Source organism: Astatotilapia calliptera, chromosome 11 (assembly GCF_900246225.1).
Source record: "Astatotilapia calliptera chromosome 11, fAstCal1.2, whole genome shotgun sequence".
In the NCBI taxonomy this organism is placed as follows: Eukaryota; Metazoa; Chordata; class Actinopteri; order Cichliformes; family Cichlidae; genus Astatotilapia; species Astatotilapia calliptera.
This window is the reverse complement of record NC_039312.1, coordinates 35,073,404-35,213,723: the sequence shown is the minus strand read 5'-3', so window position 1 is coordinate 35,213,723 and position 140,320 is coordinate 35,073,404. Positions and strand designations below refer to the sequence as shown.

Genomic DNA, 140,320 nt, shown 5'->3' with positions numbered 1-140,320 from the left:
TTACCTGATATTTGTAACACACACAGCAGCTGAATTTATGAAACACAGGAAAGGTCAGAGCAAAAACATCTAATGAGACAAACATGTCGCTGCACGTTGTGACGCGCCATCCATCCATCCATGCATCCATCCATCCATCCATCCATTCATCCATCATCCATTCATCCATGCATCCACCTATGCATCCATCCATCCATCCATGCATCCATCATCCATTCATCCATGCATCCATCCATGCATCCATCCATCCATCCATCCATGCATCCATCATCCATTCATCCATGCATCCATCCATGCATCCATGCATCCATCATCCATTCATCCATGCATCCACCTATGCATCCATCCATGCATCCATCATCCATTCATCCATGCATCCATCCATGCATCCATCCATCCATCCATCCATCATCCATTCATCCATGCATCCATCCATGCATCCATCCATGCATCCATGCATCCATCATCCATTCATCCATGCATCCACCTATGCATCCATCCATGCATCCATCCATGCATCCATCATCCATTCATCCATGCATCCATCCATGCATCCATCCATCCATCCATCCATGCATCCATCATCCATTCATCCATGCATCCATCCATGCATCCATCCATGCATCCATGCATCCATCATCCATTCATCCATGCATCCACCTATGCATCCATCCATCCATCCATCCATGCATCCATCCATCCATCCACCCATGCATCCATCCATCCATGCATCCATCCATCCATCCGTCATCCATCCATCCATCCATCCATCCATCCATGCATCCATCCATGCATCCATCCATTTTCTTAACCTCTTATGCAATTCAGGCTTGCTTGGGGCTGGAGCCTATCCCATCTATTGTAATATTAATTGCTGGTTCTAAATTTGTCCTGTGTGTGTGTGTGTGTGTGTGTGTGTGTGTGTGTGTGTGTGTGTGTGTGTGTGTGTCATGTAATGCAAAATGAGAACACAAATGCAAACTCTGACACAGTGTATGACAAACAGAGAATTTTATTGTGGCTGATTTCAAAAGGGGACAAACATCTGAACTCGCTCACAGGGGGGTAACAGATGCTGTGCGATGCACAAAGGAGTGACGGGACTCACACACACAGTAACACGCACACACACTGAGGGCTGATTGGGGAAACAAGGCACGGGTGAAACAAAACGAAGGAAGCAAATCTAAGGACAAAGAAGAAAAGATGAAGAGAGTTAACAGTGAAACAGCTGACACGAAGACAGACACTTGACAAGAAGGTACAGGAGACACTGGACAGGTTAAACTAATAAACACCAGAACATGAATGAAAGCACAATATTAACTCTTCACATTTGCACCTCACGCACTGAACCAAACAAAGATTTCTCTCTGACCAAGAAAGAAGAAGAACTGCAGATCAACAATTAAACTTCCATCAGAAGAGCAGCAACACTGTCTCAAGGTAAAAGTCTCTAAGTGATATTTTTGTGGGGTGTATGCCCAACTGTAACATTAGTAGCATTTTGTGATGACATTAAATTAATATTGAGCAGAACTGAGTTCAGCTTTCTGGTGCAGGTGCCATGAAAGTGTTTCATGTGGACTCTCCTTCCTCTCACTGCAAACAAACAATGAAATCAAACTAAAACTCTCAGACATAACGAGAAAACTCGAAAAAGCCAACAGAACAAAACCCAGCATGACAGCGTGGTGACAAACTGCAGGCTCATCAGCCAACAGCAACCTCTCAGAGCCTAGATCGCTGTTAAACACCTTCCCAGGAAGGTGTAGTAAAAAGTCATCATGATGGGTGTGCTGACTCCAAAGGAGTTGAGTTTCCTAAGGAGGTGTAGCCGTTGGTGGCACCTCCTGAGATTCTCCTCTGTGTTGGCAGAGAATTTCAGGAGGTTGTCAAAGATGGTTCCCAGGTATTTGTACTCCTCAGCTACCTCCACTGGCTTCCCGTGGATGGTGGTGGTGACTGAAGCAGCCAGATCCCTCTGCCTACTGGAGAAGGTCACCACCATCTCTTTGGTTTTGCTCACGTTCAGTTCAAGTTTGGATCTGTCACACCACTCTACAAACTCCTGCAGAGTGGGCCCGTGGTGCTGTGAGGGCCTGACAGCAGTGACAGGAGAACTGAGTCGTCAGCATATTTCACCAGGTGACAGCTGGGCTGTGTGGATCTGCAGTCATCAGTGTAGAGGATGAAGAGCAGGGGGGAGAGCACACAGCCCTGGGGGGAGCCAGTGGAGGTGGAACAGAGACCGGAGAGAGTTGTTGACCCGAACTTTCTGAGTCCTGTTGGTCCAATATCCACAGGATCAGCTGATCATCCAGGTGAAATCGGGAGGAAAGTTTAGTGGCCAGGATGTGAGGCTGCAGAGTGATGAACGCTGATGAGAAATCAGCAAACAGAAGTCTGGTGGAGGAGTCAGGGAGCTCCAGATGTTTGTGGATGGAGTCCAAGATGAAGATTTTTGCATCATCAACACCTCTGCGTGCACGGTAAGCAAACTGGAGTGGGTCCATCAGGGGGTCAGTTGCTCTTACGATGTGCTGTTTTATGATCTTCTCCATGGCTTTCATCACCAGGGAGGTGATGGAGGAGACTTTGGGTTGTTTCTTTTGGAGATGAGGATGACTGTGGAGTGTTTCCACAGCTGGGGGACGGTGTGACTGTTAACTGAGGGTTGAAATAGACTCCGAACACACTTCCTAGTTGCCCTGCACAGTGCCTCACAACTCGACTGCTGATGTTGTCAGGGCCGGGTGAGCTCCTCTCCCTGGTCCTCCTGAGGGCTCTCACCACGTCCTCCGTCCTGGAGGTGAGTGCAGAGCTGCCAGGTTTGAGTGGATCTGGACTCCTCAAGCTGGGTGATGTTGTCCGTCACAAAGCTGGTGTAGAAAGCGTTGAGGTCGTCAGGGAGGGAGGAGGGGTTGCTGCCCTCCACCTGGGTGGTTGGGTGTTGGGTGGTGACCGCAGTATTCACAGAGGCCATGGTTTTGAGGCCCTGCCAGGCTGAGTGGAGGTCCCCTGTGGTGAATTTTATTTCAACTGTGTTTTTATACTCCAGTTTAGCCGTTTTTATGGCCTCTTGACCTCTTGATGTGGCACTCGAGTCTTTTAAGTGATGTATGTGTAACACTAATTTTGCTAAGAGCTATTCAAATAAACTTTATTATTATTACCATTAATATGATGCTAAAGAGGACCTTTGGAGTATCTTGAGCTACCTGAGAACTTTATGTAGCTGTGAGCTTCATTTATGGAACTTTAAAGGACGTAAAAAAAAGTTTTAAAAAAGTAGAAGACAACAAACACAGCCTGCTGCCTGATGAACCTGCTGCAGCTGCTGCATCAGAACACCAACACTAAAGTTCGCCTTGCATGTGATGCAGAGATACTGGAAGCATGACAGCAGATGAGTGAGGCTGCAGACGCTGCAGAGGATGATTCAAACACAGGCTGTAGGTGTGGATGTCCTCATTCGCTGAGGGTCATGATGAAGTGATGCACTAATGAAGTGAGGGTGTGACGGGCGTAGGTATGTGACTGAACATGGAAGCTAATCAGTTAAGCGTTAGCGTGTTTGTAGGGGAGGAACGCATCTCTGTTCTTGCTTCGTGTCTCTGACCTGCAGACACTCCTCTGTAAGTGTCACAGCGAGGTGTGCAGGTGGATGCAGCTTCAGCTGCTCAGTCAAGCGGCGGATGAATCCTCCCACCTGCTGAGGCTCGCAGCGCGATGACATCCAACAACAGATTAAAGAGACGCTCATGAAAATCACATCACACAGATCCCTGTGCAGCTGCAACACTACAGTTATTAATTCATGTCATTCAGAGGCTCCGCTCGCTGATGCCGGCGGGTTCTGGGTAACGTAGCGGGTTTCAGCTCGGCGATGAGCAAACAAAGTGTTTGTGCAGAAGAATAAAAAGTGCGAGCGCTTCAAGCAGAGCACAGAGAGAACACGACAGCCAAGCACGTTTCTGCAGCAATAACCTCTAACAGGCTCATCATTCATTATGTTTCAAAGATCAAGAAACTTACACTTTTCTCCTGATTCAAATGCTATCAACTCGTTATCAGCTGGTCCTATCAGCTGGTCCTATCAGCTGGTCCAGTCCTGCTCTGAAAGCTCAGGTCCTCCACTCGTACAGTGAAACTTTAAAAAGTGATGAAAAAGCCGTGCTGATGTTCATGGATGCATTTTTCATCACATCTTCGAAACTAAAATATTTCAACAGAAAGACTTTTTTTGTCTGTAGAACACTTATCTGGGCCCGCGTTACCATGGTAACCAAGGAAACAGCTGTTCAAGGTAGCAGCTATGAACCCAAACTGATGTGTTTCTAGACTTCACTGAGTTTAATGCCAGATTTCACAAACACACACACTGACATCAGGTGTGATTCAACCACAAAGCCTTACAACCTCCAAATGGTGATTTTTAACCCTTTAAAAGTGGAAATATTAACTTCATGTATATGGACATATATGAGTACAGATGAGACCAGAAAGACGAGAAACTGGGGGAGTCCAAATTCATGGGCTGCATCCTCCTGAGGACGCATTTGTAGAGCGATTACGTCACAGCGACGTGACGAAGGCTGTCCAAATTCGTAGACTCCTCCGAATGCAGCCGACAAATGCGTCCTCCTTTTCCCCGAATTTGAAGGATGGGTCGGGTGTGTCCTTCGTGGCCTACCATATCCCAGAATTCATAGCGCGGCCCAGCCAAACTCCAGTTTCCAACAATGGCGGCTGCTACTAAGTTTTAAAATTACTCTTATTAATCTTTCTGGGACACAAGATAAACTTTTAACATATTTTCAGGTGAGAAAGTAGCTGTGTAAACATCAAATATCTGCTCGGTTTATCAAGATATCGCATATTTGCAAAAGTGCTTCGACGTTTTCAGAGACGTCTTCTACCCACCAGCTCGACAGCTAGCCGGGAGCTCGAGGGTCACTGGAGCCGCAGAGAACGGCACAACTCCCGGCACATCATGTTCAGATCACCGCGGACTTTCGCTTCTCAGGTTAAACGTGATATATGAGTCACTTAGACAACCTAAAAATGTTATTGTTGGGCTTTTCTCAGTGTTTTATTTGTTCGTGAGTAAATCAGTTTGGCTGAGATTAAAGTTATTAGATTAGATTAAACGTTATTAATCCATCGGGTGATTTTCACACAGCTGAATAAACGTCAAACAGAAAGCTGATTAAACAGAAGTGTGAGACGGTCGAGAGTTTACCCCAGTGTCCTGTTATATTTTAGATATCGAGGAGCAGACGGCCGAGTTTATTAAACTCCACAGAGACAGCGGTGACGCAGATCAGAAGGCGAGACCGTCCCATTTCACAACCGTTTACTTCCAGCCTACCCGACCTTCTGAGGACCCGGCCACGTAGACTGCGAAGGCCGGGTCCTCAGGAGGATGCAGCCCATGAATTTGGACACGACTACTCTGCTCAGTTCAGAAAATCAGTGATGGAGGTGATGGGGATAAATAATCCATGAAGACGGCGATTTTAAACGCCAGGGAAGAGAAGAATCCCTGTGCTTTTATTTTGAAAGTCCTGTTAACCTGTTAACCACCAGTGGAGAAAAATACTTATAAGGCGGCTCATGACTTTTGCACAGTACAGTACTTTTTTCCCCTTTATTTTGTCAATAAGCAAACAAACATGTTAACCTGAAGCTGAATGGCTGAGAGCAGCCGGAGCTCAGGGATGAGCGAGTGAACTCTGGGTTAGCGACTTTAATTGGACTGAATTGGAATGAATGGGCCACTTCGTGCTGTTCAATATTCAGTTGTTGTGATTCATGACTGCGGCGCATTAAGCCGCATTCGGGGCAGGATGGAAAAACAGGACAGCTGCTCAGAGTTCATGCATTTTTCACTGTTAGCTCTGTGTTCACACTGGTTAAACAGGCCCGATCAGCTCCATTCAGCGTGTTCCTGAGTTGTAGCAGTTTGTCTCCACCAGCAGCACAAAGCAAACAAACTGATGGCTGCTTACACGTCGACCGGATCAGTATTAATGTGTTTCCTGAGAGTTGTGCAGCTTCACCGGCTCTGAATCGAAATGTTCTCGTGTTGAAGTTTAACACAAAGTGTCGATATCCATCCATCCATCCATTCGCTTCCGCTTATCCTTTTTTCAGGGTCGCGGGGGGCGCTGGAGCCTATCCCAGCTGTCATAGGGCGAGAGGCGGGGTACACCCTGGACAGGTCGCCAGTCTGTCGCAGGGCCAACACACAGGGACAGACAACCATTCGCACTCACATTCTCTCCCGCATTCACACCTAGTGGCAATTTGGATTTTCCAATTGACCTACTGTATCCCCACAGCTGTGATTTTTATTTTGATCCTCGAGTACAGGTGAAAATGACCCAGAAATGACCAGCATGTGAGGCTCTGTGATTGGCTGATTGCTAGTGAAATGCATTATTTTTTAATAGACACAAAAGGCTGCAGTTCCTCTGACGTCCAGCAGAGGCAGCAGTGAGTCAGTCCACCAGACTCCAATGTTAAAACTTTACAGCAGAAATAATCATGTTTCCAGCCTGAAACACAAACTGTTTGCTCTCTATATATCATTTCTCCCTCCATAACACCTGTACGGGGTAAGAAGGGTTTTAGAACTCACCTGTTTAAATCTCAAAAAGTCTTAAACTTTGACTGTCAGCTGGATGGCGACCAGAGATGGGCTGTAACGCGTTACAGTAACGCGTTACTTGTAACGCGTTACTTGTAACGCGTTACTGTAACGCGTTACTGCAATCTGATTACTTTTTTCAAGTAACGAGTAAAGTAAGGGATTACTATTGCAAAAACGGTAATTAGATTACCGTTACTTTCCCGTAGGAACGCTGCGTTACTGTGTTACTAAAACCGTGATTTTCCTGCGAGTGTCTCATGACAGTGACGTAAGCAAGTGCGACGTTAGTGACAACAGCTGTGTGCAGATCAACAATGGATCACATATCCAGTGCAGAGAGAGTATGAGCGTGCAGCGTTTAAAGCGTGGAAGTACTGACCTTACTTTGAGTTTGATTCCATAAAAAGTGACAAAAACATTAGTGTCCGCTGTGCGTGGGAAGAAAACTTCTTTTTACAGCGAAAAAAACCCCTAAACTTCCAACAAGCACCGAGTAGCTACGACGTAATGGGAAACTCACAGAGAAACTCGCGGATTCTTCCACTGACTGCTGCGGCTCACCTGCACCAGGGTAAACCTCCGCCTGCCCCACTCCTGCTTTACAGGTGAAAATAGAGCAACAGGACCACTGAGTCTTTGACTTTATTTATTTTCTGCTGTGTTTTACTTGCATCTATTTGAAAGACTGAGTGTAAACACAAAAAATATTTTATTTTATGTGCTGGAATGTGCAGAAAATAGGTTTAAATGTTAAACTAATTTCTTCCAGCCAGAAAATGTTGCATATAATTTAATTTTTGCTTGATGCATAAAGTTAAAAGGTTAAAACTAATAAAACAAGTTTTAAAAAGAGACTTTTCCATTTGATTACATTTTGTATGATGGATTATGCAGAAAAAGTAGAATTGGGCTGAAAGATCTATCGCTTTATTACCTATTCAGGGTGTAAATCGTGTTTTTAAAAAGTAACTAAGTAACTAAGTAATTAATTACTTTTGAAAATAAGTAATCAGTAAAGTAACAGGATTACTTTTTTGGGGAAGTAATCAGTAATTAGTTACTGATTACTTTTTTCAAGTAACTTGACCAACACTGATGGCGACACAGGAGGATGTAGCTGCTCGCTGTCTGCTCAGCTTCACCTCAGCTAATCAGAATCCCTGAACTGGACCTTTGACCGTGTTTAGCTGTTGGAGCCGTTGGAAACATTTTTAATGACATTATCTCACCAGTAACAGGTAATATTGATTGTGTTAACGGACAGTCCAAGAAGTCTGAGCTCCGAGAGTGAAACTAATGATGTTACTGAGCAGTAAAGGCCAAAAGGCTAAAACTGAGAAGTCAAATCATTTGTCCGTCTTTCATCTATAGTCTTTGTTCTGTGCTGAAGGGGGGGGGGGGGGGGGGGGGGGGGGAAGGTACTGTAGTACAGAAGTACTACAGAGTACTTTACTACAGTACCTATGTGCCTCAGGGGGCGTTGCCATGGAGATGGCTCCATCCAGAGCAAATCTGAGTCTCTGTTGTTCTGTGACTGAAACACACAGCATCCTGTGATCAGCTGATTGTCAGCATAGTGACGGAGAGGAAGAGTGACTCACCGTGATCATCACCTGCTGTATAAATAGCACAGTGCTGCGTGAAGCTGTGAAAAACTGCCTAAACGTGCTGCCACTGCAGAAGGACAAATGAAGGGGGCGGGGTTTCTCGGGGGGAGTGGCCCGCGACTCCTGTCCCACTGACACAAATACTCCCTGAGAACGTGGATTCATCTGCAAACAGCAGCTGCTTCACACAAACACTTTCTTCTTGCAGTTAAAAAGTGACGATGCTGTTCGTTATCAGCGTCGCAGTGCTGATGCTGTGGTTCACCTCAGGTCACTGCTGTCCAACATGGACTAAAGGATCAAGTCCAGCGCTCTACATAGTTCCACGTGTGTGAAAATATCTTCCAATAAAACACCCAGCTGTTCCTGCTCTCAGCACCACTGCAGACATGAGAATATGTGCAAAGTTTAACGTTTCTATCTCAAAAAAACTGCTGTAATCATAAGAAAATAAGACTTTTTATTGAAATTACACTAATGTAGCGATTCATCGTGTGTTCTGTCAATGGAAGCTTATTGAACTTGGATTTCTTTACATTAAAATGAACAATACACACTTTGCTCTATTTTTTTGCCCTAAAAACATAAAACACAAAGCCTGTAAAAAAAAAAAGAAGAAGTTACATTTAGGGTAAAATTCAATTTTCTGTAAGCTCCACCCCCAAATTCCAAATCGACCCAGAAAGCAGATTTTTACTTATTGAGTAACATATGTGTGAAGATAACGGAGTAGAGATGAAACCTGATGAAATATTAATCATGGCACTAATATCAGATGAGCCCTAAAACGTCTTCTTCTTCTAAATACTCATTCTTTTATTTTGAAAGAGCACGGTGCTTCCTGCTGTTAGACTCTGCTGTCTGTGTGGATAAAAACTTTGCCGATAGTTTGAAAAGCTCCGGATCGCTTTAACCGCCCTGTCCTGTAACCTGTTTCAGATGTTTGCGGATGAGCTGACGGGGGAGAGGTGGCGTCTTTACGAAAACCAGAGTAGCTCACAGGTAGTTCCACATTTGCTCACGCTGCCCCCTGGTGACAGCATACAGCTACAACATGGAGACAGCGATGTGCACCTGCAGACTGCCAACACACAACCCTGGCCTTTAAAGTGTTTTTTATATCAATTCTGTTCATTTTATGTGGCATTGTTTGTATTTTTAATTTGTCACAGATTCTGTTGATAACATGGAGTTTCTGGCCGCAGGGCGGCGTGCGTGCACGACGACTGTCTCAGGGTCGCCTCTCTCCAACCTCCAGCTGACACTGGGCTGGTTTGAGGTCATGCTGTGAGGTGGGAGAGCGCGGAGTCCGGGCAGAGAAGGAGTTACTGGGCCGAGTGGAGGAGTTTAGTATGTTGAGCAGAGCGAGAGGATTTCTGCAGTGGTGAGGACGCTGTGCCGGTCTGTGTGGTGACGAGAGAGCTGAGCGTGAAAGTGAAGCTGAATGAAACGTGGTCCAAAACTCTTTCAACAAGATTAGGAAAAAGAACGTTTGTAACTTTGAACTTTTCTAATCCTGTAAAAATAATCAAGTAATCTTGAGGATGTGAGCAGAGCGGGCTCGGCGGCCTGAGGCCCTGCGAGGCGTTCAAAGACATGGCACCAGGTATTTTTAGCTGAATTTAATGTCCGATTATGCAGCTGCGGCACAGGTTTATCTGCTCGTGTTTCACGGGTTTTTATCAAAGCTGCACCTTTTACATCTCCTCCCTGAGCGTTATCGCTCTTCTTCATCTCATCACCCCACACGTCTGCAAATCAGCCCAACTTCAAAGCAAATATTACAAATGTTTCCCAACCTCTGGCTCATGTGCTGCACAGAGGTCTCTGAATGCAAAACAGGTCCTCACCGTCCACTAACAGGCAGCAACCAGGACCAGGGAGTCACATGACCCCTGTGACTTTAAACTGATTGGCTACACGGAAAAGAAAAAGATGCTGGGATTTATGAGTATCTGATTTTGCAAACCTAAACTAAGCATCTATAAGAAAACAAGAATAGATTTTTAAAAAATGTTCTCAAATAGAAAGAAAGAACACGTGAGACACAGTGGCCACAACAAAGATTACACAGGGGTTAGAAAAAGATGCAAAAGGGCCCAAAACATTAAGCAACATGGACACAGAGGGGATGCCCAAACGGAGACACCAAACTAACAGATGCACAAAAGCTAACTAATAAACCGAGAAGACATGCAAAACGATCACAAAAGAGTCAAATAGTGATCTCAGAGAGACGTGAAGGGGGGGGAGTGGTCACGTGTGCAAAATTGGATGTAAAATGAATGAAAACTGAAAAAAAGTTGTAAAATGTTGAGACCGGAAGTTATTAAAAACATGTAAAATGATCACAAAAACAAACAAACAGGTGAAAAGAAAACACAAAGGTGCATAAAGGGCCTAAAAAATGATGATTAAAAAACTAACAGACAGAAACTAAACAGGTTAAAAGTAGAAAAAAGAAAAATATTGTAAAAAGAAGCAAAATGACAAAAAAAAACAAAGAAAGAAAGAAACAAAAACTGTTTTTTTTTAAACGACTCTGGAAATAAACAACAAACTATCACAAAGATTCATAAACGAAGCACAAATTCAAAAAACTGACAGGAAGGTGCTGCTGAGGTCACTGTGACGTCACCACAGGTGGAGACGGACTCACAAAGCATCGATGCTCTGATCAATAAACACCGAGAACCATACATGATACCAAAGTACGAATATCCTTCATTCTCGGAGAATAGATCATAACCGATGCTTTATCGATCAGTTCGAGCTGAGAAGTTTTTCATCTGCAGGGATAATAATGAATAACTCGTCTCTCTGTGCGTGGTTCACATTTATGAATAATAATGATCCATCATATTGATTAATGAGCCAAACACACAAAGCGATTAAGGACAAACATCCGTCTCCAGTCAGAGCTTCACTGGCTGCGAGAAAACGTCAGCGCTACCGAAGCTTCTCCTGCTTTTCAAAGTACCCGTGAAAAATCCACAGACAGTCACGGAGCTCACTGTGGGGTCATAAATCAACACCTGTGCTGTTTCTCACAAAGAAACACTAACACTCAATCTCATTTCAAAATAAAGGCCCAGTCCTTTCATGTCCACAGGACTCAGTAAATTACGTGGGCTCATTTCCACATATCTGAAACACACTCAGCCAATAGGAGCACTCCAACATTTACATTTACCCCATAATTAATACAACTGAAGAACAAAGCAAAAGAAAACAAGACTGCATCCCTCACCCATCCACCCCTCACCTATGCATCCCTCACCCATCCACCCCTCACCTATGCATCCCTCACCCATCCACCCCTCACCTATGCATCCCTCACCCATCCACCCCTCACCCATCCATCCTCCGTGAGACTAAAGACATGAAGAGGAGAAGAGGAGAGTGCTTTGACCCTGAGATGCTCAGAGTGCTGGAGTGAATCCAGCTTTAATCACCTCTCTGTCATCATAAAGGTTAAAGAATCAGGCAGGAAGTCAGAGTGGAGACATAAACAATAAAGGAATGATGAGTAAAGGCTGTGAAAGACGAAGCTCTCTGAGTTTTTACCTGCTCAGATGTTCATGAAGAAGAAGAAGAAGAAGAAGAAGAAGAAGCTCCAGAGCGAGAAAAGCATCCAAAGTTTCCGCTCAGCTCAGACGGACTGAACTGAGATCAGCTGCGAGCGTACGGACACACAGCTTCATCTTCATCCTCCTCCTCTTCCACCTCCTCCTGCTCCTGTGGCTGCTGGAGAGCCTTTCCAGCTTCCAGTCACCTCGCGCAGCTTTATAGCGGGGAAAGCCTCACACACGCCGGCGGAGAGGGAGCGGAGGACGTGGGAGAGGAGCGCGGGCTGCAGCGACCCCTGCAGGCCGCACACCGGCGGCACAGGCGGGGCAGCAGAGCCGGAGGAGCGCCGCTGACTCACTTGTAATAAAGCAGTACGGTTCACATTATGATCAGAGACACGGGCAGTAAAAAAATACTAATTTATATTTTTATATCTGACTATAGATTTACGAGCTTCTTTTTCGATTCAGGTCATTTTTTTCTTCCCATATTTTTAAATTATGAATATTTTTGGTTTATTTATTGATTTATTTTATTTTTGAATTTGCCTTTTCCTTCACAGATTTTTGTTTATTTGTTTGTTTTTGTTAAATTTGGTTCTTTCTCTTTGTTGTTTTTTGTAAATGAAATTGTTTTTTCTCTACTCCGTTTCTATTTATCTGCAAACTTATGATTCTTCATTTTTTTGTTTTTTATGAATTAATTTTTTTTTCTCTTCAATTTTCGACTTTCCACTTTTTATTTTTATTGTTGATGATGTGTTTATCCTAAACGTGTGCTCTAGTAGGGTTGTATATTTTTACTCCATTATATTGTGGTTGAAAAAAATCATTTTGTACATTTTTGTATTTGAACCCTTTGGTTGTTTCTTATTCTGCAGCTAAAGTTATAATTCCCACAGGTTGCTTTAGTTATAGGTAAAGCTGTCACACACACACAACCCCCCCCCCCCCCCAAAAAAAAACCAACCTTAATATGGGTGTATATATATATATATATATATATATATATATTATATATATATATTTAGAGATGGACCGATCCGATATTACGTATCGGTATCGGTCTGATACTGACCTAAATTACTGGATCGGATATCGGAGAAAAATAAAAAATTTAATCCATATCACGAAAGCACCTCACAAAACTTGCAACACGCCGTAACTCACCTCAGCACGTTAGCACTCGGAGCAGTATGCATCACGTGATAGAGCGGCTGTGGCATGCGGGACCTGTCGGTGGTCTGGATAGCATGTGGAGCTTCGCTAGCAACCTGGCATTTCATCTCCGACAAAGTTATCCCCGAGAGAAGTAAAGCAAGTGTGTAAGTCCATCTCTGAATGTTTGTAAAGCATTCCTGCGTTAAGCTTAACAAGCGACTGCCTCTCCTGCTGCTACTTCAATCATGAAACTGCTTAACGATCAGCTGATCGGCTTTTCTGTCGCGAGTCCGTCTCTGTTGTTTGTTTTTGGCCCACTTTGCACCAGAAAGAGGAAACCAGCGGCTGAACAAGAGCAGCACGTTTTAGCTTGATAAGCTGTTGTTAGAATGTATTTAATATTACTTTCTACTCCAGGATCTTTTTCTACGTAGCTGACGCTGGTAACTGTGCAGGGGCGGATCTAGCAAAGTTTAGCCAGGGGGGCCGATAGGGCATTAACAGGGAAAAGGGGGCACAAAGACATACTTTTCTTTCTTATTCTCATTTAAAATGTCTAGCTTTTAATAAATAATTATCTGACACCCAAAGTTTTAATTTGATGTAAAATGAATAGAAGTCAATTACTGTATATAGTAACTATTAAGTCTAATATATATACCCTAGTAAGCTATAGTACTTTTTCCTTTGGGAAGGTACCATCTGTGCAGTCTGCAATTTTGTTGAAGAAAGATGTTGAATCTATTTAATATTTCTTGAAAAATAATTGATTTCTGTGCATTTTTTTTCGCACTGCATCAAATTAAGGTTGATTACGTCGATTAAGCATCATGAGGTGGAGCGTAGAGCTGGGCGATAGAACGATAACGATATGTATCGCGATATAACTTTTACTCGATAGAGAAATTAAGCTATCGCGATAGACCTCGCCGCTCTTGTCCTCTTAAAATAAAATAAAAAATAAAAAAAATAAAAGTTTAGCCAATCCAAACTAAGTAGCGCAGCGCCGAACCAATCACAGCCGCAGCGTCACGTCGCGTGACTTGTTACGTACAGCACAAGTGCCAAGCCGCACGTGTGTTTGTTTGGGAAGCAGCCAGCGGGTAATGGAGCCAGCGCGTAATGGAGGAAATGAGTGTGCCGACTAGAAAAATCAACCGAGCGTGACCGAAGAGAAAACAGATGATGGTTCCAACGCCGGAGAGATTGTCGAACGGAAGAGCCATAGGAGTTCCGTTGTGTGAAGGTATTTCGGCTATTTCAAGTCTGACAAAAAACAGAGTAGCGTGCACTGTAAATTGTGCCGAAAACAAGTCTGGAAATACAATAAACTGGTGCATGCGTCACACTGTGCGCCACGTTATTGTTTCGGTGAAATGAATTTCTACAATACTGTTAATTCTACTCTCTGCAGTGTTTAAATGCTTACATATACACACAGTTACTGTCCCTCCACACATACGACTCGGTTCTGCTTCTATGCCCCAGCTTTGTTTACTTTTTCCCACCGAGGCTTCTAGACTTCTGATTGGCCAACATTTCTGCACGGTTAGGAATCTAGCGCCACCTGCTGCTTTGGCATGTTCATAGCAGCGTTTTCCTTCATTTCTGCCTTTATGTGTGGACGGGATTATTTTTTAAAACGAAAACGGAAAATCTCCGTTTTCAAAAATACCCGTGTACGTGTGGACGTAGCCTCAGTCTCTGACTGGAAGCGCTGATTCGTCATTTGGCTTTTGTCAGACTAAAGTAAGTGTTACAACTGTTTGAAAAGCTCAGCTATACAACAAGGAGAGATTGAGAATTTCCTTTTAGTTCTCAGTTTATTTGATATTGACAAAAGTTAGTCAGTTTTGTCTGTTCTTCTGTAAAACAAACTAAGATTTATTTTTACAATTAATATTTTGTTTCTAAGTGGAATTGACAATTTAGTCTGTTTCGTTTGTTCTATTTTGAAACTTAAACGCTTTAGCGGCTGCCTTTTGTGTAGTTTGCAATATTTGCCTTTATTTATCTGAAAAAGTCTCATGTTCCTTAAGTACATCTACCCTGTTGAACTTATTATGGGAAATAAATATTTAAATAAAAACAAGCTGCTGATTATTTCACATTTTACTTGTGAGCAACGGCACATTTAAATCTTACAAATATAGTTATTTGGCTTATATCGTGATAGATATCGTTATCGCCTGAAATGAAAAAAACATATCGTGATATGAAAAAATCTCATATCGCCCAGCTCTAGTGGAGCGTGAGGGGTGGTTCCCTATTTTTTATTTATTTATTTTTGTTGTTGCTGGGAGTTGGAACCCTATTAGTTAGGTTGCTTAATATTTATGCTAAGTACTCTTTAAAATACCAGAATAGGGAGGATGGTGTAGGTTTAAGTTTATTAGATTGATCAGTATTGCTGAACTATGAAATAATTTTTTTGTATACAGGTATAACAGAATAGCTTTAGTGTAGTTGTTGTTTTAAACTTGAGTATGAACTTGCAGACTTGCAAAATGCAGCAAGATATTTAAAAAACAGTTTTGTTGGTTAAAAACACTATATCGGATTCATATCGGTATCGGCAGATATCCAAATTTATGATATCGGTATCGGTATCGGACATAAAAAAGTGGTATCGTGCCATCTCTAATATATATATATATATATATATATATATATATATATATATATATATATATATATATATATACCAAGGGCTCAGAGAAGAACCAAGGGCTCAGAGAAGAGCTCGAGAGGATGTGGAGGGTGAAGGTAACGGTGGTCCCCGTGGTAATCGGAGCACTAGGTGCGGTGACTCCCAAGATAGGCGAGTGGCTCCAGCAGATCCCGGGAACAACATCGGAGATCTCTGTCCAGAAGAGCGCAGTCCTGGGAACAGCTAAGATACTGCGCAGGACCCTCAAGCTCCCAGGCCTCTGGTAGAGGACCCGAGCTTGAAGGATAAACCGCCCGCAGGGGCGTGCGGGGTGTTTTTTATATATATATATATATCTGTGAGCGCTAAAATGACTCTGTTACTATGTTACTGTAGAGCCATCCAGTCGTTCTCTAAAATTGAACATTAACTTTCTTCAAAGTGATTTAAAAGTCCAAACACCCACAGCTACAAACATCTGGCTGGCACTACCCTCTTCTAGGTTTCCTGCAAAGGATTCTCATCGCATCATTATATGCAACATGCAGCTTCTGCGTGCTACAGTGTTTGTAGGATGACCACAAGGGGGCAGTATTTACGCTTTAAACAAAGCCACTTTAACTGGAAGTGAACAAAAGCTGAATTTGCGTGCAATAGCATTTGCCTGCACATAGAGCTTACACCGCTGTCTGTATCTGTCATCATCATCATTCATTTGCTCAGTAATAAAGTGACCGAGGTATTTCACCTTTTTATGAACTTAAAGAGTTTTTGGGGCCAGTTTAAACAAAGCGAAATTTAGCTGTTTATCCTGCTTGGTTCTACATATCAAAACAGCACTTTTAGCATGTCATATTGCACACCATATTCAGTACAGACATTGAGAAGCTCCTGTAACCCAGCACTGCTTGGACTAAAAACAATCAGGTCATCGGCATACATGAGATGATTTATCAATGTTTTACTGTATGGACAGATCATCAACATATAAATTAAATAAAATTGGAGACAAAATCCCACCCTGTCTAACACCATTGCTGACACCAAAGGGGGCAGAAATACTGCTTCCTCATTTAACCTGCATGTTCTGATGAGCGTACCAGTAAGAGAGAATCCTCATGATGTATTGAGGAACTCCCCGTCTCTTCATCTTATCAAAAAGTGTTCTGTGGTTCACTCGATCAGAAGCCTGAGAGGCATCAATGAAACACATGAGGACAGATGAATTTTTAGCCCTATACAAACTGACTATTTCCTTGAGTCACATGTCAGTGTCACAGTGGCACATGTCAGTGCCGTGCTTTGGTTTGAAGCCAAACTGATTATCCAGAGAAGAGATGAACACTAACTCTGTCAAACAAGCTTCTTTCTAACACCTTAGATAAAATACTGGCTAGTGCAATCGGCCTGTAATTTTCCAAACATCTCACTATTGCAGCTTTGTCCTTCATAACTGGTACCTTTAAAATACACAGCACTGAGTCTGGTAATATGGCATGAATCATAAACCCAGTGAAGCAGAGCGCTAGAAGAGGAGCTAGCCTTAAACTAGCATGTTTTAAATGTTCTGCAGTGATGTGATCCAAACCAGAGGATTTATTATCAGATAACCTATGAATGGCTTCATATACTTCATGTGTCCTTACACTTATTGTGTCATTGCTCATGTCAGAATTGTCCTCATATGGTTCACTTTTTATACAGTTAAACGACGCGCTGTAATGCTGTCTCCATAACGCTGCAATGTTATCTGCCCCAGAAACACCTTCAACAGTTGATGGCAGAGATGGTTTACAGTTATTAAAAGCAAGTTTATTGAACCTATTAGTATTATTATTATTATTATTGTGCTGAATGCTGTTTTGGTCACTTTGTGTTTTGGTAACATGTTTCTTGTTCGAGTCCATTGTTTTTCTTCCTTGTCGCAGACACTGTCTTAGTCTTTTTTTCTTATTTTTGCCTCTTCATGTCTTAATATTGTCTTGTTATCACCTTATTTATTTATACTTGACATCTTATTTTGTTTCAATTTTTCCTCTTTTTTAACTTTATTTCCTTTTTCTGAATTTTTGTCACTCTCTGGTTTTGTTCACTTTGTGTTTCATTTTGTTACTTTTCTCTGATTTTACTTTATTTCCTTTTATTGTCACCTTTTTTAAAGATTCATTTCAGTTTTGTTTCTTTTCACGTATTGTGTCACCTTTTCACGCCTTTCTGTCTTATTTTGGTTGTTTGAAACTCTTTCCTTGTTACTAGTGTTGAGCACCTTTATTTTGAAAATCTTCCCGGTGTGTTAGGCACGGCAGGGCAGAATGCGGAAGTCTGAGTAATATTAGAGAGGAAGACGGCTTCGAGTTGAGTCTGAACTTTACAGCTGGAAACTTTATCTTCGTCCTCAGCGGCAGAAAACTGAACGGTGAGTTTCTGAACATTCGCGTTTTTATCCACTTCAAACTTTATCCTCACTTCCTGTTTTAGTGGTTACGTTACGCAGATTTCAGGCCACCATCAAAAGTCAATACGAAGCCCACTGCGCGTCCGTTTCACTGGAAGTGCGACGTACGCCAGACTTCTTTCAGAATTAGGTCAATTTTATTTTCCAGGGTCGTTTCTGGAGAAAAGCGCTGAATTAAAATCATCGCAGAATCTTCAGATATTTAGTGACCGAGCCGCTCTTCATTTCGGCAGCAGCCTCTTCGTCTTTATCGTGTATTTGATCGCGGGCCGTGTAGGCTTAAAAAGTTGGTTTATCACCGAATAATCTGCAGAGTAGGGGCGTGCCGTGTGTTCCGTTTGTCGGGACACTCTGACTGGACCTGTAGCTGTCTGTAATCACAAACTCGCTCATTATCAGCATTTCTCATTGCAGTTCAGTGTTGTGGTTCAAACATGGCCGACTAATGGCTTCATAAACTGCTCTTATCACACCTGAGCTGTGCTCACCTGCCCCGATCACTTTCGCTTTCACTACTGTGAAAATGAGAAATTGATCTGAAATGTCCTCGCAGCTCCACGGAGAAGCTCCACGGAGAAGCTCCACGGAGGCTGAAGTGCAGACGGACGCGTGCAGAAATACATTCAGCGACCTTTCAGCGCTTTTCACTTCATTTGTACTGCGTGACGTCATGTCGACCTTGTTGCTGTTTATGAAGACAAACGAGCCTGACGCCATATTTAGATCTGAGCTTTTTTCTTTCACTGTTTGTTTTTAAGGTGGACTTCGTGTTCCGGCTGCTCTGAAACAGGGATTTCCCATCGTTGGACATGAATACATCACATCTGTCCTTAAATCCAAATCACTGCTTTAGTTTTCTGCTCAGCAGCTTTAACTTCACGTTCATTCAGCGTTTTAAAAGCCTGTAATCCCACCTGCTGTGTAGGTGCAGCTGGGTATTATTATCACTATTATTTGTTGTTGGTGGGATTTTAAAGGTGGTCACGTGGTTCCTGTGGAAGTGGGCAAGCATTTGAGATATTATAAAATGACTTCGTCTCCCGTTGAATGTGACGTAAACCAGGATTCAGTGACGTGAGCTTTGACCCCTGACCCCCTGGGACTGTGTGTTGATGTGGTTTCCGGTTCTCCTCCTTTGTGAACTTTGAGGCTGCTGCAGAGATGAAGTCTGATGGTGGGAGGAGCTTTAATAACGCTGCTGTCCTGAGAGCTGGCAGATCCGAGGCCTGCAAATCCGAAGCGAGGTTAACGGGTTAGCGAGCTTAAAGCCACGGTTTTCAGTCCTCTTTTCACCATCACCATGGTAACTGATGCTGAGCAGGCCTGACTTGAAGTGTGTTTAAAAGTGCCACGTCTGGATTCTTTAGCAGTTTTTGTGCTGAAGGAATTTCTCTATGAAACCTGCTGAGCTGGAACTTACCGACTCCGCTGAATGAAGCAGGTTGGGGCAGCAGCATATGTTGCCATGGTGATGTATCTTTGCGGTTATCCTTTCAGGTTTACCTGACGGTCCAGGTAAGCCTGAAGTTTCCTCTAAGCCGCAGGTCCCGCCTCGTGCTGCCGGCCTCTGGTGTGAGATTCGAGTGACATTTATGGCTCTGAAATATTAGCACTGCAGCTTTTTGTCCCTTTTAGAGCAGAAACCATGAGTGTGTGGTGTTCGTGATCTGACGCGTCTCTGTTCTCTCTCTCAGCTCCATCATGGCTGAACCAGTTTATACTCCCACCACGACCCCAAACCCCGGAAACAGCTTCTGCCTGATCCCTTCGGCCCACCTGGACAGAAACCGCTTTATCCTAAAAGTCGTTGAAGTGGTGAGTTCAAAGATGCTCAGACTCATGTGACTCTTCATTAGCCAATGAGATGCTTTCGTTTAGCATTCATTCACACCTGCAAACACACAAACTGTGTGAAACCTTCAGGGTTTCCTCATCGTCTCAGCTCATTGGCTGAAACTTAAACGTGTGTTTGCAGGTGTGTCGTAAAAGTCTGAGTCTGCTGAAACTAAGCTTCATTTCTTTCACTCCTTGTTTGAATTACACTGAGCTGCTCTGTGAGCTGACACTGCCATCATCAGTGTCCTCTGTGTGCTGCACGTCTGCAGACCTTCAATTAAAACTGTTCAAGTAAAATATTCAGTTAAAAAAAAAAATCACGACCTTCCTCAGATTTAAAGTTAAATAATTAAAAGTTGTTTTTATTTGAAATCAATGATATTTAGTTGGAATAAGAATTATCGAGATTGGGATTATTTAAACATTAATGTTGGTAAATGATTAAATCGTCCTTCAGAGTAAGTTTCAGATATTTGTATCGCTCTCAGGCTCTGGCCCGACCTGCACGCGCTCTTTAAACTTCCTTTAACAGCGAGGATCGCGCCCCTGCAGGAAGACGCCGGGCCCTTCCTGTGCAGAGGTGCTCAGTTTCCTGTCCGGTGTGGCAAACAGTAGCTCAGTCTGAAAGCTGTGACAGAAGAGCAGGTTTCTGATGCTTCAGAGAGGAAAGATTCATTATTTAGGTGCTGAAACTGTGTTTGACATGTTGCTGAAACTTTGCCTCAGATGTCTTAAAAGACTCTTTGTCTCTGCTCCCTCACCTCTGACTCTCTGCTGTGGGTCTGATGTTTCTGTAACCGTCCACTGTGCAGGAAAACAATGCAGCGGCTGCTGCGCTGTGACTTCCATGAATTATGCACATGTGCAGTGATCCTCAGTCAGAGTCAAACACTCAGGTTCTCCTGCAGCTCAGTGTTGGTGAAACAGAGTTCAGCTCTTTACATGTCAGAGCTACAGAAGGAGTAGCAGTGAAGAAACGCACATGCAAACACACGGGGCCCGAGGCGTGCCTGAGGCGTGCCCGCGGGGCCTCGGCTCTGCAGATCATAACAGTACAGCTCAGAGAAAAGTGACCACTGACCATCTGCAGGCTGGACCGTATAAAACAACCTGAAGCGACGAGTGATGTCTTGGTGGCCAAGCCCAGCTGTGTAGCTGACAGGATCTGTTCTAGTTTCAGCTCATTTCAGGGTCGTTACTGTGGAAACCCCCCAAAAACCGAAAGCAACCGGCTGCAGAGTCGATCCTCTGCGAGTCTCTGCAGGCTTACGACCATCAGCTGACTGACAGGAAACACTGAGTGTGAGAAATGGTGACAGGAATCCAGAACAGTCTGCACTCATCATCGGTCTGTAACGATGATGATGATGATGACTTGTTTGCTGCTTTTAAAAAAGACTTGTAACTCTGAGCATTTGTACAGCTGAGCTGGATCCATGCAGGTGAGGTGATGCTGTAATGTCCTGGCAGGCAAACATGCTAAAATAGGCGAGGAGTGATGAAGGTAACCAACAATAATATCATCGCTGTGGACAAATCCTCCTGGACCGAGACCAAAACAACTCTGCGCACCTTTCAGGATTAAACCAGGTGCACTTGTGCTTTCACCTCAGTTTGTTTAGGATGTGCAGCACGCTCCTCACACGGCCTCCCTTCAGGCTGCTCAGCACAGGAAATGCCTCCGCAGTTTGTGGCGCGTTGACAGTCCACTGCCAGTAATCAGACAGGAAGCTGCTCCACTCTCCTGCAGATCTGTTTAAAACGGGGTTTGCAGCTGGAACCAGATGTTTAACGGAGGCCTGAACAGAGCTGATGTGTCTTAGTTTGACCTCACGAAGCGCTGACCTGCTCGTGTTTAATAACTCCAAAGGAAGGATCTGTCATCAGCGTAGTCTTGTTTCACGAGGGATCCCCTCGCTCTTATTGTGAAAGTTCAGTTGCTGCTAACTAACTCGCCCAAGCACATCCTGTCCCGTGTTTCCCCCTCTGATCCAGTTCATGTTGTGGTGGTTTTTGACATCTCTTCAGTCACACGTATTCCAGCAGCCGGAGGTGGACGGCAGCACCCCCACCGTCCTGGGAGACGAGCGGACTAACAGACAACAACAAGAGTTGCTGATTATTTGCTCGTCTATTTGGTACGAAGTACTTCAGAAACCAAACATTTGCAGAGCAGAGTTACGCGTGCGCCTGTGTACATGTATGAAATTATGTACACAGCGGTGATATTACCACAACAACACTGTGGGACATGAAGCTGGATCTGCAAACCCCGGTGGTGCCGCCTCTTTAACAGTTGGGCTGTGCGCTTTTTACAGACGAAGAGTCGTCTGAGCTAGAGCAGGGCGATGCGACCGAAATATTTATCACGATGTACATTTGGAAATTTGCAATAACGATATAACTGACGATATAATTGATGCGAGACAAAATACTTTACAACTCCACAACTTTATTAGTGCAAAAAACATCAATGTATTTCCACTGAAACAAGCAGCTGTTTTTTATCTGCATTAAAGTTATATAAACATGTAACAGTGCAAATGCAAACTCCTCGCTGACAGTTTAACCAAAAGGCATTTCCAGTGGAAACTGGCCGACACATCCTCAGTGTAACCATGTATAATATCCACAAACCTTAAAAAGAGGTTATACACACGCAATACGGTAACATTATGTCGAAGCACAGTACGTATCACTCCGCGAGGCTCCGCCTACGACAGCCGTAATGCTCCGACAATCCATCGAGCGGTGCGGCTTCGTAGCTCAGCAAAGTCGTACTGAAACATCTGACAGATTTTCGAGCGCCGTGCACATAAAATCGTTTTGAGGTCAGTAAACACAACCAGAGTTCATACATAAGGCGCACGGGATTATAAGGGGCTCTGTCGACTTTCAGACAAATCAAAGGATGGATTTTAAGTGCGCCGTATTTTCCAAACAACGCGGTAATAACGACGGCCCGCTAGCATGCTCTACCAAAAATAGTGCTTTGTTGTGTATCTGACGGACGAAAGCTAAACCAGTTCCACACCAGTGAAGCTGCAGCGTTTTACAAACCAGTTCAGGTTCATGGTTTCATTCAACGATCCGCTTTCGCTCTTCTGGTTCTGCGTCGCCGCCATGTGCTCATGTAAACAAAGGCACTGCACATGCGCATTTTACCCATATTCTATCGCCATGTTTCATTTTCTTATCGTTGCCCAACATTACACCGGTGTTATCGTGAACGGTATGATATGGCCCAGCACTAGTCTCAGCCGACAGCAACACAAAACCTGCTGCTGAAGTCAGGCGCTCTTAGATAAACCGTGTTACCGCCACGCACCGAACGACTGCGCGGAAACACTCCCGGCGTGAAACGTGCTGACATCTGTGAGTGTCACACCACGGTTCCAAAAACAAGAAGCGAAATCTGCGTCAGCTGCTTTTAAGCTGACTTTTTAAAAGTGTCGCTGCGTCAGTGAATCAAGCAGATATTCAAACACAGCAAAACAAATGCACACTCATGTTTCTGTCCATTTTCTCCCATCAGCAGGGGGCGGAGACTATTCCATCTGGCGTCGTACTCACACAGGTGGTAAACACATTCATGTGTATGTCTTGACCTGTGTGCACCGGAGTGAGGACGCTTTTATTGCTCTCAGAGCTGCATGGCAACCACTGGTTGCTAGGGAGAAATGTATATCTGTTGCTTTTGTGCAGCGATATGGCAAAAGTTACCGACAGTTTCACTGAGAGCAGTTAGCGAATGTTTGGAGACACGTCTGCGATCTGTTCAGGACCACTCACTCTGGTGCAGCGCTCTCTCTGCATCTGACCTCTGACCTCCAGCAGCCAGTCGAGGAACATGCCGTGGTGTCTGCAGGCCGCTGCATGTACCACACGTGTGCAGGTGCAATGATGACCAAACCAGTCTGTGACTTCCTGGTTACAGGAGACGGGGATGAGGTCGCTTTGGTGCTTTTAATGTGGAGGTTCTGTCTTAGCTGAAGTGTGACTCCACACTCACATCCAGTCTGTGGCTCCGGGCTCGGCGGCTTCTACATCACAAACTTTAGACACAGAATTTAACAGCAAAACAGGAAGTGGAGGTTCGTTTGTTGGGGACTGTTTTCAGGACAGATGAATGCGCATTAGCAGCCGGACGATGAGGAGCGGGATGGATTGGTTAGCCGTGCTCCGTGGTGCGAGGGAACCAGTCGCTGTGTTTGTGTGTGACCTCTCTGTGACTGGATCTTCCTCATCCAGCAGCTCTTCAGGAAGCTGCAGAACGGGAAGTGAAAGTATTGCGGAGCGGTCAGTTTGGCTGTCGTTAGCAGATCTCAGAGCTGCTGTTGCAACAGCTCAGTGAGGTGTTCGGTGGGAGGACGACGCCTGCATCCGGCCCCGGGAGTCTGGAGGGAGCTGGCGCGGGTGGGTGCTGGGCAGAAAGAGGATGTGCGGTCAGATCTTTGTGAAACCTTCCTGCAAAATAAACTGAAAGCCACAGACTGAAGGAGGCCCAGGTTAATGTTTTTCCACGTGGGCTCCACCAGAGCAGCTTTGCATGAGTCACAGCTCAAAATAATCCATGTTTATGTCCATACTCAGCCTCTGTCCATCTAAACTTCTGATTGGCTGCCCCTCATAACTGCAGGTTTGAAAACCAGTATGTAGCATTGCGTTACACTTAACCCCAGTCACCACATGCATGTGCCGTCTGCCTCCAGCCTGTTCATCCACAGAGGTGTAGTTACAACAGCTGAGTGTTTGGGTGGATGTAGACCACTGCAGGCGGAGGACTGCAGTGGCGGAGGACTGTGGACTCAGCTGTGAGAGATTGGAACAGTCTCTGACATTAATCCGTTTTGGGCATAAATCCTATAAGTCGTTTAGATCCTCGTCATGTTGCTGCTTATTGTCTTTGTTTTAATCATGTTAGAAAAATATAAAAATCTCTGAAAGTTGAGAATCGCTAACAAACGCACACATGCACCTCCTGGTCGTCTGAAGGTTAAAGCAGCGCGTTTGCTGTTGTCCAGCTCCAATCCCTGCCTCTCCAGGTGCTTTCACAATAAAAGCTGTCCACTGTCTCAGTGCTAAATAAGTTTATTGTGAAGCAGACAGGAAGTCCCGGTGAGTTTTTAACAGCAGCTTCACTGTAGACTCGTGCGGGATTCCCACTGTGACTTCCTGTGGTGAGTTTAACCCCAGTCAGCTGATTCGCGCCGGGTCACGTCTCACCTGTCCGTGCTGAACAGGAAGTCTCTCGGGGTGATCTCAGGGTGTGCACGCTGGCCTGTGTAGGTTTCTAAAACCCAGCGTTTCATGAGTGACGCATTTGTAACGTTCAGTGTTTTCATTACTGCAACGCCATCAGACGTCTGCTTTTACAGCAAGATGAAAGGACAAGAAGAGCTGCTGTTTTTCACACGAGCGACCGCAGAGGCGCAGCCGGGTGTCGATGCAGTTACTGCAGCTGTTTAAAGCGTTGATGAAAGAGGAGCATAAAGAACAAAACACGTCTGAGACACTGAGAGGAGCTGGGCTCTTTGTAGTGAAGCTTAGTGGAGCGTAAAGCTCTGATTGAAACGAGCAAAGACACTGAACGCTGCTTCACCTTTGAACCCGTTAAAGCGTAACAGGAGGGACCATCAAGGTGACCTGAGCAGTTTGTCATATTTCAGGATCTTTGTGGGACAAAAGGACTCTGTGTGCATCACATTCAGTGATGCACACAGGCCTCGAATCAGAGCAAACTTCGACTTTCTGTTCCAGGTGACCTCAATTTCATGCGAGTTTCCAACCCTAAGACCTCAGATTTGTTTTTGAGCTTGTACATCGACGGTGAGACGAAGCTGTCAGCGTGGAGTTCCACATTACCGCCCCAGGGCGAGAGCGTTTTCGCCCGCCCTGTTCTGCAGAGTCGCCTCTTTGTGTTCCCTAAAGTAAACCAGCTTGGACACGTGGAGGAGATCCAGCGCCGGTGACGGACACACGGTCTTCTACAGACATAAACACAGCAGAGGTGCACGAGAAGGTTTTTGATTTCCACGCTGCTCCCACTCGCTGCCTTTCTGATTTGACTTGGAGATTAATGTTAACAGCACGGTGGCGGCAGCCTGACTGATGACAGCGATGCTGGAATTCAATCTTTGCATATTTATGTTCGTATAGTTCCACGTAGTGAGGGAAGTGAGAGCAGATCACTCAGCACGTGCAGGATGTTGGTGACGGGCACAAACACAGTGGCAGTATTTACAGAAACACTCAAAAGTCACTCAGATTCTCTCACGTTTCACGTTTTCTGCTCCTAGAACCAAGAAATATGCGTCCCTAAAAGTGTTCTGGTGGTACAGAACATGTAATCAGATTACTGAAGGAGAATGAGTCATGTCTGTGTTGCTGACTGAAGGATAAAAGTATCGGCGCCGCTCTCGCTGACGTCAGGCGGTCTGCTGCTAGCTCTGTGGTTCTGGGTTCGTCTGTCTGAAGAAAAGCACAAAGCCTTTTTATAAGCTGAGGCTCACTTTAACATGGAATATTCCTCCAGTTAAACTCGCCGCTGTAACGGAGACAGAGGCTGGCGTTCGGTTTAACCACGAGGACAAACACGCGACAGCGAGAGGAAAGTATCCCTGCACACGTGCACAGACGCTGGTTTGTTCCTCCTGGTTCCTGATGATCCCGACTCTGGATCCTGGTGCTTATCTGTCGGCGTGACGATCTCCTGGGTCTGGACGAGCGTCGACTCTACTCTCAGCTCTGTCTTTATGCTCATTTTGCAGCTTTACTCGTGATTTTATTCTTTTACGAACTACCTCATGACCACGGGTGAGCGTTGGAACGTAGACGTGCTCTCAGTCATCTCATGTCCCACCTTCCAACCACCGTGAGCTCAGAGGGAGGGCTCTGCAGAGAGCCGCGGCCTTAGGCCTGAAGCTGCCGTCTCGTCCCAGCTGCTCCGCACTCGCCTACGAACCCGGAGGTCGTGGTGTGAAGAAGCCGACGGGACGGCGTCACCTGCAGAAAGGAGGTGTGCAGCTCTGACACGCCCCTCGAACGTTTCAGACGGAGGAAATCTGGCAGGCTTGGACTTTCTCGAGAGTGCATTCGACACATCGTGTACTTACATCTGGACCAATCAGAGCACACTAGTGTCATTTCTTAAGGTTTCTGTCCTGATAAGTGGTCAGAGAGTTGGTGTGGTCCTGACTTGCTCCTTCAGCGGTTACAGGAAGCTCCTCCTGCACTGCGCTGCTCTCTGAGTCATTTAAAGGTCTGTTTACATTCACAACACGAGTATTTCTTTATAAAAACAAAGTCGAGTGTTTGGAGCCTGGAAGAGCTCAACCACAAACTCCTCCATGTTTGTAGTCCAAACATCACCCCCTCCCCAGGCTCGTACTGCCTGCTCTTTCAGGTCCCCAAACTCAGGGGGTCTGAGGGGTGAAGCGCTCCTATCGACTCCTGCTGGGTGACGGTCTCGTGGTCTCGCCGCTGTGGTGGTTCAGATGTGCTCAGGGCGTCCCTGCGATGGCTGCTGGTGTGGAGCAATCGCTGTTGTTGCCGCCCACACAGAGCTGAGCGGTCGGAGCGGTTCGACCACAACTTCTAATGAAATGCAGCAGAGCCGGCGCCTTTGTGTTGTCACGCCGGCCTGAAACTGCCAGCAGCCGCTCAGACTGGAAAGAGACGTCACATTTCAACAAATAAGCTGCCGTCGTCTCAGACAAGAGGACGAATACACGGGGCAGCAGCTGACAGAGGCTGGAGGTCTGTTTCATACAGGAGGAGGAAGTGGTGACTATCAGGTCAGTTTCTCCCCGTGTGTCGTAGTTGCAGCGTTCGATGCCGGGAGCAGACGTGCAGAATAAAACAAATCAAACACGCGGAGCGTTTTTGGCGCCTGGTGAATAAGTGAGCTGCTGAAGAAGCTTTCAGCGGGAAAAGTGAAACAAAATAACATTTTATGCAATTATTTCTTCATAATCATCGAAATGTCTGACAAAATATGAGAATAATCATTATTGTTATCATGTCAAACTGCAGCCCACTGTGGTCCTGAGTGGGCCGGTCCACTGAAACTGCACGTTTTATTGTAAGACTCAGGTTTAACTTGGTGAACCTGCAGGTCCATCTCTGCATAGCGCCGTCCTGAGTAAGTGGGCGGCCGTGGTTTCACAGGCCGTGACAGATTCACAGTAGTGTTCACAGGTCGGGCTCTGCTTTAGGAGAACATGTCGCTCTAACACGCCGACCGTTTGATGTATGAAGCCAACAGGAGTGGTCCCAGGAGCCACCCTGACTTGTGTTTCTATTCTGTGCTCACCTGTGCTGACTTCCTGTTTCTCCCTCAGGTGCTGTCCTTCATTGCCTTCATCCTGGAGGAGACGGTGGACAGCTGCTTCACCTGCTCTCCTCTCTACTTCTTTGAGTTCGTCAGCTGCACGGCCTTCCTCTTCACCCTGCTGCTGCTCGTCCTCCTTTCTACTAAGCTGCATGAAAAAATTCACATCGGGGCCTGGCCCACTGTGGTAAGAACCTGGAGATCGTGTTTCAGTCGCTCTTCTCCGCTCGCGTGAGAAAGATTCAGAAGCTCAGTGACCTGAACAGAGTTCATGTCTGGCTTTATTTAGAGTCACTTCCTCTTTCAGAGCACAGTCTTTGTTCAAGCTCACTCCAAACTACAATAACGACCCGACCGGCAGTCGTTAGAGGAGCAGGTCGCTACATACATGTTCAAAGTAACCCGAGTCGGCCCAGCACTCGTTCATGAGCTGTCCAGAGAGTGCTGAGCTGGCATTAACCCGGCAACACATGATGCTCGTGGTCCGTGTTATTCATAATCCAGTCCTTTGACTTCAGTTTACACATTTAATTTTGCATCGTTTTGAATTTCTGGACAGATGAGGAACTTTTTACTATTTTAACCTTGACTATAAAAACTGTCTTTGCATTGGTTCGCTGAGCTGCAGCATCAGAGCACGGACAGCGCAGCGTGCTTTCGGTCTGCGATGTCAGAGTAACTCTGAGGGAGTCGGGTACTCGTGTGAGTACTCGAGTAAAATCAGTCTGAGGAGGATGCGTGGCGGTGGCGTTTGTCCCGGCTCTCCTCCTGCGAGCTTCGCTGTCGTCTCGCACCAGAATGAAAACAGACGGTTTATTTTAGTCTCTCCCTGATGACACTTCCAGCTCGCAGTCTTTCATCTTACAGCGTGGGTGCAGTGAAACTCGAAAACGAGAAGCGGACTGTTTTCTTTTTGCAAATTCAGACTCAGCAGGGTGGAAATGTTTGCATGTGGAGCTGCGAGTTCGACAGCTGTTCTCAAAGCTAATGAGGGTTCCAGCTTCAATCGAGCCCTCGCCCTCTGCCTCTCTGATTGGCTGAGCACAAACCAGGCCGCCCCCACCTTATTTGTTTTTCATAGAGATGAGATTTAAAGTTGGCCAGTCAAACGAAACCTCCCTGTTAAATCATTCACGTGGAAATGAGCCACCTAAATAAAGATGCTCATAAATAACTTCAGATTAAAGTAATTAAAGCGTTCCTTCATTTTCACGTCCGCATGGAAAAAAACCTGCTCTGAACTTTGAACCAGGAAAGCGTGGGATTGGATGCGAAGAGGGGGAGGGGTCAGAGCATCAAGAGTTTGATCCAGTAAAGTTGGCGTGAGTTCACGGCTGGTATCTGCAGCTGTTTAAAGGCCGACCTTTGAGAAATGGCGGCGCAGCTTCATTGTTTTGGTGTCAGCCTTAACTCTGCCAGAGACGCTGCTTCCTCTGCTTTTCAGAGGAAACGTGAGCGTGGACAGGAAGCCGGAAGCTGAAGGCCGAACCTTTCCGCTGCACTGATTTTCAGCGGCGCTGTCTTTCCACCGGAGGCCTCAGCTCCACCGTGGTGTGTGGAAACAGGAAGAGGACACCGACCGCAGCGCGGTGCTCACTAACACCAGTGTCTGCTCAGACGGCTGACGAGCCACAGAGTTCTTCCTCATCGTAGCCATTAAAGAGAAACCTCAACATGACGAGTCTGCCCGCAAAGAAACACCAGACAGGAACAGCAGCAGCTGAACTTTCACAATAAGAGCACGCTGTCACAGGGAAGCGTGGTGAGAGGCATTTGAAGCCCACGCTTCCACAGTCAGGTTTCAGAGGTGACCCGTTCCCATCTGTTTTATTCCTGCTGCTTAGGAGGGGCAGCCAATCAGGAAGAACTGTAATGGCGGTCCGAGTGTGTCTGTTTGCTCTGTGTGGTCTTTGTAGTTTAAATGAAGCTGAACAAAAGAACAGAGGAGCTGAAAAAACCGTCGATATGAGAGAAGCGCAGAGGCTGAAGGAAGCCGCCACCGCCTCGCCATCAGCGGCGGCTTCCTGTTTAGCACTCGGGCCTAAAGGCTGATGGCGTCGCCCTGCTGTCAGGCAGCGTGGACGCCAACGACTGTGACAACGTGAGAACGAGGTAATGTAAGATTGTCACGGTCGCTCCACAGACGCATCTACTGTGTGTTTGACGAGTTTGGATCTCAGTGATCGGGAACGTTTGTGAACATCACCTTTCACTTCGGTGCCACAGCGAGTGCCCGCCAGCTGTGGTGCGTTTAAATACGAGTACGAGCGGTCGAGCCTCGTTAGCCTCAGAATGATGGACTTATTCGTTCCCGCTAAACGATGAATTAAAACGAGATACGGCCCCAAACTCAAAGCGTGCACCGCACCGTGTCTGCAGACACGCCTCACACCCGCAACAAGTCACACAAAGTCTGAAGTCAGAACTTGGTTTTATCGCAGCTACGACTTTAAAGACGTCCCAGAGTGTGTGTACACACACACACACACACACACACACACACACACACACACACACACACACACACACACACACACACACACACTGTGGCTGAAAACCAGTAAAAGCAGCTGTCATATAACTGTGTGATGCTGCCACCTACAGTCTGTAGACTGAACTGCACTTGTAGCCTCCAGTCAGATTCCGGAGTGTTAGAACTTATCTTTGTGCCACTACTCTGAGCGCACGTAAACAGAGTTTTCAGGTGCAAGTGTTGTATTTTGAGGAGAAATTTATTTTGAGTGAACAAACTTCATTGCTGCGTGCAAAAAATGTATTTCAGTGTTTGCTATTATCTCCACACACACAACAGCAGCTCCTCTCGCTCAGTTTTTGCACTTATGCAAATATGTGACGTCTTGATGAATCGAGCAGATATTTGAAGTTTACACAGAAACATTCTCGCATGAAAATATCTTAAAAGTTTATTTTGTGACCCAGAAAGAGTAATATTTCAAACTCTGCCACTCTGTGTTCCTCCGCCACTGCCTCCTTTGAGTTTTGGATGAAATGCATTCTGGGATATTGCATTTTGTCATTTCGAGCTGATTGGAGACCAGAACAGCCAATCAGATATTTTTGCATCCAAGTCTGTGATTGGCTGGTTTTGTGGCACAAATATAACGGTGTAGAGAAAGAGTTGAGCGCGCACGGGCATAAACGTTGAGAGCGCGAGCAAGTGCAAAAACTGAGCGAGAGGGTGTGTGTGTGTGTGTGTGTGTGTGGGTGTGTGTGTGGGTGGGTGGGTGGGTGGGTGTGGATAACAGCAAACACTGAAATACATTTTTTGCACGCAGCAATGAAGTTTGTTCACTCAAATTCAGCTTTTCGTCACTCAAAATAAATTTCTCTTCAAAATGCAACACTTGCACCTGCAAACTTTGTTTCATGCGCTCAGAATAGTGACACAAAGATAACATCATAGAACTGATGGATCAAAGCAGCAAAACATTTTAACACACCGAGACTTGTTGGATTGTAGCTCTGAATATGAACTTGGACTTAAACCAACGTGTGGATGTTCAGCAGGATTGTCTCCATGAAAATCTGTCACATGTGAAGTATTACAAACAGAGCTTTATTATTAAGTACAGTGAGGCCGTGAACGGTGAGTCGAGGGTTCAGCATGCTGAAAAAAATCCAGACTCAAGGCTCAAAATGAAGCGTGTGGCTGTTTTACGTCACGCTGCAGCGCCTCCAGTTTGAGAAAAGTCCACTTTTATTGTTTTGTTGATCCGGTCAGATTGAGGGCGGCAACTCGGAGACTGTCGGAGGCGCTCGTCTCACCTTCTTCTTCTTCTCTTTTACAGGACATGATTTACACCGGGGTCATCGCTGTGCTGCTCTTCATCTCCTCCTGCATCTTCGCCGCAGACCGCGGCTCTTTGGTTCAGGCAACCGTTGCTGTGGTGAGAAAACGTCCTCGGACTCGCACTACCCTCCTTTCCTACCTCCTGAATCTTCCTTTTCCTTTTCTTCTATATCTCCTCCTTTCCTTTCCTTCCTGGCTGACAGTGTGTGTTATAGGGCTGCCACAAAGGATTATTTTGATAGTCGACTAGTCACCGATTATTTTTGCGATTAGTCGACTAATCAGATCATCATCCACTGGACGTAAAACTACAGCTTATTGCACCAGTAGCATCTGCTCTTATATAACTATCATTAGCTTACAGCTTTAAGTGTTTAAGGTCTGTGCTAACTAAAAATAAAGACAAGATGATCGTTTATTAAATTTAAATGAAATTTGCAGATTGTTTCGGTGAAGTTTAATAAACTGCTTGCTATCTAAAATATAACAGGACACCGGAGTAAATTCTGGAGCATCTCACACTTCTGATAATCAGCTGTCTGCTTGACGTTTATTCAGCTGTGTAAAAACTATAACTTTAATCTCAGCCAAACCGATTTACTCAGGAACAAATAAAATACTAAAAAAAGCCAAACGATAACATTTTAAGTTATCTAAGTGACTCATATATCATGTTTAACCTGAGTAGTGAAAGATGGCGGTGGGTTTGAAAACGATCTGCCGGGAGTCCGGTGCTCTCATGGCCCCCGGCTCGCTATCGAGCTAGTGGGTAACAGACGTCTCAGAAAACGTCGGAGCGCTTTTGAAAATATGTGGTGTCTTGATAAACTGAGCAGATATTTGAGGTTTACACAGCTACATTCTCCATGAAAATATGTTAAACGTTTATTTTGTGACCCAGAAAGAATAATAAGTAACATTAAAACTAACTAGCTGCCGCCATTGTTGGAAACTAAGCTGGGCCGCGCTATGAATTCTGGGACACAGCTACTTCTTCTTCGGGGTTTAACGGCAGCCGGCATCCTTGTACATGCAGTGCTGCCATCTTCTGTTTCAGTCCATTATTACACTCTTAAATCCTGCTACTTATTCCTGCGTCTTTTGTGATCTTACAAAGCTTCAAACGACGCGTCGACTATTAAATCAGTCATCGACGATTTTGATAGTCGACTAATCGTGGCAGCCCTAGTGTGTTATCAGGTCACCTACAGCAGCGCTCTTCTTCTTCTCTGTCGTCCAGGTCTTTGGGTTCTTGGCGACTGTGGCGTTTTCCATCGACTTCGGCCTGATGGTGAAGAGCAAGGGGCTTCCCTTCCTAAACAAAGACAAGAAGCAGGAGCACACTAACGGCATCCAGACGCCGGCAGAGGAGGAAAGACTCAAAGCCAACGAGACAGTTTAAGCGTCTTTCTGCTCATACGCGTGAGGTCGCTCATTACTTTTCCCAATATTCCTCTAACATGATAGTGAAGGGGTGGAGCTTCCAATGCTGACCTCACGTCCATGTTTTTTTTCTTTTTAAATCCAGTTTGTAGTTCTTTTCCCAGCGCTGAGGGCGCTCTGTTCAGAAATCATCACCCTGTCGCTGTGCAGAGCGCCGAAAACGAGAGACACTAAAACCATCAAACCACTAAATCTTCTGCTGTAGTTTAGATTGTAGGATTTATTTTTACGCAGTTTGTGATAAACGCTTTGCTTTATCGTCCTGTTGTCATAGAAATAATCAGATGGACGAGAAGGAAAATCACAGAAGTGTTTTCGAAGGCGTCGGCACCTCCGATTGGTCCGAGTCTCTCCAGCAGAATCCTGATATTAAAATATATTCTCCTTACTTTTAATTTGAATGAAATGTTGCACACTTTTACCTCCTCAGACCAAGGAAAATATTCCTGATTGTTGAAGTACCGTCTGTGTCCCTGAACGCCTCACGATGCTCAGGTCGAGACTGAGAGCGTGCTAAAGTTGATTATTCATCAGCCTTACTTGTGTTGAAATGACTCGGAGTGTCCAGCAGGGGGAGACGTCTGCTCGTCAACCATCCAGGGGCTGTTTCATAAACACTCGTTTAGTTGATGCAGACAAGTTAAAGTTCATTTCATGTTTTTTATCCGGACACTGTGGAAATGCGGTCCTTTGCCAAACGTGCCTTAGTCCTCCTTAAATTCTCATAGCCTGTATCTAAAAGATGGACCTAGCTGCTGTGACATCACCTGTTGGTTGGTGATGCACGCTTTTTTTTTTTTTTTTTTTTGAACGCTTTCACATGAAACGAGCGACAGACTTTGTTTTCCTACCAGAGTGGTCGCCCCCTGCTGGACATTACAGAGCATTAGCTTTCAGGTCTTTTAATGTTTTGTGTCACTCTTGACATTTTAAAAGTGAAATTGTGCCTTTTTTTTAAAACATACTTTTTTACTTCCTGTCTGTGTTTGATATCTTTGATGCCGTGTGGACAAATATGAATATCGGGGGTAATTTAGCAAAATCAGCTCAGAGCTTTTAATGATCTCTTTTAATGCTTTTATTAACTGTTATCACTAATTATGGCCTTGATGTTGGGCTCAAGCTCATCAGCTGAAATCATAGTGACTCTTGGTGATTCTAATCGCTGACGTGTGAATGTGTTAAAATGTAACAATGAAAGGGTGAATATCAAAGTGTTTGTTTGAGGTTTTCTTCCGTCTTTGCTCTCTGCTGTTGGCGGCTGAAGCTGACGTAGCTGCAGGTGTGTGAGGGCGCCGTGGAGGGGAAGCCTCCGCAGCATCGTTAAAAAGAGTAACATTAGAGAACTTGAAAAGGATACTGCGTGCCTACAAATGATTTAAAATTGAAATGTAAGAGGAATGGAGCTCTTTGAGTGAGCAGGGATTCTCCTTTTCTTCCTGTTCCTGCAAGTTTTTCCTCCCGTCTGTCACTCGCTGATGGGTTTTCTCTCCAGTACTGTCGGGCACCTCTGTCGTTGTAAATGTGTCCGTGGTTCAGTAATCCGTCCCCCCACACACACCCACACACACACACACTCACACTCAAACTTCACTAAAGTCACATCAAACTCTAAATTTTATGCCCAGAAAATGAAGCGGACTGCAGTTTAAAGGCAAACGCCATCTGTTTTTGTTTTTGTTTTTTTTACTACAAATGTAATATTTTTAAATGTTTAATTATAAAAAGTGTTTTTCTTTATTTCTGAGGTCTCATATTTTTTTCTTTTTTTGTTTTGTTTTTTAAATTGTGTCCATTTCTCCAAAGTCTCAGGAAATAAAAAGTCACATTAACCATGAAAATGAAATCAGTGAGAAGTTTGAAATTCAGAAACATTTGAGAGCACATGAAGCAGCAGACTAATAAAGGACGGGTTTTTATACAAACTTTTCTACGTTTGTAAAAATGAAAAACACTCTGTGATGACGAGGACATTTGTTAGTAATCACAGTACACTGGACACTTCCGTGTGTGTCGAACAATCCAGAAATCTGAAATCATTTCTATTTGGGACCAAGTAAAGTTGATCTTCGAGACAGAGCCCGTTTGTTTTGTATATAAGTTTCTCTGATGTTTGTCAGCCTGTGTGTGAACGTACGGTTAGGATTTCACTGTCTGTAATAAATTGCTGCAGTTTCTTTCTGTCAGGTGATAAAGAGATTTTCAATAAATACACGTGTTCGGTTTCTGTTTTCACCCACAAACATGAAAAACTTTGGACTGAAGAGGAGTTCTAGAAAAATCTGACCTCATGTTGAAACAGAAATGGTGTCAAAGCACCCACAGCTTCAGCAGCGTCTCTGAGGAACTCTTCATTAAAATTACATCAAACTTATGTCCTAATAAATATATTCCTCGCAATGAGGGAGGAGCTTCAGAGAGGGCGTGGCCATCTGTGAGCCTGTGACTTCAGTTGGTGGAAGACTGAAGCACAGAGCAGTGTGACGGTTTTTATCACCACTGGAGCGGATTATTCTCAGTCTTCATTAGTTTTACTGAACGCTTGCTAATATTAACGATTTGTGTCAGAATCAGGAGACTTTGTTTCCATTATACATCAAAGTGCAACATGCATAGTAAAACTACATTAATGAAAGAAAAAAGTACTGTGGCTGTGTGATCATAGTGTATATGCAGATGACAATGAAATCAATAAAGGCTGACATCAGTAAGTAGAGAAATTTACATTACACATGCTTCCCTTAGGCAGTATCGTTAGAAGACATAACATCTTGATGCATCTCAATCATCCAGGTAAGTAAATCTCCAGAAGTTGATTCTGTTCATCTGGACGTAGCGTTTTGTGGGAGAAACGTTTCGTCATCATCAGGTGACGTCTTCAGTCTCAGCTGACTGCAGGTCTCAATCTTATAAACAGTTCATTTGCATAATGACTGAAACCAGCCCACTGAAGGAACAATGGGCTGGGAGGTCAGGTCCTTAATCATAATTATGCAAATTCTCATGACCATTGATCAACAACCACTGACCAAAACCCACTGATCAAAGACCATTAACCAACGGCCATGAGTACCATTCGCAGAGGCTGGAAGATCAAGGTGCACCCGGTGGAGGTGGGGTGCAGGGGCTTTGTTGCCAGTACAACAGCAAAGCTGCTTAGAGACTGGGATCAGAGGACAGGCGCAACGGCAGGCTATAAGAGAGCTAGCTAACACTGCTGAGAGGACCAGTCACTGGCTATGGTTAAAAAGGGCTGACATCACTCGGTCAGCTAACCACGAGAGAAAAGAAATTCTCCGCTCTTCTTCCCTTATCTGGGAGGCAGTGGGGAGGAAGAGCGTACAGCCGGATCCGGCGGGGAGGTGTGGGAAGCCAGATCGGGCGCCCCCCTTCCAGCTCTCCTCTCTGCTCTCTCCTATCTTGTCCCTTTTGTCTTACTTCTCTCGATCACCTTTTCTATCCCTTTGAAGAAGTGAGGCTCCATAAATGCTAAACAGGTGAGTATTATTTCTAACTTGCAGTGAATAGATAGAAAATAAACTGTAGGAAACTAAACAGAAGAAAGAAGGAGAGAAATAATAAGTTAACATAAACCACTGACACTCCAGGGCCTGACCAACCCTGGCAGGGCCTCCTTGGATGAGGGTGTCTAGTGATAATGGCCGAAACACCCGATGAATCCAAGGTCCACTGCTGATGATGTGTCCCAAATTTAAAATGATAATCTAGATCAGATCTCTAATCCCTAAACCTAACCAAGGAAGGAAAATGGCAGATTAGCCTGGGTAAAAGACCGGCAGTTGAGGCACACAACGATGCGTGCTGCTGGCAAAGTTTCTGGGCTTTCCTCCTCATAACAGCCGTCCCTCAAGAGTCTCTCCATCTAAACAAGCATTATCAGGGACTGTAACACCTAGTCCTCACTGAATCTCTGTCTCTCTTCCACAGCATGTCTTTAGCCTGTCTTCCTTCTCTCACCCCAACCAATCACAGCAGATGGCCCCGCCCCTCCCTGACCATGGTTCTGCCGGAGGTTTCTTCCTGTTAAAAGGGAGTTTTTCCTTCCCACTGTTGCCAAAGCAGTGGGGATCGTATGCAATGTTGCCTGTAATTTTTCATGTGTCTGCGCAAACACACAAACACCCTGAGCGGTGCCTTGGACCACTGTGAGTAACATCAGACGTGTGCAGTTTAATTCTTCTGTTAAAGTATTTCTGTTAGAATACACTGGAACTTACGAATACCCCGTTTCATGAAAAATTCAAGTTATGAAGGCGCTGAACGGCGATATTTCTGCCCGTGTTACGGCAAAATGCCCGCGTAACGAAATCCGCTGGCTCTGATTGGCTGAGCCTCCAATGCCCACAATGTCTTCTGAATCACGTGACAACCCCTTGGCTTCCGTACTTGCGTTTCGCTGTTCCACTTGAACGATTTATTGTTGTTCTAGTTAGCAATTAGCCTACAGCCTATCGTTCAGCATCGCCTCACTCAGAACGCGCGATGGGTGCTTCGACCCTCGGGAACAAATCGGGGTTCCGCTGTAGCTCTAATTAAGTGCATTAGCCCACTTACAGTGAAAAGTGCAAACATCTTGTCCATGACCTGTGCAGTATATTAACACCAAATTGGAAGTGAAAATTACTTAAACCCCAATTTTGAAAACAATATTTTTTCATGCTCTGACTTGTATAACGAGTCTGTGTGAAGCTCCTGCTGTGGTCTGGGAGACAGTCCTGGAACTCTTTGTCTGCAAAATACACTATTTAATTACCAATGTTGGGCAAGTTATTTTGAAAAAGTAATTAATTATAGTTACTAGTTAATTCTTCAAAAAAGAGTTTTGCAAACAACAAAGTTGCAGCTGTTTACCTAAAAATGCAGCCGAGGCAGTTTTTATAACCATTTCAAACTATTTACAGAACAATCAGGTGTTCTGCATCAAATATGAGTCACGCAAATTATTTGTGTCCACTACAAAGGAGAAAATCACAGCCTGATCCCTGCAGGCCTGACAGCAGCAGGTGTAGCACTGCTCCTGCTTCCACCTGCGTTTACACTTTAATCTGTCTTTGGTGGCTTTTTGGCAGAACTGCGACATTCAGCAGCCGCCTCATTGTTCTGACACACAAACTAAAACTATCCACAAAACAACACATTAACTACACACTCCAAACACGCTAAACGTCACAAATCTCTCACATCTAAAAACTCGCTCTCACCACCGTCACTCCTCAAATGAATTGTTACGTATTGATTTCAATTTGAATGAAGGTTGGATTGTTTGTGCGCGGAGACTGCATCAGCAGGTTTTGCATGCGCGCAGCTCAGAGGAAACATTTGTGTTTTCTCTGTTGTCTTTGTTAATGCAGGGTCTTCACCTTACAATATGAGCGCCTCGAGGCAACATTTGTTGTGATTTTGCGCTATGTAAATAAAGCTGAATTGAATCGCGTGACGTTGACGTAGAAAAGAAAGAAATATGTGCAACAAAAAAAACCTGTTGCATAAATCAAACATAGCAAAAGCCGGAGTGACGAAATTAGAAGAACGATTGCAGCCTGTTGGCAACAAACTGACAGCAATCACATCCTGACTCCCACATGTCACAACCCGGTGTTTCAGCTAACAGGGCGAGCTGAGGATCCAGCAGACATTCCCAGGAAAGCATCATCAGCGTTCACAGTCTGATGATGGAAAGAGTCGAGGATGGTCCACGTATCACATGTAGGTTAAAAATAAGAGCACATCACACATGATAACAAACATGCACTTTTCAAGCTTTGTCCAATGAAAGATCAGAAAGCAGGTCAAACATCCAGGGTACCACAGATCCTTTCACAGACTGTTATACTGTGATGCTGATGTTCAGCGTGGTTTCTCACCAGAGCTCAACAGAAGCATTAAATCTGATGTTTACAGTGAAAAACAGCAGATTGGAGAGGGGGAGGTGAGAGGCACATCAGCAGCATTTTTCCATTGTTTGGTCATTTTGATGAAATGTTGCGACAAATAGGAAATTTCAATGTTTTCTATTAAGAGGTAAAAAAAAAAAAGAGGTTCAGAGCTGATCGCAAAGAAATCAAACCCAGTGTGTCAGTCAGTGTCTTCATCAGCACTGCTGACCACACGTTTAAAGAAGTCGTCATTCAGTCGGCTCATTAAAACGTAAGGATGGCAGTTTGGGACAAAAACAGTCTGTGGGCTCCTGTTCCTGCTGGCAGGTAAGACGTGTTTAACATTTTTATGTGTCTTATTGTAGCTGCTTGTGTTTTCACGTCAAACCTTTCTTCCTGGCAGCCCGACTTCTTTACGTTTCGGAAACTTTGTTTTAGAGCTTCACACACAGCAGTCTGTATTTTCTGTCTGTGAACTGAGTCACTGTGTTCGGATCTCAGCTCTGTGTTTGCTCTTCTTTAGGTGCTGTGGGTCAAACTGTGATCTATCCTCTCAGGTCTACCTGTGATGTCAGAGGATCCACTGCCACCCTCCGCTGCACCTTCACACCTCTGAAGTCTTTCAAAGTGAATCAAACAGAAGTTCCACCAAAGATCGTCAGAGTCCTCTGGTGTCAGAACCACCGGTACTGCTACACTAACACTCCGTCTGTGTGTGACAGTGACTCAGCAAACATCGATCCTCGTTATCAATATCTGGGAGACAAGAAGACAAACTTTACAGATCAGAGATGTTCAGCAGGGAGACAACGCAAGCTTTCGCTTCAGGATGGAAGCTGATCATCGTGAAGGACGTTTTACTAACCAGACAGGAGTGACTGTCAGAGTTGATGGTGAGAGAAAAATGTCCTGGTTCTGACACAAATATTAATCTTTAATATTAACGACTGTTTATTAAAACTAATGAACACTTTGATTTTAGATTCGTCTAAAATGAGAATAATCAAAAAGTTGAGCAGAGGTGAAACCGTCACACTGCTCTGCACTTTCCACCAACTGGAGGTCACGTGGTTCAAAGATGGCCACGCCCTCTCAGACACTGGCCCCTCCCTCCTTCTCATCCTGACTGCAGAGGACTCTGGGAGCTACACCTGTGCTCTGAAGACCAACATGGAGACTGTCTCTGAGCCGCACAGCCTGCAGGTGGAGGCAGAGGCAGGTTGGTGTGATCAGTTTCTCTCAGATTTTCTTCTCCGTCAAACAGCTGCATGATGTTAAAAGTTTAGGTGGTTAAAATTGAGTCTAACACAAGTGCAGCCTGTTCATGATCCGTCTGCAATCAGGGAGTCTTAAATCAAGCCCACAAAGGTCTGTCAGTGTGTTTGGAGGCACCGTTTCAGCTTCCTTTTGCTTCTTGCTTTAGTTTCAGCTGTGAGAAAACACCCAGTCTATTTTTATTCAAACACATGGATATATTCTTATTTCTGTGACAGCTTTGATGTTGGTTAAAATGATTCAGTGTTTCTTTGCATTGCTGCGACTCATTAACAGTGTTGGGACTAACGCGTTATTAAGTAACGTTACAGTAACTACGTTATTATTGTGGTAACGAGCACGGTAACTAGTTATGCCAAAACCAGGAACGCGTTACTCGTTACTGGGATTTAGATAGGCTCGTTACTCGTTACTTCGTGTGGTGGCTATCGCGGAGCTTCCACAGATTCAGTAACATTAGCAAGTGGTGGAGGCCAGCAGGTGGAGGAGGGAAAGGGGTGTCCTTCATGGTCCACCATATCCCAGAATTCATAGCACGGCCCAGCCAAATTTCAGTTTCCAACAATAGCGGCTGCTGCTAAGTTTTAAAATTACTCTTATTAATCTTTCTGGGTCACAAAATAAACTTTTAGCATATTTCCAGGCGAGAAAGTAGCTGTGTAAACTTCAAATATCTGCTCGGTTTATCAAGACATCGCATATTTGCAAAAGTGCGCCGACGTTTTCGGAGACGTCTGGTACCCACCAGCTCGATAGCAAGCCGGGGGGTTCAATGATCACTCCAGCCGGCGAGAGCAGCGGACTCCCGGCTTCATCGTTTTCAGACCCCCGCTCTGTCACTACTCAGGTTAAACATGATATTGAAGTCACTCGGAGAACTTTCCTTTTTTCTGTGTTTTATTTGTTCCGGAGTAAATCGTTTGGCTGAGATCAAAGTTATTAGATTATTTGATTAAATAAAACTTTATTAATTTAAATTCCTCCGGGATTTTCACACAGCTGAATAAACGTCAAACAGAAAACTGATTAAACAGAAGTGTGAGACAGTCGAGAGTTTACTCCAGTGTCCTGTTATATTTTAGACAGCAAGGAGCAGACGGCCGAGTTTATTAAACTCCACCGAGACAGCGCTGACGCTAATCTGAAGGCTAGACCGTCCCATTTCACGGCCTCGCACTTCCGGCCTTCTCGGTCTTCGAAGGACCCGGCCCACGTAGACCGCGAAGGCCGGGTCCTCCGAAGGATGCGGCCGACGTTTTGGGACACAGCTTCTGTGTCTGAGCACATGTGACGGTGCAGAGCCGGGGAAGGCGGGGCTTGTTCCTTCCTAACCAGTAGGGGTGTTAAATAAACTCTTTGGGGTTTTATTTCATATTTATATTATTTATCTGTTATTATTGATTTACTTTAGCTCAACTCAGTGATTAACAGAATAATGAGGAATCACAATTAACAATAACAATGTTGTATTGCAGAGAGGCGTGGGTAACCCGTTGAACCCCACTCGTGATAGGAGTTCTTCTTTTATTGCTTTGCATGTTCTCATCTTGCATTCTACCCTGTATCAGATCAATGATTGACAGATCCCGAGAAGCTCAGAGCTCTCAGAACCTGGCCATGACCCCAGACACTCAGTGAGCTCAAGTCTTTTCTAGGCTTTGTAGGGTACTATCGACAGTTTGTGAAGGACTGACCAAAACCTGTCAAACCCCTGAATGATTTCACCAAAGGCTAACCACCACAGAGGAAGGGCAGAAAGGTAACACCTGGCCCTAGTGGGTATTGAACCCTAAAGTGCTGCTTTCCAACTGTTTTTGAAGTAATCATAGATTTAATTGGAAAGTAAATCTTAAATGAAATTAAATCTCTGCTCCAGTACAGCTGGATTTCATTTCATTGATTTGCACATCATTGCTGATCATGTGGTTTACATTTTCACAATAACTGCTGAATCCAACTGTTACATTTGCAGTTTTAACAAACAGTGAGGAACTATTACTAAATATATGTGTTGGATATGTTTAAAATGACATTTTGAATGAAAGATATCTGCTGGTGTGTGAGCAGTTGAGCTTTTCCGCCCTTTCCAGAATTATAATGGTTACAGCTTCACTCAGATATCACTGAGGCGGTGACGCAGCCATGCAAACACAGTGATCGCATGCAAAACTCTGCTTCACATTCAAATGAAGACACAAACCTGAGACCTGATGCAGCAGACAGGGTAAAGGTTTGATGCTGTGAGAAAAGCTTTATTACACTTACAGACTAAAACTGCAGAAGAAAGTCAGAGAGGATGAATACATGAGCAATGTTTACTGTTTATGACCTCAGTCTGGCTTCATGGTTTCACAGCTCACTCACCATGTGGTGGTTGATGGAGGTCAGTTTGAGTTTGCTTCTCAGATGAATTTGAATAAGGCCGATTTTTGCATTAAGAAAATACTCCTGATATCTTTAAACAAATAAACCTGAATGAACACTTTCAGCCTACGTCTGGCTTTACATGATGTACGAAGCTTTTCTGAGAGAGGATTTAGGAGCAGATGTTTATTATGTGGATGATTTTAACTGTTTCCAGTTCAGCAGACTGGATGCTTCTCTTCCAAATAAAGATGATCATATTTCAGTCCTCACTGTGTTTTTGTTTATGCAAGAAAATGACCAGAGTGAGAGCAAACGAGGCTCCATTTAAACATGTAACTCAGTTACATGTGGAGATGTTAAAAAAACAATAATAAATTGGTTTAAATACATTTTATAATATTTATTATGAAGAGAGAGCTGAGTGTAAAAGCAGATGATGTCACTTCCTGGTGTGCAGACTAAACCGACCCACAGTCTTCCTTCTCACTGTAAGCGGCTGTCTCCTCCTCTCTGTGGAAAACCTTCCCATCAGGCTGCGTCCTCCACCTCAGCTTCACCTCCTCAGTGACTCCTTGCTCCACCAGCTTCTCCGTCACCTGAAACACAGTTTTCGCACATTAACAGAAGCTCCTCATTAATCAGTCACTGAGACTGATTATTGACAGTGTAGAGAGAAAGCGTTATAACCTGATAAAGACACAGTGACTGATTTCTAACCAGCACAGGATGATTGAATTTCATTCTTCCCCAGTGATGTATCTCATCAGCAAAGACACACAACTGTCAAACTTGTCTCCACTGATCTCAGTGACATGTTTAACAGTTGTGTATTTGGACATTTTCTTCCCGCTTGTTTGAAATACGACATGTTATCAAAGTCAGAAAGGTCGAGATCCTAAAAAGCCTGTGCCCCAGTTTGGCTGGAAAAGCCACGATGATGATGATTGGTCCACCATCACACAGTCCCCATCTCCTGATTGCAAAGTCAGAGGCAGGAGCTGGACGTCGCTGCCATCGGACCACTCCCAGCTGTTGCTCAAACCAATCCAGGCATATGACAAAGAGGGAATCAGCCATCTATTTCCATTCACTGAATAACTATGGAATGGTTAAAAAGCTATGTAGGGAATAGGCAACAATATGTACAAATAAATGAATATAAATCTAATTTGATGGATATAGCTTGTGGAGTACCTCAAGGTTCAGTACTGGGTCCAAAAATGTTTATTATGTACTTAAATGATATCTGCAGAGTATCGGAGATTTTAAAGTTTGTAATATTTGCAGATGACACAAATATACTGTGTGCAGGTGGGGAATTGCCACAGGTTTTGGAAATGATCACACAGGAATTAACGATATTAAAGAAGTGGTTTGATATAAATAAATTATCATTGAATCTCGATAAAACCAAATTTATGTTGTTTGGAAACCAAAAGAAAAACATCGAAGTAGAAATATGTGTTGACAATGTATATTTAGAAAGAGTAAATGAAATAAAATTTCTTGGGGTGATCATTGACCACAAGCTCTGTTGGAAGCCACACATTACTTATGTTCGGGGGAAATTGGCACGGGGCATTGCCGTCCTGGGGAAAGCAAAGCATATGTTGGATCAGAAAGCACTGCACATTTTATACTGTGCTTTACTACTGCCATATATGAGCTACTGTGTAGAGGTCTGGGGAAACACATACAAAAGTAACACACAAACAATAACTATAACACAGAAAAGGGCCATTAGATTAATAAATAATGTAGGGTACAGGGACCATACAAATGCACTCTTTGTCAAAATGCAAGCTATTAAATTCCAAGACTTGGTGAAGCTTAAAACAGCGCAAATAATGTATAAAGTCAGAAATAAATTGCTTCCCAAAGAAATCTGTAAATTGTTCATAGAAAGAGAAGGTGGGTATAACTTAAGAGGGAAGTGGAATTTAAAAATACAAAGTGCTAGAACAACTTTAAGAACTATGTCTATCTCAATTGCAGGAGTTAAATTATGGAACAGTCTAACAGAAGAAATAAAAGACAGTCAAAACATAAAACAGTTTAAAGTAAAATATAAAAACCTAATTTTAAATAAGTATAAGAATGAAGAAAACGGGGTTAACCCAGGACGGTAATGTTGCTGGTAATGGTGTTGCGGTTCTTTTTTGGTTGTTTTTTTGTTTTTTTGTTTTGTTTTGGTTTGTTGTTTTTCCATAACTTGTGTATCTGCAAATATACACATTCTGTATTTTTCATATGAAAGAAACTATACTGTGGTGGGGCTTGCTAATTTCTTGTTTTTGATTTATGTATGTTATGTTTTGTTTTACTTCATATGTTTATATGTTTCATATGTAAAATGGTAAATGGCCTGTATTTATATAGCGCTTTACTAGTCCCTAAGGACCCCAAAGCGCTTTACATATCCAGTCATCCACCCATTCACACACTGGTGATGGCAAGCTACATTGTAGCCACAGCCATATGTTGTTTGTTTAATTTAAGACAAAAAAAAATTTAATGAATGAGAGGTAAAACTTGAGGGGGTAGGGACAAATAAGTAAATACTTCAGCCTACTCCTTTTCAAACAAATAATGGAATGATATTTTGTAATGATTGTGAAGGCACATGTTTGAAATGTTTGAAATAAAAATGAACTGAACTGAACTGAACTGAACTATCATATATGTGTGACGCCAGCAGAGTCACGATCTCCGTGTTGTTCACCACACTGTTGATGGTGCTCAGGTCTGTGTACCTCTCCCTGCAGTAGGACCGAGCGCCATGAAAGCTCCTCGAGTCCTGCACCAGGATGTAACGGCCAGCATCACCTGGAAGAGAAACGAGCAGACAGAGTCAGAGCACAGGCTGGAAATGTTCACCAACAACATTCGCCTTTTTTAAACTACAAACTGATATTTTTAAGAAATGCTGATCATGATATCTTTTCTTCGACTAAATGTGTTTTAGTTGTACATAATAATATAAATATATAAATATATCTATCTATCTGAGAGACTATTGTTCCTTCGTCGTGGTGCTTTTAGGTGCCGATGCCACTCACCGCTGTAACAGATGAAGTGCTTCTCTTCTGAACAGTCTCTGGTCGACCAGAATCCCAATGCAGATACCGTCACACACTTCCCCACACCAGGCTCGCCTGTGCCCCAGTTTGTGAAGGTTGATTTACCTGTTCCAGTATAAGACCACTTCCAGGGTAACATTATACCACGGAGTCAGGTACTTCTGATTTGAGACCTTAGTTTTCACAGGCGCTACAGTATCCAGAGTCGTACGTAGTGAGGAGGTAAAATTATTAACAAGATGATCGACCTCTGTTGGGGTAGTGTCCAGATAGCTGCTCTGCTCTATGTTGGTACAGGGCATTGGAGATGATAACAGTGGGTGGATTATATTCTTAAACTTAGTTACAGCGCTTTCAGAAAGACATCTACTGTGATAAAGTCTACTCTCCACTGCTGTGTAATCAATTATTGTAAAAGTAAATGTTATCAGGAAATGATCAGACAGCAGAGGGTTTTCAGGAAACACTGTTAAATGTTCAGGTTCGATGCCATATGTTAAAACAAGATCTAGAGTGTGATTAAAGTGGTGGGTGGGTTCTTTTAGAGTTTGAGAGAAACCAATTGAGTCTAATAACAGATTAAATGCCATGTTGAGGCTGTCATTTTTAGCATCTACATGGATGTTAAAATCACCCACAATAATTATTTTATCTGAGCTCAGAACTAAATTAGATATAAAGTCTGAGAAATCAGACAGAAACTCTGTGTAAGGCCCAGGTGGACGATAGATGATAACAAGTAAGACTGGTTTCTGAGTTTCACAGCTGGGGTGGACGAGGCGAAGCATCAGGCTTTCAAATGAATTAAAAGTCTGTCTGGGTCTTTGGTTGATTAATAGGCTGGTGTGAAAAATTGCTGCCACACCGATTGTGGGCATATAAATAATGTTTTATTGAACAACTGTGTTGAAAATGTGTTTTGTGAGGCTCAACCGGCTCCTTCATAGAAACTGCCCGGAGCCTAACCAGAGGCTGAGCTGGAGGCCTCAGCTAACTCTGAACCAGTGGGAGTTTTTAAGTCGGACCTGCCACGTCAGCTGGAAAATTGAGGTTTCTCAGTCATCCAGGTCATTGTATTCTAAGAAGTGGGCTTTAAGGTGTCTGGGAAGGGATCTCAAAAATCCTCAGAACTCTATATTGGAGACACCAAAAAGCCATTTCATAAAGGCATGGCACAACATAGAGGAGCCACCTTGGCGGGACAGGACTTGGCTCTCCATCTGCATCTAAAGGACAAAGGTCACTCTTTCAAGGACACTAATGTTCAAAATTTGGACTGAGAAGACAGATGGTTTGAAAGACAAGTGAAGAAGCCATCTATGTCCACAATGAACAACCCTCTTTGAACAGAGGCTTTCGACACCAACTGTCTGCCATCAATAAGCCAGTTTGGTGATCCTTCCTAGACACCTTAATGCCCGCTCACATCATGAACCATTTCAACTCAGGAAATCACATGATAGGGTGGGGCTAAGTTTCACAGTGAGCTCACCCGAAATCTTGGCTGATTGTGACCCACACCCGTTTTCACACCTTGGCCCGTGTGATTAGGTAGAGGATCAATAGCAGATCCATGACCTCCTTGGGGGACACTCCCATAGAGCTTGGAAATCTGGCACTCACCACCAATCGACCTTAAAACTGAAGAAGCTTCTCGCATGAAACATCTTCAAGAAAATTAAAGAAGATCAGATGCTTTTCTTTCCAAGTTCTTTAGATTATTCAAGGAACATTGAAGTGGTCGGGCAGACGTCAGTCTGTTTGCATCTGTAATAACTTTGAATAAGTCATCTTCAGTTAAACGACTCTGAGCATCTTTAAACAAATGCACTTTAATGAACACTGGGCTGCTTTCTAAAACCACTTTTACAAAGTCTCTGATGGACGTGGGAGGAGGAGCGAGGATGACATTTATATCAGATGAAGAGTTCTGACTGTGTCACAGCTGCACAGACGTCTCATCGTGTCGGGTATGTTCTGCATATGTTTGGTTTATTTGATAATCTCACACATTCATTGTCTGGTATTCTAATAAACAAAATGATGATAATTGAAGGAAGACAACATTTTTAAAGTTGAACGTTTCAAATGTTGAATATGTTTGATAGTTTTGTTTGAATGATTAGATTAGATAGAAATGGAGTGAATGACAGAGACAGCTGCCTCTTTGTTGATGCTGCTTTAAGTGTTATGATTAATAATGAACGAGCAGCTGCAGATGAGATTCATGAGGACGTCTTCACAGTTTTTCAGCTCTCAGTCATGAAGAGGTGTGGACTGATCCTGCTGCTGCTCTCAGGTCTGTGAACTCATCTCAGTCGCCTCATTTACAGTTTGAATAAAACTTTTGATGTCAGAAAATCAAAGAAAGCACAAAGTGAACTGCTCCATAGGGATTATTTTAAAGGTGTCTGTAAACGAGCTTCAAGCAGTCACAGGAACACTCGTACAATCTCCAAAGACCTTTGTCATGTCAACTAAACTTCTAAAGGTTTCTTTGGGTCCAGTTAGAAGTTTGATTGACAGTTTAATGGTCGGTAGTTTGTAACAGTTTGTATAAAGTGAAGTAAAAGAGTAAAGAAAGAAAGGAGGGAAGAGTCAGTGCATGAACGTGGCTGTTTGTGTGCACTGCTGAGAAAAACACGTCTTGATTTTATTTTCTGTGTAGAAATCTGACTGAAAGCCTGAAACGCTGCAAACCCGTCAGCTCGCTGAAAAAGATCCTGACTGCTTTTACCACGTCCGTGTGCACGTTAGAGCAGGGCGATATGACCAAAAATATTTATCACGATATTTCATTTTCTTATTGTTGCCTAACATTGTACCGGTATTACCGTGAACGCTATAATATGGCCCAGCCCTAGTGCACGTGTTGTTCAGCTTTGAGCCTCGACCACTAACACGTCGTTTTCCTTCATTGTGCACACTGAAGAGGAAAAATCGTCCAAATACATGTGCAATAAGGCCAGAGTGAAAAACAAACTTAGCACTGTTAAAGCAGCTTTTTAAGCTGATGTGAGAGTTTCGCCCTGGAGCAGGAAACCAGTGTGTAGGTGTCCACAGGCACCGTAAAACAGCTTTTAACCAGTACACGAGTTACACATCCTTTGAAGGACACATATATTAACATATATTCACGTCTTTAAAGATGTCAACAAAAAGTTTGCGTTGTGGTAGCATGTAAAGAATTTATTCTCCTGATGACTAAAATAGTCGAGCTGAGGTGAGTCTGTGACCACGCTGACTGACTCGTGTCCTCTCAGGTTACGTGATGGTCTGCCATCTTCAGTCTGATCAGTTAGTCAGACAGCTCCACCTGGTTGACCTGCAGAAGTCCTGGAACGATGCTCAGCAATACTGCAGAGATGAGTACATTGACCTCGCCATCGTTAACAGCTCAGCTCTCATCCAGGAAGCCCAGAAAAGGGCGGGGAGCACCGAGGCGTGGATTGGACTCTCCAAGAGCGGCTGGAAATGGTCTCAAACTGGTCCAGTTCAGTCATCCTGGTTTAACATGTGGTCACCGGGACAGCCAGGGACCAATGAGTGTGTTACAATATCTAGATCTGGATCATGGTCCACAAGACGGTGCTCAGCTACTTATTACTTTGTCTGCTATGACGGTGAGTGTTTCAGACTTTGGTACCAGGGTTTGACAAACTGAACATTTTAGCTGCAGGTTTGAATCCGTCTGATCTTTTGTTTCAGCTGCGACTAACAAACACATCCTGGTGAAGAACCCAATGACCTGGTCTGATGCTCAGTCTTACTGCAGACATAGGTACACAGACCTGAGCACCATCACCAACACGCAGGACAACAGCCAGGTCGCTTCTATGTTGCCATCTTATTATCTTTATGCCTGGATTGGACTGTACAGAAAATACTGGACGTGGTCAAACTCGAGCACAGCCTCCAACCTGCCGTGGGGGCCCGGGCAGCCTGATGACAGCGTAAACTGTGCCACAATAGTCGGATCAACAGGCTCCTTCAACAGTCATAACTGTAGTGACCAACGCCCCTTCCTCTGCTCCAGAGGTGAGTCTGTCCTCTGTGTTTCTGCACCAGGTCCTGGTCCTCCCTGGGGCTCATCGGGCTTTTCTTTCTCTGCAGATGTCAAACCTTCAGCCTCGAGATCAGTGAAGGTTCAGCTGAGGGCGGGATCTGCAGACCTGAACGACCCCACAGTGCAAGAATCCATCCTGCAGCAGGTCAGAGGTCACACGGGCCCCGATACAAGGAACAGACCGCTATAACTACTGTGAAATGATAGAGAGCAGTGAGTCTGTGCAGGTTCAGGGACACGTGACAGCACACAGCTGCAGAGATACGGGGCTCGTTTAATGCAATCCCATCCATTTGTATTATTTAACCTTTTTAACTGGTAACTTGAAGAAGTCACTTAATTTCAGATTACTGTGAGGAGACGACGTGAACCAATGACAGGCAATGAGGCCTAATTCCAGACTTCAGTTTCATCCCCAGCCAGTTCATTTAGTTCATTTCCCCCAGAAACAGCACCAACAACGTTTTCTGCTCACTACAGAAACAACGGCTGATTAATGAGGAGCTTCTGTTAATGTGTGAAAACTGTGTTTCAGGTGAGGGAGAAGCTGGTGGAGCAAGGAGTCACTGAGGAGGTGAAGCTGAGGTGGAGGACACAGCCTGATGGGAAGGTTTTCCACAGAGAGGAGGAGACAGCCGCTTACAGTGAGAAGGAAGACTGTGGCGGTTTAGTCTGAACGTTATTGGCTGATGTTCCTCAGATGATCTGCTGTGTAATTCAACTTATTTCCATCTCTGTACTCTGACTGCTGGACTGTAACAGCGTAGCTTTGCATGACTGACAGTTGGAAATCATCCTTCTTTATCCTAAGCTCAGATCAGAGTGTCTGATGAGCTGTTTTATGCCTCTTTGTCTCTTCTGATTGGTGAAGCTAAAGTTTGCAGGTGAGCGGGTGGGCGGACCTTCTGTGTCTCAGATATAAATGTTCATGATATCCTGTCTCTACATATGAAAGTTCAAGAGGAGAAAAAGGTGAAACTGAGTGTTCAGAGCAGCCTGATGTCTGAGCTTTTTGACTTCATACTTTATAGTTCAAATGAGCACCCAGCAATATAACAGTAGATATGCCGTATATGTCAGTGAATCGGGCATTTATGCTCTCTATTATCATATTAAATATACATTTTTCTGTCTCAGAAATGTCTCTGCTGCTGTTTGATTCTGTAAACTACAGTCATGGCTCTGCATCCATCTTCATTGTAAACTCTATTCAATAAAGTCTATTGATATTTTATTGTCCTGTCAGAACTTTCAGTTGCTTCATTTTTATGCTCTTATTTTGAATTTGATGCAGTAACACACATCATAAAGGCTGAGACAACATGAAGTTTAATGCTAAACAATAAGAGTCTCACATACAGTGAAGCTGATTGGCGGGACAGCAGTCACATGACTGGCTATGAAATCCCAGACAGACAATCCAACAGTTTGTGAAACATCTGAATGTAAAATGCTGAAAACTTCTGCTGCTCATCTGTTCACAGAAAAATCTGTGAAAGCGACGAGACAGCTGTGTGACGGTGATTTTCAAAATAAATTCAGATCAAATATTTTCTGTTTTAAAACACAAAGTGTTTCACAGTCTGATAAAACTCCACATTAAGACCAGAGTACCTGTCCACACAGCGGTGCATTCACTGCTGCACACACACACACACACACACATGCGCGCACACGCACGCACACACACACACACACACACACACACACATGCGCGCACACGCACACGCGCACACACACACACACGCACACACACACACACACACACACATGCGCGCGCACGCACACGCACACACACACACACACACACACACACACACACGCACACACACACACACACACACACTAGAGGAACAAAAGCCAAAAACAACAGGAAACAGATTAAAGCTCATCTATAAAATGAGTTTCCAGCAGTCGCTGCCCTGACATGGACATGGCTGATGTGTTTACAGATGCATGTCTTTATTTTTCCTTTTCATGATGATCATGTGTTTTGAATAATTGTATTGTTTGTTATTTTCTCTTTTACCGTGGGAGGGGCTTTCGTGAGAATGAGATAAAGTAAATGATGGGCTGAGGAAAGCTGTTCCAAAGTTGGGAGCTGTGACTCTGGGTCGGTTTAGTCTGCCCACCAGGAAGTGACTGATCAGCTGATTTTTAATGGCTGATGTTCACAGGTTGATTTGACTCTTTTTTATCTTTAGAAAAATGCTCGTTTTGTTGGACAATAACATTTTTGTTATTCAGAGATGCTAACAGTAGAAAAGGTCTGAGTGGTAATGATCGAGTTTTCCTTCAGGACTTCATCGTTCTTCCTGAAAATGTGTGACTGACCATTTAAAAGTCCAGCCCTTCACCGCCACAGTAACACTCTAAGGAGTTTAAGACCATGGCGCCATCTGCTGGCCAAACCTTCACATTGCACCACGAGAATAGAATAGAATTCAACTTTATTGTCATTGCACACGTCACAAGTACAAGGCAATGAAACGCAGTTTGCATCCATCCAGAAAGTGCTTTAGCCACAATATAGATGTATTACAGAAATGGGTCTGTTACAATGTGCATGGTATGAAGGTATGTCATGAATAAGCTCTAAGTATGTGCAGGCTGTAGTGAGTATACAGGCTATGAACAGGATATCAATATGAACTATGCAAGTTATAAACAGCTGGTTATAACTTGCATGTGGTTTATAGAAGATGGTTGATCTTCTATAAACCGTTTATAGAATTATAATTATTGTATTGTACAGTATGATTGTCTACACGGCGTTTACAGTAGCGCAGTTTAGATCAGTGAGATATGTGGCTAATTTCTACAGAGGCTGTATAAAGTGCTAGTGGTTGTGTGTGTGTGTGTGTATGTTCAGTCCATGAGTTGATGTGGGTCATGGACATTAGCTTGGAAACGATGTTTGATGATCTCCACATTTTCTTTAACTTTAAACTTCCTCAAAGACAATCTGACCTCAGTCCAGAATAATCCACTTACTTCTCTTTTTGTATTGCCGTGTGTGTGTTAACACTCTTCCTGTCTTGTTATTTTAGAGCTTCTTTCTTATTGGAAACTCCCTGCGTCTACACAAGTTTGACCATCTCATGTCAAACATGAACACTTTTACACTTTATTGAATGTAACAACAACCAAACTGCAGTCTGAAACCATCTTTGTAATAATAAAGAAGCCTCTCATGTCTGTCCTGTGTTTCCTGACCCCGATGCAGAAGTCTGCCTGATCCCAAACCAGAAAAACTATTTCTCCTGCTTTAACAGGCGAATTAAAGAGAAAAGATGACTGAACACGAGCCGAGACTCAGAACGTGTCAACCAGCTTTTATGTGTTTTTACTCAGAGGGTCCAAACTGCTTCAGCTCAGTCCAGAGATCCTCTGAAAACCCACTTCATGCGATTGTCCAGCCTCCTTCACCCAGTTCATGTGAGCTGCTTGTGCATGGTGGGTGTAGCTGAAGCAGACGAGCACTTAAAGGGTCTGCTGTCGGCTCCACCTGTATTTTTGCATTCTCAGTCAGTTTAACCTGAGCTCAAATCTGCATCAGCGTTTGGTCCAAAGTAGAAGCTGAATGCAACACTGCCTCCCAGAGGCCAAATGCACCAACTACAGCTTCATTCAGGCGGATTTACAGCTTGTAATGGATTTCCTTCCATCCATTTTATTTTGCAGGAACTGCTGTATACTGTGTGCAGAAAAACAGTAGACATAAAACTAACTGTACAAATGATATCAGCTTGAAAACGAATAACGCCAACGCAGTGTGGGAAAGCCCCACTCTTAGGGCATACTTCCACACACTGTCTCAATACTTTTAAATCACTACTCAAAACCCATCTGTTTAGAATTGCATACACCTGATCTGTCTTAGGCCGTTTTTACCTGCTCAGTTTTTATATTTACTTTTATGACTGTTTATGTCTAAATTTTATCTACCATGTTTGCTATATATACATTTTTCTTATGTTTTTCATGGTATTGTTTACGTGTTACTGTGAGGTGACCTTGAGGGTCTGAAAGGCGCCTATAAATAAAAAGTATTATTATTATTATTATTATTATCATTATTATTATTATTATTATTATTATCATTATTATTATTATTATTATTATCAATACAAATCAGACAAAAACAGATGCAGCAGGATCACAAACAGACACATGTTGGCTACATGTTGATGCTAAATGACTAAAATCACACGTGCAACACTTTCTACATATTTGACAACAGAAGAAGAACACAAACAAAGTTGGAATGTATTTTTAATTATTTTAAATTTTTATTTTATGCCAAATTAGATATTTTGCATAATCAAGCACCAAATCACAAAGTCTCCTCCCTGTTTGTACTGTAAGGTCAAAACCCTACAGTACTACAGAGAACCCCAACAATCAAACGATCCCCCTCTGAGCAAGCACGAGGCGACTGTGGGGAAGAAAAACTCCCTTTTAACAGGAAGAAACTTCCAACGGAACCGGGCTCAGAAGGGACGGCCATCCGCTGCGACCGGTTGGGGGGGATGGAAATCAAAAAGGAGACGAGATGGCGTGAACTACAGTTGTTAGAATTTGGATTTGGTGCTAAAATTCTGCTTCAAGATGTTAAAAGAAGCAGGGCGGCGGGGAAAAGCCAGGATGGTCATTTCAATCATCTCTGGCTTTAGTGAACCACCTGAAGGGTTTTCGCAGAGTTTTTCCCAACGCTGAAAAAAACCTGGAAATTTTGGACTTTTTGGGAGGACCGGGGATGACTCCGAGGCGCATTTTTAGATGCTTTGTCAGAACCTCATCAAAAGACGCATCCTTTGCCATCGCAGCCTTTAACACAGTGTCTGGGGAGCCAAACTCCTTGATGAGGCATTTGGTCATTTTCTTGATGAACTTTTTCTTGTCCTTCATCAGACTTGTGACGGACTCTGTGCTGCTGAGTTCAGGCTGCATCAGATCTCTCAGACGCTTGAGGATCGCGTCAGGTTCTTTTGTAGTACATGCTGCACTGGCAAAAAAGTGCTGAGTTTCAGGTTTGGATTTTCTGATGACTCTCATCATGAGGAGAACGGCGAGGTCACTGGAAATTTTCTCAGCATCAGAAGATGACGCTGATACAGACCTCATCTCTGACATGTCAGAGGAATCCTTGGGTGAGCCTGAAACACTGGCAGAGCGTTTTTGTGGGGAAATGCTCCCAGACTTTGGTGTCTGATCAGTCACCTGATCAGGTGTCTGATACCTGAGCAAAAGTCAAAAGTGGCCTTGCTCTACAAGCCTTCAGTACATAAAACAATATAATAGGAAAATAAGGATACTAAGGATATTGATTTCATGACACCATCTGTCCTTATGGACTAACGTCTCTGAGGAACGTTTCCAGCATCTTACTGAATCTCAGGACTAAGAGAGCTCTGAATGCAAAAAGGGTCCAAGCCAATACTAGCAGGGCATCGCTAATCAAGGGTCCAGTCAATATATCTGCTCTGTGACAGCAGGTAATAAAGTAATGGAGCAATATTCAGCCTGCAGCTTCCTGTGGTTAGCTGTTTACTGACAAATATGGGTCACCAACAGGAAGCGTCAGCCACACGTAGGTTATAACCTTCTCTCTGAGTGGGCACTTTGCATGTGACGACAGCTGAAACAGTACACAGTGCAGACTTAATCACAACACTGCGACTCAACCACTTTGTTATGGAATCTGATTTAGAGCAGAGATTAGAAGCAGGAAATGCCTGCTGAGGTCGGTGTAAACCAGTGGAGGCAGGTTTACACCGACATTAACAGGTGTTAAGTGTTAAAGTTGACTTTAACATGAGTGCAGAGAGAAAATGTGATGTTCCAGCACTCCTTAGAAAGAGAGCGTGTGTGATTCAGTGAGTGATGGTGTTGAACGGGACTCTCAGTTACAGGTCAGTGGTTGATTTTGTCATCATACCATCAGATCTGCAGTTTCTTGGACACACGGGTGAAGAGAGAGAAGCTCAGCTGATCAGCACTTGGTGGTGACTTGAATCAGGTGCTTGGTACCCGACAGACCTGGCGTTTCTAAACATATATGTCCCGGGAGGGTCTTGCAGAGGCCTCTTCCACATGGTGGAAGCATGAGCTGCAGCCTCAACATGGACCAGTGTGGCCCAGGCAGCGGCTGAGAGGAAAATTCAGTAGGAGTTTGGACAGGACATGAAGCAAGACTTTTAGCTGGCCCTGAAATGATTCTAGCAAACTGTAACTTGATTTGAGAGGAGGTAGTGGCCACTCCCACTGCCACGCCTTCCACAGAGAACATCGAATCGAATCCGGGGAAGAGGAGAAGGACTCACCCATCACTGCAGGTGAGGTCATTGTAGTAGTTGTGACAGTGACGGAGCAAATCTCCACGGGGTGAGATGAAATGAGCTGTGGTTGGAGCGTCGCTGGTCTTTGTCTTAGAGACAGGAGGAGCTCTGTCATTTGTCTCTATCACTGGCATCCTGGTCGCTTAACTGACGTCTTCTAGGGATGTCCTACAGGGAGGAGGCTCCAGGGCAGAGCCAGGACACGCTGGAGAGATCTGGCTCTTTGCTTGGCTGATCACCCTGCTCTCCCTGCTGCTTAGACTGCAGATGGATGGAAAATTTCACTTCTTCATGCGAGTTGGAATATGGCCAGATTTCCTAACGCTTTGCAGCAGGAGCAAAGTCAACTTTTAGTGTTAAAAAGCTACAGTTGGGATTTACTAAAGAGGCACAGTGAGAGTTTTGAATCAGAAAGGAGCAGACAGGGCTCATTTTCACCGGACTTACTGAGGAGTTACAGAACACACAAGGTTGTGGGGAGAACCTTTAAATTAAGTTTTATTATTTTGATGGTGGCAGGAGTGTTCATTTATTTTGAAAGAACAAGGAGAACAGAGCAAATGTGAAGAAAAACAGTTTGTGATGATTACGATAAAAAGAGACAGCAGCAGGTATATTACAGGTGATAGTGGCGTTGGCCTCATTCTTCTTCGTTGGTCCTCAGTGACGTCTGGAGGCTGCAACAGAAGAAGAAGACAGCAGCAGACAGGTCGGTGCTGATAAACAGGCTCAAACTCCAAATCATGACAAGTGATGCAAACAGAGAAAACTTTGTGATGATTCAGATAAAAAGAGACTCGGTGTTCAGAGGAAGCATGACGGTCTGACAGAGAAAGCCATCTGTGACCGTTGCTGAGGCTTTTTCTCATCCTCAGCACCAACAGTGTTTGTGTAATTACTCTCACTGCCAGAAGGGGGAGACACAGCTCCAGCCTGCAGGGAGAAACACTGCAGCTCTGGATTTCCAACAAAGGAGTTTATAAATCAGAGTTTTAGTTAAATAAGTTAGCAAACAAATGTAAAAGAAGAAGCACTGCACTGAGTGTTTTATACCTGCGCAATACTGTGACTCACCTGAGCTGCCAGACATCTTCAGCTCTCTGCTGCTGACCTGCTAACAAGATTTCCTGAGCAGAAACAAGAAGAACAGTTTAATTTTCAATAAAAAATATTGTTGAAATGTTTGAAAGTATATTTTACAAGTGTGTTCGGCCATGATTTATCAGTGAAAAGTCCATTTTATTTTCCACTTTATTTTTATAGCATCAGATCACAGCAACAGTCAGCTCAAGACACTTTGAGGGTTAAAACTCTACAACATTAGGAAGTAGGAATGGGTGCAAGAGAACAACGAAGGAAGTAATAACTGAAGTTTGTTCTGAAAGATTGACCTGAGAGGGAGAGTCAAAACAAACACTGAGCGGTTCTTGTAGAGAACCACTTCTACTGTTCCTTAGATTTGTTAGTCTGCTTGTCCATCTATCACCGGTTAACAGTACGTTTAGTCACTGTGCTATCCTAGCCTGGAGGGTTGCGATCTCAGGGATAATAGTAGATCAGCATGGGGTTTTGAGGTTCGTTTTATTTATTTATTTTTCCCCCTTTTTTTTCCCTCTCCCCCTCTTTCTTTTGGGGGGGGGGGGGGGGGGGGGGGGGGTCCAGAGGTTGGGACATATTTTTTCTGCACCTGCATTTTGGTACCTGAATGGCAAGCTCGCAAAGTCATCTGCTCTTCGTTTTATAAGCTGGAATGTTAAAGGTATAAATAATCCGGTTAAACGCACAAGGGCTTTTACTCATTTAAAATCATTGAGATCCGATGTTGTATATCTGCAGGAAACACACCTCCGATCAAGTGAACAAATTCAACGAATTAAACTGTTTCTCTGCTTGTCTGCATTGCCACAAATTGTTCTATTTGGTGATGTATCATAGAACTGTACTATATAGTGTATGTACGTTTCTGTGTTTGCTAGTAACTACCATCAACCTAAGGTCTCAGCTAATTTATCTTTGCAGAGATGTTCATTTGATTGTAACAGCAGTAGGAAAGAGCAGTAACAAGAGTAGGACAGCTAAGCTAATTATGGCTAAACATTTGGAATTTAATGAAAGCAAAAATTGACCTTGCAAAGATGGATAGGTTTATTTAGAAAGTCAGCTATTTACATTTAGTGTTCGTCCCAAGTAGGAGATTTTGAATTGAGTCTAAATTGACCGCAAATTTACTTAACTTGTTAAAATCAACCAGGCTGTTACTGAAGCAGTCGAGGAATTACCTTTGAGGTCTCAGTCATAGGTAGTAATGCAAAATCTAACATTACACTAACCTTATATTTTTGTAAAAGGCAAAATGGACTTTTTTCCAGGGTGGGGGAGTGTTTCATGTCTGTAAGTTAAAATTGTTATTTTTGTTGTTTCCTGATTTCTAAGAATTGGGAGAACAATTACATGCTAACAAAATGATGCATTTTGGTTGCCCATGTTTGGTGTTGCTTTGGGCTTAGGGTGATCACTGACGATGACTTACACCTAAAAGAGCTCAAAATCAGAAAACGTTGCTCTAAAACATGTTGACATGGTAAATGAAAATGAACAATAATCAAAATTGATCATGCAAACTGAAAGACTACTTACTATGTTTCTCTTGTTACTTCATTAGCCTCAGTGTTCTCAGATCATTCTTTACATAAAAGCACCCAGTTGTCTTGCAAAGAATGTGTAGGATTAGTGCAATCACACACATTCGAAGATACTGGTAGTTATTGTTTCAAATGCCTATTTCATGACAACCAGGCTAAATTCATCTAAGGGAGTATGAAAGAGATTATCTGGATGCTGAAATGATTGTTAAAATACATTAGGCCAATAATAGTAGACCTGTGCTACATTTGTCCAGCTAGGCAACACATATTTCTGCATAAGAGATACATGAGACACCCTTTAAATAAGCAAATTTCATGTTTAAAACATGGAAATGCAGCCAAAATGGACCATACAATGGCCTCAGTGAACACATCAGCACATAAGTAGAGATGAGGAAACTCAATCACATTAGACATTAATATGACTATGAGTAAATTATATATATTATATATTCTGTTACATGGTTTAAAGAATACAATGTGATAATCACACATGAGAACGCTGTTTCCAGTTATACAAATTTATTTTATTTCACTATTAAAGAAACCAATTATGTGAATAAAAGCTCACCACAAGAACATCTCCCAACCCAGTCTTACAAAGTTGCAGTTACAATAAAAAACTGTTGGTGAGCTAAAAAACAATCCTGGTGCTGATGCTTGTCACTGAACGTTTTGGACAGAGCTCTTGATTGAAATGCCTACCGTTGTGTGTAGGCATTTCGGTCCAGATGTTATGGAGTTCAGTTCAGCTAAGATGTATTTCTAAAGCACCGGATCGCAAAAATAGCCGCTTCTCGGCTGTTTATATTGTAAGGTAAAGACCATACAATATAAGAGAGAAAACCCCCCAACAATCAGATGATCCCCTGTGAGCAAACCCTTGATGACAGTGTCTGTGAAGGTTATCAGTCATCAAGGCCATAGTAGTCTAAGGAGCTTGGAAAGAAAAGCGCCTGGACTTCTTTAAGTTAAAGAAGTCCAGGCGCTTTTCTCCAAGCTCCTTAGACTTGGTGACGGTGGGAAAGAAAAACTCCCTTTTAACAGGAAGAAACTTTCGGCAGAACCAGGCTCAGTGAGGGGCGGCCATCTGCCTCGACCGGTTGGGGGGGGGGGCACAGCTGTTATAACCCCTGACGCAGCATAGCTTCTAATTCTGAAAGATACGTAGATACCTTAAACCTGCACTCTATGCAGGACACCAAGCGATGACACGACTTGCAGTACTATAGGAGTCTATGCAGAAACAGTTTTCTCTCTTGAATCTCTGTAATTTTTTTGCTACTGAGTGTCTGGGTGCAGTCACTCATTTTGGGCCAATTAAATCAAATGAACTTCCATTGTCTAAGTTATAGCCCTATTGAACCTGCGTTAACCAGCTTTAATAGGGAGGGCCAAAGTCGTAGTTGTGCTAAATTTCCTCGAATTCTCCTCGGAGATTTTCGAGTAGCTTCCTTTGTTCTTGAAAGTTCTTTTCCATTTGTCTCATCGCTTCCCGTCCATTCCACATCTTTTTGGTAAGGTCACTAACCGTATTTTCTAAGGCCTTATTTTGTTGTTTGAGTATGTCAACTTGGACATCGTAGTTGTTTATCAGATTGTTATGTTCTTCCTGTGAATCATACAGATTTTTCTTGACCTCTTCAAGCTCTCTTTTCATTTCCTCAAATTCATGGCACAACAACTCCTTTTCTCTGTTGGTCACGTTAACATCATGTTGGGAGTCTTTCTCAGTGGCTTTGGAGATCCGTGATTCTCCTTTCGCACCCTCATCGTGTGGTTTCAGTTCTTTTTGAGAATCACCACTCCTTTTGGAAAGCTCCTGGAGGTCCTGTTCAAGAAGTTCGTTATGCCGCCTCAATATGTCAATTTCATGTGCAAAGCATTGGAGTTCCAGGGTCTGTCTGAGCTGTTCACTGTCCGTTGTTTTGTTTTCCTCATTCATGATCCTTTTTCTTTCTTCCCTCTCTTGTAACTCTTTAAAGGCTGTGTTTGCCTGATGGAGCTCAGTTTTAACAGCCTGTATTTCCTGTTGCATGTCATCTTTTTCCTTTTCAAAGTCCCTTTTCAGCTCACACATGCGTTTTATCATCACATCATTTTCCTCTCTTAAAGACTGGTTGTCCTTTTCCATGCCTTTCACTTTTATAACATAGCCTGCCTTTTTGCTTTGCAGCTCTCTGATTTCATCCTGCATTTCCTGCATCACCTCTTTGTGTTGCTGAATTTCTTTGCTATTGGAGCTCTGTGAATCCTGTAGAACTGTATTCAAATATTCCAGCTCTTGAATTCTGATGTGAATTGTTTCATTCTCTAGTTGCAGGTCTCTTTTCCTCTTGTTTTTAGAGAACCCACTTCGTTTGAAGAGAACTTCAATGTTTTTTTGGAGAATCTTGTTCTCATTTATGAGCTCTCTTTTTTGCTCCTTAAGGTCGGCGTTCTCGACTTTAAGGTCACGTATGGTAGAGTTTTGTTGTTTGAGAGTTTTATTCTCATTTTTCAGCTCTTTGATTTGCTGTTTAAGTTTTTCGTTCTCGGCTCTCATGTTGCATGCAACAGGATTTGACAGACTCATATTTCAAATTGAAGTTGATGCTAAATCTCTGTACCAACTAAAAGATTTTTTAAAAATACCGTCAACTGTGTCAGAAACGCAAGTTTCCAGTAGTTTCCTGCCTAGTGAATTCTTCCACTCTCTTTGAAAGACTGCCAAGAGTGAGAACCTCTCCCCTATTTATAGGTTTTCGTGTGCTGATGTCATAAAGAAGACCAGAGATCAAAGGGATTCTGGTGAAACGTCACTGTGTCTCGTCTGGGCAGTTCTGAATTGAATAATAACAAAATGACGGGGGGCGTGTCTGGTAGCCATGTGAAGACGTGTTGTACAGGGCTCCTCAATGCAGGGCCGGCCCGTGGCATAGGCCGTATAGGCAAATGCTAAGGGCGCCGTCCATCAGGGGGCGCCACGCCAGTGCCATAAATGTTGAAAAAAAAAAAGTTGGTACTATTATTTCTAAATACAAAAAATAATCCCACGTTAATTAAAATGCAAAGTAAAGCTTAGTTAATAGAAACATTATTTGTTACAACATTACGCCCCCCCTCCCCGTACAATGCGCCCCCTCCCTTCCCGTATCATGGTTCCTTTTGGACACAAGATGTCAAAACGGCCAAAACTGTCAGGTGGCCAGGGAAGAAAAAAGAGAGAAGAAGAGGAGGAGAAACGAGAAAAAGACAGAGGTAGGTAACGTTAGCCTACATGAAATTATTTGAATGTGATAGTAACCTAAATTTTTAGCATTAAGCTAATGTTACATGATTCGCTAATTGCTAATCAATAAATAGCTAGTTAACTGTTTTAACGTCAGTTAATATTGTGGAGGGGGCTAAATTGTTATGGAAAATAATAATGTAACGTTAGGTAATTACAGTACTCCCACCTTTCCCACCATTCCTCATTTGTATTCATCTTTTAAGCAGGTGTTTTTTGTTTACATTGTTATTGCCTTCTGGTTAGCTAACGTTTACCCTGCAGGTAATAGTCACTTTTCCACCCCTGTATATATTATAGTTGTAAGCCTAGTTGTTAAAGCGCACATCATTAATGTTAATTAAGCAATATCACATGAGAGGGAATGCTGTTTTTTAATATGAGCACTGCTGTGATTCGGTCAAAGATAATCATAACATAACATTCTCATATGATATTATACTGTTACTTTGCATTCTGCTATTCAGCATTTCACTGTAATGATGACAATAAATTGAATCTAATCTAATTTGCATAAGAGTTAACATCATACATATATCTCTTTGGTTTTTCATTTATATTATATCATTTCATTTTATTCCTGGAATCATATGTTTTTATTATTAGACTTTAATACTCAGTGGTGTCACATACTCCTCTCTTCAGATGCACTGTTGAAGTTTCTAAATCCCACCCCTGGGCCATCTACCACATCTACCGCTGCTGCCTCCACTTCAGCAGCACAACCCACCAGTGATGCAGCATCAGCAGCACCAGCAGCACAACCCAGCCATGATGCAGCAGCATCAAGCGGTCTTCCTGCTGCACCAATAGACCCTGCTGACTGGCCTTCTGCTTTAACTGAAAAGGTACGAACAGAGTTAGTTCACAGAGGTCCATTTGTAATTGATAGTGACTTCACATTCCCGAAACAGAAAGACGGGCGAAGGTGTCGGCATGATTATTTTAACAGACTCTTAATCAATGGGGAAAAGGTGAGAAGAACCTGGCTTATGTATTCGAAAAAAGAGGATAGCTTGCACTGCTTCTGCTGCAAAATGTTTTCCAAGAGAGATTACAAACTGAGTAGGGAAGGTCTGAAGGACTGGAAAAATGCAAGCCACTTGCTCAAGGTCCATGAGGATAGCCAGGAGCATAATGCTCACATGGCAACATGGAAGGACTTGGAGGTCCGTTTTGCGAAAGGACTCACAATAGATAAACAAGAGATGGCACTTGCTGAGGCTGAGAGAAAAAGGTGGCGTGAAGTTCTACATCGTTTGGTGGCAATAATTCAGTCCTTAGCTGAAAGAAACATGGCTTTCAGGGGGTCCACAGACACATTAAATAAACCAGACAATGGCAATTTTCTGAAAGAAGTGGAGCTTATGGCCAAATTTGATCCAGTGATGAAGCAGCATGTCAGTAGAGTAGAAAGTGGAGCTGGCAGTCACATACGTTATCTGGGAAAAACAATCCAAAATGAACTGATTGACACCATCAGTTCAAGAATAATAAAATGCATTGTGGAAGATATCAAAGTATTTCTCCATCATTTTAGATTGCACACCTGATCTGAGTCATAAGGAACAGCTCTCTGTCATTGTTGCAGAGGAATCAACTCTCATCCTAAAACGGATAGAGGAGCTTAACATTCCTTTTGAAGACTGCAGAGGACAGTCCTATGACAATGGGGCCAACATGAAGGGAAAAAATAAAGGTGTTCAGGCAAGGTTGCTTCAGCTAAACTCAAGAGCTTTTTTGGTCCCATGTGGTGCCCACACTTTAAATCTGGTAGTAGCTGATGCTGCAAAAAGCTCACCAGATGCCCTTGGCTACTTTGGGCATTTAGCAAAATTATGTTGTGTGTTGTTTTTTGAATCACTGTCGTACCCAAATGGTTTGGTGAGCTGACAGAGTTGATACCACCGGCTCTGATACCAGCGGACTCTGATGGCCTCTCGTGAAACTTCACTCTCATTGAAAGTCAGTGTGAAGGTGCAGGGGAGCGTGGCAGTGGATCCTCTGACAGCACAAGTAGACCAGAGAGGATAGATCACAGTTTGACCCACAGCACCTAAAGACGAGCAAACAGCGATTAGAACGCAGTGACTCAGTTTAGTGATGGACGGTAAAGGGACTGACTCTTCTATAGCGCTTTATACAACATGCCACATTCACCCATTCACACAAACACTGCTTTCTATGCTTGTCAGTGCTTTCATACACCGATGGCTGCATCAGAGGCAACTTAGGGTTAGTATCTTGCCGAAGGATATTTGCCATGCAGACTGGGGCAGCCAGGGATCGTCAGTAAATACAGACTGCGGTGTGAAGCACTAAAACAAAGTTTCAGTTCAAACAACAAGATCTTTGAAAAGTTCTGACTTTTTGATGCAGAATGCAAAGGTAATGTCATCAGATCAACATCAGACACAACCATTCAAACTTCTTTACTGTTCAGATTTTCTTGAGAGAGAATTTTTGATCCATCTGAAACATTCAAGAGATTAAAAAACTCATTTAACTCAATCAAATCTGTTCATTAATAACAGTTTGATGGGAAAACAGAAGCTTTTTGGCCAAAATTATTCCAAACCAAAGTTTGAGAAGCAAATCAAATGATCATCATCATCACAGTCAGTCTTACCTGCCAGCAGGAACAGGAGCCCTCACAGACTGTTTTTGTCCCAAACTGCCATCCTTACGTTTTAATGAGCCGACTGAATGACTTCTTTAAACGTGTGGTCAGCAGTGCTGATGAAGACACTGGCTGACACACTGAGGTGGTGGGTTTAATGTCTCTGTGGTCAGTGTTTCACTTCCTTTGATTTTTCAATAAGTTCATTGTAACTGAAACATGTCGTGCAGCCTGGGTGAGGAGGAACTCACAGGTTTGAGTTTCACTGTTAGCTCCTCTGAAATGCACCACAGAGACGTCGTGTTGACGCAGAGACGACCAAATCCAAAAACATAAGGAGAGAAAAAATGATGTGCTGAAACATCGATTTACTGGAGTTAAAACTTTTAACTGTCCTGTTTTTGTTGTTTCTAAATAATAATTTAACTAAATAATTTCTGCTTGTTTTAGTGTTGATAAGTCTCGTGCTTCTTACTCAGGGTTACCGTCATTCTCGCTCTCAGGCTGACCAAGAACCTCCATCTGAATAAGGGGAAGCTTCATCAGTGTATCTCATCAAAGAAAAGCCTTTCAGGTGATGTCAAAGAAACAACAAACACAATAAACCTCAAAAAATGTGGTTCTCATGTTTGCTGTGTTCAGACCTGTCTGTAAGGCGAATGAAGACACTCGACAATGAACGTAACCTGATTCTGATTTGATTAAATGTTAAGAGCATGAAGTTCATAATATTCTGTCCTTAAACTCACAATAATACAAAGAAATTTAAATGTTATTAAAAATATTTTATGAAACAGCCAAGAAATGTAGAAAAAACGACTGAAATCAAACAGTACAGCATATGTGTAATGTGTGTGAGGCCAGACTCCATGTTTTTCTAGCTGTACGGTTTCATCAGACACAATGTTAGAAATCTCAAACTGAAGTAAAAAAGTCACGTGTCAAAAAGAGAAGCAGTGAGCTCGACCATACCAGCTGCAGACACACAGAAAGCTCTGATGATTAACAGCACGCGTTTCATCATGAACCTTTGAGTGCATGATGTTGGACTCAGCTGAAGGCTTCTTGATGATATTCTGTATAAAAGGCTCTGGGATTTTATGTCTATGTTCTGCAATATTGTGTGGGGTGGAGTCGTAGGAAATGACGTAGGCAGAAGTTGGGGGTATCGCGATGCTACTCGAGAAGGGGAGATTTTTTCAGTGTTAGTTCTGTTACCTCGTAAGCTGTGTTCCTGGTTGCCATCCTTCACGTGATGCTCCGAGTGTTAAGTTCATGACTGGAAACTGCTGGCAACACTGAGCATCTAGGTGGCAATAAAACAGCTGGCGGTGACAATCCAGCAAAGTGGAAGCCTGTTGTCCTCCTTCCTGTATCCTGACCGATACACCATCTTGTTAGCTGCTGAACCTAAAAGAACTAGCCCTCACCACAAGTACTCCTCAACATTGGTCCTTCGAGCCGGAGAGCAGCTATCAAAATGGAGCCAGATGGAGCGACATGTCCTGATGCAAGGCCTAAACGCCATACACGTCGACCAAGCCGGTTTGAGGACTTTGATGTTAACTATACAGGCCACCTCTTTAGGGAAATGCTGCAGTGGGATACCCCACAGCCTCACACAAGAAGCGACAGAGTTCAGCCTCAGTATAGTCATACGCCACCCCTCTACAGCGACAGGGATGGGGCCTATTACAATACACCCCCTCCACTGGGAAGAAGTGAACAAGATGTGGACCTTAATAGGAGCCTCTCACCTGAATTTGCAACTTCTAATTTGCTAGGGTCTTCAATACACACATTTCATACAGAATTCAGAGCCTTGCAGGCCGAAAGAGAACAGCTACTCCAATCACAGCAAGTTTTACAGGAGGGCCTCAGAGAACTGAAGGAAGAAAAGAGTGACCTCAGAGAGCTGATTGAAGTGGCTCACCTGCTGAGGAAGGATATGGCTCAGCTGACTGCCTCACAGCATAGCACCAATCATCCCCCCAAGCGCGGTTCAGGAGAGGTATACACCACCCCTGAGACAATGCCACAGGAGGAGGATGAGGAGGTGTGGCCTGACCCACCGCCATGGCCTGAACCGATGGAAGAGTTGCACACGGGATTCTCCCAAATGAAGGTTGACGAACAATACTCCGATGATGGTGTACAGTACCACCCTCTACCCCGCACACCATATTTCGCTGGTGAGCCTTCGCTGCCTAGTCATCGCTGCACCCTATATCAGGACCCTGTGGTTAAGGATGGAAACACGTTTCATGCCCCTCCACAACACTCTGTGCCACCCCCCTGCTGGGCACCAAGTAAGACAGGTTTGCTCCCAACCAAGCCTGTTCCAGCCAGTTCCCCCTCTCTTGTCACTGGAGTAACCAGTGGGCACGGCAGCAACCCATCTGCTCCTCTTTCGGCTGAGCTAGTGTACAGGGGGCCCAAACCAACCATTCCAAGGTTCATTCATTCTGATCCCTCTGAGTTTGCTAGGCTCCGCATGGCTTTAGAGAACCTACTCCCTCCTAATGCTACGGAGCTCTTCAAGTATCAGATACTTGTGGACCACCTCAAACTAGATGAAGCTCGACTTATTGCCGATGCTTACCTGAACTCACCCAAGCCTTATACTGACACCATGGCAGCCCTCCACGACAAATTTGGACAACCTCATCAGCTCGCCTTGAGAAAGATAGCAAGTGTCCTGGATGGTCCTGAAATAAGGCGAGGTGACACAGTAGCCTTCCAAAGGTTCTCCCTTCAGGTGCAGTCACTAGTTGGGCTGTTACAAACATTAGGACTGGAAGGAGAAGCGGAGTTGAACTGTGGGTCCCACGTTGCCCGACTAATAAGTAAGCTTCCTGCCGAACAGAGAGCTGATTTTCGTCGACACCAGTTTAAACAGCCCGGGAGCACCTACACTCTGTACGACCTATCTGCATGGCTTCGTCAGGAGTCCTGGTGTCAAGGATTTGACGGCCAAGCAGGTGTAAGAAGCAGTAGAGAAAGGACCAGTGTAAAGGCTGAGGCCCGTCCAGGCCGACAAACCGTGACAGTCCTACATAACCTAAAGGGGCCATCAGAACACACTTTTTCACCAGTGAAGGAGAGTCGAGCTAGAGGGAAGGTTAAGAACAAAGCCTACTGTGCCTACTGTGAGAGCACAGAACACTATTTCAGCCAATGTGATGATGTAGCCAAGCTCTCCAAAGAGGAAATAAAGGACTGGATACAGGTCAACAAACGATGCTGGCGCTGTGCCCGAACTCATTTAGCTGCTCAGTGCACACTAAAGAAACCCTGCAGCCGCTGCCAGGGTAAACATCTGCTGGCTCTTCACGAGGTAAATGCCAGGACAGAAGGAAACAACGCTGGCATGGCTGCAAAGGAGGAAAGCTGCCTAACCAGTTCGGCTTCGGGCTCACTCTACCTTGATCGCCATGGGGCTGGCAATCGTGTCATGCTGAAGATTGTACCTGTGCTTTTGAGCCATGGAGAGCGGACTCTAGACACCTATGCTATACTTGATGATGGTTCAGAGAGGACCATGCTGCTCCCTGCTGCTGCAAAGACTCTTGGTCTGGCAGGCACCCCAGAGGACCTGCCATTACGAACCGTCCGCCAAGATATTCAGATGCTTCATGGACATACCGTATCCTTCAGCGTCTCTGCTGCTACCAACCCTGGATCCTACTACAAGATTGATGGAGCGTTTACAGCTGATCATCTCAACTTAGCTCACCATACTTATCCTATCGACCAGCTGAGAAGGAAGTACAAATACCTGCATGGGATCCCGGTCCCTGCCCTGAAGGAAGCCAAGCCTCTGCTTCTCATTGGTTCAGACCAGCCACACCTGATCACCCCCATAGAACCAGTCCGCCTCGGCCCTGGAGGCCCAGCAGCAGTCCACACCCGGCTTGGCTGGACCCTTCAAGGGCCAAGTCTTTTCATGGGGCGGCAGACCCAGCCTGTCCTATCCCTGTATACATCCGCCCAATCAGACGAGTTGCTCAAACATGTGGAGCGGCTCTGGCAGGTGGACGTGGTGCCTTACCGATCCGAGAAAGAGGTCACTCGGTCGAAACAGGATCAGCAGGCTGTGGCCCTGCTCGAGGCAAGAACAACTCGCAGGATGGTCGATGGAGTCTTCAGGTATGCTACACCTCTACTCCGTCACCCACAGATGCCGCCACTGAATGCACCAAAGGAATCAGTCATGCCCATGCTTCGAAGCACAGAAAGGCGCCTGTTAAAGGATCCCAGTCGGGCTGATGCCTACAGGGCAGAAATGCAGAAGCTGATCCAATCAGGAGCCGTGAAGGAAGTTACGCATGAGACTTCGCCCAAGGAGAACTGGTACATACCGCATCATCTTGTCAGTCATAACGGGAAGAATCGCCTGGTGTTTAACTGTTCCCATAAATACCTTGGACAGTCCCTGAACCAGTTCCTGTTGCCTGGCCCTACTCTTGGAGCTTCCCTGCTGGGGGTGCTGGTCAGGTTTCGTGAACACCCCATAGCTGTGAGTGGAGACATCAAGGGGATGTTCCATCAGGTACTGCTCCTCCCTGAAGACCGGCCCCTGTTGAAGTTCCTTTGGCGGGACTTAAAGGTGGATGAACCCCCTAAAATCTTCGAGTGGCAGGTCCTGCCATTTGGGACAACTTCAAGCCCCTGCTGCGCCACCTTCGCCCTGCAGCATCACGTGATGGAGCACACACAGCCTGACGACAGCCTGAGATTCTCCATCGAGAGGTGTTTCTACGTAGACAACTGCCTACAGAGTGTTGGCTCACCGGAAGAAGCGAGAGATCTGGTGGATCGGCTAAGAGAGTTGCTGAAATCAGCTGGCTTCGAGCTACGTCAGTGGGCTTGTAATGATCCAAGTGTCCTGAGCCATTTGCCTCCAGAAGCTAGATCACAGAGTCTGGATCTGTGGCTAGCCGAGGACAAATCCAACCCGCTAGAGACCACGCTCGGGCTCAGCTGGGACTGGAATACCGACTCCTTGGGTTATAAGCACAGGCCCGTGTCCTATGAGGTGCCAACCCTCAGAAACATCTATAGAGTCCTAGCCTCACAGTACGACCCTTTGGGCTATCTGTTACCCTTCACCACTCGGGCCAAGCTCCTTCTCAGGCAGTTATGGGATAAGAAGCATGGTTGGGACGACTCGAATCTTCCCTCCACCCTCCTGCAAGCTTGGTCTGACTGGGAGGTGGAGCTTCAGTTTTTACCTCACCTTACCTTCCCACGCGCCTATGTTCCTGCCAGTGCTAACTTAAAGGGGGCCATTCGTGAGGTGCACATTTTTGGGGATGCTTCTGAGAAAGCTTATGGAGCGGTGTCCTATATGAGGACTGTAGAACAGGATGGGCAAGTTCACCTCACCTTCATCCTAGCTCGCTCCCGGGTAGCCCCCAAACGAGCTCTCTCTATTCCCCGCCTCGAGCTCTGCGGAGCTTTGCTGGCAGCGCAGCTGGCCAGTACCCTGAATAAGGAACTCACCTCAGCGATTGAAAGAACAGTCCTGTGGTCTGATTCGACCACTGTTCTTAGCTGGTTGAGCTCACAGTCCTGCCGCTACAAGGTTTTTGTAGGAGCCAGGGTAGCTGAGATACAGGAGTTGACGGAACACTGTACCTGGCGCTACATAGACTCAGAGAGTAACCCAGCGGATGACCTGACGAGAGGGAAGGCTCTGGCCGAGCTCAAAGTGCCTAATCGGTGGTCGAATGGACCCCCCTTTCTGCTCAACAGTCCTGACACATGGCCAGAGAATCCGAGCTCCGAGCCCAGTAATGACGAACTTGAGCTCCGGAAAACAGTCTTCTGTGGAACCTCTATCACCTCCACACCTACCTGTCAGGATGGAATGGCGTGCAAGACTTGGCAGGAGCTCTTGGATGTTACTGTTAAAGAGCTTTGTGGTCAGGCACTCTTGACTGCGCCATCCAGTGCCGAGGACTATCAGAATGCTGAACAGGCCATCCTCCGGCAGGCTCAACAAGAGTCATTTCCCGAGGAGTGCAGATTGCTTTCAGAAAGAAAACCTGTCTCATCCAGAAGCCGCTTGCTTACCCTGGCACCTGAACTGGATACCTCAGCCGGCCTCATCAGAGTAGGGGGTCGGTTGCGACGCCTAGAAGGTCTGGACGGACCTATATTGCATCCGATTGTCTTGGATCCTTCACACCCTTTCACACGCCTGCTCATCCAGAAATATGATGTTGATCTGCATCATCCAGGCCCCGAACGGGTCTTCGTGGAGCTGCGGAGGTCTTACTGGATACTGCGTGGAAGAGAGGCAATTCGCAAGCATCAGCGAACCTGTCCTGAGTGTCAGCGTTGGAGGGCACAACCCTCTGTTCCCAAGATGGCTGACCTTCCAGCTGCTCGGCTTAGACTGTACAAACCAGCCTTTTACTCAACCGGTGTTGACTGTTTCGGGCCTATGTTTGTGAAGGTAGGAAGACGTCATGAGAAACGCTGGGGAATCATTTTCAAGTGTATGACGACGAGGGCGGTACATCTTGATCTCCTAAGTAGCTTAGACGCGGATGCGTTCCTCATGGCCCTGAGGCGATTCATAGCCAGAAGAGGGACACCGGCAGAGTTATGGTCTGACTGTGGGACCAATTTCAAAGGGGGAGAACGAGAACTCAGAGAAGCCTTTGCCAACATGTCAGAGACATTGCAAGGGAGGCTCGCCCGTCAGAAGATCAGATTCCAGTTCAACCCCCCGGCAGCCCCACATTTCGGAGGTGTATGGGAGAGGGAAATCCGTTCAGTGAAGACAGCTCTGCGCACCTGTGTGGGTTCCCAACCTCTTCACGAGGAGGTACTCCGTACAGTTCTGCTTGAGGTTGAATTGATCCTTAACGCAAAGCCCTTAGGCTACGTTTCCACCGACGTAGCCGATGTGGACCCTGTGACACCCAATAGTCTCCTCATGGGGCGGCCTGATGGATCACTACCCCAGGTGGTCTACTCTGAGACAGAGAACCTCAGTCGGCGACGTTGGAGGCACTCACAGATTCTTGCTGATCAGTTCTGGGCAAGATTCATCAGGGAATACTTGCCTGGCTTACAGGCAAGGCAGAAGTGGCAGTCAACTCCTCCTGAACTTCTGGAAAAGGCAGTTATTATGGTTGTAGATCCACAGCTGCCTCGAGCCTTGTGGCCAATAGGCCATGTGATTAAGGTTCATCGTAGTGATGATGGACTTGTCCGATCTGCTGATGTGAACGTTAATGGACGTGTTTACACCAGACCAGTTGCTCGGTTGGTAGTTTTACCTGCCGTGCCATCGGAAGACAGCGATACTAAGCAGAATAGCAAGTCGCCTCCCTCAACTGATTAGGGAGCCTTTTTTCGGGGAGCAAATGTGTAACCACATTTGGGGGCGGCTGTATAAAAGGCTCTGGGATTTTATGTCTATGTTCTGCAATATTGTGTGGGGTGGAGTCGTAGGAAATGACGTAGGCAGAAGTTGGGGGTATCGCGATGCTACTCGAGAAGGGGAGATTTTTTCAGTGTTAGTTCTGTTACCTCGTAAGCTGTGTTCCTGGTTGCCATCCTTCACGTGATGCTCCGAGTGTTAAGTTCATGACTGGAAACTGCTGGCAACACTGAGCATCTAGGTGGCAATAAAACAGCTGGCGGTGACAATCCAGCAAAGTGGAAGCCTGTTGTCCTCCTTCCTGTATCCTGACCGATACACCATCTTGTTAGCTGCTGAACCTAAAAGAACTAGCCCTCACCACAAGTACTCCTCAACATATTCTGATTATGAACAGGTTGCACTGCTTTTTGAATTTATTTTAAAGCAGTGAGCAGATCACAGTCTGTCTGTGGAGCCTCGCAGTGATAGAGTGCTTTAACTGTTGCTGGTTCGCAGCTCCTCAGTGAAGTCTTCTTTTTTTTTGTAAAAAGATAACAATGTTAGCCTTTTCTGCAGCTATGGGGCATATATGGTATCACTCTTGGCTGGAAGCTTAATCAATGGAAAAAACACAAACTTTGTCCTAAACCTCTCATGTTTAACTGTTTTCCACTTTTTCTTTGGTCATTTTAGCCTTTTTGTCCAGGGTGAAGGGAGTATCTGCCATCAAACAAGAAGACAGCTGCATGTAGCTATGATGATGTTTGCTAGTTCACCTTACATGCATTAATGTAATAACGTGGTTAGCCTACTCAACGTAAATTACACACGAACAACATTAAGCTACTCACGCAGAGAAGAACGGCTGCTGCTGCATCATCATCCTCATCATTTCTGCTACACTGGCAGGGCTAGGGGCCAGGACTCTCCTCTTCGGGTTTTTGGGGGATGTTGCTAACTCCGGGTCAGATAACAGGCACCACACCCGCAGTAGATGTGCTCGGTGTGAGGTCTCGCAGCAAGCTATCAAATACGGCGCATTTCTCGGCTTTTTAAAAAAACGCTATGCGTCGCCAGGTGTTTCATCAGATTCTTGGTGTTACCTCCTTTGACAGTATCACAGTATCAGCTTAAAGCACTTGTTGCTGCTGAGTTTACATCTTTTGCTGTGAAGTACAGCCAGACTTTTGACCGCTTCGCCTTGGACATTTTTAATCTGTAGCTCTGCTCTAAAAGAACGTACGTACCTGGACCTGCCTACTATCCTCAGAAACGTAAAATGATTGGCTAGAAGTGTATCACAGCTCAGGAAAAAAAAGCACCAAAATGTGCGCTGCTTTTCGGTCTGGTTATGATACCGCTACCCATCTCTAGTCATGTTCCTGAAATTCAGATAAATGATCTCCAAATACTTGACACTTGCCCATTTTTGCTCATCCTCACAGACACAAAGCTCCATACTTGACTCATTTTTGGTCACTGAAACTGAAAATGATGTTTTAAATTTTTGCTTCATTCAAACCTGAAACGATTCAAACACATTTTCACTCCTGAATTTTAGGCCAAAAAAGCGTTTTTGCTCATTTTTAGATGTCAAATTAAAAATCTTATGGTATTATTGACCTTTTGATCTTTTGGTAGGAACCACGATGAAAGAGATGGATAAAGGTTTTCATTATGTATTTCAAGTTTTCTTCTAACACCCGCGAGTCACTTCCTGTATCTGTACTGTGAGATCTGTTTGACCAACGCTCGGGGCCACACACGCTCACTGTTCTCAGTAACCCCACACACACAGGCACACACACACACGCACGCACACGCACACACGCACACGCACACACACACGCACACACATGCACACACACACGCACACACACACACGCACACACATGCACACATGCACCGATGTCTCTTCTGCAGATTTGAAATATGACTTTGAGCCAAACTCTTTATTTTTTGTTTAAAATTCAAAGATCATACCTGCAGATCTGCACGAGGTGAAGCAGTTAGACCAAAGTGAACCAAAGAAAAGTGAAAACGTTTTCACAGACAGACACGTCTCTGTGTTTTTGTTAGTTTCATGAGTTGACTGGATTATTTTTACTCAAACTGTGGTGATGGACAGACTGGCACACTTTAATGCGTTTGTAGTCAAAAGAGCCGCGCAGTGAGGGACGAGCAGCAGACAAACATGGCTGTGTGCATGAGAGACACTCACACATGATGCTGTTGCTTTTTTATTGGAAACATTTATCTGCTTTTGATGATCAGAAGCTTCTGCTTGAAATGAACCTGCAGCATCTGCAGCACACTCTGATGCAGGGAGAGTGTGGGCTCGGTGTCTTTGCCAACAAACTCCCACTTCCTCCTTAAATAAGAAACACTGGGTAAGCCAGAATAGTGTTTTTCATGATGGCTTGTCTTTCCTACTAAAATTAGCTCAGTGGTGTGATTTCCTGTGTCAAACTGCTCCGTTATTCGACACACAGACAGTGTAAATGTGGACAGAGCTCGTAGAGCCTCGTGCAGCAGCAGCAACTTGAAGTTTCCTGTGGGACTTTATCGGTCTCTCACATCACTGTGGAGAGTTTTGACCCACTCTTCTTTACAGCGTTGCTTCAGCTCACTGAGGTTTGCAGGATTATTCATGCACAGCTCTGTGAAGGTCCCACCACAGCATCCCACACTGTGACTGCACCACTGCAGCAGCTCCATTCTTTCCTTTTCCAGCCGTTCTGCTGCAGATCTGCTGCTGTGCTCGGGTCATCGTTCTGCTGGTGACCCAGTTGAGTCCACGCTTCAGCAGACAGACGTCCTCACGCGGTCACCGTGCTGTGGTTGGTGTGAGGTGTTTGTGCTGCTATGATGTTTGGTTGTATCTCCACTCTGGTCTCGTTTGTTCCAGAAGTCTTTGTTCAGGTGCAACTTTGCAAACTTAATCCATGCTGCCATGTGCTTTTTAGAGAGAAGAGGGTTTTTTGCAGCCCTTCCAAACAAACCACACTTGTTCTGAGGCAGACACAGTTTGTTTTAGTTTCAACAGCGAGCATGAAACTGATGAGTCACTCAGAGAGTTATTAAATAGCTCCTGAGTATTTCCAGTTTTTAATCCACGATCAGCTTCACTCTCATAAACCACAAGAGAGACAAAAGTGCAGTAAACGCACATACAAAGATTTGTATTATTATTAACTAGAACCCGGTGCGGCTGTTAGAGGTGCTGGGCTGACTCTGTCCTGACTCCTGAGACAGACAGCAGAGAGGACAGCTGTCCTCCCTCTGCTGTCTGTCTCAATAAAAGCTGAAAGTGTTTTGTGCGTTGCTGGTGCTGTGTTTGTGTCCAGCGTCAGTGTTTGTCTGCGTTTTATTGAATTCTGTGATATAATTTATACAGATAACTTTAACAAAAGTGGAGACGGGTTTTTGGTGTTGGCTGTTCACAAACTGAATCAAAAACCATCACAATGAGGGCGGAGCCACCAGTTGTAGAGCTCCTCTCATCCAATCAGAAGGCTTCACGGCTCGCCGCTCGCCTCCTGACTTGGAGTCGAGCACTCCTGGTTCCACGCCGATGGATGAAGAAGTGTTTTTCAGCAGGGCCTCCTCACGGTGACTCAGCAGCTGTGCAGCTTTATAAGGAGGCAGCGAACCTCAGTCTGTCACCACGCAGACGATGGCCCGGCTGCTCCGCATTGCCTGCATCCTGGTCTGCTGCCCCGCGCTGCTGCAGGGCAAAGCTTCAGGTAAGCACACCTGAACTTGTCAGTGGTGAGTCTGCCGCTGTGCTCAGATTTCATTAGAGTTTTGTTTAAGGTGCACTAATGGTGCTATTTTTTTATACCTGCATTAGTTTCCTGCTCACAGCTCTGCTTTGGTTCCTACTGAAGATCATTGTTGTATTCAGTTTGGACAGAATGACATTTTAAAGTTAAAACTGAGGGAGGTGAAACTGAGATTAGATTTTAAGGACAGACGGGCACAGCTGAACTGTCCAAAAGGACGTATTCTACCAAAAATCAGATCCACCTTTTAATCAGACTGTGGATCCAGCAGTCTCACCTGCTGCAGGTGCTCGTTTATCAACGTTTAAATCAGTGTTTATGGCTGTTACAGAACACAAGGTTTAGTGTTACTGACAGTGAACAGCAGAGAGCCGGTTGTTAGCGAGATGTGGACGACTGCAGTAACTCTCTGCTTCTGGCTTTCAGCACAGCTCCTTCCTTCTGTTAACCTCTATCAGAACCAGGCTGTGGCAGATTTTCACCTCAAATTATTTTTCAGGTGAACTGTAATCAAAGTTCAGGCAAATCCACTTAAAGCCTTCTTCTGTGTTTTTAGCATTTTCCCTGTTTTGCACGTCGTCCCCGTCACGGTTGGACAGACGGCGCTGCTGAAGGCGCTCCTCTGTCCTTCCTGTTGCTGTTTATTGATGACGATGTTTCCTGTCGTTGTTCAGAGTACCAGCTGGAGTCAGAGACACTGAGCCGATGTGAGCTGCTGAGAGGCGTCGCTGTTGCCAAAGAGCGAGATGAGATCCCTCACTGCACTGAGGACGGCAGCTTCAGGTGCTGGATTTGGTTTTTTTATAATCGTGATGAAGAAATATCAGCAGCACCTCTGAGCCACAATATGAACGCTCATAATATTTAAAAAGTTCAACTTATGAAGCACGAACAGCCTCAAACGTTTTATTTTTACCAGCCAGATTAACAGTTTCTGTGTGTGCGTGTGTGCGTGTGTGTGTCTGTGTGTGTGTCTGTGTGTGTGTGTGTGTCTGTGTGTGTGTGTGTGCGTGTCTGTGTGTGTGTCTGTGTCTGTGTCTGTGTGTGTGTGTCTGTGTGTCTGTGTGTGCGTGTGTGTGTGTCTGTGTGTCTGTGTGTGCGTGTCTGTGTGTCTGTGTGTGCGTGTCTGTGTGTCTGTGTGTGCGTGTGTGTGTGTGTCTGTGTGTGTGTGTGTGTGTGTGTGTGTGTGTGCGTGTGTGTGTGTCTGTGCGTGTGTGTCTGTGTGTCTGTGTGTGCGTGTGTGTGTGTGTGTGTGTGTCTGTGTGTGTCTGTGTGTGTGTGTGTGTGTGTGTGTGTGTGTGTGTGTGTGTGTCTGTGCGTGTGTGTGTGTGTGTGTCTGTGTGTGTGTGTGTGTGTGTGTGTGTGTGCGTGTGCGTGCGTGTGCGTGTGTGTGTGTGTGTGTGTGTGTGTCTGTGTGTGTGTGTGTGTGTGTCTGTGTGTCTGTGTGTGTCTGTGTGTGTGTCTGTGTGTGTCTGTGTGCGTGTGTGTCTGTGTGCGTGTGTGTGTGTGTGTGCGTGTCTGTGTGTGTCTGTGTGTGTGTGTCTGTGTGTGTCTGTGTGTGTGTGTGTGTGTCTGTGTGTGTGTCTGTGTGTGTGTGTGTGTGTGTGTGTGTGTGTGTGTGTGTGTGTGTGTGTGTGTAGACCTGTGCAGTGCAGTGGGCGGGGTCAGGAGTGTTGGTGTGTCGACACTGAAGGTCAGGAGGTCACTGGGACTCGAACCAGCGGCTCAGCTCCTCATTGTGAGAAACACTCAAAACACACACGTCTGACATCACAGATCACATGATGCAGGAAGTCTGGAAATCAGCTGTGAACCTTCTTCTCTGCTCTTAACATCACGTTTAATTCTCGTGCTGGAGATGTATGATGGTAATAATTATAATTGTGTGGAAAATAAATGAACATATAACAGCACAGACAGGCCCAAATAAGCTATAAAGTAGGAAAGTATAGAAATAATAATAAAACAAATTACGTCATACTTTTGAAAATTGCTCATTCATATAAAAATAAACATAAGTAGCTTAAACATTACTGTAATCTTTCTTAACGTGTTTTTTCTTGCATATTTCAATATTTACCTTCAGGAAAATGAAGCTCTGAGAATCTTTTATTTATAATCATTAAAGGATTAAAGGACATTTAGATTTTATATACACAAATTTACAATCCTAAACACATTTTTCTTAATAATATCCTGCTTTCTTCTCCTTTTTTTTCTTTTTTAATAATAATACATTTTATTTGTGCCTTTCAGAACACTCAACAACACAGCAGAATAATAAAAGCAACATAAGAGCAAGCGGTATGCGACATAAAACAAATTTAAAATAGCAGAGTTTATGTAGGATGAGCTATTTTGCTATTATCGCAGTTAAAATTGACACTTTATAAAAATTTCAATCTATATAAATAAAAACAGAAGATGAAGAATAAGAAATTCACGGATCTCCATTCAGAGAAGCAGTCAGTGGAACAAAAGAGCATACAAGACACCAAGAACAAGAAGTTAGGAGGAGGAACAGTAACGCGAGTCTGTGTGCGCAGGCCCGTCTCCCTGCCAGCTGCAGGCCGTCCTGCGGTGTTCGCCTTCAGGCCTCTTTGAGCCAGTTCAGTGTGACTCCAGCAGGGGGCAGTGCTGGTGTGTGGATCAGGACGGCATGGAGCTCTACGGGACCAGACAAGACGGGAGGCCCCGCCGCTGTAAGTTTTCCAGAGTGGGTGTGAAATCGGCTGCTTAGCGCTGCAGCTCTGAGTGTTCGGGTGTTGCTGGAGCTCTGTGGGCTGTTTTCTCTCTTCACTGGAAGCTGGAATGAAGTTTAAAGCACGTGGTGCATGTGGCTAATCTTTGTTTATCTGAACACCAAGTTTTTAACTTACCAGCTTATACAAACCTGTTACTCTGTCTCCTCCTCCCGCCTCCTGCTCTGATTTCTGTTAAACTGCGTTTGCTGGATTGTCTGAGATCATCAGACTCATCGACCTGCTGACCTCTGACCTTCAGGTCCCGGCGGCTGTGAAGTGAGGTCCAGGCGGCTCCTTCACAGCTCCTCCAGGTCGTCTTCTCCTCCTCAGTGTGCTGAAGATGGCAGCTTCCTCCCGGTCCAGTGTCAATTCATCAACACCACAGACAGAACAGAGCTGGACCTGCTGCACGCCTTCAACAGGTAACGTACCTGCCTGCACACCTGCCCGCACACCTGCCTGCACCTTCACACAAATGCGATGATGCCTGGAAGCATTTTAAGTCTGGCTCTGTAAACAGTGATGAGCCGACTGGTCACATGATCTGTGACCTCACTCATCCTCCTGATGAGTTTATGGTCTCAGTCGCTGTTTTAGTTCTTATTGAATAAAACTTGATGAGATTTTGGAAATGATGCTTCCATCAGAGCCAGAAAGGACCAGGAGGCGGGCGCTGGGTGAGGGCGGAGCTTGTGCGCCTGTGCAGTTGTCTTGGCTTCTTTCCACATTTGATCAGTTTCATGTTTTTGTCATCTCTGTAAATATGAAACATAAATATGTAAAGATGATTATTATGTAAATATTATAGGTACAGTAACAATGAGCGTCCTGTTGCTGCGGCTTTGAAGACGTGACACTAGTTCAAAATTAACGTTGAAGGTTGGCGTTTAAACTGAAAGCAGCAGCTGCTGACGTCATCATGCTTTTGGACTGGATCTCCTGCGACCTGCAGGCGGAGCTTTAGCTGGTCCTGCAGCTGCTTTTGTTTATTTCATTAAACTTTAAGTGATCTTGTGAGCTGAACTCCTGTTAGCAACATTAATCCTTTTGAAAGAATGTTTCCTGCTGTGGTTAAAGGATCAGTGATGGTTTTATTGAAGTCGTGTCCTCATGTCTACACCAACAGTGTGAGACAAGTCAGACAGTAGAGAGCAGAAAACCCTTGAATCCATGTCTGAGGTCATATAGTGCATATAAAAGATCATAACGGGACAGTGAGGGAAACAAAGCCAAACATGAAAACATGGGAAAGCAGAGTGACGGGTGGTGCAGAAAACTGGTGGTGAAAAGAACAACTGGTGGAATTAAAGCCCCCTGTGCAGCAAAACAAAGATTTCAAAATAAAACAGGAAGTGGTGCTGTGAGTGTGTTTGTTGTTTCAGGTTTCCAGAAGCCTTTGAGACGTTCAGCAGCTTCAGGAAGTTTTTCCCGCTGGTTTCCTCCTACTGCTTCTGCTCAGACAGCCGAGGCCGAGAGCTGGAGAACACAGGTACACACTCAAACTAACAAAATGTATTTATTCATCAAGAAAATCTTCATCAGACAGAATCATCAGGTCCGTAAGGATGATGATGATAACAGCGGTGACTGTGATGAAGGTGTGCTCTTTCTGCCCAGGTGTGGAGCTCCTCCTGTCTGAGGTGTACGACTCGGCGTTCTCTGGTCTTCGCTCCGGTCACTCCTTCTCTCAAACCAACATCTACCGAGTCCTGCAGAGGAGGATGCTGGGAGTCCGCCTCGCCCTCACCGGACACTTCAGATGTAAAATTATTTAGAAAAACGTCTCCTGCTGGTTCAATCTTTTCAAACTGAGTTATGGCTGCTGTACGGTGGAGACCCTGGTCAAAGCTGGTTGGGTTAGCTGGATTGGTTTGGACTGTGATTTAGTTTAAAGTAGTTTTATTGTAGGTTAACTGTGACGTGTCCAACTGTGTAAGTCAGGCGAGTGTTTCATGTTGTTGTGGAGGTCAGGCCATTGTTGCACCTGGACAAACACCTTGCTGCGATATCAGAGCTTTCCTCCTCCACTGGCAGTGTTGGAGGTAGAATGGAACGGCTTCATGGAAAGTTTGCTGTTCGTGCATCATCTCGTTTTAAAAAGTGTAGAAGGAGGTGACGGCTGGATCAGATAACACTGGTCTAAACACGTATGTGACCTCCACCCATCCTGCTCTCTGTCTCAGGCCCATCTCCCTGTGAGGAGGAGCGGCGAGCAGCGATGGAGGCGAACAGCGTATTCATCCCATCCTGTGAGAGCGGAGGAGCCTTCGCCTCCAAACAGTGCCAGCAGGGGGGGCAGTGCTGGTGCGTTGACCCTGCGGGGAGAGAGCTTCCTGGGACTCGGCAGCACGGAGACTCCCTGACCTGCAGTGAGTGTTTGAGCTCTGTGTCCAAATTTTTCTTACACTTCTTCTCATTTGTCTCAGTTTCTGCATCTGTCTTCAGAGCTCCTGATGCCTTATCTCGTTTATCTTTTCTCCTCCTCCAGGTTCAGGTCCGGCCGACTGCCGCTCTCAGCGCCGTCTGGCTCTGTCCCGTCTCTTCTCTGGTCCCGTTGAGCCTCCTTTTCAGGCCTCCTCTGGTAGCCCTCCAGCCTCCTGTCTCTCCCTCCTCCAGCCTCTCAGGGACCTCCTCCCAGTGGACTCTGACCCCACCTCTTTTCTGTCTCAGCTGGTCAAAGTCCTGCATGGCCTGTTCCCCTCTGTGGGCGGGGCTCTGCAGGCTCTGACTCGCTCCTCCCCCCGGCGCTTCCAGGAGAATCTGTTCGGAGGGAAGTTCCTGAAAAACGCAGCAGCTTTCAACTTCAGTGGGGCGGTGGGATCTCGGGGAGCTCTCAGTCTGGACCCGCCATCCTCTCAGAGCCTCGCTGTCCGCCTGCAGAGGAACCAGGACCTGGTCCAATCTGTCAGCAGAGCCCTGGAGGACCCCGCCTTCCTCTCCACCCTCCAGCAGACGCTGACGGGTCTCAGCAGCTCTCAGTCTGCCTCCGTGGAACAGGTGACGTTTTTACGCTGCCGTGCATTTGTGACACACACCTGAACATCCTGCCTGGTTCTGCTTTTAAAGAGCAGCTGGAACAACATCAGCGTCTAACCTGCCGATCCAGTTCATCCCATCATCTTCTGTTGACTCGTGCGCATCTAGTTTCTCTCCATCATCACTTAAAAATGTTGATATTTTCCAGGTCCTCACTCCTCTGCTGCGCTCCTGCTCCACGGATGATGACGATGACCTGGCGGCCATCTTTGTTCCCAGCTGCACACAGAGCGGTGCTTTCCAGGAGGTCCAGTGTCAGGGTGCAGAGTGTTGGTGTGTTGACCCTCAGGGGCGGGAGGTGAAGGGGTCTCGGACCGTCACTCGACGACCTCGCTGTCCGTCCCCCTGTGAGAGAGCGCGGGCGGCGGCCCTCGAGGTGAGATCGAACATGGCGGCCAGTGCTGAAATCCACATCCCAGCGTGCTCGCGGGATGGAGACTTCCTGCCGCTGCAGTGCGTCGGCTCACGGTGTTTCTGCGTGGACACTGAGGGGAAGACAATGACTGTCGGGCCAGCAGGGGGCGCTGTTACCTGTAAGACTCAGAAATATTTCAGCTCAGAGATATTTGTATTTTTTATGTTGGAATAAAAAAACAGGAATAAAAATAAATCTTTTTAAAGTGCAAGAAGAAGCGTAAAAGCAGCAGGCGATCATTAAACACTCGCTCATCATCAGATTGAATTCTGAGCAGCTGCTGTGCGGCACGGACGCTGTAACCACGGACTCGCTTTTTCCTCCAGCAGTGCTTCAAGAGTTTTACCTTGAAAAAACTCAGATTGCAGCAGTTCTAAACTATAAGTAGTTCTTCTGTAAAGATCCGGTTTTGTCTTGTTTTGGGTTTTTTGTATTTTATACTTTGTGTTCACAAAGTTACAGGATGCTCTGTTGTTTCGTTTCAGGTCCAGAGAGAAAAGCAGAGACGCTTCGATCCTCTGCAGGTCAGATCGAACCTGACGCCTGAGTCCAATCAGACCCAAAGTTCAGCCTCAATTTTGGGACATTAAACATAAACTGTTTCATTCATTTATGTGACAAATTGTTTTTGTGCTTAATGAACTTTGTCTTTCACGTGAATTTTCTTTCTTTCTTTCTTGGATTGTTTAAATTTCCTGACTCACAGTCAGGCGGTTACAGTTATTTTAACTCGGCGCTTCATCTCTCTCGCTGTCGTCTGACTGAACGACATGTCTGTCGATACGTTTGTTGCAAATCAGGCAAAAAGAAAAAAGAATGTTTTAAAAAATAAATACAAAACAGTGAAAAAATACAGAAATACAAACATATTTATAAACGATAAATGTTCTATAAATGAAAACAAAGATAAATAAAAGTAAATGTCAACTTATGTCGCACTAAGGTGATAAAAAGTCATTTTTAGGTCATGTGACATACATTTATTTGATGAGTTATGATTTTGGCAGTTTTTGTCCTCCACCGTCTGGACGAGTCTGTTGTCGTCTCTGCAGGTCGGTGCTCGCAGGCGTCGGCCGAGGTCGAGACCTTCAGACAAGAAGTGAAGAGCATCGTCTCGCTCTCTAACTCCTCCCACATCCCTCTGGGATATGGATTCCTACTGGCCGAAGGTCTGCGTCTGACCCGTGAGGAACTCCAGATCAGCCAATCAGAGGAGGAGCTGCAAGTTTCTGAGACGCTACTGAGGCGCCCCAGAGCTGCTCTGCGATTGGCTGCTTTCTCCAGTGAGTCACAGACTTTCAAAAGGATTTAAATCAATATATAAAAATACTTTTATTGTGGAATAAAAATGTAGTTACGGTCGTGCTTCCTGTAGTCCCAGGAACTGTTCTCAAGGCACTAAAACAACAAAACAAAAGAAAAATTCTAACTGGACCTGAACCTTGTGCAGGTTTTTAACCCTGGAGCCGACCCCATTGGTTCTCCAGGGTTAAACGAGAGTCACACAAGTCAAAGGAGCTTGCAAAGAAAAGCGTCTGGACTTCTTTAAGTTGCTTGAAGACGTTTCACCTCTCATCCGAGAAGCTTCTTCAGTTCTAAGGTCAAATGGTGGAGAGTCCCAGATTTAAACCTAGTGGGAGTTTCCCCCCACAGAGGGACAAAAGGACCCCTGATGATCCTCTAGTCGCCTGAGCCAAGGTGTGTAACTGGGTGTGGGTCCCAATCAGCCAGAGTTTCGGGTCACACCGAGAGTCACACAAGCACAATTTTAAAAAAGGCCTCAAAGGATCCAGATGAACAAAATGACAAAGAGCTGAAAGACAGAGAAAACGTTCCTCGAGCACATTTTCCTTAATTATCTGAATAAACAAAGAGGCGTGTCCCACCTTCGTGTCGTCGCACTGACGCTGGTCTTCTTCCTGCTCAGCTGTTCAGATGCTGCTGCCTCGTCAGCGCCGCTCGTACCAGCCGTTTACTCCTCAGTGTGACGCCGACGGACGCTGGCTGCTCACGCAGTGTTACCACAGCACAGGTCTGTCTCTCTGACACACACACACACACACACACACACACACTTTTTTACAGAATAAATGTGTTTTTCAGGTCAGTGTTGGTGTGTCGATGAAGACGGACAGTACATCTCTGATTCTCTGACCAGCCGCTCGCTCAGCCTGCCCAAATGTAAGACAGACACACACACACACACACACACACACACACACACACACACACACACACACACACACACACACACACACACACACACACAAAGTTCACTTATCCACCTCAGTCTTTGTTGCAATCATAACCTTTGTGTGTTTGTTTCCCTGCAGGTTTGACTCGCTGTCAGAGAGCAAAGGCTCGCTCCCTGCTCTCCGGTTGGATGAAAGGCTCTGACATCACCACTTCCTCACCTTACCACCCAACCTGTGAGCAGGTATTAGCCCACAAACATGCATACACCCTTTTCCCAGCAAGCTGACAGGGATTAAACTTTGTCACATCTGTCTCAGCAACTGTGAGATTCTGATGAGAACAACAGAGCTGCTGCAGGTGGGGCGTAAAGACCAGTGAAACCACTGAAACCACTGAATATGACTTTTGTAGAGAAACAAACCAAGAAAAATACTTTCTGGTTGGATTCCAGCCGGAGACTCAAATCCTCGTTGGGGTGTTGTCAGGAAGGGCGTCCGGTGAAAACAAAATCAAAGATGTGGAGCTGACATGTGTGGCAGGAGAGCAGCTGAAAGTAGCTTTCAGTGTTTTCCAACCTTCAGCTGCTCAAACTGCCTTTACTTAGATAAAGTTGGATTTCATCTGAGGGCTCTTACTCTTATCTGAAAACACATTTTTATTTACTGGCTTTTAATACAGCATGAGAGTTATTTGTTAATTCATATTTGGTGTTATTTTATTAGGTATGTTGTATTCTTGTGCAGCACTTTGGTCAACGTTCCTGTTGTGATTAAATGTGCTATATAAATAAATAAGCTCTAACTGTAACCATCTAAACTCTGTGTGTGTGTGTGTGTGTGTGTGTGTGTGTGTGTGTGTGTGTGTGTGTGTGCATGTTTGTTTCAGGACGGTCGTTTCTCGGTGCTGCAGACAGGGGGCGCTGCAGGCTGGTGTGTGAACCCTCTGACTGGAGGGACGATACAAACGGCAACACCAAACGCAACAGGACAGCTGACATGTACACACACACACACACACACACACACACTCCTCTTAGTGATGCATTCACTGTCTTGTTTAACGCTGCAAACTGTGTGGTGCGTTCAGGTCCCAGCTGGTGTCAGCTACAAGGACTCCAGTGTCGCCCTGATGGCTCCTTCGCTCCTCTTCAGTGTGATGTCACTTCCTGCTGGTGTGTCTCCGAGAATGGACAAGAAGTGGGCGGGACGAGAACATCTCGACAGACAGGCCGCACGCCATCATGTGACCGTAAGAACTAGCTAAGCTCTGTGGCGGGATGGTGCATTTCCTTCCTGTGTCAGTTTGTGTTGATGAACCTCACTCGCAGCTCATCAGCGCCCTCTGGGTGAATTGTTACTATCACAGTAACCGTAGGATCAACAAGAAGTGGCTTGGCTCTGATGGTATATGCCTTCTCCAGGTCCTCTGTGCCCCGCCCCCATCATTACCCATGGTGCGCTGGTGTGCCGCCCACCAGCTGATGGACGCCAGAGCTGTGACCTTGCTTGTTACCATGGCTACCAGAACTCACTTGCTATCAGCAGTTTCCTGTGTGAGACTGCGAGTCGGAGATGGGATGGAGACCAGAAGCCGCTGAGCGGAGCCTGTCAAAGTGAGACGCCTGACCTCTGACCCCCTTGAAGGGCTACACTGCTTTTAAGCAAACCCGTTTTCTATTTTGCTCTTTTTAAAATCAACCTTTATTCTGTTGTTCAGTCTCTCGGCCTCCGCAGTCCGTGTCCTCCACGCAGCTCTGGGTGTTGCCCTCGGCCTGCTCTCAGATCAGCCGGTTACAGTCTCTGCTGTTCAACACAATGACCAGCAGGGGGCTCTGTTCTGCACAGGTGACCTTACCTGCACCATGCCTTCTTTTCCTAATACTGACTGTTTACAGTCTGTATATTCATTTTCTCTAGTGTTGGTGATGCAGGTGTGTGTGTGTGTGTGTGTAGCTTCCCTCATCAGGCCGCGCTGTGTCGCTATGTGACGACTCCTCGGTGACTCTGCAGTGTGACGGTGACGACTCGCTGAGGTTGATGGTGAGATGGAGCGCTGCTCTCTATGACCTCCCGACCTCTGACCTCCCAGACCTCCATGACGTTGGTGAGCAGACCATAGACTGTATACAAAAGATGGCCATAACCACTGTGACCCATTTGTTTTTGGACTTTCACATGATTTCACTGTTTTTTTTAGCGCAGAGGTCAAACTCATATTCTTTTCAACCCTGACGTTTACATTTAATAGCCAATCAGGAGACAGTTGGGAGGAGCTTAAACAGCTCATTTCAAATCGAGGACGATGCAAAGCTGCTCTAGTTGAGCCCAAGAATAAAAGCATGTAAATAAGACGGAGACATCCACTGGAAACTTTTTAGCTCATCGAGTATTTAAATTTCAATTCAACGACCTGTTGACCTGTTACGACCTTTGATGGCATCACAGGGTCTAAAGTTTAGCACAATGAGTGAAATCGTTTAAATGGCTACAAATTTGGTTTTATTCTAGAAAACTTTTTTCTCATAAAATTACATTTTGAGTTTATTTTTATTATTGCAGGTGTCTTCCTGAATGAATCCAGACTTCTGGAGGGACTTCAGGGAATTCTGCGCTCCGTGTTGTCATCAGAGCCCAAACTGGTTTCTGTGACTACACCGAGCTTCGGCTGTTCCCGTGGTTACCATCTGGACAGCGACAGCGAGGGCTGTGGTGAGTCTTTGTTCAGCTCAGACATCCAGACTCTGGACCGCAGAGTGTTTCAGAGTGTGGGATCTCCTTCACTCAAACTTTGGTGCCCATAGTTTGAGCCACGTTTGATCCTTGTGGCTTATATCAGAATAAAATCAGGTGTGTCTTCACCTGGAGCTCGGTAAGAGGTGTGCCCCCCCCCCCCCCGTCTCTGCAGTCGTCTGTTTGTCCCGTAACTCAGTCTAGTTTCTCTGTTTCCAGTCGTTTGTCCTGCTGGCAGTTTCTCCCAGGAGGGGGTGTGTCATCTGTGTCTTCAGGGGACCTATCAGGACGAAGAGGGGCGGGACTTCTGCAACAGGTGTCCCACAGGGTCGTCACCTGCTGGAGCATCATCTGTCAAGGAATGTGAGTGTTTTTAAACCAGGATTCATTTATTACGTGACTGAAACCAAACCGGGAGATTTCGTGTTTTAGGCGAAAGTTTAAACTACATCATGAAGCCACTTCCTGTTAATGTGTTTATTATATTCATGTTTCATTCTATCTTCCTCAGATGGCTCGAAATATTTCTGTCATTTTATTCTAAAAGTATTGAAAACTGCATGTTTTACAAACTCGTTAAAGATCTCTTAAGTCTGACCATCAAACCTTAATAGAGAGACGCGTGAGTGTCGAACACTTTGTGTTTGTGTATGCGTGCATCAGGTGTGACCGAGTGCCAGAGGCGGGGCCTGCGGTGTTCGCAGCGAGGTGACTTCCTGCCAGCGCAGCCGGATGTCCTCGCGGGCAGGTGGAGGTGCTTCAACAGCGAGGGGGTGGAGCTCGAGTGGAGCAGCAGTGACAAGGTTCTGACTGATGACGAGTGCTCAGGTGAAGATGTAGCAGCCAATCAGAGAGCAGCTGTTCACAAGTTTGTTTTTGAGCGTTCTCTTTAGTGTGTGTGTGTGTGTGTGTGTGTGTGTGTGTGTGTGTGTGTGTGTGTGTGTGTTGCGTGTTGCAGTCCTCAGCAGGTTTCAAGCTGTTCCCACATCAGACCTGATTGTTGGAGCTGCAGATGCTGAAGTGCTGCAGACGATGACCTCTGACCTCCCTGCCTGTGTCCGGGGTAATGCACGTGTCTCTTATTTTCCTGCTCTGGATCCAGCCTCAGCGATCTGACCTGTAACTCTGGAGGATTTTTGGTTTGTGGTGTAAAAACTCATCAACACTGCTGCTGTTTCTCTCACAGCGTGTGCAGCACAGCCTTCCTGCCACCATGTGGCGCTGTTCAACAGCCAGACTCAGTGTGAACTGTACAGCACACACAGCCTGAACACACACTGCAACACCTCCCAGCAGGTACACACCTACACACACCTGCACACACACATAAACACACATCCTTAGAAATAACAGATTTACATAAATAAACACAAATTTTTTTTAGGCCAGAGGTTTTCTGGGTAATGCTCAGGCTGAGCTGTTTGATTCGCTAAGCTGCTATCTGAGAGTGAGGGGCGGAGCTTCAGATCTGCTGGTCATCAGGAAGAAAGGTACTGCTATCATCAGAGCCATGTGAGGTGTGCTGCAGCTGTGTGTACCTGTGTGCTCAGTCTGGTGTGTGTGCTTCAGGTGCAGAGTTTTCCTCGCAGCAGCAGCACAGTTTTGTGAGGATGAGGATGATGAAGGCGGTCTCAGGTGTGTTCAGGACTCAGGTGTTCTCCTCCAGGCGGACCTCTCTTTCCGACGCTCATCGTTTCTGTCAGGACGGCTGCAGCCGCGACACCTGCTGCGACGGATTCATCCTCAACCAGAACAGCCTGGAGGGAGGTATGTTACCATGGAGACCATGGAGATACGGACAGGTGATAGCTGATGAATGAGAGCGCCTCGTGTCGTCTTCTCTCTGTCAGGGTCCCTACTCTGTGGCTGGTTGAGAGCTCCATCAGTGCTGACGTGCGGGGACCGGGACTGGGATGTGATTGGTCAGGGAGCGGCCAAACGCACTTGCGGGGCGGGGCTTACCTACAATGAGCAGCAGCGCAGCTTCGTGTTTGACTTTGGAGGACAGGAGTTCACCATCAGTAAGAAAAATCAAGTCACGGCTAAAATCCGTCACTCATAAAACAGGTAACCACGCGACTAAAGCACTTCCTGTTTCCTCCTTCCAGCTGATTCTGCTCTGCCAGCTGACAGCAAGAACAGGAAGGACTATCAGGCCTCCATCATCAGCTTCCAAGCCATCTACCTGAACACTGGTACCTGTTAGAGGACATATTTTAGCACTTCATGACAAATGCATACAGAGACCTATGATCAGCTGTCTCTCCAGCTCTGCTGTCGGGTGTCTGATAGAGAGGCGGTCCTCATTCTGTGAGCTGGGTGAACCACAGGCCACAGCAGATCTCCAGAGCAGGACTGGCTATAAACCAGCTGCAGGATGAGCTCCTCTCTGAGGAAGCAGAGCTGCTGTGGGAGAAACTGGCTACAATTACACCAGAATAATTATTTACACCTGCAAGAAAAAAAGACCAGACTGGCAGTACTGAACGAGTTGAGCAAAGTTTGACTTACGTGGCTGTTTGGTTTCACTTAACGCGCCTTATAATCCTTTGACGTCGACACTGTTGTGTTTGTCGTCTTCTGCTAGCAAAGATTTATGTAAATTTGACAAGCTGGGTGGATTCTGTACTGTACAGGAGACACGGCATGAGACTGATTGACAATGGTCTACAGCCAATCAGGACGCAAAACACAATGTGCTGTGAAAAAAAAAAAAAAACGTGCAAAATTGCACCAAAAAAAATCTGTGAAACAGTGAAGCTGTGAAAAGTGCCCACTATGTATATACATATGTATATACTGAAACAGCAGTGATGGCTGAATAAACTTAAACAAGCTCAAGAGCGCCCCCTATGGAACAGGTAGACCAGATATTAGAAATGATTATCAGTTCTCAGATCAAAAAGGACCACCACAAGGAGCTATCCAGTAATGAAACCATGAGACAGGAAGGGACAACTAAAGTTTCAAAATAAAACTGAGGCGACTGTCACTTACTGTTATTCTCTCAGAAAGACTCAAAAATGTGCTAAAATAATTTGTTTAAGTCACTCGCTGACGACACTGTTTGTCTCAGTTCTGCTTGTTTGTTGTTGTGATGCAGCTTCGGCCGACGGCGGTTCTGGTTCTTCTTCGTGTGCTGCAGCTGAGCTCAGCCCTCCTCTGGACGGTTTGTACAAACAGAGCAAAAGTCTGAAGTTTCTGTTGGATGGTTGGCGACGTGTCACCGATGCTTTTATGGGCTCTGTTTGTGTTTGCAGCTTCAGTTCAGCTGAAGTTTGCGTCTCTGTCTGAGGACGACGTTCTCGTGGATCCTCAGAGGAAGCTCCCCGCTCTCTCCTTCTGGCTCAACAAGAACAACTACAACTCCCAGCAGGCACAGCTCTGGTGTCTCACGCGTATGTGAAACTGTCTTCTCGTCCTGAATACAAAAATGGAGATTCTGGTTTTCTGGGTTCTGCTTGTTGTAAAAGTCCAATTGACCAATAATGTAGCAGCTTCAGTTCTCTGCATGTGGAGGTCATTAGCCATGCTGTTTATACGCTGGAACCCCTGAAAAATGCTCGGACGGGTTAGTGCCTGTGTCGGGACAGCTGCCTCAGTCTTTCAGGTCACGCTGGCATCACGTCGGCGGTTTCCTCCATCAGTCCTGAGACGCTGTGTGGTTTCAGGTTGTGACGAGGAGCCGCAGTGCTCGGTTGCTGACCTCAGAGATGCGGACTCGGCAGGTTTCTTCAGCTGCTCGTTGTATCCGGACAGCAGAGTTTGTGGAGCTTACGATAAACCTCTGAGACGACCCTGCAGCCCCCTGCTGGACAGAGCGCCCAACAACACCTACAGCAAGAAGGGTAAAGAGGGGAGCTCAGAGAGTCACTGTCATGACTTCATAGCTGCTCCTGCTGTTTTTAAACACCGTGTGTGTGTGTGTGTGTGTGTGTGTGTGTGTGTGTGTGTGTGTGTGTGTGCATTTAGTCGCTCTGTCTGGACCAGTGAAGAGCTTCTATGAGAGGGTTTCCTTCAAGAAGATGGTTTCTTACTCTGTACGCAGCCGAGTCAGCCTGGGAGAAAACACACCGCTGTCTGAGGGGTAACCCACACACACACACACACACACACAACAAAATGTGTTTGGTCTCGTGTTGAAAGGTTTCAGAAAATACTTTAAATAGTAAAACCTCAGTGTGTTGGATCTGCTGCAGGTTCATGGAGTGCGAGCGCCGTTGCGACGAGGATCCCTGCTGCCGTGGCGTCGGCTTTGTCGGTGACACCAAATCCAGAGGTATCCATAAAGCTGTATGAGCATTGTTTTTTAATCTTCATGCTTTATAACGGTAACTCTTCTGGTTGCAACATGACTTTGTAGAAGTCTTACAGCTTAAGCCGTCTGTGACCTCAGTAAACTGAATATAACACGATGAGCATCCAGTAAATTATTCACCTCAGTGGAGTCAGACCAGTCAGACCCACTCTGTGCACAACGTCGGCAAAGAGCAGGCAAAATGAGGGACATCAACGCTGGTGTGTGTGTGTGTGTGTGTGTGTGTGTGTGTGTGTGTGTGTGTGTGTGTGTGTGTGTGTGTGTGTGTGTGTGTGTGTGCAGGAGGCTCTGATGTGGTGTGTTTAGCTCTGATTAGTCTCGGGGTTCAGACCTGCAGCGAAGACGACGTGACGACCTGGAGGACTCAGGACTGCAGACCATCAGCAGTGAAGACCACACCGGACCCCTTTGGCTGGTACCAGAAACCCGGTACTGAAAACACACACACACACGCACACACACACACACACACACACACACACACACACACACACACACACACACACACACACTTTAAGGCAGCAGGCCTTCAGTTTATCTGAACATGAGGCTGAAGGAGGCGAAGCTCTGTGTGAATAAAGGCTGTGTTCTGCTTTGCAGTGAATCAGTGGAGTCCGTCTCCTGCTCTCTGTCCTCCGTTCAGCCTGCCACCGACCAAAACCAACAGTAAGACTCCACCCACATGCAGATACTCGCAGTAATACTGTCAAAAGTACTTAAAGTACTGCCATTACTTCTTTTATCGCTCACCCCTGAGTATTTTTCACAGTTTCGCTGGACGACTGGAGTCTCCTCGCCGACTCTTCAGTCCTCGTCGACCCGTCTCTCTCTACCTATGATGTCATCCACGTGAGCCGTGATGTCGCCGATGACAGAGATATGACCAGGGACTGGTGTCTCCATGGTAACCATATGTGGGGGTTTTTAACTACTCTTTGGTGTACCTCACTGTCAGATCCTGACTCTGCTCTGCTTCCCATCAGCCTGCCAGGAGGCGGAGTCTTGTGCAGCTGTGTCACTCAGTGAGGTGGAGTCCGCCACGCGCTGCGTTCTGTACCCTGACACAATAGTCTGTGGCCTAAGCTCCGCCCCTGAATCCCCCGCCTCGTCTTCCTGTCGACTGGTCGTGAGAGAGCCCGCCCCCCAGGTGTACCTGAGACGCGGTGTTTTCTCAGAGCTGTCACAGACGTCCGTTTCTATCCCGGGCCAGGGGGTGCTGCAAGGCGTCGCCGTGGAAACAGCACTGGCATCAGACAGGAGGACAGTCGTTCAGTTCCTCGGAGTCCCGTACGCTCGTCCTCCAATAGGATCGCTCCGCTTTGAAGCAGCTCAGCCGGCTGAGTGGATGGGAACCTGGGACGCCACCAAACCACGGTAACTACCCGTGTGACCACAAACGCCTGTCCTACAGCACGTGGTCACCCAAGGCACCCACAACCAGGATATAGTGAAAAACAGCGGCCTCACCTGTACAGGAAGTGGCATTGTCCATCGGCAGATTCCAGATATGAATTAACCCGATCAATGATCATCTTTATCTCTTCACCCGTCAGCCCCAGCTGCATCCAGCCTGGTGACGTAGCCTCTGCAGCCTCCAGTGAGGACTGTCTCTACCTCAACATCTTCACTCCTGCTGACCTGGTGAAAACTCAGCGCACTCGTTATTTCATTTATTCATGTTTAATTTTCTTTGATCACATTTTTTCTGTTGTTTGCTGTTAAACCAGAGGGGGCGTGTTCCAGTCCTGGTTTTCTTCTTCAACCCTTCAGCCAATGAGAACCCAGGACTGTTGGATGGCTCCATCCTCGCTGCTATGGGTAATATCGTCGTGGTAACAGCGAGTTACCGGACGGCGGCGCTGGGATTCCTGAGCACAGGTGACTTAAAAACAAAGAAAGAGAGAAAAACGTACACGCTAAATGACTCACCTGGCCTCCTGTCCACCCCTTTCTCCAGGTGAGTCTGGTCTCCATGGTAACTACGGCCTCTCGGACCAGGAGGCAGCGCTGCGCTGGGTCAAAGACCACATCTGGCTGATGGGCGGAGACAACAGCAGAGTGACGGTGGGGGCGGAGCGTGGTGGTGCTGACATCACCAGCCTTCACCTCCTGTCTTCGTCTCGTCCTCTGTTCCAGAGGATGATGCTGATGGTGAGACCTCGAGTCGTCCTTCCTTCCTCCAGACAGCAGGCGGAGACTAACAGTTGTTTTATCAGCAGTGGAGCAGATGCTCTGAAGAGGAACGATGACCACGAGCCAACCTCAAAGTTCTTCATCGCTTTTTTTCTCCTCCTGCAGGGCGGGTCAGCGTTTTCTCCATCACTGGTTCAGACTCCGTCCACCTCCAGACGTCAGGCCCTCGATCTGGCCAAGGAGCTCGGCTGTGTGACCTCTGACCTCGCGGCCTGCCTCAGAGCGTCATCTGTCCACACGCTCAACGCCGCTCAGACAAAGGTAGACGTCCCGGACAGTTTGCGCTGGTGCAAGTCCTCGTGTCACGTGTCTCACCTGCGCTGTGTTCGCCCCGCAGCTGTTGGCGGTCAGCGGGCCGTTTCAGTCCTGGTCTCCGGTCCGTCAGTCCGTCTCTCGGTCGTCCTTCCACAGAGTGGACCTGCTGCTGGGAACATCAGAGCACGATGGTCTGATCAGCCGTGCTCGCAAGATAAAGGTCAGAGGTCACGCTTAAACTACCTGTAAATCTACTCAAGAGGTTCAGTTTAAGAAAGTAACGGCGGCATAATTTTCATCAGGACTTTGAGTCTCTGCAGGGCAGAGCTGACAGCAAGACGGCATTTTACGAGGCTCTGAGCCGCTCGCTGGGCGGAGCCACGGGAAATGAGCTGCTGAAGGAGGCGGCGGCGTGGTTCTACTCGCTGGATCACAGTCCCTCAGCTGCTGGATACAACCTGTTCTCCAGAGCGCTCAACAACGCCACCAGGTCAGAACCGACACGCACACACGCACGCACGCACGCACACTGTTGTCGTGTTTCTGGTGAACGCTTTCATGTGTTTGCTTTGCAGAGACCTGTTCATCATCTGTCCCACGCTCCAGATGGCGAGGCACTGGGCGGAGAACAGAGCTAGCGTCTTCCTGTACCACCAACCGGCCTCCAGCGCTCACGACAGGTGCGCAGTGTCTACCTCAACGCTAAACATCAATGTTCATCCGTCGCCTCTAACACAGAACATACTTGAAAGGAGGGCGGAGTTGTACAGATAAACCCTCGATGTCACTTCCTGGACCATCCGTTCCTCACAGCAGACCTCACCCAGCGTTATGATGGTGACCTACACTGTGTCTGCATCAGAGGGGCTGTTGGGTGTAAAAGGCTCTCCTGTGTGTGTCTGCAGGGCCGACGTGTACCTTCCTCTGGATGTTCAGCTCGCCTTCGGGACACCTCATCATCCAATGAGCTCTCAGCGCTTCGCCTCCTCTGATCGGCGCCTCTCTCTTGCCATGATGACCTACGTCTCCAGCTTCATACGGAGCGGGTGAGGCTAACGCTCGAACCTCCGAGTCCTGCGTCTGGAGCCGATTTATTCATTTTTTTTTTTGCTCTCAGGAACCCAAACCCATCCCGATCGTGGGCGGAGTCAGTTCTGCCCCGCTGGCAGCCAGTGCTGTCCTCAGAGGCTCCGCCCACCTACCTGGAGCTAAGCACTAACCTCCATCATCAGCGGGGTTTGAGTCAGAGCTCCTGCTCCTTCTGGACCCAACTGGCACCCAAACTGACGAGTCTGACAGGTGACAGAGATTTCTACTGGTTTCTACTGGTTTCACCTGTGCCCTCAGTTTGCTCCTCTGCTGTCTCACCTGAGGTCCTTTCGCCTCGTTCAGCGCTCTGTTCGATTCAAATCTTCCTGTTTCCTGTTAAATCTACTTTTCTTCACCTTTACAGAGTTTATCGGATTATCATTGTAAACTTTGACTCACAGCTCAGAGCAGTGACGCAGCAGAGAGTAAGGGAAACCATCTTTCTGACTTTTCTTTTTCCTTTGGTTTCCAGGTGCATCGGGGGCGGAGCCTGTTCAGCCTGCACTGACCGCTGAACTGCCAGTGGCTGCTCCATCCAGCCAATCCCAGACTGAGAAAGATGCCTACAGCTAAACTAATGACATCATCACCCGCTTAGGGGACTTCACGCAGTTTCATCTCCCATAATTCACTTTGATTCAGATGGTTGCTGTTGATCAGTTTTGCTCATAATCATTAATAAAAAGCATCTCAAACTCTCAGCTGTGCTTCTCGTTTGATCAGGGTTCAGTGTTGAGTTGAGTTCAGTCATCCAGCTTTGTTCAGTGTGAGGTTTGTTAACTCAGGCTTTCTGCCTCCGGTAAAAAGGGGCTTGCATGGCTAAAGTAGCATGAAAGTCCAATCATGTGTCAGACATCTGTGGAACGGGTGCCAGAGATTAATGCAGAAAAACCCATAAATAAGTCATTTATCCCCTGCAGATATTAGCATATGTTTATGTTCTAGCATATTTGAGCACATCATAACTCATTCGTCTGCTTCGCTGCGCACCCCTGTGAGGCCAATGACTTCCTGTGTAAGACGAGTGTGTGCTGTGTTTACCTGTGGATAATCAGCCAATCACAGTCAGCTGCTCTGCGGCTCCACCCTGTTCACCTCACCTGAATCAGGCAGCAACATGAGACATGGACACTTAGTGCAGCTTTGTTTCAAAGAACAAAGATTTTGTGACTGCGTCACAATTTTCAGGCAGTATGTCAAAAAGGGAACGACCTGCATTCTTTCTCACAGCCAGCAGGGGGCGACTCCTCTGGTTGTTTAAAGATGTTTGATTGTGAATCTGTGAAAACGACTGCATTTCTCACCAACCTTTGACCTCAGTTGACGCTTTGCTGCTGTCTTTACGCCCTCGGTGTTACTAAAACTGCATGAATGTTATTTTGCACCTCGTTGTCTCGTTTGGAGTGAAGCTGCGCGCGTGATGATGCATGTAGACATGTTAAGACTTCACTGTGGGGTTTCACAAATTAAATCCTGACTTGACGGTGGCCACAGCCATCTTTAATATACAGTCTACAGTTAAATCAGCTTTCAGTTTGTACTGATTTAGTTTAATACTGTAATACTAGTTACAGTATTAAACTAGTAGTTACAGATACAGAAGCAAGTCTAAAGAGGAACACGGGCGCACTGCACCACATTTACCTCAAAGCTTTAGTAACTTTATTTTTCATGAGACTTATTGGTTATACTAACTAAATGACACTAATATTTAAAAAATCTAAAAATAAAAAGCTTGTTTTTTCTTTGTAGGCAGGGAAAATATTCCTGGGGGAATGAAACGGTAAGCATCTGACCCGGCGCTGTTAGCCGCAGGTCTGCAACCAAACAACTGCACATGATTTTCTTGAGTGTTTCTTACAGATTTTTACTCCCTGAAACCAGAAAAATATTTTTAAAATCCTCGTCAGGATTTCTCGCAGGTTTCTAGTTTAATTAAGCGTACAGTTTCCCTTTTTAAACTGAAATCTGTGTTCAGAAACAAAGATTTTTTTCATTGCTGTTGTGCTTTATTAAATGGAAACTCTTCACGTTTGCAGAAAACCCTGTACGTGATGGAGGGACATGGAGATTCTTTGGATTCGGCGCCCTAAAAAACACCAAATTTACCAAAAAGATCCCACGCAGCTGCAAAATGTTGTTGCAGAGCTGTGACACCATCATGTCTGCTTTCTGCAGCATTAAACATTTCATCCAAGCACGGCACAGACCTCAGCTCTCACACACACACACACTTCATCGATGGACTCACAGCTAGCTGAAGCATTAATGTCCACTCGTTTTTCTTACGGTGGAAAAATGGAAACACGTTTGAATGTCAACATTTCTTCTGAGTTATTGTTCGAAGCACTGAAATGTTGTCTTCCACCTTAAGCTTGAAAAGTGAAGTGAAATTGCTCCTTGACTAAAAAAAACAAACACGTCCTCATAAATGTACCAGTTTTGTGTGATGCATCAATCGCAGCTACACACAAAACAGCAACAATGTTCCAACGTTTGTTAACTTCAGTGAAACTGGAAAATGTCCTTTATTGAACAGTTTGTGATGTATAAATGCAAACAGACGACTCGGCTGCTCTTCGTCCAGCTAACCTCCCGTCTGTGAGGGGAACACCCCGCTCAGTGCGGCCACGCATGCCCGAAGCATCGACTCAGCCAGCCGGTGAAACCTGGCAACCTTCAGTCTGTGTCGAGCGACAGTTTCTCCTAAACCGACTGTTTTAATCAGAAGGTAAAAATTCATAGAAATAAACAAAGATGAGTTGAAAGATAAACAGAAGCGTTTTTCCACATGCTTTGACACATATCTGAAAAACTGTGGCACAAACACACTTCTGTACAATCTACACTTAACGGGCTGCTGACGCTGGTGAGTGTGCGATTATTTCCATATTGATCTACGACGTTATGGATCCATCCCTAAAGCTGCAGCGCTCCGTGTCGGCACACTCGGATCAGAGATTCCTCGTTGGGTTTGTTTTTATCTCTCGGGTTTAAACAGCTGCACAAACAGGCAAATAAGAATGAAACAGGAAACTGAGCTGCGACCACAGAGTGGAGCTCTGCTGTTGCTGAAACCCAAAGGCATGTTGGGAGGCGGAGGAACGCAGCCCCTCCCCCCTCTCTCTCCCCCACCTGTGTGCAGGTGAGGCGGGTGTATAAAGGAGTCTTTCTCTGGATGGAAACAGACTCCGGCGGCCGCTCACACTGAGATCTTTGTCACAAACTTTCGGATTTCCTGCAGAAAGATGGAGAAACTGCTCGCGCTCTGCTTGGCTCTCAGCCTCACCGCCTCAGGTTGGAAAACTACACCTAAACTACACCTTTTTAGATCTTCTGTTTTACTCTTTTCTGTTCCGTCTCAGACTCGAAACAAAATAGAAATCGAGCATCAGAGGAACACAAACATGTTAAACAATGGAAACTAAAGCTGTCAAAGATATAAAAGAGAAAGAATAGTCCTTTAGTTTAGCGACGGTCTGCAGCTGAGCTCACTCGGTCTGATTGTTTCCATCATTTATTAACCTGCTGATTGATAAACTGTCCAGAAATAGTTACATTCAGATTTCTAAGGTTTTCTTTTGTGTGTGAGTCTCAGCCTCGAACCCTGAGATTCGCCTTGCTCATGTTTCAGTGCAGCACAGAGCGCCTTTCTATGGTCTGTTGTCTTCATCATTTACTTCATCGTTAGTATTTTAACCTCAAAAATCAGCAAACCTCAGCATGTGAGAGATGCATCAGATATTTTGGGAGGCTTCACGTGTGGTGGTGAAGCCTCGTCAGGAGGAAAGATGCTACAGACTCGATCTCTGTTTTATTTGGTGTTTAACAGCTGTTAGTGTGAAAGAAGTGATCTGACGGAAGCAACACAGGATGTTATTTTGCAACAGTCGGTGAGACAGATATTTTTCGCTTTACCTTGTGGGAAGATCTATCTAAAACTTCTAAAGTTCATCATCCTCCATGATCACGTTTTCCCTATAATTGCAGCATGATTTCATGTTGTTTTATTCATTAAAACTAGTGATTGTTTACTGAGCTCACAGGTGAGGTGAGCAGAGTGAAATGAAGGCAGTGGAGTAGCATACACGGCACTTTGCAGCCTCATTAAACTCCCACATCGATACCTTTGATTCCTGCCTCGGTCACAGTCATCATAAGATTGACTGAGTTTATTTAAAACTGTTCTTGTTCCATTAGTGGCCTCTGGAACAGACTCAACCAACACAACAACAACCCTCAGCACCTCTTCTAACAACGCACCAACATCTGCTGGACTCAACACCACCAGTCCATCTGTTCCCAGCGCCACCAACACCACCAGTCCATCTGTTCCCAGCGCCACCAACACCACCAGTACATCTGTTCCCAGTGCCACCAACACCACCGCAGTGACGACGAACCCGACAACCGCCTCTCTGAATGTCACGACCCCGCACAACAGCTCTTCAGCAAACAACACAACCTCTACAACCGCTTCGCCCGGTAACGGCACCAACACCAATTCCTCCGCGACATCCCCCCCTTCCACAGAGAGCAACGGAACGGCCACAAACCAGTCGACCACAACTCCGAGCACGTCCACGAGTACGACCCAGAGCACAGCGGCGTCTGCGGCCGGCAGCAGTGCGGGGGTTCCTGGGTGGGGCATAGCTCTGCTGGTCCTGGCGGCTGTGGTTCTGCTGCTGCTGCTCCTGCTGCTGATCGGACTGGTGAGTGCACACATTTCACCTTCACTCCAGGAAGTCAAATCACATCTTTATAGACACCCCACAATCCATCTCAGCAAATATGGAGACCAACACACTGCCTCTGGTCCGCGGTGCGTTCAGGGACTGCGCCACATTCGGTAACCGCTGCGTTGCCACTGCTAGGGTTTCAAATAGCAGCATTTTATCAAAGCTGCATCTCACAGACACACCCGAAGAATCCTCCGCATCATGTTTCTGGCCTCATTAGGTCAGGGCATCATCACAATTTGAATTCAGTCAATTCAGTCGTTCAACATTTATTTTCGTAAACTACGAATCAAGTGTTTCCTTTACAGAGGTGCACTTTGGTCCTGCAATCCCAAACACAACACAAACCCAAAAGGTTGACTCTGTTCACCTGGACGTTTTCAGTGGGAGAAACCTTTCGTCACTCATCCAGGCGACTCCTTCCCCAATATTATAAACTGTACATTTGCACAATGACTGAAACTGGCAGCCCTGCATGAACAATGTGCTGGGAGGTCAGTTCCTTGATCATTAATATGAAAATCCTCATGACCATTGATCAGTGGTCATGAGAACCACAGAGTTGGGGAATGGCGGCAATCACAACCCAACTTTTCACAAAGGGTACCCACGGTCACAACACTGCTGCCTCACAGTGGCTGCTCTAAGACGTCGGCCTGTACAAACTTTAAGTATTGTTGAAATAATATTTTTTACACTCTAACAGGAACCGATCAGCAGTAAAGTTTGCATCTCGTCTTTTCAGACAGAATCTGGACGTTTCGTGTATCCATGACACCCGACTTATTATTTCCATTTGATCTACTGCCACTGTCACATTTACCATCATAAATGCCATTATAGTTCATTGTTAGGTGGTTGCCGGGCAACATGCCAGCATTAAAATGTCATATATCATAACATTAAAGTTAAATTAGACGTTAATGTTACGAAATTCAAATAAAATGTTTCTCTAATGTTTTCTATCTGAAGAATTGCTAAATAAATGTAATGTTATCCTGTTGGTCGGTGGTTGCTGGGCAACATGGTGACATTGTTGTAATTAGAGCACAAATTGAACAATCTGTGCAGTGTATCAGATCCTCGGGCCCGAGACCAAACCAGTTATTACCTTACATGCTTCTAGCAGGTCTTTGGACTTCTCCGCTTTCTTTCCGTCTAGTTTTAAATATCCTCTTTGTCTTCAGAGTTACTGCAGTCAGCTCAGGGTTGCCTTTTTTTAACCACTAAGAAATCAACACAAATTTGCTGAGCTTTCATCCCAGTAATCAAAGCGTGTCTGAAAGGTGCGGGTGACATCTGCAGCCTGCTGCGGTCTCAGCACATTCTTCCTCCAGAGTAACGTGCTCGTTATTTGAGTCCTGCATGTTCTTCAGGACTTGCTGCTTAATTCAATCATTGCTCACCCTGTAGATTTTTATCAGCACCAACTTTACATTTTAGCTTTACATCCTGATTGTTTTGCTGACTGAGAAATCTGAGGCAGCAGAAAAAAGAAAGAAAAGAAAAAAAGGCAAATGCCCCCGAGGTTTGAGCGATTATAAGAAACACCACACTTCTGACTCATGGACGAGGACTACAGGACTTTTATTCTTCGCTGCCAGAGCAATGATCAGCAGTGAAACGCGACACCGGCATTTAGCGTTTGCCCCGGAGCTGGACCAAAGTCAGAGCGTTTTCCATTAGGGGATAAAATACTGACTCAGAGTTCACTGAATTCACACAAATCTGAGACTGAAACAGCCACTCCCCATAGTAGCAGCAGAAATGCTTCTTTATTACTGAGGAAAACTTCAGATTCTGTGCATTTATGTGGCAACAACAATAACAAACACTGATCGGAGCACATGATTGGCACGAGCGCCCTCAGCAGACAGTCTAAGTTTCTGTCTGATGGCCATGTATATTTGCACGCAGCAAACATATGTCGTGTTTAATAAGCTTCCTCCTTTCATCATCACTGTGGATTTTAAACATTCAGACTGAGTCAGGCTAATTGTTTTGTCTCTCCAGCTGGTGTGGTGCTGCTGCTACAGGGGGCGCTCCCAAGGCTTCAGTCCCTACGACCACCTGAACAGCAGAGACGACATCCCTCTCTACACCACTCACGGGCGCTTTGAAGCCACCAATGGGAGACAATACGTAAGTCCAAACGTACAAATATTTGAAGGGTTCACGTAAAATTAATCATGTGCTCACAAAGAGGGCCACAGTAACCTCTCGGAAGTCCTCAGAGGCCACCCGCCTGTTCGCCCCTGATGCTCGTGAGGACATGTCACACTGTGTCCTCACTTTGGATATTTGTCACTGGTTTTTCGTAGGCCAGCTCAGAAGTTAGCATCATCCTGGATCCCTGAGCAAAGACCCGACAGGCTCATGCAGAAAATAATCTGTGTACAAGTTCCTCCACGTTCAGTGACATTAAACACATGAATGAACACATTTCATCACCATACATCAACATCTGTCATCATGTTACGTAAGGCCCAAAATGGCCTCCATACGAGGAAGTAGTAGCTCTAACATTGACCAGTAAGGAACCACCACACGCACACTGCAATGGGGTACACAAGATTTATTTTTTCTTTCTCCTGGTCAAACTACTGGCTGAAGACACAACTCTGGCCAGGAATCCAAGGCCCAAAGCCACCGCGGTCAGGGTTCTTTCAGGGATCGTTTCCATTAAAATGTGCAAACTTCATCCTGGAATCTTCGAGGCTTCCCTGCTGCACCAGTGTCCTACTAAAAGACAACAACAACCCCCACTTCCTGTTTCCTCTCCCCTTCATAGAGAAGGGCTCCAGTCCTCCCCAATCAGCTGCTCCCTGTACTCAACTCCAAACAGCTGGCAGCTGGACTAGAGTAGAGTCTGCACTCCCACGTGGGTGTGGCCCACACCTCACACCAAACACAAAGAAACGCCAAAGCATGCAATTAATACAAAAAAAGTCTAAAGTAATGCCAACCCAAAAGCTTAGTGGGGATTCTCACCATGCTGTACTCCGTAACAATCACACCTCAGGGACACGTCACATGTTCCAACTTTGGGTCCCGGTATCTAAAGGTCTCTAACCTGTTAACTACAGACCTTATTTAGCACACAATGACCTGAGACAGCGGACACACATGTGACATCATCGATCGGCCCGTCCATCAGAGAGAGAAGGTGGAGTTATCGGCTCGTGCTACGCAGGCTATGTTAACCTGTAAACGTCTTCTCGAGCTGCTGGACAGATGTTAGGTTTAGGATATTAGCGATAGAGACATTTTTATGGAAGCCCGTTTCCGCCACTAAAAAAAAGGATCCATAACTCAAAATTTCGAGTTACTTTCTCGAAATTTCGACATATTAACTCAAAATTTTGAGAAAAGCAACTCGAAATTTCGAGTTAGCGCTGCCAATCAGTAATCTACGTGAATGACGTCATTTCCTTGTTACCCGGAAGCTGAAGCCCTCAGCTACAAATGCTACAGCTAAGCTACCGGTAATACATCCAGTCGTGAATGCACAGATTGCTGAGTGTTTTCAGCCTGGCTTCAAATGATGAAATCCCCGTGTTATTAGCTGAATCACACGGTGTTACTATCAGCAAACGTACTCGCCAAAGCGCCAATTTGTTGGGATCCGTTTTTGAGTGCGCGCTCCTCTGCGCCATATGCTTCCGGGTAACAAGAAAGCGACCTCATTCACGTATATTTTTGATTGGCAGAGCTAACTCGAAATTTTGAGTTATATTTCTCGAAATGTCGAGTTATGGATACTAGCTTTTTTGTTTTTATTTAGTGGCGGAAACGGGCTTCCATACATTTTGTATCACGCACTAAACAGACTGACTCACTGCTGGCACCTCTAGTGGACGTTAGAGAAACTGCAGATTGTGGACTGGGATAGTCACAGTCAACTGAAGTTTAAACTGGAAATGTAAAAAATCCAGGTCGAACCTTCCCATAATTTAATAAAGTGACTATGACTGAAAGGAGTTGGACAAACAAGGGCTGAGTGAATATTGGTTTTAGTAAATATTTTAAAAACCCAGCCACTAAAATACTTTAGCTTTTGTTATCAGCGCTGGGTAAAGTGACGCCTTTTCATACGTCTGTAAATCATTCCTGCCAGTCACAGTTTACATTCTCCACCTTTTCCCCCTTTATGACCCCGATGACGGTGCAGGATTTATGACACTTATTGTCACTTTCCAAAATCAATAACTAAGATAATATTCACTGCTTCCGCCCACAGTTGTTGTGTTATTGGTGAATAAGTGAGGAACGAGTGCTGCTTAAATAATCTCGATGCTCATCCCGTCGTTCGTCTTTTCCAGGAGCAGACCGAGCGGCCGAGCTAGACGCCCACTCATCGAGGATCAGACCAACGCAACACGTTTACTTTGTATCTCTCAGTCTTTTTTACAAACATCTGTCATAATTACTGTTTTAATGTCATGAACATTAATTTATTCTCTGAACAAAAACTGTTGTTGTTGCTTTGCTGTTTTTTTTAAAGGTCTCAACAAAAAGCAGAAAATACAATTTTATTTAAAGGGAAACAAAACAGAAAAATCAGAAACGCAGTTGCACTGATCGGTGGATTTAGGCGCATTTATATTTTACTTTTGTTATCATATTTTTATTATGTTGTCACAATTATAACACAAATTTTACATGTATCTGATTTCCATTCCTTCCAGTCTGTCACATTTTGCAATCTTTAGAAAAATCTTCCATATTTACGTTCCTATTTGACCAGTATTACTTTGGCTTTGTTTCCTCTTACAAATCAAAATCATTTCACATTAGTTTTAATTCCTAAGTTGATGTTGTGACTATCGTTAGGCTAGATTACCTTTTATTTCTCTTCTTATTCTTTATCTTTTGTCATTTTTTGCGACAGGATGTACCCTCACTTGCCATTGCATTAGGTACACCAGTTAGGCTCATCCAAATATCTAATCAGCCAATCACATGGCTCCAACTCAGTGCGTTCACACATCTGGACATGCTCAAGCCAGGCTGAAGTGATTTAAGTGACTTTGGTCTGAGCATTTCAGAAAAAGGAGATGTGCTGGGATGTTGCCACACCACCATCTCCAAGTTCACAGAGAACGGTCCAAAAGCGAGAAAACAGCAGTGAGCAGCTGGGAGACACCGCCAGAGGTCCATGAGAATGGACACCTCTCAGCTGATAAAAGCAACAGTCTCTCCAGCGTCCACACGTCGAAGCTCGAAGCAGATGGGCTTCAGCAGCCCACACCGGGGGCCCCTTCTGTCAGCTAAGAACAGGAAACAGAAGCTACAGCTCACAAACACTCACCAAAAACAAAAACACTGATCTACCGAGTCCGTAGGATCAGAACTGGGTGTAAACAGCATGAACGCATGGATCCGCCCTGCCGTATTAACGGTTCACGCTGCCGGTGGTGTGATGGACTGGGGCCCCTTGGTACCGACCGAGCATCGTTTCAACTCCATGCCGACCCGAGTCTTGTCACTGACCGTGTCCAAACCTTTATGACCACATTCACCATCTTCTGATTGGCTGCTCGTGTCACACAGCTCAGATCGTCTCAAACTGGTTTCTTGAACATGACGATGAATTCACGGTGCCCAGATGACGTCCACAGTCACAGATCTCAGTCCCACTGAGCGCCTTTGAGATGTGGAGGAAGCTGTACGATGATGTCACATCGACATGGACCAAAATCTGGTTTCCAGGAACGTTTCCAGGTGTACCTAATGAAGTGGCTGCTGAGGTGCAGTTCCAGTGCATAAATACACTTTAAACATTTCATACATGTATTTTCCCTCCTTACTGTTGGAGAATTAATGTCTCACCTACTCAGCAGCCATTTAATTATATAATTATTGATATAAAAAGCTACAGAATACAAAACGTGGTTTTCTATACAAACACACTGTTGTGCCTGTAATTATATATGCTCCATGTTTTCACTGTTTCTATAGCTGCCAGTGACACTGACAGTTCACATGATATGAAGCTGTTTCCACTTGTGTCCCATGGTACTCTTCTTTTTACACCTAAATCAATTCTTCGTGTTATTTTTAAGACTATTGAGGGTTTTTGAAAAATGTTCGTGCTTCTTTTTCCCACTGTTTTTCTTTCTTGGTAATAACTTTGCTATTATTTGTACTTTTATTGCGTGTGTTGGTTTGGCAGCGGCTCCAATGTCCCACTTTTTTTGTTTGTTATGTTTGCAGCAGGACAATCGTGGCCTGAAAGCAAATCCTCATTGTTGCAGGTTTGATTCATCTTTTCAAACCAAAGTCTAAGTTTATTCTTTCCAACAAAGCAGCTCGGTCACAAAGACAGAAAGAGAATGCGGGCGTGGAGCGGGCGGAGCTGCGGAGGAATGTATGAACTTGGGAGCGTTTAGCAGGAGTGATAAAGCCGATATCAACATAAAGAGGCTGGGATGGGCTCTGAACTGAGTCAGCATCACAGCAACCGTTACCAGCAAAGAGAAACACGCTCACTCGTTTTAGGTTTCCATTTCTCTGGGCTTTTTTAAAATCTTTTATATTTTATCTGAATAAACAAATCTGCAAAAGTTTATTGTATCGTTGTTTGTCATCATGTGTATTTATCTTGTTACAAATTTGTCTTTGTTTAACTTTAACGCATCGTTTCCACAGCATCAATATCTTATATTCATCTAAATGTAGAAGGTACCACGTTACAGATGAAGCCTTCAGTTCAATTCAATTTTATGTACACAGCGCCAAATCACAACAACTGTCGCCTCAAGGAGCTTTATATTGTAAGGTAGATCCTACAATAATACATACAGAGAAAAACCCAACAATTATATGATCCCCTATGAGCAGCACTTTGGCGACAGTGGGAAGGAAAAACTCTCTTTTAACAGGAAGAAACCTCCGGCAGAACCAGGCTCAGGGAGGGGCGGGGCCATCTGCTGTGATTGGTTGGGGTGAGAGAAGGAAGACAGGATAAAGACATGCTGTGGAAGAGAGACAGAGGTTAATAACAGATATGATTCAGTGCAGAGAGGTCTGTGAACACATAGTGAGTGAAGAAGAAACACCCAGTGCATCATGGGAATCCCCGGCAGCCTACATCTATTGCAGCATAACTAAGGGAGGATTCAGGGTCACCTGGTCCAGCCCTAACTATATGCTTTAGCAAAAAGGAAAGTTTGAAGCCTAATCTTGAAAGTAGAGATAGTGTCTGTCTCCTGAATCCAAACTGGAAGCTGGTTCCACAGAAGAGGGGCCTGAAAACTGAAGGCTCTGCCTCCCATTCTACTTTTAAATACTAACATATTTCTGACATATGTAAGTGCCATAAACATCAGCCATCAATAAAAAATATAAAACAGCATTTGAACAAACAGTCCTGCCAATGGCAGAATTGGTTCTCTGACAGCAGCACAACTTTTATTTCAGAGCTGTTTTTAAACCGAGACGATGCTGAGAGACGACCTCAGCTGACGTTGGTCAGGGTGGAAATGTTTGCTGGGTGGGTCGTTCGGGCAAATCTGGACTCTAAATCCAAATCCAGCTTTAACATCTCATAACAGGAAACATGTCAGGCCCTCTGTAATCAGTGCTATAAACGCCCTTAGATATAACACATGTGTAATGCGCTTGAGGGCTCGGGTTTCATGATGACTGACAGGCTGATAGGTATTCATCTGCCTGACTCACCTGAGCGAATGCTTTGAAAGGAAGCTCGTATGACCGCGACAGGGCTCGGCCGTTCTGTTGACTTTTACTTTTTATTCACCTCAGGAACACAACAGCCCGAGCTCGGACAGCTCAGGAGTGTCTGCCTTTCCACAAACCTCCCTATGGATGCTGACGTCAGGGCAGGAACTTTGTTACACAATCGAATTATTTTCTCTTTTCAAAAAGTCACATTCAGTTTATTGAGCAGCCAAAAGTCGCCCTTTACCTTTCAAGTACCAAACTATGAACGAGTGTGTAGGACAAATCCTTTTCATCTAAATGTTAAAAACAGCTAGCTATAAATAAAGCTATTAGTGTTCCTTATTATAAGAAATAACACAAAAGATTTCGGTGGACGAGAAGATGTAGTGATGTTGGGTTAATGTGGAGTAATCATATACAGATATCTACAGTGGTGTGATTTTAAAAATCCATCATCTTTGTGTTTCTGCAGATTTTTAGGAGCTTTTATGTGCCACGCATGTAGGAGGGAGCATGAACACACATACAGCCACATATGATTGTTCTCATCAGCATTTCCTGTTTTATTTTTCTTCTTTATCACTTCAATGATTTCCGATTCTGCAGTGATGCACCTGAACGCCTCGCACTGTTGAACTTGATGCTCTCTGGCGTATGGAACAATGATGCTTTATTCAAAATGGAAAACAATAAAAAACTATGAATCGAAATGATTTCGGTGGATTTAAGTGCTAAAAATAACTTCTTGTAAAATACAAAATATTCTGCCAGGAACATCCTGTCGTGTTGTCCTGTCACCTGACCGCCAGAATCAGCTGACGTTTTTTCTACAGTAACTTTAGTATATTTACTGAAGCCATGAAAAATGTCACCTTCACACTTTGAACAGTTTCACAGTGACGGCTCATCCAGGTCTAGACTGGTTCAGCTTCTGACTTATAACCAAACTTTCTTATGGTGTGTTCAGTGCTGCTCAGAAATCAGTTCATCCTCAGACAAACTCTTATTGAACACGTGACCATCAATGTTGCTGTTGCACAGCTGTGAGCTTTGTTAAAAGAGGAAAATCGAGGGATTTATGACCAGGAGCCATCAAATATGACACAACTTGATTAAGCAGCCACCGAGGCCACACGATGTCTCCTCAAAGTTTACCCAAGTTTGATTGATTTTACATGGAATGAACCTGGAACACTTCGGGTTTATTCCTCCTATGAAGCTGGGCTTTGTAACAGTTTTTCAGACTTCCCTGTTGGATTCAAGGTCATTATTTAAGCAGACTAATGAGATTCGACACATGCTGAGCGACGCTGTGTGCGGTCTTACTCTCTCCGGCCTCCTCTCGGCTCTGCTTCTGTGTCTGATCAGAATTGAACTTTCTCCATGACTTTCCACACCCACCATCCCTGCTGTTCTCCTGTGGGACAGGAGCTGGGAGTATCACAGGTTGCCATTTGTTTGAGATCGTGCTGTCATGCCATTGTCTCCATTACAACACCACACAGAGGCCGGTGGTTGCTCTTATTACTGCATGAATAAGCGATGCACCTGTACCGCGCACTGGGACACTTTAAGGAAAAGATATAAACATAAGTTGGTCTGTAGCCCGGCTTGAAATCACACGTGGGTGTCCCCAAATCTGGCTCAGGCGCAGCTCTTTCTTGGCAGCAGTGTGAAATTTTACTCTGGAGCTTTTTTAAAAACAAAATGTAGGTCAGGACTATTGAATCCCAGTGAGACCGGTCCAGGTTAGACAGGGCTGCGGAGTCACAGAGTCATGTGTGACAGCGGCGTCTCCTGCAAAACATATGAAAGTAGTGAAACACAGAGTGGGAGGGTGGTGCACCTCAGGCACTGTGGATGGAAAGGCTCCACCCTGGGAGGGAAGTGATAACACTTCTGATCCAAACTGATGTCATTCCTGGTTTCGTTGGTTAAAGGTGTGGCCAACCACCGCAACCACAGCTGGTTATCTGAAACTGAGCCAGGTCACAAACATCGTGCTTAGTACACCTGTACAGCGCCGCGTGTTCACAGCGCACACAGGAAGTCACTTATTCTCAAGATTCATAAAAGCATTTTAAAGCAGCTTTACTTGATTCTCACCTCTTTACTTAACGTCTTGGGCTCTACTAGAATAAATATGCAAGATTCAGTTTAAAAAAAAAAATTATCATCCAACAGCAGGACTTGAGTTGATCTCAGTTCACCTTCCATGTGAACTTGAGGTCTCCTTATAAACCAACTTCCTTCTGATTGGCAGCCTCTCACAAACAGAAGGTTTGGAGAGCAGGTGGGGCTTCTTTTTGAAACAGGAAGTCAGCTCTTGTCACTGTCTTGATCGAGTTCACCTGGGCCTCATTCTCTCTGCAGTCTCTTTAGTCTGTTGTACTCCCTCAGTCTTATTCGGGTTCCTCCTTCATATTGTCTACCTGCTTGTTTTGCTTTGAAGCTGATGGAAACAACAGAAAGCCAAACAGAGAGGCTGTCAGGTTTCCATCCTGTGCGACAGGAAGAAGATATGATTCATGAAAAAGAGCTGAAACTCTGCACGTCTGCCTTAGAAACAGAAATTAACTGCAGAAGATGGTTGGAGGGACGCAGTTTTAACTCTTCGATTTCCCCCAAACTTTACTGATATAGTCACAAATTAAAATAGTATATAAATGTAAATCGTTCAGTTAAAACGTCTACGTTCAATCTGACTGGAAATATAGAATTTTACGTGTCAATAATTTCAGATCAGATATTCTCCGACTCTGTTCTTTGCTTAGTTGTCACAACACTGGTTTCCATGCGTTGGCTCCTGTTTTATCCTTGAATGAGGTCAGCGTGGTTCAACAAAGACAAAACACTGGTCTGCAACTGCTCAGGCACGAGGACTGACAGTGAGTGAAAGAGCAGAGAGGCCGGCTCTGAAAAGCTAAATATTAAAACAAGAAATAAATATAACCAGAAGAGTTCAGGACAGAATATTTATTGCAGTGTCAAAAAACAAACTAAGCAAACATCCAGTTTTTACGTTTCCACAGTCCACGAGCTTCCTCTGCCCGTGATGAGGTATGCTGTGCAGTGCAAACTTCTATTTAAATAATAAAAATCGAATTTATGTGAAAAGGAAACAGATTTTCATTTGAATGACATGATCGTTCCAGATAATAAGTCCAGGACGTCGTACTCCGAAACAGGATTTTGGAAAACTCGTCTTCTCGGACGTCTCTGAGGAGACGCCACAACCAAAAATACGGGTTTATTATATCATTTCTACAGAAATGTGACGCTGCGAACACGAGCACCTTCAGAGTGACACCTGATAAAAGTTTGTACATTAATATGTTTTACTGTTTTTTCATGAGACTGAAAGATGAGCTGATTAAACAGCTGTGTGACCCCCTCCTCTCCTGTGTTAAACAGCCACCTGTGCACTGGCCTGCACCGCCCCCTGCTGGCCTGAAGTAAAACACACATGACTTGCAGTGTTTCAGTGAAGAACAGCAGTGGGATCCACAGCGGCACCATTTTTCTCGTCCCTGTGCGTCCTTCTTGATGTCTGCAGGGTGGGCTTTTACAGGGGGTCGGGGTCACAGGTCAGGGACATCGAGGCTCCTCAGCCACAGCTCCAGGGCGAACTTGGTCCCGGTGCTGACCCGCTCCACGTCGGGACCGCTGGCTGGAGCGCGACTGGTGAAGACCGCCAGAGGCATCGAAGACTCGGTCAGAGCTCCGTCTGCAGAGACCTGCGACACGCTGGAGACACAGAAGGGCTCAGAGAAGAAGCACATGCCCGTGCCGTGACACATCCAGCTCGCAGTTTGTGCTGCATTGATGTCAGTGTCTGCAGGTTTTGTGAGGGCAGCATGCGTTTTTTGTCTCTGAGCTGTCAGGCCAGGACGCCACACAAAGCCTCACATACATAACAGGCAAGAACACAATTTACAGGATGCACAGCATCCTCTCTGTTCCTGTAGAAAACAACTACAAAACAAGCTGTGCTTCATAACACAAGCAGCTGAGCTCTAATGGACTCACAAGCACATCTCAGGTATTGACATCAGCACAAACTCTGTGAGCTGGAAGCTTCGTGGCGTCCAGCTCTGCATCTAAACCCGTGATACCTGATGCTGCTCGGCAGGTCGTCCAGCTGAACGCTGGCGTCGTCTCCGTCCACAGCAGACACGATGGCTCTGACCAGCCGGCTGTCCGCCCACAGACACGCGCTGACCTCAGCAGGCGAAGGCCTGAGAGAGGGCTGCGGGTGCAGACAACGAGAGGAATCACACAAGAGGCCAGCTCACTTTAAAATAACAGCAGAGGGGATCATTCACAACGAGACAAATGTTAGAGACAAAGGGGCAACCTCACAAAAACATTAAAGTAACAGCCGAGTTGTGCCTGCTGGGTCCATTTTATCATCATCCAACATCACGTAGACAAAAGATCATGTCAAATCATTCATTAGGTGCCAAAATGATCCAAAATCACATCCACCATGAAAGGGGAGGCAGCCCGAGCCCCCGTAGCTGTTACCTGTAACTGCAGGTGAGTGAGAGACGAGTGCAGCAGCATGTAGACGACTACGTGGTGTCTCTGAGGAAGTCCTCTGGACAGCATGGGAGGAAACACCGACTGACGGTCAGACAGAACACACAGAGGGCTGTGACATATATAACCTCACAGCGTACGATGTAAATAAGAGCAGCAGGCAGTGACTAAAAGACAGTCGGGTCACCGTCTCACCTCCCACAGGCCCAGCACTGTTGGAGACACCTGCTCCGGCTCCAGTTTGAGTCCAGTTTCCTCGTGCAGCTCTCTCAGACCTGCACCCAGCAGCTTCACACGTTACAGGAATAAAGTTCACACAGTTACTTTGTGTTAACCTCGTTTGCCTTGTTGTAGAAGTCGTCACACTGACTAAACGACACGTAAAATGATGCTGGGAAGCAAAGGAAACATGTACCGTCTCATCTAGCTCCACGTGACCTCCTAAATATCAACACAATACACGAAGAGCGTTACAAAACAAGAAAACCCGTAACAACGAGTGTGTGTGTGTGTGTGTGTGTGTGTGTGTGTGTGTGTGTGTGTGTGTGTGTGTGTGTGTGTTTAATAATGTGTGCAAACACAGATCTGTGTGCTGAACCTGGAGGAACCCAGACGTTGGGAAATATGCGAAGCTCCTTTGCCCGCCGTGTCAGCAACACTCTCTGATTGGCTGTCTGCAGGAGGATAGCCACACCCACATCCACTCCACGCTGTTGGATGTCCAATGGGATTGCAGCTGCGTCCGTGGCTGACAGGTGTTTGATGGGACAGAAAGCAGGCCTCTGAGAGAGAAACAGCAGGAAACCCTGAGCTGTTGTTGTGAAACTTGCCGTATGAATACAACTGAATTAAATTGAACTGAGTGCGGATGCAGAGGAGCGAATGCTCAGCGTGTCTGACCTTCAGCGGGACCCCTCGCCCTCTGTCTCCTTTGTAAAGAATGAACTGATTTTTCTCCAGCGTGCAGCTCACCTCCACCTCATCCTCGCCACTGTCAGTGAAGTGACCCGTTACACTCTGACACACATCAAGAAGAAGAAAGATGAGAACAGCGCCCCCTCTGTTGCTCTAAAGATGGTGTGAGACGACATCTGCACCAACCTGAACAAACTGAGCTCGCCGTGGAGCCGCTCGCTCTTTGCACACACACACCAGGATCCTCCTCACTTTATCCATGGCGACCCCTCGACCCCGACCACGTCCGTCTGCGGGAGCTGAACACGTGACCACAACACGCCTTGAAAGGACAGTCCACTCCCTTTTAATCAGTGTTGGGCAAGTTACTTTGAAAAAGTAATTAATTATAGTTACTAGTTACTTCTTCAAAAAAGTAACTGAGTTAGTAACTGAGTTAATTAGTTACTTGAAAAGTAACTATTGCGTTCCTCCACATTTCACCTTTAAAAGCTGTTTCCTTTGCCTTGTTTGGTCTCATCAGCACAGCCTCACGTGTCTGAATCTACAGGCATGTTTTCATTTTGACAAACTGTAACACAACTGATCTCAAATCAGACAAAAAACATAAAACCCGAGTAGAAAAAGTGATATTTTTACTGTAACAACCACAAACATGTTTAATGAATCATATTTCATAACTTCAAATGCAAACATAAACTGACAGTTTTAAAATTATATGCACACGTTTTGCAAACATCACAGCCTGATGCCTGCAGGTCTGACAGCAGCAGGTGTGTCACTCCTGTTTCTACCTGGAGACAGCAGCCGCCTCATTGTTCTGACACACAACACAGAACTATCCACAACACTAACTACACAAGACAACACGTCACTCCTAAAACTTCCCCTCTTTGCTCGTGATCACCGTCCGCGGGAGCGCAGCTGCCTAAAGCTGCAGCGTCCAGATTACTTACAGCTACTTCCTGCAGCTGTAAACTGAACACAGCTTCAACCGTCTGTTGGTTGAAAAATAGTCACGGACCGCGTTTTCTTGTTAGTAACTGTAACGGCATTGTAACGATAGGAATAGTAATTAGTTAGATTACTCGTTACTGAAAAAGTAACTCCGTTACTTGTAACGCCGTTAATCCCATCACTGATTTTAATACATAACACACAGAGTTTAAGCTAAAATGACTGTAAACATGTAATAAATCCAAAAACATTAACATGTTTGTCCCACCTGACGCCTCACAATCAGCTGATCTTTGCTCAATTTCACCTCTATACTCCAAATACTAGAATACGAAGTGCATAAAATGGGACGAAATTTAGAGTTTTTTAAATTCATTAAGTTTTCAGCATTTTTGATCTCTCATAATATCATCAGTGCAGAATGTATCCACAGAAAAACACATTACAGCTCCGCTAAAACTGTTTTTGGTTCATTATTGTTTCTGTGACTCAGTTAAGCATCCACATCCTGATGGACGCATCAATAACTAACTGCACCGATCCCCAGGATATTTGATCTGCTGATCTTTCACTGGAGAAAGTGCATTTTAATTAAACTGGAAGGATCATATCACTATGTGGGAGACGTGGCTGGTCAGAACATATTCAGGACTCCTTTTACTTTTTTAATGTAGTGGCAAAAGTAAATCATCAAAACACGAAAGCATCAGACTGTGAAGATCTACAGATCCTGAGAGCCTCGGTGATCCTGCAGGAAGCTTCTGCAGGACCTCGAGGTGTTGGATCAGTGTCATGTTTCCAAACTATCACACAGCACAGCAACATTGCTTCTCTATGTCAGGGCCTAGAAATGCTGGAATGACTCACACTCAGCACAAGTGTGAAAAGGGAGAAAGAGAAATATTTAAAAGGGCAGCGAGATCGCGGTGTTGTGCTAAGAAGGGATTTGTGACGGTTCTGTGTGTTTTTAGTGTATTTTAAATATGTGATATTGATAACTTCTGAGAGCGTTTTATATAAAATAAAGATATTACTTGTTTTGTAGGTGTCTTCGTGATTCTGATTTACTGTAGATCCGGTCTTTTTTAGCCACTCAAACACCTTTATTGAAACGGTTAATGTTATATTTGTTGTCATTTGTGCGGCCCTCTTGGCCTGGTCTGTCTTGAATGAGACATGTTTAACTTCAGTCAGTTTTACGTTCGTTATTAAAGGACGTATAAAAGTACTTTGCGAATAAAAACAGCGCTGGGAAAAAGCAGACATGAGCCATTTCAGAAGAAAACACATTATATTATTATATTCATTCAAACAACCAAGTGTTCATTAAGCAGCTCATTTTCATAACTTTAGTGCCGAGTCCAGCTGTTTAAACCAGACAAATACAGACCGCCTGTTAGCAGAACAGCTGTCAACAGCTGGGACTTTGGGCTCAAACTGTGCACAAAGCTAACTAACTTTAGCTAACACCCTCGTTTAGCGGAAGTAAAACGCTCTGGAAAAAACAACTTCCTGCACATTAACCTGCACATGTGTTAGTGAAGGGATTACGGGTTAACCCCGATACACAGGCTCGCTCAGAAACACAGCAGAAGAAGCAGAAACCTACTGAAAAAGAGAAGAAGGCGCTCGCTAACTCCTGCAGGTCATTTCAGCCGGATCCAACTTCCGCTTCCATACTTCAAAATAAAAGCTTTTCTTCTTCGTTTTGGTCGAACTGATTCAATCTTCGTATTTTTTATTGTTTATGGAAAAGTCCTGAACCATTAACTTCCCCCATCATGGTATTATACAGAAACTTAATGTTTTGGGGATTTTTTTGTAATTGAAGTAAAATGTTGTGTGCGCCAGATTAAATAAATTATAATAGTTAGCAGCTGCTCGCCTGCTAACTACCAAACAGAGAGCATATAACTAGGGGTGGGTTTTGATAATCGAATCGAATCGTGGATCGAATCGATTTGGGACCTTGTGAATCGGAATCGAATCGATTCTAGAAATCAGTGATGATACCCAGCCCTACGTATAACCCCAGTTTTAGCTTCTCTGCACTGGCTTCTCGTCTCCTACAGGATCCAATTTACACTTTGACTTTTTGTTTTTAAGTCGGTTAACGCCCGAGCCCCTTCCTACCTGTCTGAGCTCCTTTCTGTTTCTGTTCCAGGAAAAACCCTGAGGTGTAGCTCAAAATTAATGCTGTCCGGACTAATCTCAAATGCGATGGAGCCTTCTGTGGCAGGTCCCAGACTTTGGAATAGCCTCCCCTGAAATATTAGATCGGCACAAACACGTGATCATTTTACTAAAGACACATTTTTATGCCCTGGCTTTTAACACACTGTGAGTATACCTTTGTTGTTTATGAAATCCTGTCATTGAAATTTTTGTCAGAAAATGGAAAAGGTATATCGGGAAACTTTTTTATTGAGAGCACTTTTTTCGGGGTGGCTTTAACTCAGGAGGTAGAGCTGGTCACCTACTGATCGGAAGGTTGAGGTTCGATACCTCCGGGTATCCTTGGGCAAGATGCTAACCCCAAGTTGCTCTCCGATGCATCCATTGAAGTTTGACTGTGTGTGTGAATGTTGTTAGCACTCAGTTTAGAGTCAGTGCTTGTGAGGATGGGTGTGACTGGGTGAATGTGGCATGTTGTATAGAGCGCTTTGAGTACTCCGGGAGAGTAGAAAAGTACGGAGCCCCGCAGGGGACATGGGAGAAAAAAAAATTAAGACGGACTTTTGCGAGATCTTGCAAAACTCCAACAATGGCGGCAGCTACTTAGTTGTAATATTACTCTTTCTGGGTCACAAAATACACTTAAGATATTTTGAGGCGTGAATGTAGTTGTGTAAACGTCAGATACCTGCTCGGTTTACAAGACGTCACATATTTGCAAAAGTGCTCCAACGTTTTCGGAGATCTGACACCCACTAGCTCGAAGCTAACGGGAGGTCGAGACCTACTACAGCCGGGAGGAACACCGCTTTCTGCCTCGACCTCCCGGTCGGCTTCGAGCTGGCGGCCTCCGAAGAATGCGGCTAAAACTTTTGCGAGATCTCGCAAAAGTCCGTCTTAATTTTTTTTTCTCTCATGTCCCCTGCGGGGCTCCGTAGTAAAGCGCTATATAAGAATCAGTCCATTTCTCTTCTTGTTATTTGGCTCTAAAACAGCTGGAGACAATTAATCCTTTTACTGACATTCTGAAGGTTTTTTGCAGTTTGAAAGACAGAAAATGTATTCAGTGCAAATACTGTAAGTGACAGGTGTTTAATTCTTAGATGATGCAGAGAAATCAGAGACTGGGAGGCTGTGGAGGCTCAGCTGCCTCACATTCATATTGAAGGTCAGACAAAAACGTCAGAGGCATCTGCAAACATAACTTTGACTGGGTTTCTAGCCTCCCTTTGAAAAGTGCAACTATAATGCAGCTCTGTTGCATTATAGTTGCATAAAAACAATTTATTGTAGTGTTAACGTTACAATACAAGAGCGTGATTTGAAATGACTGTCAGTAATAATGATGATTACGGTTTGATTACACTAACATGGCAGATTTCCCCCTAAATTACCCAGAATGCTGTGCAACAGTTGCCAGTGACACCTCAGTAAAAAAAAAAGCAAGAAAAGACAGACGGAGTCAGACTCCTGCAGCATCTGAAGTGCTCTCAGATGATTCCTCCTCTCAGGGCGAGTAGGGTGGCAGCAGACCTCTGCGATCATCAGACTCCGCCTGCGGGTCAAAGGTCAGACGACATCAACATCGGCTGTTCTGGAAATGTTCTCAAAAACAAACATTTAAAATGCTTCATACCTGAGAATAAAGTTTTTTTCCTTGTAAATGTTTGACTATAATTTTTGATATTTTATGTTTTCATGATTTTATTTCTCTCTTAAACCTGCAAAAGCCTCATTAACCAATCACAGATCATTTTCAGTTAAAGGGATTCAATGAGTTAATAAGCTGAATATTTCAGGTTTCGAATCCTTTAGGTGTGAATAATGGACCGTTCCATTCCTCCGTCACTGCAGGAGGCGTAGTTACACATTTTTGGTGATCAGACATCAAACCGAAACATTTCAATTTGTCGGCTAGTGGTGCAACGGATCAAAAGTCTCACGGTTCGGATCAGATCGCGTTTTTTCTTCGTCGCGGATCGGATCAATTTTCGGATCAGCAGAAGAAAAAAAAAAGAAGACAAAAATTTAACTCACTATTTACTTATTTAAGTATTTTTTGCCTATTAAAAAACATTCAACTCAAGACTCATTCCGCGCAATTATATAAAAACAAATTAAGATGCAGTATAGGGCAGTGCAGGGCTTTGTATCTACCACTCCGCTCTGATATAATGAGCGGTCACGTAGCTTTCCGTTGCCCTGGAGCTCCACCCATTTGTAGTTAGGGCAACAGAAGATGCCTGGGACAGCTCAGCCATAACTTTAAACTTTTCCTGCTCATGCATGCTTGGAAGGATCTTCTCACTGAAGCGGACGTGCGACGGGATATCATAGCGTGGCTCAAGCACGCTCATCATAGTTTAAACTAGTGCTGTCAGCGTAAATCTCGTTAAAATGACGTTAATGCCATAACTGCATTAATGCGGCAAATCTCCGTTAACTAGTTACCGCAGATTGCCCGTGCATGGGGCTGCACGGCGTCAATGCATTAACTAACGCGTAGACTAGTTTAAACCCCTTGTTTTGCACAACAGAATACGGCCTCCGTCTTCAGCCAAACACCCCAACAGCTTTTGTAACAGCTTTAACCCGGTCGGATTGGGCAGCAAAGGGCTGCTTAAATCAACCGTGATCCGTTGCACCACTAACATCGGCCCTTCAGTCTTCTTGTGCACCATGAGATCAATTTTGATGCTCTTGATATTTTTTAATCACTTGCTGAATTTCGCGTTGCACGTCAGCGTCTGTGATGTGCACGCGATTTCTTCTACTGCGCCAAAATAGCAATCTTTCAACTTGAATTTCATTTTAGGAAATGAACCTGCGGCGATGCCTTCAGGCTCGGACACACGACATAAAAGTCGGGTCTGTTTGAGACGGGAGCTGAAAGGACCAAAGTGAAACTTATTCTATGTATAAATCATTTCCTGACAGTCCAGCACGTCAGCGTGTCAGTAATCTGTATAAAGTTTTCTGGGTGGTGAAAGCGCTCTGCACTTCAGTTTTATCTCTGGCTATCTGATAATTCAATTCAATTTTATTTATATAGCGCCAAATCACAACAAAAGTCGCCTCAAGGTGCTTCATAGATACAGAGAAAAACCCAACAATCATGTGACCCCCTATGAGCAGCACTTTGGCGACAGTGGGAAGGAAAAACTCCCTTTTAACAGGAAGAAACCTCCAGCAGAACCAGGCTCAGGGAGGGGCGGGGCCATCTGCTGTGTTTGTTTGGGGTGAGAGAAGGAAGACAGGATAAGAAAAAATATATTTAAAGCAGGAGGAAATAATAATAATCCCAGTTTACAAAGACTGAAAATATTTTTCGGATTCATCAAATCTTTTTATGCAAGAAAAGCCGATATTAAAAATGTATTTCAGCAGGTCTTATCATTATTTTGCTAATTTTCTTTTTTTCTCTCTTGCGACTGAACACATCAGCATTTCTTGAGAGGCGGAGTTAATATTATTGGTAGGAGGAGTCTTACGCTGAGAGAAGAAGGTGTGCGGAGCCTGATGGCTTTGCCAGAGAAAACACAGACGACGATGGTGACGCAGGTCTGCAGGACGAGGAGAACCAGGAAGAGGCCGAGCAGCCCGTAAAGAACCACCTGAAACAGGAAATATGAAACAGGAAATACACACAAAGAACAACCTGCTCCTGTGCTCAGGGAAGACCCCGGGACCAGATCTGAGGTGCACCGAGAGTCCGGCCTTGAAGACCAGACAGAGATAAACTTACATTCAGCATATAAACATTTTGGCTGCATTTCCTCCTCAGGCCTTCTACGTCCTTGAACTCGATGAAGCTCTGTCGGTCACAGAAGCGATCGGAGGGGGGGCATTCGGCCAGCAGCCAACAGGTGTAGGCCACACCGGCCAGGCCAATCAGGACGCTTATCACGTTGGACACCAGGGACCCCCAAACCTGCACAAACACCAGATATGGCTAAACTAACAGCGGCTAACAAACTACAATGGCTTCATCCATCTTTGATACACAGTCTGTGACTTTAACCGAAGCTCCAGAGGAATCACACCGCTGCAGCTAACCGTCCCTGAAATGGACCATTTTTAATGACATCATCTGACCAACAATATGGCTGCTGTGAGGTCACGGCACTAACAGATGGTCCAAGAAGGAGGAGCTGCAGCTTTGGTATTTCATTAGTTTGTCATTCAGCTGCAATCAGCAGGTCTGAGTTTGCTGACCTGTCACTCACACATCCTCTTTCTGGTTTCTCTAAAACTCACCAGTGAGATGGAAGTGCGTCTCCCTGCCGCCACGGCCACCGAGCCGGAGACGACAAACTGCACGACAGCAGAGAGGCGTGGTTAGACGACACATGACCCCTGTGAGGCTTTACCTGAAGATTATTAATCATGTTTGTGTGTACGTACAGCGGCGCCGAGGGCGAATGGAGAGTAGGCGATCATGGCCCACGAGGAGATGGCGGTCAGACTGAACAGGATGCACAGCAGCCCGATCATGATCTGAACGACCTGAGGACATAGACGGAGACGCAACATGAGCAAAGATGAAAAATAATGCAGATTTTAAAGTTCTTGTTAAAACACCACCAAACTGAAAAACAGCATCAAAGATGACCTGTGTGCAGGCTGAGAGCAGCCTGTGGTGTCACAGGTCACAGGCGCCTTCTGGCAGCTTCATTAAACCTTTATTATTACAATAAAATCTGATCCATGTGCGTCTTCCTTTAGCTCAACCTACCTTTAACGATTTAAAGTTAAATAAAGCCAAAGCTTTATTTAACTGAATTACGTAGATTTACCATAAGCCATTCTGATCACATGACTTAGTGAGCCTCCTATTACTCTGAAACTGAAGAACAGCTAAAAACTGTCAGGAAAGTTTATTCTGGTTGGTCAGAGGTGATGACATCATCATGACGTGTAAGTCGCTCTGACTGTGAAAACGTGTTTGTGTCTGTGCTTTGTTGCGATGAATATGATGGTCAGAGTCCAGACGCTCACCCCGAGAGCGTGCGGCTGTCCCCGCATGAAGGCGACGGTTATGTCGTCCATCTTGACTGGGATGGGTGTGGTCTTTTTCACAGGGGGAGGGGCCGGTGCAGTGGAGCTGCTGGCATTCTGGAGCTGGATGGAGCCGTCATCCTTGGGAATGACCTGAGTCACGACCATCACTCCCCCGATGGTGGTGATAGATGTGGATGCCATGATAAAGGTCAGAGGTCACAGAAGCTCAGAGGGAAAATTCTGGAAAAACCACAAGTGCAAACAATGAGGGAGGGGCCAACAATGTTTGAGTATTAGGGAGGAGAAGGGAATTTGCAGCAGCTGATCGACTTTAGCTTCCAGATGTTCTTCAGACAGACTTACAGGAGAAAATGATTCTGGTTTAGCAATAATTCTCTGAATTTTGCCTTTATGACATTTTAAGAATCTAAAAGAGCTCCACATTCAGGGGTGGCCAAATGGGGGCCACCAAAAACACAGTTTTCAGGTTTATGATGCTGGTATCAAATATCGATAACAAACACAGAGAAAGTTAACTTCCTGCTTTAAAGTTGATGTCGGTGAAAAGAGGTATTTACGAAAACCCGAAAGACTTTGAAATCATTAATAACCTGTTTTAATTGATTGACTGGAAGTCTCGCTTTAATGATTCAGCTGAAGCAGCTGAAGGGCGACTGAGGAGCTGAAGAGCAAAGACAACACGTGTAAGGACGCGCGTCTTACATTATCACCAGTATTACAGTCAACACGGGAATGATAGCAAACTAATAATCAAATGAAATATGAGCTTATGGCTGCTGCTCAGCGCGCTTCTTCCTCTTTGTTTGACATTTTAAGATGATAACATGTATCCACTGGTCACTCATCAAACTTTCAAACGTTGCTATAAAATCTTTTGTTAAACAAAAGTCCCCGAATTTAACGCGGATTCTGGTTCGGAGTTTCTCACTGCGTGATAAGGAAGTGCGGTTACCGGAAAATAAAACGGCTGTTTGTTTTTTAGTTCGACGCTAAATATCAGACTTTTGAAATCGCAGTTATCTCTACACGAGAGCTTTTCAACGTTTTTCTTTGTTTTATTTATTTATTTATTTTTAAGATAAGAATCGCGCGAACAAATCTCGATAAACTAACCGGAAATACATCTGCGCATTAGATCAAAAACATCGACTAACAATCATCTCGAGGCTGAGCTGCTCTCTGAAACATCTGCAAACACGCACGGATTACCTGACCACGCTGAGGATTACTCCTGAGCATTACCTGCAATCAGGTGGACACGCGGAAGTTCTCTGACCTGAACAACAGCTGCTGTTGCTTCTGTTCAGGATCAAGTTAGGCTGCCTTCAGGAGCAAACTGTAAACTCGGAATTCTGATTTACCAAACACTTGTCGGAAAGACCATAATGTGATAAAGTTCCAGTCCAATTTAATTAAACGATGAAATATTGCTTCAAATACAATAACATAAATAAACTGAGCTGTTTCTTTGGATTTTCTTTCTGACCTTGTTGAAAAACATTAGAAGGAATGATTTCAGAAGATTCAGTCTTCAATCACTGTGTGTAACTTTTAAAAAGACACTTTCAGGTGTTGTTGTTGTTGTTGTTGTTGTTTTAAATAATTAAATTATAACTTTTAAATCACGAACATGCTTTTCCTGTGTGCGGATCTGCTGGATATGAAGGGAAATTTCGGCATAATTCCAACAACACCTGAAGGCAGCACAAGGAAACCACAACATTTCCCATAATCAACGTGAAAAAGCAGCTTTGCAACAACCTTCCCTGCCTCCTTTTAAGGGGACCTATCGTTTTTATCATACATTCACATGCCACTTCATTAGTTACACTCTTTAAACAGCCCCCACAGTTCTGCTCGGATTCAACAGGGTGCTGCAGACACTCGTGGGAGATTTTGATGTTTCACAACATCTCAACATCTGAATACACAGCCACTGCCACTGCGGCTGTGTATTCATTCCCAAAGATGTGTCTCACACTGTGAAAGTATTAACCCAAATTTCTGGTCCCAGACAATGAAAGGTTCAGGATCCCAGCGGAAAAACCTCGAAGTGAGACTCCACAGGCTGTTTCAGCGACAAACAGCTGATGACCCTTTAGTTTGGGGGCACCCTCTGTGTACAAGTAGTGCTGCTCATAACAACTGCCCCTTGGCTGGCTTCCACAAGTTGGCCAATCACAGGAACGCAGACTTTTAAAGGAGCAAATCATGAAGGTAAATATGCTGCAAAAGGCGAGAGCTTGAACTTGAGACAGAAGCTAAATACAGGGCCCAGATACGCTTTTAAATTAAATAAAAACACAGAGCAGGAACTGAGCAGAAGAGCGCCCCCTTTCACAGCCTGTTTGTCTGTGACAAACACACAAGTCAACACTCACATGCTTCTGGGGAAAAACAAGACGGCGTGTTTGCACAGGTTTAACAGACCTTTATTACTGACGAGCAGATGACAGCATCGGAGCTCTTATGTGCTTCTTCTCCTCCAGGATTCACATACGTGTCTTGGGATCAGGACGCAAAGGTTTCACACTCTACAAGAGCCAAACATTGCCTTTAGAATTTTATTCAATGAAGGTATTTACAAAAACAGAACAAAGTCCTGCTCGTGATTTATTGATGACTGTTCACATTTTGGAGATCAAATATTGATGAAGGTGATTTCAACTCATAAAGGACATTCAGCATCATTCATTCAACATCTTAACTCAGTCTCGACAAGTTCACGTGTGTAGTTCACTTACGCCACAAGGGGGCGACATTCATTCATACCTACAATCATAAAGCATGGATTTATTGACTGTTTTATTGAATCTTAGCCCGTGTTACATTCAAAGCAGGTTTCACATTGTTTAATACATTTTTTTTTGTTGTTGTTGTTGTTTTACGATTGTTTGCAATATTTTATTTTAATTTTTCAATATAGAAAACCCCATCAACAAACAAATACAGCTCAGATGCTAAGGCAAGAAGACAAGAAATATCACTGTGATGATAAGAACTACCAGTATCCAGAGTACATCAAATATCATAAATACGTAACAAACATGGTACATGTTCATACAATCGGAGCTTTCCCAAGTTAATTCAAAAATGGAGTCCAGGATTTTGAGAAAACATTTGCTGCAGAAGTTTGTAGGTATAGAATATTTTCCATTTTATGAGTGATAGCATGTCATTGAGCCAGACAGTGAAGGAGGGAGGAGCAGCAGACTTTCATTCCTTTAGGATACGTCTTTTTGCAACCATCATCATCGACTGACACCTGCATAGTTGCAGGAATAGTTCTGGAACATACGCAGCCAAAAACTGCAATTTCTGGATTGGGTGTGATGAAGATTTCATAAGCTTTAGAGTACCAATCAAATATTCTGGAATTAGTCATGAGCCAATGTGCGATCTGTCACATACGGGGGAAGTCGAAGAACAAATTTTGTGTAGTCCAACCTTGGAGTAATGGAGCCGATGGACAACTTTAAATTGTATTCATTAATGTCAGCCGTTAACAGAGCAGGAATGAATTTTTGATAAGCATTTGTCCCACATTTATTCCGGTATTTCTATACCCAGTTCCTCCCTCCGGGCGTCTCTTATCCTCGTAGTCCGCGCCTCAACACTTTCATCAAACAAATGTACAACTGCAGAGATCCGATGTTTGGAGTAAGGACGGCTCAGGAGCACATTAAAGAAGTTGTGTTCATTCGGAATATCTCGATAATTCTTGATATTGGATTGCACAAAATGCCTAATTTGTAGGTAACGGTAAAAATGTGAATGCGTTAAAATGAAATTTTGCCCAAGCTGATAAAATGATGCAAATTTTCCAAATATATAAAGATCTTTGAATTTGATTAAGCCCTTCTCCCTCCAAACGTGGTGGATTTATCACCCAGGGGAGGCAAAAGAGCATATCGGTGCCTGCACAGAGGAGTTTGACAATTCAAGGACACCTCTAATTGGTTTAAAATACGCACAGATTGTTTTGGAACAAACCCTAGTTTCTTAAAAACCTCAGCTTTCCCCACTCTGGAGAAAAGCAGGGCCTCTAAAGAGGAGTCCCTTACTACGTCAGCCTCCATTATAACCCAAAGGGGGGTGTTAGAATGACTAAGATCTGGGGATGTCTGGTGCCAGAAGGTCAACGCTCGTAGATTTGTCTATTCTAGGATTCTTGTTGTTCCATATGTAAGACGTGATAATCGAGTCCAATTCCTTAAAGAAAGAGGAAGTGAGATAAAGAGGAAGATTCTGGCAAAGATGCAAAAATCTAGGAAGAGAGACCATTTTTATGGAATTTATACGACCAATCGTGGATAAGGGAAGAATTTTCCATGACTCCATATTATGCTTTAATATGGATAAAAATAATTTGGGATCATTAGGGACAGTCAATCCAAGATATGTGAAATTGTCATTAACAGGTTTTAGATGAAGGCATATCCTGAAATTTTGCCAAATGAGGTGATCAAATTAAGATAAATCTTCTGCTCGCGATTTATCGACGACTGTTCACATTTTGGAGATCAAGTAACGATGGAGGTGATTTCAACTCATAGAGGACATTCAACATTAGGCCTGAGCAACACCAGATTATCTTACGCCAACATACCAGGAAAGAAATGACCAGTCGCCTCATTTCTTAACCTCGACAAGTTCACGTGTGTAGTTCACTTACACCACAAGGGGGCGACATTCATTCATACCTACAATCATAAAGCATGGATTTATTGACTGTTTTATTGAATCTTAGCCCGTGTTACATTCAAAGCAGGTTTCACATTTAACAGTTTACATACATTCGTTCACATACAGTGACTGACAACTGTGCACATTCATTTAACACAAATATATTCTTCTAGTAGCCTAAATCTTTGCAATGCATATAGATGATTTATCCGAGTATTCACACATAAAAACATCAGTCCTTCAACATGCATCGGATTCACTAACACTAGATTCAATTTTGCCTGAGTTACAGAGAAATTCTGTAGCGTGCAAAAAATCCACACGGAAATCACGTCACTGAGAAAAATAACCAAAAACTAAAATACAACTTAAAACAAACAATTAAAACATCGTCTCAAGAACAGGAACAGGAAATGTTAAATAGAAAAAAGTGAGCTTTTTCTTGATATGAGGCAAGATTTTATAAAAACTGAACAGTTTCACACAAAAAATAAATCCTTGTCCTGGTTAAGTCGACCTGCCTTGTAAATTCAAAAGAGATCTTATTAAATAAAAAATGTAAAAGATTAAAACGAGTGCGTGTAAGCAGGATGATTTGTTCAATCCATTCTTAAAGACATCGTTAATGTCAACTAATAAAACACACCCGCTGCCTTTATCACCGTTTTCAAAGCCCTGAGTTAAAACAGAAAAGTGGTTCCACAACCGACATTTAAAATCAAAGAATATTAACAGACACAAAACACAAAACTCCTAAAAACATCAGGAAATAAAAGGACCCTGAAACTCAAGCATCAACAGAAACAATTCAAATGTTTTCTTAAATTTCATATCAAGCAGCAGATGCATTAAAGGTTCCCGTGGACCTCAAGAGACAACCTCAGAGAACGTGTCTGTACCAAACTCTGCAGTTTCTGTGGTAGCTGCTTGCTTCTGTCGGCACAGGGGGGACGTGTTTGTATACCAGCCATTTATAAACTGCACTGAGACTCAAAGCTTTACACTTTACACCACTTTAAAGAAAAGCAGGTACCTCTTTGTCTTGTTCAGCAGGCAAACCTTTGCCAAAATGAGCGTATTTAATATTAAAGTAAATAAGAAGAGCTAGCTTCACAGCATTAGCCTAAGTCCACCGGCTCTGAGACCTCAGACTTCAGACTTATTCCATTTCCTCTATAATTATTACAGAACTGTAGCTCATGGGGCTGAAAGGTGCTTTACGCCTGCAGTCTTTCAATTCGCCAGCAGGGGGTGAAAACGAGTCCAATCATGTAGACGTCTGAATCATCTGAAAACAACGCTCTGTTCCGTTGATATGTGAGCTCTGCCAACTCTTTCCTGATGAGTTTACGGTCTTATTGGATAAAACACGATGTTCACTTTGGAAATAAAGGTCCCATCATTATGCTTTAGCTTGGAGCCAGCTTGGGTTAAGGTGCTACTGTAAGACTGTGAGGTATCCCCCTGTGTCTCAGTCACATCTGCGACACGCTCGCGACGTTTGGTTTTAGGCTGCGGTAAAAACACGACTCAAATACTGAGGTAAACATTAAAAATCTCAAACTGCTTTCCAAGGATTCTTACACTCTCCTACTTTCACGATGTCTTTGGCGATAACTGTCCGGCTAAACCAGCTGCAAGTTAAGGCGTCTTCAGTTACTCCACCACCTTCAGCTCAGGCTCGAGCTCCGCCCGGCTGCTCAGAGAGCAGATCTCCACAGGCCTGTTTATGCTGGCGCCCTCCTCCGGAGTGACCAGTGGATCCTTCCCGAGACCAACTTTCCTTTTTTGCCACATGTGGAGCGATCCGAGAATCATGATGCAGATGCACAAGGCCAGCATGAGTGAAACACCTACGAGCTCACCGTAGTAACTCTTCTCCTTCGGAGTCACGTCGTCGAGCTGCACTCCGTACTGTGTGTCAGAACTACTGCTCTGAAGGTTCCTGTTTGTTCCGCGATGTTCTTTGGAGGTCACCTTGCCCGTAGGACTGGTTGTAAATCCATTCTTTCTGTCATCGGTGGTGTATTCATTGGTGTGTATGAGCCGTGTCGGAGACATTGTTGGATCGTCGGTAACAATGCTCTCGTAGGTCTCGTCCGGCCCTGCAGTTTCATGGGTTCTTGGGGTCAAGTTAGAGCGCATCAGCTGTACGTCATAGCTTTCAACTACTTGTTTGTACCCGGCTTCCTCTGCCTCACAGCGGTAGACCCCTGAAGTGTCGTTAGTGACGACGAAGCTGAGACTGCCGTCATCTGATTGGATGAAGAGCTTCTCTGACTGAGGGAAGGCCCAGGTCAGAGTGGCCAAGTTGGAAGGTGTCAGACACGAAAGCCTCACCACTTCATTCATGTGAGCGCGGACCACTGCAGGCAGCAATGTTACAGCATCAAGGTTAAAACTCTGAGCTTGTTTCCAGAATACGTTCAACAGAATTTCTCAGTCTCCGTATCTGCCAACAGATTTGTACATCACCTGTGATCTTCTCGGCCTCGGTTTGCCCCTGACATTTGTCGTCCACATTACTGTCTTCCAGGTTCTGAACCCTGAAAAGGAAAACAACATTGTGTGTGAACCTTTAGCTTCTCACGACAACAAAAAATCCTCGAACATTTTTTACATCTTCATGTTTTGCAGATTGTCCGTTGGTTGTAGAGCTGTTGGCCCTTTGCTTCCACATTCATCCTTTCACAGGACATGCTCCACCTGCAGCTTTAAGCATGGTCGAAGCTCCAGCTCACCCATTCATCACCTAATTTAATGTCCCCACATTAAATAAAGCCCTCTTTCTCAGGTGGTTGCAGCTTTGTTAAATTAGAGAATGTATTGCTTTTGTGCAGTTTCTTTAAATGTGTACAATGACAATAAAGGGCGATTCTATTTTACTCTAGTCCTAAAATAAACACAGGTGATAGTTTTCGAGCTGCAGCTACGTGTACATTTTGATGGTCTACGTGTCAGAAACACCAGAGAGCATCTGCTATATGTGGCATCACTCTCAGCGCTGCAAAGACAACTCCGATGAATGAATAGCGACAATTACAATTATTACAACAACGGTTGCCAGAGTCCTGCGGCTGAATTGTTGCTGAAATAATTTTAACTAAAATCAGGGTTTCAGAAATGTTAGTGTTATTTATCCAGGGCTGAAAAGCCGGCGATGGTTTCATCTAAAGCATCTAATCATTTCAAGACTCATTTCTTAAAGTGTAGTAGATAAAAAGACAAATATCAATCAGGAATCTTAAAGAAAGCTGATGGTTTGTTTTGTATGTGCAGGTCACATCTGTTCTGGACTATCTCAGAGTGAGTTTTACTTACATGTCCTCATGACCACCATGCACACGGGCACAGGCCCTGCTAGCGCGGCTCCATCCACACAGAGGATCTCTGGCCAGGAGACACTGACTGCAGGTTGTGTAGGTCGAGCAGTTGGCCACGGGTACGGCAGTCACGCCTTCAGATGTCCCCACATAGAGGACTCCCTGCAGGAGCAGAGAAACAGTCAGCCGGACGAATGCGAATCTGACAGATCTCTCAGGTTTCAGAGCGCAGGTGTTCAAATCTGTGAGACGCAGTCGTCCTGTACACATCTCTACCTGCACCCGCGTGAAGGCTCGTGCTTCCCAGTAGTTCTCTAAGATTAACTTTTGATCTTTTTATTTTTTGGGTGCGAGTCAAAAACATTTGAATGTGAACAGGATGCTTTGTTTGCTGATCAGTCAATGAATTGTGCAGTTTACCTTGGAGGTGGAGAGGACCACGCTTTGGACCGTCTGAGGCTGGGCGAAGAGCTGAATCTCCTCAATGACCCAAGGACCCTGATCAAGCAAAACCACTTTGTGGAGAAATCCAGACTCTTGGACAGTAGAGAGAAGCGATAAGTCGTTTTAAGTCATGCAAGAACCACAACAACCCTTCAAAGCTCGTTACTACAAGCAGGATGTGACCGTTTACATCACTGAACTATCATTTTGATCACATGTCCATGCACTGACTGCTTGGGCTCGTCTATGTTCACAGTCTCACCTGTGATGAGGAAGAGGAGGGTATGCTGTTCATCGTTGGCTGCGCGTGCTCTCATCACAGCCACGCGACTGTACTGCTGCTCCGATGAGACGACGACCGGACCTTTGCGGACAGGCGTCACGGGGTTTGTGGTCAGGAAACTCTTCTTCACTTCCCCCAAAACAGCGTCAGTAGAATTGCCAAGTCCACACTGTCAGGAGAACATAGAGGGTCAAACAGTAAGATCTGGAAACACAGCTCGTTTTATGACAAACGGCATTAAATCATTTTTGTTTTTATGGCATTTTCTGCTGCATCTTATTCTCCTCGAGCGGGTTAATGAAGAAACGTTTTTAGTAAAGTGCAGATGGAAACTTGAAAGGTGCTTACAGTATGTCTGACATAAATTAGCAAATCTATCTTTGATTTTACGATTGCTTTGAGGATTCAGGAAGTCTAGAAAGAAATGAACCCCCCCACCGTTCCCAGGTAGCTGTGCGTTTCCTGTTGCGTACTCCACTGGTGGGTCCCCGTTACGAAGGTCCTGTAGCTCCCCTTGAACACGTCTTTGATGTCCTCAAGTCTGAAGACACAAACTGCAGACTCTGGACCTCTGGACCTGAAATAAACCAGATTGCAGCGGTTACCTCGACGTCCTTAAGACAGATTTGAGACGTCCTGACTTGAACAGGTACATTTAGAAACAGAGCTAACGTGCTAAAGTTGTGGGTTTGTTTTATTTGAGTCAACAATGATTGGCCTAAAACCAGGACATACACGAGATCCTGCTGAATTTGATGGTTCTGTTGCTTTCGCTGCCATGGTTACCAAATATCCCATACATTAAAGGAAAATGTGCCCAAAGACGCAGTTCAAGAAAGAATCTCATGTCAGCCCAGCGATGATCCAGTGAAGACTCCTCTGATCTTCCACTGTTTATTTTAACGTGACTGTCTCTTAAAAACTTGGTTTATTGAAATTGTCTCACGCATGAACATAAAGACGGCACAAATTTGCTCTTGTACAGTAAATCTCTCAGCTGTGAAGGGGGTCTCTGGGGTATCGGGCCCCCTGGGCAGGCAGGAAGGGACCATTTTTCTTTTTCTGCTACTAGTTTGTGTTTGTCGACCATGGAGCCATGCCACCCTGGCTCATGTGGTTTTCATCGCTCAGTCCCAAATAAGTAATTGGCAGAACCACAGCATGGAAAACGCTTTGTAAGAGCAGCCACCAATCACTCATCTGAACATCCAAGCTGGGAAATTCGGAGGTTGACCCTCAGCTGTTTATTTGGCAGTAACTAGATGTAAACATGGCTTTAATAAAAAATGTGACAGTTAAAACATTTAAGACCAGAACAATCCAAACATCATCCCTCTTATTTCCTGTTTACCTACCACTGAGTCGTGAAGACACCGTAGAACAGAGTGTCAGCAATGTCGCCGCCCTCTGGTGGCGGGAGGGTGAACACATCCTGGAGAATATTGAAGGGAAGCTGTTTCTCAAACTGACAGAGCAGAGTGGCTTTGGTAAAGGACGTCCATTTCTTCTGCAGAGTCCTCACTCCACCAACATCATCCTGTAAAACCAGCACAGAACAATCCTTCATGTAATATTAATGGTAATACGCACATTCACATTATGCGCTCTCGCTGTTTGCTGTCACCTTGCAGACTTGAGCCACCCGAGCGGTTTTCAGATCCTCTACGTAACTGAACTCTTTTCCAACTTCGCTAAAGAAGAAGTAGAGTTTCCCCTCTGCTGGGTCCAGTGATGAGCTGACAAATGTAGGCTCTGAAATACAGAAGTGCAGGAAGTGAGTACAGAACAGAGTCTGTGCCATGTGGTCTGAATACATCTGGAGCGTACAAAGTACTCAGCTGACAGACCGATGGGTGGAGAAAGAGTCAACACATAATATGATGTGTTTATGTGCAGCAGACATAACTTTTTAAAACGACAAAGACACTGCGACGTCTAAGACAAAGAGGAAATGAGCAGCTGGAGACAGAACGCAGGGAATTCTGCAGACCTCACAGCTGTGGTTTGGTTGAAAGTATTTGAGCTGACACAAACATGTCTGATCCATGTTTACGAGGTTTTTGTGGTTTTTCCATGTCAGTGTTTTAAAGAACAGTAGTTATGACCAACATCTAAGTGTTGGCAGAGTCACTGCCTCGATGTGTAAGACGCTGATTCACATCGAGGCTACTGCAGCAGGTTATGGGAAGCTTTTTCTGCTTCTTCATTAATAAAAATGTAGTTTAAATGTCAGGAACACGTCTCTTGAGTTACTTCACAACAACCTCATCACAGGAATATCCGAGCTTTAGTAGGCGGACCTAATAATTGAGGATTTTGCTTGTGGATGCTCAGGAGGAGCAGCAGCTCCAACAAAGACGCAGAGTAGCTTTGAACCGGACAGAACCTTTGCTGTTTCGGACCCCATAGACCCAACCTCCAAGGGCCAAGAAGAGTTTGTCCATTTGTACAAAACCTGGCACTGAATGTGCAACGATTTATATTTGCCACTAAGGCTTTGGCCTCCCTGCCCTACCATGCCCATGCAGGATGCTGCAGCATAAACACTGTGCCCTGGCTGACATTGGTCAGCTGGATGTGTAGAAGAGTGACGTCCTTCATCCTGGTCTTTAGTGGCACCAAATGTTATATGTGGAACCTGTTTAAACAGGAACAATGAAGAGACACCTAGGCTCCGGTAACTGGACAGGTGCTTTGGTTTGTGCGTCGAGTGGACAGTTTTACTGAGATGCTGACGAAGACTCAGATATGAGAAGATGAGACCTGAACACCAGTGTGGATGACTCCAGTCCCATCTTTGCACAGTTCTGAGTCCAGGATAGATTATAAAGCTACTTTTTTTAACATATTAAAGATCGGACACCCCAATCATTACACTGCATATGTCAACTGCACTCCAACTTGAGGCTGGAAACCAAGGCCTGAGTTTCACCTGCTCAAAAACTAAAGTAATCCCACACACGTGGCTTTTTTAAATAATTCTCTTTCACCACCTTGAGTTTGGGGGTGTGACAGGACTCCTACGCGTGCTCCTGTATTAGTGGTGGTTTCAGCGGTGAGACGTATCACATTATCACAGATATGCATTTAGGTGTGTGAGACAGATGTCAGTAATTATTTTTACCATTTGTGGCCAACAGCCCACATTCGATGACACTGATGCAGATCCATGAGTGTGATATGGACTAAAGCGTGATGCAGTTACAGCCACACGTGGGGACATCTACCAAACATCAGGGTAACAGCAGAAGCTTACACATAACACTACACTTAGATTAGTCCTTCTTTAAATATATGAGTTTTCTGCTTTCCTTGCTTGATGAGCTAAGAGGTGAAAAAGGGGCGGAGCAAGCCTATATGTAGACCTGCAAAGTGGGTCATACCACAACTCTGGGTCATCGGGGGGAAATGGAATTTGTTACGCTAGTTTCAGTCCGGTTCTTGTGTGTTTGTGATGCCATATTTTAGGGTTTTTCATTTGCCTGAAATTGCAGTGAAATTCAGGTGTAAAGCAGAAAAGTCCAGTTTGTTCTTTTAGTTTCTGCACCCATTAGTTTCTTTGTGACAAAGCTTTTTACAGCTTGATTCATCCTGATCATGTTCGCTCACCTTCCAGTAGGCGGATCGACGTCTCCAGGCTGACGTCTGGACGGCCGTCTTTGCTGAAGTATCGCAAAATCTGTGGTTTGCTTCCTCTGAAGTCGGTTTTTGTGGCTGTGAACAGCTCGCCGTCTGCACATAAATAAACAGGAGAGCTCCGGGTGTTTGTTTTAAAGCACATATTAACGTGAGAACATACAACAAATGCTGCTCTGCTTTGGTCAAATAACAACACAGTACACATTATGTACTGTGTATTATTCATGTGTGCCAACTCGCACATCAGTGTTAATATTCCTCGCATTAGCGATCGTAGTAACCAGTGTGTCGTGAAAACAGCCGTACATCTGATACATTTTTAAATATATTTTTGGCTCTTTTATTAGATTGATGCAGTGCATGCAGGACATAACACAGTACGCGCTGCTGTGCACAGGGAAGGAAATGACAGGCACGCTCCGTGTCAGAGAGTAAACCCTGCTGCTGTTTGGTTTGTGGGTCACAGCCAGTGACACCATGCCACCCACAGATGCTGTGCTTCATATGAAATTCTCTCATGCAACTGTGGTTTGTGCAAAAGGTGAAACAAAACTTTTTTTATTGCAACTGACATCCAACGTGAATCAGATAGTTTTCCACTTGTTTTTGAAAGCATTGCATCCTACACATTAAAGGTCACAAAGTTAAGGCTACAGATTTCTCCACTGAAACTTATATTGCAACAAAAACACAAGAAAATATGGAAATGAAGTGAGAAATAACGTTTCATTTATAATGTAATTAAAGCTAAACTTTTGGCTCATACTGAATACTCCATTACTGCATTTTTATTAAAAAAAAAAGAACCGAAGTAAAACTGTGACTGAAACTTAATAAAAGCTAAACATTCACTCTCAGTTACTCTGAAACTAAACTGAAATGTGTAAAAAAAAAAAAAAACTCTGGAAAGAACTGAAACTAAACTTCTGCAAAACAAAAGGAAGATAAAAAACAAAATAATGAAAAGTAGTTTAAATTCAGATTCAAATTTTGCAGCACTCCTCATCCCCAAAATATCAACTCTGCAAAGATTCTTGCTGAGTTACGTGCAAACAGCTTGAGGTTTGACCACTTTATTGCTGAATGCGAGCCCAGCGGAAAGTTGCAACTCAGCACACTGACCTGCGATGACGACGGCGCTCCTCTCGAAGGGGCTGAACGGACAGCGACCTTTAGCGCTGACTTTTTTGACAATGGAGAAGCTTTGGGTGTCCTGATGAAGACAAACAAAAGCTCAGCTGAACATCCAACTGTGTCTGAGCTGTTAGGAAGCATTTATATAGGACATAAGATTTTTCTCATCTGGTTAATAGACTTGGTTGAAGCTGACAGCATGTATGAACTTACGATGTACGCTTCTTGGGGGCTGTAAGCGTAGCTGCCACAGGTGTAGAGATGGGTGGAGTTTAGAGGTTGCAACACGTGGATAAAGTTTGGACATTCATTCTGCAAAACAACAGAAACTGAATAAAATCTCTACATTTTTCCTTTACGTCCTCTCCCATACGTACTCCTGTTGACTCCTCCGCAGCTTTAAACAGTACGAAGCTCTTCTGGTTAAAATATCTCAAAGTTTTATCTTTGGTGGGTGTTCTTGCTTTTTTATATCCAGCTACATTAGGGCCAGGTAGAAAAGGGAGGGACCAACGTGGAGTGAAGCGATGTGGTCCAGGAATCGGGGTTTCAATTCTCTGCAGCATTAAATACATTTGGATTGTTCCTTACTGGTGAAAATTCACCATACAGTGAAAAGAAAAAGTATTCATATTCATACACAATTGCTCCTGTGTGTGGATTTTATATTTACCATTAAATCCTTTCCTTTCCCCGTGCAATCCGATGTCTCTTTATCAGACGGACTCCACTGCACCTGAACAAAACACAGACGAACTGTTGGGCATCACGGGACCTCAGCAGTAAAAGTAATAATATTTCAGTAAAATTCAAACAGTTTCTTCTGAGCACCTTCTTGTTCAGTCTGATGACATCACTCTGGTTAACGTCCAGTGACAGGATGGCGTTTTGTGCACCAACGTAAAGAGTGGAGCTGTCGCTGCTCAGCAGCAGAGCGGTGGTGTTGTGGAGGTCACCGTGGCCAAAGTGGAGCAGAGGTCTCTCCGTGGAGTCTGGACACAAACACACAGAAACCACAGCAGCTGTTACCGTCTGAGGAAACTCCAGGTTGCACAGGAGCTGGACTCAAGACGACACTCGGGGCTGGATGCACAGCAGATTCAAAGAGAAATCTAACCTGAGGATCTCAGCAAACACTTGGAGGAAGCTAATATTAAGCAAACATAAGGGCCTTGCTCTACAAGCTCACACGCAGGGTGATTCAGGCGCAGCGTGTCTGAGCCGTGTGTGGAAAAACGCTCTGTAACCTTTAAGGACGCCGCAGAAGGGTCATTACACGGGGCGGGTCAATTTAAAGAGATACGTTTAGATAAGTGTTAGTCAGAAGTGCAAACAGAGCAAAGAAAGCAAGTTTATCAAACATGAAAACATCGAAACAAAGTTCCTGCGATTTCTTTTGAAGTTTTACAGCTTCGCTCTGCGCTGTGGTTTCTGCTGAGCTTATCTTCAGACAGGGATAAATAAAGACGGAGACTACAACAGGAGGTGAGAGGACGCAGCTCAGCGAGCACCCGCAACATGTCCTGCACTTCACTCACCAGCTGACCGGCACAGAGACAGCAGCACTGCCTGTTTGTGAGGCTGCAGGTTTGGAGAGGATGTGGTTCAGAGCTGCAGAGAAACTCTCCACATATGAACGATAAGATTTAAAAATAAGAAACATCTCAGCAGCAGATTTCTCAGTAGACTTGTTTACAGTGTCTCAGTCGCACTGCTGCCATCTCTGCAATATTTCTGATCACGTGACATTTTATTGATTTACTCCTTTAAGCTTGAGTAAAGATGGCCCCTTCTTACTGACGCGACTCACTTGTACTGCTTTCTGCTCGTTAGAGTTTTGAATGTTACATCTGAACGCTTTTAAGAACTTAACAGGAAGCTGGCTCAGTACTTCCTGCGCTTCCTGGCTATTATTTATGAATGCAGATATATTTGTGCAAAGGCTACGTCCACACATAAATGCCAAAAACGAAGGAAAACGCTGCCAGAAACATACCAAGCAACAGGTGGCGATATATTCCTAACCTGTAGAAATGTTGGCCAATCAGAAACAGTAAAACAAGTAAACAAAGATGGCGCATAGAAGCAGCACTGAGTCGTTTAAACGCTGCAGAGAGTAAAATTAACAGTATTGTAGAAATTCATTTCACCGAAACAATAACGTGGCGCACACCTTTGACGCTGCGTTTTCTGCGTTTTCCTCGTCCACACGTAAACGTGAAAACAGTTTTTTTAAATCTCCATCCTGGCAGGAGTTTTTAAAAATCTGTTTTCAGTGACCGAAAACGCCGTTTACGTGTGGAAGAAAGCTGCGAACGCATCAGAAAAATCGGCTTTTTCAAAAATACGCGTGTAGGCGTGGACGTAGCCGAAGACAATAAAACGTAAAGTCGCCATCAGCTAACGGGACCCTCGTTTGCGTCGCAGACTTTTAGCCTAACAGGGTGACCATATTTGGATTTCCAAAGGCACGAAGAGCTTTAATACTATTGTTTGCTTAAAGAAAACGTTAACACACCTAAACAATGCTTTCTCTGTGCGGTTAATGAATAAAAACTGTCATGTAGGCTTTTTGCTCAACAATTGCAAAAAAAGAGGCCGGTTGGGGACGTACTTTTAGCTTGCATGCAACCAAAGCATGACTCACACTCGCAATGTAACGAGCAACCAGAAATCTTACCAGATATTTCAATCTTTTCACAGAGATTAGTTTGATACCAACAACTCAAATAAAATAACTGAACAGCAAACTGCCAGGAGCCACTGAAGGTCATAAAACCTGAAAATTATCTGAAAGCTGGAGGATTTGAGAATCTGTGACATACAAAATAAGGAAATGTTTCTGTCAGCAGAGAACCTGAAGCAGTGACCACGTTAACTTTGTACTGAAACAGCCGTCCGACGATCGACCCACCGGAGGCTTGTTCACCTCAAACGTGCCTGATCGATGACGTCACCTTCACAGGATATTCACTAAAACATCAACGCAAAACCACAGATGTGTGTCCATTCTGTGTTTCAAGAGAAATATAAAGAAATGAGGGGCAGCTCAAAGACTTTTGCACAGTACTGGGGTGAAAATGTGAGCGCTGATGAATTCCTGCAACCTTTCACAGGTTTTTAAGGACTCTGCACCCACTGAACTTGTTTTTAATAGTTCAGCACGTGTGCTTTTTTTAATTGTTTTTGTTTGTTTGTTTGTTTTTTGTTGTTAAAATCTGAATGCTTGAAAGTAATAAGAAGCATCAGAAAAAAGAAAAAGTGTCCGATTTTATTCTGACCGAAGAGGGACGGTCTGAAACTGCTCAGTGGAGCCACTTCAGGACCAAAAGAATGCTCATCATCTGAACACCAACAGATCAAACTGACAGAAAAGCGTCTCCTAATCACAAACACCAGACTCCGATCAGCAGAAGTCCTGTCAGAGGAAGTTTGTCTGGTCTCAGAGGACGAGGAGCGCCGGTGAACAGCTTTCCAAGAAGCGCCGCTCAGGGCAGCTCAGACATGTCGCAATTCACAGCGAAGGACAGAAAAGTGAAGCGAATCCTTGCTGAGGATCAGTGACGGCAACAAAACGCCTCTCACTGTTTTCTGCTTTTGTTCGCTGTTCCCTTCACAGCTTCTTCCTTTGTGTTTTCCCTCGACTTCTCTCTTCTTTAACTAAATCTGCTTTTTGTTTGAAGCCTCACTCTAGCTCATAACCTGGTGAAAATATAAACCCTCTCATTATCACACATGCCACAGAGTGGTTGATTATGGTTTTTAATATATATATACGTTTCCCCATGACAGCGACCGCGAGAACATGCAGTCATCTCAGCCTCAGCTGACCTCATTTTGTTGTGATAGAAGAACTAAATAAACCAGATCCGAGTTCTGAGTTGATCCGATTGTTGGAGCAGTCGCAGAGAGGCCTGGCAGGATCAGTTCAAACAACTTGATCACCTGGAGGAGGGGTGGGCAACTCCAGGCGTCAGGTTTTAGGTGTTTCAGCTGATTTAAACGGCTGAATGAGCTCCTCAACATGTCCTGAAGTTCTCCAGAGGCCTGGTAATGAACTAATCATGAGATTCAGGTGTGCTGACCCAGGGTGATCTCAAACCTGCAGCATGTTGTAACTTGGAGACTGTTGACAGGTGACTTCATTAAATTTAGTAAAGTGGCTTATCGAGTTTCACAGTTTGAAACATTAATGCTTGGCAGTGAAATCTTCCTTAAATCTTGCTAAACTGTGTCTTATACGCAGTTCTGGTTTCATCACAACTTACTTCTGCTTTCCAATCTCACCGCAGGCATGAATGAACGTCTGTTACCATAGTTACGCTGACTCAGACTGGTTTTTATGGGTTTTTATGTGTCACTAAATGCCCGCATGAATAACGATCTGATGGCCACAAAAGTCCCGAAAACACTAAGACGAACGGCTTGATGTGAGGTGTGCTGCAGTTTTAGGAGCCAGCGTGCGCTGACAGATTTATGATGTCATAGTGTCCCCCGCCGTCCTCTCCAGCATTCACAGCAGAGCGTTTAAACACACCTCATCTAATCAAAGACATTAAAGAGCCGCTGAAGGAGTCCTGAGTGGAAAACTAGAGAATTCTGCAGCAGTTCTGCAAAGAGCCAATCAGCAGCCTGACCGGGAAACTCATGAGCCAATGGCGTGGCTGCAGCGATGCACCCCACACGGTCACAGGTGTGTGTTGGCAGAGAGAGGAAAGATGTTTAATGTGCTCATCCACTGATTGCTGTGCCGTCGTCCTCGTTGATCTGCTCTCCTCTGATTCGGTGTTGGTGCTGAGTCCAGCGCTTGGTTTCTGCTCTTCGTTTTTCTCGGGCTCCCTTGTTTGTGTTTGACCTTTATAACTAATTTGTTGCACATTCAAAAGTTTCTTAAAGTGCAGCATTGCTCCAAGGTTTTGAATATGGATTCAGGAGCTTAACAGATGTACAAAAGTTTTCTCACCAACCTTTTCTCAGCGTGCTTTAATTAGCTGTTTGTTGTTGTTGTTTCAAGCTCTGGGGGGAGATGTGAGAGACTTTCATCACGTCGTCACTGTGGCTGCGTGAGGCTGTGTGAAACACGGCGCTAGCCACCATAACCAGAACCATAACCATGTGAAAAGGCTGTCAAAGTCGCAGGCTTTTGAAACTGGCCGAGCGTGAGACAGAAGAGACTGATACAGGCTGGACGAGCCAGCCATCGGTGAACTGCAGCCAGTCTGGAGAGGCTGGAAGATGATCTAGCAAATGAGAAAGTCACCATACCTTGCTGCTGCGCACCAAGCAACACTGTAAAGGAAGAACTTCTGGACAGACTCCAGGGTTGTACTTGGGTACATCAACAACGAGGCCCGTGCTTTGCACACATTTGTATCAAATACGATTTGCAAAATAAATCTCAGTACATCAGCAGTGGTGTTTGCACTGCAGCAGGCTTCTCCAGCTGTAGAGGTAACCCCCGAAGAAGTTAAAAGTTAAAAGGGTTCAAGCACTAAGAAGACTGAAAATGCATCTCTCCTTTCATTCCAAAGGACCACCACATAACAAGGA

The 140,320-nt window shown here is 44.8% G+C and overlaps 8 protein-coding genes, 1 long non-coding RNA gene and 1 pseudogene across 20 annotated transcripts in view; 5 read left to right on the top strand and 5 right to left on the bottom strand.

The window, feature by feature from the left end:
* The window catches only part of cpne4a (copine IVa), a 97,783-nt gene extending 85,753 nt beyond the window's left edge, over positions 1-12,030 (bottom strand). The window contains exon 1 of the mRNA XM_026183902.1: positions 11,833-12,030. The gene's annotated coding sequence lies outside the window, so the exon portion shown is untranslated. The remainder of the gene's footprint in view (positions 1-11,832) is intronic.
* A 5,884-nt stretch (positions 12,031-17,914) lies between these two features.
* Positions 17,915-33,501, top strand: cmtm6 (CKLF-like MARVEL transmembrane domain containing 6). Of its 2 annotated transcripts, none has more exons than XM_026184778.1 (5): positions 17,915-18,061; positions 19,795-19,915; positions 28,279-28,455; positions 32,078-32,176; positions 33,320-33,501. In XM_026184778.1, the coding sequence occupies exons 2-5, from the start codon at positions 19,802-19,804 to the stop codon at positions 33,479-33,481; spliced, it is 552 nt and encodes a 183-aa protein (XP_026040563.1). In that variant the 5' UTR covers positions 17,915-18,061; positions 19,795-19,801; the 3' UTR covers positions 33,482-33,501. The 2 variants fall into 2 exon arrangements, with proteins under 2 accessions (XP_026040563.1, XP_026040564.1); XM_026184779.1 differs by lacking the exon at positions 17,915-18,061 and adding an exon at positions 18,681-19,021.
* A 3,086-nt stretch (positions 33,502-36,587) lies between these two features.
* Positions 36,588-42,332, top strand: LOC113032856 (uncharacterized; annotated as a pseudogene).
* A 5,988-nt stretch (positions 42,333-48,320) lies between these two features.
* Positions 48,321-51,284, top strand: LOC113032855 (C-type mannose receptor 2-like). The gene is made up of 5 exons (XM_026186005.1): positions 48,321-48,440; positions 49,405-49,764; positions 49,850-50,179; positions 50,255-50,352; positions 50,743-51,284. Exons 1-5 carry the CDS (start codon positions 48,332-48,334, stop codon positions 50,881-50,883), a joined length of 1,038 nt encoding a protein of 345 aa, XP_026041790.1. The 5' UTR covers positions 48,321-48,331; the 3' UTR covers positions 50,884-51,284.
* Positions 51,285-57,095: 5,811 nt separating this feature from the next.
* Positions 57,096-64,514, bottom strand: LOC113031887 (uncharacterized). Its single transcript, XR_003273818.1, has 3 exons — positions 64,337-64,514; positions 57,623-57,675; positions 57,096-57,225 (listed from the first exon to the last, which is right to left on the bottom strand). It is a non-coding gene; the product is annotated as an uncharacterized LOC113031887 (long non-coding RNA).
* tg (thyroglobulin) lies at positions 62,245-95,909 on the top strand. Of its 4 annotated transcripts, XM_026184395.1 has the most exons (51): positions 62,245-62,433; positions 63,110-63,312; positions 65,564-65,658; positions 75,863-76,211; positions 76,925-77,033; positions 77,891-77,988; positions 78,797-78,952; positions 79,254-79,416; positions 80,377-80,483; positions 80,612-80,755; positions 81,178-81,363; positions 81,483-81,991; positions 82,179-82,563; positions 82,931-82,969; positions 83,498-83,728; positions 84,373-84,477; positions 84,549-84,626; positions 84,779-84,882; positions 85,527-85,638; positions 85,728-85,889; positions 86,062-86,253; positions 86,358-86,485; positions 86,594-86,744; positions 87,200-87,349; positions 87,590-87,733; positions 88,034-88,198; positions 88,329-88,433; positions 88,557-88,666; positions 88,755-88,860; positions 88,940-89,137; positions 89,221-89,391; positions 89,479-89,565; positions 90,474-90,539; positions 90,631-90,768; positions 91,042-91,218; positions 91,343-91,457; positions 91,570-91,649; positions 91,971-92,117; positions 92,289-92,354; positions 92,458-92,592; positions 92,672-93,062; positions 93,242-93,329; positions 93,416-93,566; positions 93,646-93,839; positions 93,987-94,142; positions 94,219-94,356; positions 94,439-94,626; positions 94,712-94,816; positions 95,042-95,182; positions 95,254-95,435; positions 95,698-95,909. In XM_026184395.1, exons 4-51 carry the CDS (start codon positions 76,142-76,144, stop codon positions 95,796-95,798), a joined length of 7,224 nt encoding a protein of 2,407 aa, XP_026040180.1. In that variant the 5' UTR covers positions 62,245-62,433; positions 63,110-63,312; positions 65,564-65,658; positions 75,863-76,141; the 3' UTR covers positions 95,799-95,909. The 4 variants fall into 4 exon arrangements, with proteins under 4 accessions (XP_026040180.1, XP_026040179.1, XP_026040181.1 ...); XM_026184394.1 differs by lacking the exon at positions 62,245-62,433 and having other exon boundaries at positions 62,440-63,312; positions 65,588-65,658; XM_026184396.1 differs by lacking the exons at positions 62,245-62,433; positions 63,110-63,312 and adding an exon at positions 65,153-65,232.
* Positions 95,910-98,418: 2,509 nt separating this feature from the next.
* On the top strand, positions 98,419-104,422 carry LOC113032350 (uncharacterized protein YBL113C). Its single transcript, XM_026185230.1, has 4 exons — positions 98,419-98,522; positions 99,426-99,937; positions 101,978-102,106; positions 104,287-104,422. Exons 1-4 carry the CDS (start codon positions 98,474-98,476, stop codon positions 104,308-104,310), a joined length of 714 nt encoding a protein of 237 aa, XP_026041015.1. The 5' UTR covers positions 98,419-98,473; the 3' UTR covers positions 104,311-104,422.
* A 6,189-nt stretch (positions 104,423-110,611) lies between these two features.
* nudt17 (nudix (nucleoside diphosphate linked moiety X)-type motif 17) lies at positions 110,612-116,345 on the bottom strand. 5 transcript variants are annotated; one of them, XM_026185636.1, is made up of 9 exons: positions 116,198-116,345; positions 113,294-113,429; positions 113,093-113,209; positions 112,791-112,974; positions 112,608-112,633; positions 112,388-112,480; positions 112,178-112,276; positions 111,766-111,899; positions 110,612-111,397 (listed from the first exon to the last, which is right to left on the bottom strand). In XM_026185636.1, exons 2-9 carry the CDS (start codon positions 113,366-113,368, stop codon positions 111,232-111,234), a joined length of 894 nt encoding a protein of 297 aa, XP_026041421.1. In that variant the 5' UTR covers positions 113,369-113,429; positions 116,198-116,345; the 3' UTR covers positions 110,612-111,231. The 5 variants fall into 5 exon arrangements, with proteins under 5 accessions (XP_026041421.1, XP_026041422.1, XP_026041419.1 ...); XM_026185637.1 differs by having other exon boundaries at positions 113,294-113,406; positions 116,198-116,327; XM_026185634.1 differs by lacking the exon at positions 116,198-116,345 and adding an exon at positions 115,674-115,922.
* Positions 116,346-117,312: 967 nt separating this feature from the next.
* Positions 117,313-122,592, bottom strand: LOC113032754 (membrane-spanning 4-domains subfamily A member 4A-like). Of its 3 annotated transcripts, none has more exons than XM_026185831.1 (7): positions 122,471-122,592; positions 121,238-121,480; positions 120,644-120,745; positions 120,497-120,553; positions 119,985-120,170; positions 119,731-119,853; positions 117,313-117,794 (listed from the first exon to the last, which is right to left on the bottom strand). In XM_026185831.1, exons 2-7 carry the CDS (start codon positions 121,439-121,441, stop codon positions 117,747-117,749), a joined length of 720 nt encoding a protein of 239 aa, XP_026041616.1. In that variant the 5' UTR covers positions 121,442-121,480; positions 122,471-122,592; the 3' UTR covers positions 117,313-117,746. The 3 variants fall into 3 exon arrangements, with proteins under 3 accessions (XP_026041616.1, XP_026041615.1, XP_026041617.1); XM_026185830.1 differs by having other exon boundaries at positions 122,504-122,591; XM_026185832.1 differs by having other exon boundaries at positions 122,538-122,562.
* Positions 122,593-125,983: 3,391 nt separating this feature from the next.
* The window catches only part of LOC113032532 (semaphorin-4B-like), a 16,823-nt gene continuing 2,486 nt past the window's right edge, over positions 125,984-140,320 (bottom strand). For both annotated transcript variants that reach the window (XM_026185502.1, XM_026185501.1), the window contains exons 2-14: positions 135,602-135,762; positions 135,444-135,506; positions 134,984-135,082; positions 134,759-134,849; positions 133,607-133,729; positions 131,622-131,749; positions 131,353-131,534; positions 130,436-130,574; positions 129,977-130,166; positions 129,691-129,806; positions 129,269-129,432; positions 128,423-128,493; positions 125,984-128,313 (exon numbers count right to left, since the gene is read on the bottom strand). In XM_026185502.1, the coding sequence (XP_026041287.1) occupies positions 127,604-128,313; positions 128,423-128,493; positions 129,269-129,432; positions 129,691-129,806; positions 129,977-130,166; positions 130,436-130,574; positions 131,353-131,534; positions 131,622-131,749; positions 133,607-133,729; positions 134,759-134,849; positions 134,984-135,082; positions 135,444-135,506; positions 135,602-135,762 (2,237 nt within the window). In that variant the 3' untranslated portion in view covers positions 125,984-127,603. The remainder of the gene's footprint in view (positions 128,314-128,422; positions 128,494-129,268; positions 129,433-129,690; positions 129,807-129,976; positions 130,167-130,435; positions 130,575-131,352; positions 131,535-131,621; positions 131,750-133,606; positions 133,730-134,758; positions 134,850-134,983; positions 135,083-135,443; positions 135,507-135,601; positions 135,763-140,320) is intronic.

Bases quoted from the DNA above. Each gene is read 5' to 3' on its own strand.
- cmtm6 (XM_026184778.1), top strand. From the start codon at position 19,802: ATGGCTGAACCAGTTTATACTCCCACCACGACCCCAAACCCCGGAAAC. The intron at 19,916-28,278 runs GTGAGTTCAAAG...TTTCTCCCTCAG, and splicing joins TCCTAAAAGTCGTTGAAGTG to GTGCTGTCCTTCATTGCCTT. The intron at 28,456-32,077 runs GTAAGAACCTGG...TCTCTTTTACAG, and splicing joins TCGGGGCCTGGCCCACTGTG to GACATGATTTACACCGGGGT.
- LOC113032855 (XM_026186005.1), top strand. From the start codon at position 48,332: ATGATTAATAATGAACGAGCAGCTGCAGATGAGATTCATGAGGACGTC. The intron at 48,441-49,404 runs GTCTGTGAACTC...GTGTCCTCTCAG, and splicing joins GATCCTGCTGCTGCTCTCAG to GTTACGTGATGGTCTGCCAT. The intron at 49,765-49,849 runs GTGAGTGTTTCA...CTTTTGTTTCAG, and splicing joins TTACTTTGTCTGCTATGACG to CTGCGACTAACAAACACATC.
- tg (XM_026184395.1), top strand. From the start codon at position 76,142: ATGGCCCGGCTGCTCCGCATTGCCTGCATCCTGGTCTGCTGCCCCGCG. The intron at 78,953-79,253 runs GTAAGTTTTCCA...TCTGACCTTCAG, and splicing joins AGACGGGAGGCCCCGCCGCT to GTCCCGGCGGCTGTGAAGTG. The intron at 89,138-89,220 runs GTATGTTACCAT...TCTCTCTGTCAG, and splicing joins CCAGAACAGCCTGGAGGGAG to GGTCCCTACTCTGTGGCTGG.
- LOC113032350 (XM_026185230.1), top strand. From the start codon at position 98,474: ATGGAGAAACTGCTCGCGCTCTGCTTGGCTCTCAGCCTCACCGCCTCA. The intron at 98,523-99,425 runs GTTGGAAAACTA...TTGTTCCATTAG, and splicing joins TCTCAGCCTCACCGCCTCAG to TGGCCTCTGGAACAGACTCA. The intron at 99,938-101,977 runs GTGAGTGCACAC...TTGTCTCTCCAG, and splicing joins TCCTGCTGCTGATCGGACTG to CTGGTGTGGTGCTGCTGCTA.
- nudt17 (XM_026185636.1), bottom strand. From the start codon at position 113,368: ATGGATAAAGTGAGGAGGATCCTGGTGTGTGTGTGCAAAGAGCGAGCG. The intron at 113,210-113,293 runs GTTGGTGCAGAT...GATGTGTGTCAG, and splicing joins GGCGAGCTCAGTTTGTTCAG to AGTGTAACGGGTCACTTCAC. The intron at 111,900-112,177 runs GTAACAGCTACG...CTGCACCCGCAG, and splicing joins TCACTCACCTGCAGTTACAG to CCCTCTCTCAGGCCTTCGCC.
- LOC113032754 (XM_026185831.1), bottom strand. From the start codon at position 121,441: ATGGCATCCACATCTATCACCACCATCGGGGGAGTGATGGTCGTGACT. The intron at 120,554-120,643 runs GTACGTACACAC...GCTGTCGTGCAG, and splicing joins CATTCGCCCTCGGCGCCGCT to TTTGTCGTCTCCGGCTCGGT. The intron at 117,795-119,730 runs GTAAGACTCCTC...TTTGACCCGCAG, and splicing joins GCACACCTTCTTCTCTCAGC to GCGGAGTCTGATGATCGCAG.